Below are 144,179 nucleotides of genomic sequence, written 5' to 3' on the forward strand. Positions count from 1 at the left end.
AGCTTTCAGAAAAGAAGCTAAGTTCAGAATTTACCAAGTTCTTTTGACTTGGAGCAAGCAGTCACTGTGAGATCTGAACTAAAGCATGGTTTAAAAATCCAAGAGATTGGTCCACATTCTGGTATTTGAATAGTTAGGCTCTTTGCCAATCTACTGTAAGCCAAAAATGATAGTTTTAATTATGCTTTGTTTAATAATGGGTTTGGGTTTGGTTTTTCCATTTATGTCTCTGTATTACAGGAACCTTTCACAATATCTGTCAACACTGTTCAAAAAAATGCCTGATTGTTCCTAATGGACTGTACTCCATATCAGAGCCAGTTGATGATGCTTTTGGTCGTCTTTAGTTATTCCTTGATAAAGTCATAAAAATATCACAAACTACATTTTCCACTATTAGTGGGGGTGGCAAGGTAGGATGGAAAGTGGGAATCCCAAGTTTGCCAGTGCTTTATGGCTCTCAAGCTTTAGATAATGTACAGCAGCTATTTATTTTCTTTTAATGATGGAGAAGAGGAAACATGTAATTTTTCAGTCATTTCACACATGCCATTAGCAACATAATTTGTAAAGATAATGATTTACAAACCACCTGCTATCTGGCAGATGCTTAAATATTGGCACGTGCATGGAATATCATATGAAACATATCTGAGGGGTTTAATTGCCCACTAATGTAATAGCTTCTGCTCTCCTAGAGAATGCTTTCAGTACAGGTTAATAATGTAGAGTTGCATTTTCTTTTGAAGTAGGCCTTCTGGGGATCATTTTAATAGTGAACAAACAAGGAGGGTCTTCACAGGTAGAGTCAGTTCAACTGTTTTTATACTTGTTACTTTCAAATAGCAAGAAATAAGGAAGAATACCAGGTTTGTAATAAAGTGAGACCTTTGAAACTATCCTGAGAAAGAAACTCATGACATGTCCAAGTATATCAAGGATAGTGATTTATATTTTATCTAAAATGTACTGAGAACCTCTGATCTTTTCTCAAGAGTCCTTGAAAGTCAGTAGAAAAAGCCATGTCCACTAGAAGTTCACTACTTGTAGAGGGTCAGATGGCTAAACTCAAGGTTACAGCAGTGGTTACATGAGGGGTAACAGCTCCAGAACTTCCAATGAGCACTTGTTATTTTGTTGTAGATGCATGTGTGCCTTTGATATACTTAGTAGCAAGGAGCTAAATCTGGAGTTGTCCTCATTCTACACCAAAACTGCAATATCTTGATCAAAAGAGAATACTTTGCTATCAAAGAAAGAAAACCTTCAATGTGAGTACTTTAAGGGAAAGATGCATCCTGATCCAAATTTGGTTCTGACACTGCATTTCAGTGAAAAGTAAAAAAAAAAAAAAAAGTAAAGAAAATGTCCCCCTCTAAACCCAGAACCCTCCCACCTTATTAGAAAAAAGCCCCTTAACTACTGTGGCAGCATAAGGTTCTGAAATTGCTGAGAAATACTTGGGTAAGTTAGAGGTACTTGGATAAGCATCCTAACATAGGAGCAGCACCTAGAATATTAATTTCACATGTGGCCCAAAGTCAAATGGAGATTGTGAGGTCGATAAGCTCTATTTATTGTGGATATTTGCTATGATTGTAAATTGCTGTGGCAGTCTTGCAAACAATAGGATTACAAAGTCAATGCCAATGTATTCATGAGGTAGGTGTTGGAAATACCAGAGACGGGGAATTTGGTTTAGCTACCATATGAGAGGTGATTTTGGCTGTTAATCTGAACAGATGGAAAAAGATGGATATTTTTGTTAATTCAGAAAATTATGACCTATTATGATGTAGCCTATATACTCAACGAGAATGAGGAACACATTAGTAAGTGGCACTTAAACTAACTCGGATATCTTTATACTGACAAATCTAGCACAGGCTAGATGCACAAGATGACTGGAGAGAAAAAAACTTCAGCATAGAACTATTTTTTCCTGTCTCTCAAGGCCCTGCACTAGGTAAACTAGATAACTATTTTTTTTAGTTCAAAGATGTGGTAATATACTGGAAAGAATGAGAACTGCTCTAGGGTTTTCAAGGTTGCTGAAAATGTAGTACAATTTGAAAAACTGAATTTTGAACATGAAACAGTCTTGTATTTATCCAGCTTACATAAAAGATTAGAAACCCTGCTAATTTCATCTTGGTATAAATTTAAAACAATGGCTTGAAGAAACATGTAAAAACAAGAGTTAACAATCTCCCAAATGTTCCCCTTGATACATGAGAGTTTTACTTAATTGTATACCAGCTTCAGCTACAGCCTGCTTCTTTCTCATGCAACTCTCAACTCTCTTATCTATAATTTTGAGTGATTAATGATTGAAATGTTATTTAAATTACTAAGCCTTCCTCTGTCAGAATTTTTAACTAACTCACTAATGGGGAGTAAAACTGAACAATCTGGTGGTTTTTTTCTTTCTTTTGAAAAGTGCTAAAATTTTGGATACTTCTGTTCCCTGCTACAAGGGCAACATCCCTCCTCCCAATCAAATCAGAGAGATGTCTCTGAAGGAGTGATAATGTAAACATTTGCCCCTGGCAGACAGACAGTGTCGAATAAACTGCATTTGACAGCATTAACAAATTTACTGTGTTGGATTTAAATGTATTAGCTGTGGTAAACTGTGGAAAGGTTTGATAATGTCATGGCTTTCAAATTATGGTCTTACCAAAGTGCTTAACAGATTTGTCTACTGTTTCACATCTGTAAATGACTACATAATTTACACATTTAATGGATGTTAGATTACCTGTCTGCCCTTAGGCTCTTAGACTACAGTGAATGAAAAACAGAAAATAGTACCTTCCCAGGATATAAACACCTACTTAATGTCAGTGGTACCCATGTATCATCCTATGTGTCACAATGCTGTAGCTTTGGAAAATCTGGATAAAACAAATAGTTATACCCAGCCTTTAACTGTATTTTAAAATTTCTATTTGTTAAAATAGAAAAGATAGATGACTCAAAGATAGATGACTTGGAAAAGCTTGTTTTATCATCATGGTATGTGAGAATGACGTTTAAAAAAACCCAGTGCTGAACACTGATAACCTGGTGAGATAATCTCAGCTATTAATAAAGGTGACCTTTAAAAAAAACATTTCCTTTGCTAAGGCCTCATTGTTTCTTTCTTGTCTAACAAGAAAGGAAGTAACAGAAAATAATGTAGCATTTATTAAGTGATTAGTAGCACTTAGAATCCTAAAATGGATATTGGAGTAGGTTGACTATATACAGATAATCCTGCATTTGAAAATATTTCAAACTATGAATTTTAGTAGACAGGTCTTAGTGACTTAACGAGTTATCTTTTTCATAAGATCACTAGAAAAAGACCTAAAAAATGTAATGGTTATGCACTTAATAAACTATAGATAAGCTATAAACTTTGATTAGGATTCCATAAGAATATGATCTATGTCTAATAAAGTGCAACAGACTTTAATAGAGTTGTTTTATATATAATTTTCAAAGTAACATGTAATGTAAGAAAGAATATTATTCCTATCATGAAAATTTATAGGCAGGTTTTCTTTCCATATTGGCATGCAATTAGGACTCCTCCCTCCATTTCTCATATTGATACCTTGTCTAAATTTTGTCTATTGGTGCATTCCCAATATATCCCCACTCAGGTCCTGACCCTCTTGTGGCAGCCTCGCACATGCCATTTCAGGCATTTGGGGAATTTTCACCTTGTTTAAAAAAAACAAGAACTCTATTTTGATCTCAAATTCTGAAGCTATGGTTCTTCTTGGGAGCACTGGAGCTGTGTTTGGCCTCAATCCTGCCTCAATAGCATTAGGTTTGCCACCAACAAGAGAAAAGAAGTTTGAGCAGTTTTCACAGAAAGATTTGGTAACAAGAGTTGGCCTCAATTTTTTGATGAAAAATATTTACTTTGTACTGGTTATACTAATATTTCTTTCACAGCATTTGCTGTTTCATTTGCTTAAACAAGACTGATAAAGATAGTATCTTTCTTTAATTACAACTTGCCAGTTGAAGGTTTTGTCGTCCGACCATGTTGTTAATATAGTATATGATAATTTCGCTGATTATAAGACATCGCTTGATCCTCTATTATCTGAATGGTTTTAAACACAAATGAGATTTTCAGCTTCTGCAAGCTATTATAATGTTGAAGGATGATTTACTCCCACATTAAACAGATACGTAGTTTGTGTAAGTATAATTTATATCAGTGTTTGAGGGTCTGTTATACTACCTATTATATCTATTGCCAGTATAAAATGAAAAAACCCATGGTATAAATAAGAATAATGCTATGTAACTTAGCCTACTGAAAAATCTGATTAATCAAGTTTAAATTCTGTTTGGTATCCTTTTTCCCATTGTATATAATTAAACTTAAAAATAAATGTCCATCAACTAGGAAATGTCTAACAACAGAGACAAGTTACAGTCTTGATTTATAATCCACTATTTATTTGTAATAATAATCTGCTATTTATTTCTAAACAATAAAATAAAAATTAACTGTTCATTGAGATATATTTTGTTATAGTGACTCCAGCTACAGTTTTTAGGATGTCATGACATAAATCTAAACTTTTCTAAGTAGTTACATCTAAGATGTCATATGTTAAATTAATAAAAATGTGGAAAAATAACAAATTGTAATGAATAATAACACATGTTGAAGCTGATAGGCTCAGTGAAAACATCTGCTTATTTTCATTACAGTATTTATTACACATTGCTAGTACTCTTTTTTTTCCCCTTAAATTACTTTTTTTCTGTAGTAATTTTAGATAAATGTTTCGGTCCAAGATTTTACGGAGGTCGTTATTTCATGGAGGGAGGAAAGAAATACAACACTGCTGTGAAAATTTGATGTTACAAAAAACTGCCTATCTGCCATGCTACTAACTATTGCCAGGATGAATATAAATTCAAACTTTAGTGTCATCCTGAGGTTGGAAGATGCACCCATGCCTACCAAACAGTGAGGGAGCACTTAATTTGAACTAAAATCGTTACCTTTAATGTGTGAACCAAACCACCTTGAATATACTGCAGAGCTTCCAGTTGTTATTTGAGAGGCTGATTTCAGACAATTTTTCTAGTATAAATTTCAAATCAGAGACACTTTGCCCAACAAATACACACCAACTAAAATAGTGAAGCATTTGATTAAAGTTATGAATTAATTAAAAAAATTTTTTGAACCAAGGCCTGATTTGTGCTCTTTTTCATAACATTTTTTCTTTAAAACCAGTACTAGATTTTGATTGAAGTAAAGCACATTTCCTTTTAGTTATTATCTCTTTCTTAGCCACTTCAAGGACCATGTAGTTGACATGGTCAGTGATCATCTACCCTACTTTACCCCTAGTTGAATGAACCCTGATGCACAAGGACTATATTGATGTCCTTTAGGCTACATATTGATCTAACTGTAGCAAACTGTTTTGATCATCAGTGACTTTGTTTTTCAAAAGAAGGAATCCGTAAGTGCTGTGGTGTGTTAATGATAAGAAGTGGTGTTACTCAAGGAAAATAATACTCACTTTTCTGTTATAAACATTGTTCTGAAAAACAGGTTGGATTGCTGCTGTTTGTACAGATTTCCAGCTGAAAAGTAAGAAAATCTTGCTTAAGTCATTTGACAAATATCCAGTGTATTACCTCTATGTTGGTGTTAACCTCTTACTCGTTCTCTGGTGTGCTCAAGGTACATATGACGAGTTTAATATAATCATACCTCTGAGAAATTTTGTGTTATAATCAATTGATTTAGTTTTTAAAAATAATTTATCATGTAAACATCTATTTTTAATGTCATATTGTTTGACTCCTTGGTATGCATTATTAAAACTGTCAAAATCAGTTGCGGATGCTCAGTTTTATCTCCAGATTTGGAAGGTTTTTGGATCTTATCAACCAGTTTGTGCTCTGTTGCACTCATAGAATGACAAGAATTGCAAGGAAATAAAATAAAACAATGATTTAAAGTTTCTTGATGGCACACATAGGAAGTGTAAGACTGCTGAATTTCAACAACTGTAGACTGCTAGAAAGGAGATTTCACCAGACCTGCTCTTTTGCCAAATAGTCATGCATTTTGCTCTCAGCAGCTCTCTGTAATTGCATATGTGCCTATCATTCCTGTTATCAAGCTTCTATCTTTTATAAAATTGCCTCAATATTCACATCAGCATGCATATTGCTCATCTCTCCTACTATTTGTTCTTCATCAGCTGCACCTCCTGTGTGTACTTGGCTGCTCAACCCTTTCTGCTCCTCTGTTCCCTCATTTGGTACTTCTTTCTGCAATTCTGTAATTTGTCAAAAGTCTCTCAGCTTTACAAAATTAGTTATCATTACCAGACACGTCCTAGTTATATATCATGTGCAATGTAAATAAAATATCTACAGCCTGCCTATGGGGTCTTTTTTTTAGTGAGATCCTGTCTCTCTTTATATCAGGTTCTTACAATGCATCCCTGCCCCTCTGAGTCCTTTCAAAATTCTTGACAAGATCTCCTTTTGCTTTAAATCTCAGACTTATCTGTAGTCAGGAAATATTTGAATTAAAATCATCACCTTTAGTGTGTGAACAAAAACACGTTGAACGTACTGCAGAGCTTCCAGTTGTTATTTGAGAGGGGCTGATTTCAGACAATTTTTCCAGCACAAATTTCAAATCAGAGACACTTTTCCCAACAAATACAAATCAACTGAAATAGTGAAGCATTTGATTAAAGTTATGAATTAATTAAAAAATTTGTTAAACCAAGGCTCACATGAGTGAGTCTGGATGAAGAAAATGGCCATAAAATTGGGACATTTGAGAGTTTTAATTTATCAAGCTCTTAATAATTCTATTGGATCTTGTCCTTTCCATGTAGAGCTGAAGATCATACTCTCTGACTGCTAGAGCACTGTGGAGCCCAGATGAAGAGGGACTTGTCCTGCATTAGGCATCTGAAGTCAGGCAGACCAGATGGCCACAGTCCCTGCTGAAAACACAGGTAACACTTGCAGGGAATATGAATTTGAACTGCCTCTGAAGGAAACATGAAGGTGAAGTGTCTCGGTTCAGAGTATACAAGGCCTCATTCCATGGTCGTGGCTGAGCTTTCCAAGAGTACGGTAAGCACCAAATGCTGAAAATATGTCCTTTCTCACACATCAGATCAAATATACTTTACATCCATAAGTACAACTGCAAATAGGGATAAAAGTATTGAATAGAAAGGAGCTGTTACCAGCATGCTTCATGTTGTTCCTTTATAAAGAAATAAGTTTGGAATAGAACGCAGCACCTACTGTTGGAGGTGCAAATGAAATGAGTGAGCCATAGATGTTATGTTTTGGTTTTTTTCTTTTTTTCTGTCTCTGACTATACTGTAGTAGAGCTGGATTCTTGTATTTTACTTCTTTTTCTACTAAACCTGAATGTAAGTCCTGATTTCTTGATCTTCCCAACAATAAGTCATAATAGCTGGCTAGACAACTTTTGTCCAAAGCAGTGGTCAATTGAGCCAATGATCTTAATGGAAGTCATCTGTAGTTTACAAGATTTTGGTCACTTTCTGAAAAAGACAGACAGACCCAAACTCACAGTCTGGCTTTGTTTTAGCTCCACATTGAAATTATGTATAAAAAAATCTAGAATACTTTCACAGCATGGAATTGTATCAACTTAAATTTCTGTATTTCCAAAGTTGTCCTGGTGGACTGTTGCTCCCCACTCTATTTTTGTGTAACGTAAATTTGTGTGAGCAAACTGTCAAAACCGAAAAGAAAACAATAAACCAAGCAATACAAGTTGAACAATATAGTAATTCTAGTATTTTTCACTTTTTAGGGCCAGTAATAAATGTATCTGGAAAATCTATAGACTTGTTTATAATAATGGCTGTTCAGCAACTCTCTCCATAATTCTGTCATGACATTGCTTTTAAGTCCTTGATGGGTTTTCACTTAGGGCTCTTAAATTAGGAAACTAAATAATCTACAAATAGCAAATAAAAAAATCTACAAATAATTTTTAAAAAGAGACAAAAAAAAAAGTATGACCTTCCAATACTTGCATACAAGCAAACTAGTTTAAGGTATGAACATCACACAGCTCCTATTTAATGAGATGATAATTTCTCAATTGTAGAAACATTTCTTATTTCCTAGGAAAAAAACCTGACAAAACTACTATCAATGACCTGGACCTGCTTGTCCCAAATGCCACTGTGTGGGTGGCTATATCTTCCTCGTGAGTCACGGTGAAAGGTGGAAGTTGCTCACTACTTGGTAAATTCCATGGAAACGCCAGTACTTCCCCAGCAACCAGGGTGATTGAAAAAAGGCAGACAAGGATGGAGTAGGAAAAACATTCGTAAACAGTGTAGAAACCTAAATGCAACCAAGAAATGTCCAGTCAACAGAAATATTAATATTCTCTTTTCCTGCTTTGGTTTTCCTACTAGCATTTGTGATTAGAAATGTGCAACATGTTCAATGGCCAGGTCAAAATAAAACCACTAGGAACATATTTGCTCCATGAGTCTTGGATCAGATACTTATCTGACAGGAGAGTACTTAAATTGTTTGAGAATGTGAAAGAGTTGGTAACTGCAAGTGACAGTTTTCTATATGAAATGGTAGATGTAAGCCTCTTGTCTGCAAAAATCAAATGTTTGACATGCACTTGGTAACTCCAAAATGCAAATTAAACATTTATGTAAGTATTAAAAAAAATTTTAGCGTTGCATTCTGAATTAAGCTGCTGATGACAGCAGTCAAACCCAGATGTTCAAGGGCAATATCAGGGATAAGTGTTTTGTTCAATTTACAGTTTTGAATTTAAGCAAAACTTTTCTTCTGACTGAGAATATTTTACATTCATATTTTCTTTTTATTGGTTTATGTACATAGCTACTAAGTTATATGCATGTTACAGAGTTTTATTTTATATTTAGCAAATGAATGTTATACATTTCAGATTTAATTTGATCAATATTTAATGAATTATAATTACCAATCCAATTCAGAGTTTTGCACTGCCATATATTGCTGCATAATATTTAATCAAGGAGAGAGAGAGGGCAATGAAAATGTAACTGGAAAACAACTATCAAGTTTATGTTAAAGAAATGTAGTAGGATTATTAACTAAATTACAGAGGTTTAATTTAATCGTTTTTCTAGTTACCATTTTGAAATTGAATTCCAAGAGCATTTCTCTAATTTGTATTTATAAATATCTGCAGTATTTATTTTCTAAAAATAAACAAAGAGCAAAATTACTTTGTGATATCAATGCCTGAAATCTCTATATCGCTAGCGAAAATTCTCAGGTGCTCTACCTGTGAAAATGATAATAAGGTTTCTGCAGTTCAAAAAAAGTCTGTGCCTATATGGATAGAATAGCACAGTCAATAGACTTTACTTCTACACTAATAAGAGGCAGTTACATAAATACTGTGTGAAGTAGACAAACCATTTAAGATTAATGTATCTGAAGACAGTGAAATGGGTCATAAAAATCCATGAAAAAAATATGTTTCATATTAAACCTCTTGTTCCACAAACTAAAGATATCTTTTCTTCAGAAATGCAGATGATTGTATTTAGTAATACTAAGATGACTTCACAATATATTTTATTAAGTTGAACATATGAATTGTGATACATCATCTCTGGTACTATACACTAGATGGAAAGATGTATAGATGTCTAGAAATGAGTTTTGAGTAGGAAAGATGGAAAAAGTCTAAAAATTTGTGTTTTGTTTTAAAACAAGGCATGTGTAACTATTTTGAATTAATAGTACCTTTTCTTTCCAGGTGTTTCTGAGGAAGATAACTCAAGATTCTCTTCATTTGACAGAAAGTCTAAAGAAATGGATTAGTTACAAGAGCTTAGGTGCTATGCCCCTCTGGCTCTGCAACATGCTGTCGCCTTCATAGATCTTGGATACAAGCACTGGGTTTCTGCCTCAGCTCTCTCTCTTACTCAAAAACAGGATGAAGATGCCCTTCATCCACACACTTGTGGCTCTTGCATCTTCTGACAGAGACTGATAATGGAATATACTTTGAAAATCTGAATTTATTATCTTTCTCAAGGTAATTATTTCTCTACTCCAAGGTTAAAGCTAGAAAATTTAAGGCTACATGTTCCAAGATTTTACTCATTAAGGCAGTTTACTTTGGGGGTGACTTATTGAGGGATGTGATAAAATTTCTGCTACTTGAAATTTTTAGATGAGAATTGAGTATGTGACTAATATATAAATACACATATGAGTTGGAACAGACATTATAGCTACAGAGGGGAAATTGCTGAAAGAAATTGTGTAGTCTTCTAGGTATATAAAATGCCTTTTGAGTTGTAAATATGAGTTCACTCTGGTCTTAAAACTAATAAACCACAATCATGCAGCCAGTAGAGACATGAACTAGCTATTGAATAATTCTTTTTATCATTAATATTATTAATTATTTGATATTGACATGCAGAATATGTATTAGGTAGAACCAGAGAGTGACTTGGAAGAGTTTGTTCTGGAGAAGGCATAGAGTGCAAAACCATTTCAGTAAATTACTCTATTTATTTTTCTGATTTTTTTATTTAAGAAAGGTTTACTGTGTTTCATATCTAGCTAGAAATTTGTTTGGGGACAGATAATGAATATATAGTGTAAAAAAATTTGTGTTAAATGCTGTCACTTACAGTTAATTGAAAAGAAAGGTTTTCCTTAGTTGAAGACTTCCATTCTTTTAGCTAGCAATGTGTAATGCAGTATGTGGATCTGGTTATGCATGATGATTTACCACATTCTAGCATCTAGCTTTATTTGGAATTATGACTGTAGATGTCTTTTAGCCTTTTTAAAGTATTTTGTTAATAAAAAAATGAAGAGTATAAAAATTTAAAAGCAAAAGACAGTTAATGCAAGCACAAAATGTTTACCTAGGTAAAAGTTTTAGTACTGATGTGTTGTACAGCCCAGTCACAGAATCACAGAATTATAGGGGTTAGAAGGGACATCTAAAGGTCATCTAGTCCAAATCCCCTACTCAAACAGGTCCACCTAGATCAGGTCACTCAGGAACGTGTCCAGACAGGTTTTAAAAATCTCTAGAGAAGGAAACTCCACACACTTCCTGGGCAGCCTGGGCCCAGGCTCCCTCATCCTCACAGTAAAGAAGTTTTTCCTTATGTTTAAATGGAACTTTTTGTGTTCCAGCTTTTGTCCATTACCCCTTGTCCTGTCAGTGGACACTACAGGAAGAAGTGTTTCCACAGCCTCTTGACATACACATTCTAACTATTTTTAACTACTAATGAACTCCTCTCTCAGTCTCCTCCAGGCTGAACAGGCCCATATACCACAATTTTTCCTCATAAGAAAGGTGCTGATCATCCTGATGGCCCTGCGCTGGACTCTCTCCAGCAGTTCCTTGACTCTCTTGAGCTGAGGAGCCCAAAAGCGCTTAGTGGTTTCAGTGTTAGACTCCTAATTTGTTAATTTTTTGTTTTAAATCATATTATTAAATAATGCACTTGTCTTTTTATTTTCTAGATGTTACAACACTTTTCTGAAATGGGAAAAGAAGGCTAAATTTTCATGCTATTAATATACGCAAAGTACAAGTTCTGCATCTGACACTATTCACCACATTTCAAATTAATCATCAGGGACAGAACCCAATCTCTCATTTCAAGCAAAGACCAGTATCTCTTGGGGAAATTAAATCATCTTTCAGAAATATTTCATTCTGAAAAGCTAATAATTCAATAGAAATGTTTTTTTTAGAGGAAAAACCTGTGTATGTTATATAATCTTTCTGTATGATTCTCCATCTCAGACATTAACATTTCATACCACATTTTAAATCAGAATTTGTAGAAAAATAGCTTCACTGTTTTGTGAGTGTCATAGTCCTTTAGTACTTCTGAAGTGATAATAACTTAATTTGGAAACTCAAGAGGGCATCACTTACATCTGATTGAGACAAACACAAAGGAAAGGACAAGTACAGAGCAGGAAATTCTCATTTTTGCAATGATTTTTTAATCTCATCTTTTCCCTACCCTATTCTACTTGAGAATAGAATGGACAAACACTTCAACAGAATAATGTACAATCTAATGTTCTGTTACACTTCCCACTTGGTATGAAGATATAATGAAGAATGAAAAATGCACTAAAAGTGTATTTATTTTTAAGTTTTCTACTATAAGTAGTGCATAGCTCATGGCCACACAGAGAGTGAGAAAAGGACTGATATCCTGTACTGAAGATGGGAACAAGGGAGAAGTTGCACTTCAAAGTGGAAAGGCTGGATTTGCCTTTTTGTTTGTTTGTTTGTTTCAGTAAGTGTTTATAATGCCACATTAAAGATATGCTGGTCATTTTAAAACAAAACCCATACAGATTTTTTTTGTTGTTTTTGTTATGAACAGGAACAGGAGTTGAGCTCAGCCACACCACCACCTGTTGAACATTGTTTCACAGTACTTACCGTCTCTGCTGTTACTGATTCTTGCAGCTAAGCCTTTTGCTTGCCAAAGTAGTATTAGAATCGTAATATGCTTTAATAACCAAAAGAGAGGTTGCTTTGTAAGTTTTTAGACTGTTTTGTTTTCCTTCATATTGACTATCTTGTTTCTACATGTATTTATGCTCCTGAAGGTGCAAAAAGTGTGACCATCAGCAGGGATCACACTTAATGGGTTCTCATGTTTACCTGTGCCCTCATACCCTCCCATGTGCTACACAGCCCTATTGCATCTGTCCTTTGAGACCCCTGATCACCCCCATCTACCTCTGAAAGAGCTGCAAAGGTTACCTGAGAAATAGAAGTCTACTGTCGTTAGGGCTGGATTTGATCTGGAGGTATGTTGCCTTCCACTAGGATGTTCTCAGCATTGCCCATTGAATAAAGGATGAAAAGTCCTGCTCTGTTAATGCCAAGTTGTCTACTTTGAGATTAAATTTGCACAACAAACAATGGGCTGAATACTTATAAATCTTTTCAGAATAGTCTTAGCCAAGACATAATTTAATCCGTATGTTTCACTGAAGTGACATATTAATTATTGATTATGCTTAATGAATATGCTAATATGCAGATTTCAGGAGATTTCTGCTGCCCTACTGTGTTCTCTAGGTCCTCATACATTTTTTAAGAGGTGTCTGTAGGAGACAACGTCTGGGCTTGTGCCAAGGCACATAATGAAGACCACATAGAGAGTTCAAGGGCTGCTGCTTGTCCTTCAGGGATAACATCAGAAACTTCTTTTGTCTGACAGTTGTTCTTGAAATTTTAAATTAGATTATTCTCTTTTTCCCTGTGTAAATGGGGTAAGTTATTAGTGTTTTTTCATTCAGCTGAGGATATAAAACGAGGTTTGACCTCATTTTTCATTTCAAATGGAGAGAAGAAAAATAAGTGGAAAGAAGTTCAGGCCAATGGTCTAGTCAATAATATATTAAAACTTAAGCACTCGTCCTATATGCACTTACAATGAGATCACAAAAGCCTTTCTTCTTTCTGCTTTTTGTACTCAGGTGAAAAAAACCAATGTGCACAGTGGAAATAAAAAGTTTCTGCTGATGAGGCCTTGACTGTAGTTTTGAGTACAGCCTCGAGCAAAGGCTGATGTTTGAATTACTTCACTCTAAAAAGACCTGGGGTGCTCTGTAGTGTCTACAGAGACCTTAGCAGGTGCATTTATAAGGCGTTATGGTTGAAGCCCTTTATACAATAACACATATTAAAGTAGTGACAATTAATGTAATAACATAGATGGAAATGGGAATAGTCTAGTGCACCAGACCTGAAAAAAAATGTGCTATTGTAAGTCTTTACAAATGTTAGACAGAAGTGTATCTTGAGATCATGTTACCATGGGCACTCCATGAACCTTGAAATGATTGAGAAGGAAAAAAGCCCTTCTTTTCTTTTGAATACTGAATTATTTAATTTCAACATTTGTTATTTTTCTGTTGTTTTTCAAGTATTAGCAGGCTGTTGCCAGTAAATTGCAAATTAAATGATGCTACAGCTGCAAGTCAAGGCCTCATGAGAAATCAAATAGTACATAAAGAGGAATGCCACTAAAGATTTGACTCCTAATTGTGTATAAGGATGGTCTGTGTGTTAATGAGTAAAAAAATACTGTAAAAAAGAAACATGTCATTTCCACAATATTTTTTCATTATTTATAATTCTACTTAAAAATTTCTTTAAAGAGTTTGAGAAAGTGATGGGAATTAATTCAGGGAAGTGTAAAGACCATTTGTGAGGAATTAGGGTGAATTAAGAGTGTGAATTCAGGGCTAGTAGAATCTTAATGTGTCAATATGTGAAAATTCCAACAGTAATAGGAGTTTCAAGCTGTAGTCCTGATTCAGAGAATGCTGGATCCTTCTTCCTGGTGAATTTGGTGAGAACTGACTGGCTGCAAGACATCTTTCTGATATTCACCCAATTAACCTATCATGGAGGTCCAGAATTCAAGTATATACTCTTCCTATGTCTGTCTCGCTTTATTATTCTCTAATGAAAAGGAATAATTTACAGACAGGTTCTCACTGATCCTCTCTGTACTATGTCTGATCTATATGAGAAGGTTGCACACAACTTATTGATCCTTATAGGAAGATCTTGTGCAGAGCCTAAAGAATAGAATTTTAATACATCTTTATGTAACAGATTTGCATGTTATAAGGTTTAATTTTAGTACAAGCCAAAGCACTAATATGTAGCATAAAATCGAAGAGAGATTTTCCCCCAAAGCCTGGAAATGCAGCTGCTAACTGTTAGAGCTCTCTATAGTCCATAAAGAGTTTATAAATTATACATTATTGTAAAAGAATAGGCTTCACATAATCCAAATATAATCTTTTTGGTTTTTTTTCCATAGCAAAGAAGCATATACGTTTCCTCTTTCAGCCAGGAGAAAATATTTGTTGTTGATCCATCAGTTGTGCAAAAAGAGTGATGAGAAGAATTAGTTTCCACTGACTTTATTTTGTTGTTCCTAAAACAAGTTCTCCTCCTGTCTTTATATATAGTAAAAACAATCTTAATCTTTTATGATCTCTAAGCACAGTCTCAGGGCATATGTATACACTGCTTATAATTATCACTTTTACTGAAATCAGGATACTTTCCTGCAGTACCATGCTATACTGCAGTAGAGTATTCCACAGTGGTGAATCATATCTGATACACCTTACATGGTATCCCACAGTACAGTATGGATATTTTTTAAGGGAAAGTACTTTTTCTTATGGTTTTGTGCAAAGAAAATATACATGAATAGTTTTGAAGAAGATGCAGAAAATTTTCCTCTTTGCTGACTGGATATATTCTTAAAGAACATGCAGATTTGTTCTTAATGATTTTCATTGAAAAAAAAAGGAAATATTGTTCCTATTTCTGATTTTGGATACCTTAAAAAAGGCTGTCCTCAAAGACTGGGGTAAAATGCTGATTGTTATTTATGCTATCTACAAAGGTACTAAGTCAGTCTATGCTAGCTGAGGAAGCATCACTCTCTACCCTCAGGATATTTTATTTTCTTTTGCTTTTTTTTTCTCTGCAAAAATTAAAGTAGGGTACATAAAATGTATTATTAGAAACTGGTAGTCTGAGCAGAGGCAATACAAAAGGTGTTACTTTGAACTTGGCTGAAGTGAAAGGCTTCTGCCTTAAAGGTAAACAAGAGTAAACTCTACATTTCTGTGGTTGCCCTTGGGGGTCAAATCAATAAGTACTCTGTTTTCCTTGCTTGAAGTTTTTACTTTCTGTAGGAATGTGATTTTGCTTTCAGAAGCCTTAATTCTTCCTCCTTGTGAAAACAAATTTCATCACCAACCCATAAATAATCACAGGAAAAAATAATAGCAGCCTAATTTACATCTAACCTTCTTTTTTTTTAATGATTAATGGATACTATTTATGTAAACTGTTTCTACATTCCAGCATGAAATGAAATTTAAATTGCAAATTTTACAGTGGTGTATTTTAACTGGTGACCCTTTCCCCAATCACAAATTAAAAAAACCCAATTACATTTGTAATAAACATGCTAATGCATTTCTTGTTTTTAGGGCATGTAAAGTTCTTGCTGCCAGCACCTTTATTTTTCCCTGTCAATGAGCCAATAGAAATGTATTTTCCAAAGTGTTCCAAGATATGTCTATGTGCACATTTAGGAAGGTAGCCAGAATAATTGTCAGCATATCCACTTTGCAACAGCATTCCTAGTCAAATAAACCTACTGCACAGCAAAGGCTACATTGTCTACAATCCTCCACAGTCAAGACTAGCCCTTTGGAGGAAAGTAGGCTTTCAAAACATTTGAGGCATTGAACCTTCAAACTAGCCAAAGGGCTCTTCATAGATGTGATTTCTCAGTACTTCAAGGCTGGTGCTGAAGATGTTTCTCTCTGTAGAAGTCTAAGTGCTGTGCTTTGCCTTTTATCCAGGACTTTCAGGAGTGCTGAAGAGCAGAGCTCCCTGCTAGAACATGATGCAGCTCTCTGGACACTGGGATTCTCTAACAAACAGCTCTCTTGAAGTTATTTGCATTCCACAGAACTTTTGAATTAGGATCTTAGAGGAAATTCAGTTCCAGCAGAAGCCTACCTATTAAACAATGAACTCTTGCTTCTATTTGCACTCAGGACTCTCTTTGCAGTTTAAAATGAGAAGACATTTTTGTAACTGATTGTCACCTCATTTAAACACTCAAGAAGGATACAGAAGTGGCAGAAAGGAGGGAGATGAATGTGTTCTTTGAGCATCATCATATTTAGGATCTTACTTAGCTGTGACTTTCAAAGAGCAATGCAAATCTACCAGTTCCCTCTTGAAAAGGCTGGTGGCCACCATGAGCTGTACAGATTTACTGAGATGCAATTGCAGCTGAGGCACTGAAAGGTCCAACAGACTTGTCACATCAGTGACTTACTGAGTGTATATGTGGGGAAAAACTACAAAGATGCACTTTGCTTTAGGGCCCCTGGTCTTGTGACGGGAACATGGGCAGAGTTATCAGCTGTATATATTTTCATCCCCAAGACAGCAGACTAGACATAACCACGTAAAAGCTAATGGAGAAGTCTTTTTTTTTTTTTTTTTTGAGAAGACTTTGATTTGTGGAAGGCAAAGGGGGAGGGGGAATTTTTTCTCTTTTTGTAGTAATGCACTGTCAGAAATCTTCAGGATCAAATACTGTCTTTGTTTATGTCTGTACATCTATGGGAGAAAGTATAAAGGTGATAAGGAAAGAAAAAATAGAACAGTATGCATAAAGACACATTTTTAGTGCTGCATAACGCTGCTTGCTGACAGTCACAGGAGGCAGAGTGAAGCACTGTACTGTTTACTGGTCTGTGTGACCAATGGTAAGAAAATATCTTTTTACTCACAGATTGAGCAAACTAATTCTGTGAAATGTTAGATGTAGAACCCCTTGATGTCATTTTAAGAATTCATTTTTGGAACAAAAGAACACTTTAGTAGTATGCATATAAACCCTCTTAGCAATACTTTTGAAAACTGTGACAGAGATGAACCCAAGAACAACCATCAAGCTATAACTATTGCCTTGGCTTCTAGGAGTATTCAGTTATTCCTGACTGTAACAGATTTCTTGGGAGACGGAACACCACTGCATTATGGTGTAGTACATTAGCATTTGCAGTTTCTTAACTCCAAGGAAGCTCAGTGTCGGTGCTTTTGCTGGATCATGGATGGTTATACTACCTGTGTTTACTGCTTTTATAACTTTGCTTAGTTTTTAAAATTAAATTTGAGGTGTCTGAAATCTCAGTGCTTACTGTAATCACTTCTATTTGTGACATAACTGGTTACCCTGCCAGCTTATTAGCCCATAACGTTATCTTTGTTTTGTCATCATCCTTGAGCTCTGCCCTTGTGTAGTTCTTAAAGTTCCCCGTATTAGTCTGGCCAGTGAAAGCCCACCTAATTCCTTTGCTTACTGTCTCTATGAAGACTAACTTAGTCTGATTTCTCTTTTCTCACAATACTATCTTATTACTTATTTTCTCATTTGATTTTTATCTGAAAGTATTGTGTAGTTACAGTTAAGAAGTTGTGTCCCTTCAGTAATTCATTTTTACTGCTTATTGCACAGGCGACCAAAGCACTCAGCTCAAGTGATAAGAATCCATACAAAGAGTGATGCTCTTGCTGCCCTTCAAAGCAGGCTTATGTGTGACATAAGGTTCAGATCTTGACAAAAGAGGCATCAAATTGATTCAACAGACTGTTATAACCACAGACAAGGCTTCAAATTAGAATAAATCCACTATTTTCCACCCACACTTACTTCACTGTGGAGGTTAGTGACTTTAACTGAACGTGAACTTATTTCTGATGATATTAGAAGTAACAAGAATGAGTTTGTAAATGAGCATGGTTAAAGGGAATCTATTCAGGCAAGGTGTTAGTTACATTGCTTAAACAGTTTTAGTATCATATAGCACTGAAGACCCTGAAGTTGTTAGCTTGTTGATTACATGGTTGTCAGTGCTAATCATGACTGACAATTTAAGCAATGTTTCTAACTCTATTAAAGGATATATTCCAACAACCACAAAATCCTCATTTGAAAGGCAAATCTGTGCTGAGAATCTTTCCAAACTGTACACCAAAATATTTGTTGTGTTGCTAAATATGAATATTGACTTTTAATTTATCCTTTAAAATTAAAATCAGGAGAAAATCTCTTCTAAATAGTTTTAGCTTCTTTTTATTTAACTAATTATCAATATATACTTAAGCAAACACCATGCAACATCCTTTTTCCAAGACTTGTAATTTACCTGAATGGGGAAGGGAAAGCCTTGGTGGCAGGTTTATTTTTGGTTTTTAATAAAAGTATTGATCCTGTACAATCTGTTCTGTTGTGAGAGCAGAATTGAAACCATTGCCTATTTCCACTCCGTCCAAGTAAATGCTTGCAAGGCATCATACTCTCCTTTGCTATAACGCAATAAATCTTGCACAGCTTTTAATGCAATAGGGGACCAGCAACTTCCCCATGCTAAGATGCAGCACAGCAGTCAGTCTGATTTAGGGAGGGAGAGGAGTGCATGCACTGACACACCTTGAGACAGACACTGTCTATGGAGACAGACACTCTCTGTGTAAATGATCCATATTACTATTTCATTGCACCTAACAGTTAAAAGTCAGGGAGAGGGGGAAAGAGGAGTTCCAATATTTAGAAAACATTCAGTCCTATCTGAGATCTGTGCTCTAGACAAGTCAAATAGGATGAGTTACCTGAGCTGGGTCATCTACCCAGTTTCTGGGTTAAGATGGGAGGATAGTGCCTACTTCCTTGGATGCAGATTTGATGGCTGCATGGAGGTAGAACTGTGGGTGTCTGGGAAAAATGTCTACCATCAAGGGTGTGTTCAGGAACAGCATTATTCCAGGATATTCCCTTGGGGAAAGTTTAAGTGTTATATTTGGATCCAAGACTGCTTCAACTTTGGACATATCTGACTGCTTTTTTTTTCTGCTTCCATCTACAGCCCAAACATGTCCTGCTCCTCAGCACACTGGTCACTCAGTGTTGCAAAGCATCATGTCTTGTCCAGATAAGACATTTTCTAGCAAGGAAAAAATTATCTTTTGCCATCCTTGAGGTATAGACTTTAAAACCATTTGCAACCTACTGAATTGCTTATTTTTCTCTATCCTTGTAGAGAGCTTTTGCAAAAATACCCCAAACCAGTCTTTTCTTTTTATATTTCTATATGTGATTTTTCATGAAAATATTTGTCTTTTAAAGCCCATTTTAAAGATCTCATGTTATGAAATTGTATGACACACCTTCCATTTAAGTACATATCATGACCAGAGGGAAAATTTTAGGAGATAATGGAGATTTGCCTAAATTTTGCTAAATGTCTTGAAGTAAGTAGCAGATCCAAGACTGCAGTTGGAGAGGTTCTTTAGAGAGTTTGTATTTACATGTGGGCTCATTAGCATGCTGATTACTGATGAGACTATACAGCTGGGTGGAAACGGAATCCTTCACATGATAAAGAATTCCCATAGGAATTACACTAATGATAATAAGGAAGTGTAATTTTAAAAGGTCTTCAATGATTCAGATCCATGGGCTTCATGTCAGTTTAGAACTTCTCTCGCCACTAAAGGAATTGTCACAATAATTTTTTTAAGATAGCAGGGTTGCTAAACACAGATGTTGGGTCCCATTCCTAGTTTGCAATTCATGGAAAACCCTAGCTCACACATCCCTTGGATGTATTAACTCAGAAGCTGAACCCATACGATTTGTTTTTGTTTGTTGACAAGACTTTTTTTCAGACAGAAGTAAAATAATGCTAAAGCAGAAACTGTTCTTATCGATACTGTATTTCAAAAATTTTCAAAGTATCCAAACCAAAAATTAAATCATTAACATGAAAAGCATTAGAACCACAATAATGCAACATATTATATTTAAAAAGCCTAACAATGGTATCTGCATCATTTCAGGCCTCTTAAGAACATCTGCATTTGTGAAACAGCTGGACAGGAATGTTTTGAAATGATAGTACAGAACTTATTTTGATCTTATTAATTAAATCATCAGCAATCTGAGGAGGGCTGCAGGTAGTTGAAAAACTCAATGAGTAGTGGAGTTTGCTGTTTAGTTGTCATTTCTAGGCCTCTCTAGCCTGCCTTATCAGCATGTCAGAGGGAAATCAGATCTCTTGCAGAAGCTGTGTTATTACTGTTTTGTTTTTAAGTAGACATAAAACCTGACAGTGTTCTGACATTTTTGGCAACTAAGAGTGTGGAATTTTTAGACTGCAGTGTTTCTCTTCACAAAGCCTTAATAGACTTTATGTGGTTTTCCATCTCTCCTTTTTTAAAACGGTATATATGAACCACAAAGAAAATTAGAATGTTCTACTTTTTTTTTTTTTTTTTAGTATTTGAAGGTCAGGTCAATTTCTATAAACTGTCTTCAGTTTTGTTGATATAGGGTTGAACCATATTTTGTTCCATTGCTTCCATGCATACCGTTTAGCACAATAAAGTAAGTAGAGTAAAACTGGACTTAAATATTACTTTGGGAAAACAAACTTTGATATATTGAGACTTTGAATAGCCTATTTCCCCCCTTTTTCTGCCCTTAATTTTCCTTTTGTTCTCTTCTTAGTATTTGATAAAGAAAGAGACTCAGCTTACCATGGGTAAAAGATGATATAAGTGTTTGAGTCATGGTAACTTTACTAATAATCTCAGAAAATGAGGAATATTGACTTTGAAAGAGGGAGTGGTTAGCGCCAGTGAGCCTTCTAGGGATCATTTCTCTACTGCCCTCAGTATATTGCAGTTTTCCCTTTTTCTTCTTTTTGTGCATTGGTACACAATAATTCAAAGTGTCTATCTGGTGGTAGAAACCACACTTATTTTGTCTTTTTTTTTTTAAACAGTCTTTTCTTACTAACAGGTCTAATCACATAGGATTTTTCTTTTGCATGTGTCTGTTTTGAATAGACAAATACTGTAAAGCCGTATGTGTATGATTAGGAAGAAAAACCTGGAAACCTTCCAATAAGCATTTAGTTCATTGCACATAGAAGTTTCAAAAGAAATTTTCTTTTTGTGATCAACTAGTCCTAATAAATCTAATACAAGAAGCACTTGTGGGTTGAGATAAAGACAGTTTGATAGGTAAACCAAACGTCTCTCACACAGACAAAGCAAACCAAAGGGTTTATTCCCCAGTCCCCATCCCAGGCAGTGTTCAGCCATCCCCAGGACAGCTGGGCTCCATCACACAAAATGGTATCTTGGGAAGAGAAACACCATCACTCACAATATTTCCTCTTCCCTTTTCTTCCCCAGGTTTACATGTTGAGTGTGATACCATGTGGAATGGAATAACATGGAATCAGTTTGGATCAGCTGTTCCATCTGTATTATTTCCTAACTCGCTGTGTTACCCCAGTCCACTTGTTGTGGAATGGGGTGAGAAGCAGAAGAATCCTTGACTTTGTGCAAACTCTGTTCAGAATAACCAGGTAATCCCTATATCATCAACCCTGTTTTCAGCACAAATCCAAAACATGGCCTCATACTAGCTACTGTGAAGAAAAATTGACACAATCCTAGACAAAACCAACACCAGTAATGAGAAGAGATCTTAGGGATGCTGAGCACTGAAAGGATGTGGTGGCAGGGTAGGGGGAAGTTGGGGCTGGAAAGAAACAAAATAATTAAATGAGAATTTAGGTGAAAGAAAGAATGTTGCTGAGAATGGTGGGACTGCAAAGTAGAAGGAAATGAGGTAATTTCTCTGATTACTGTCCACACAATCATCTAGTTCTACATCTACTTGAGTTCCAGGGCTTGCTGCCTTTTGCCTTCCAGGATGCTGAGAGGGGACCTAGAAGAGATATTTTAGGAAACAAAACAAGGAGCATGTAGAGAGTGAGGAACACAGGGTAAGATTAGTGGGAAAGCCTGAAAAGACATTTTCCACTTATCTCAGGTGGTGGGGCATGACATGGTAGCATCTCCTGGGGAGTTAGTTGTGGTTATATGGGTTGTTCTCTTCACCAGTGGCTGGGCTGGTTAGACAGCTACAAGGCAAAAGGTCTAGGGCTGCAATTCCATGTTTCATCAGCTGAAGGAACTGAACTTGCGAGTTACATGTGTACTCAAAATAGGTTGCTTGGTACAAGAAACAAATTCAATCCATGAAGCAATTATACTTACCTCCCCACCAATGAATTTAGCCAGTTTGGTTTTAGCACATAAAATGTCTGCAAATTCTGTTTTTTTTTTTTAAATAAATTTATATGCTATTTAGTACTTTTTAAATGTTTCCTTTTTAAATGTAGCAAAAAATGCATAGGAATATTCAGTCTAATCCTGTGAGATCATCTGCCTATGTGCTAGTTACTGTTCATATGTAAATGATAAATAACACTCATTGGAAATTCAAAACCTGTACAAATTGTTGTTAGACTCATCACTTGTGTTTTGCTACTGATTTATGAATCCAGGAGAAATGTTCTTATAGCTACTACCCTGAAAACTCCCATAATGAACTCCCATGATACAGTGAAGATTGTTTCCAATAACATACATAAATGTGTTGTACCATTCTGTGAACATGAAATGGAATACAAAATATAACAACTGAAAGGTTGGGAATGATTGTTCTTTGGTAGTTGGTTTATATTTTATAAGTATGGGAACTAAATCAATATCATGATTTTTTATGCACAAACATTTTCAATCTTGTTATGGAATTCTTATAAAATATTAAATAAACCAGAGAAAAGATAGTAACTTGAAGGGTTCGGGTTATTTTCTTAGCTCTAGGTGGAACATTACTTTAGAGGACTGAAAAATATCCCACAGCATTTTTTCTATGAACAGTGTTTCATGCAACTGCGCGTCTCAGAAAGAAGAATAAAATCCAATAGCTTTATGTAAGCATGTTAATCATCTCGGTGAGCAAATATTTGGACACACAGTGACGTTCAGTTAATTGAGGCAATGGGGTTTGGAGGGATGCTATGTGAAAAGTAAGAGGTTTTAAGCTCAATCTAGCAAATGCTATTTGTCCAGTGAGTTGTCTTCCTTACATCTCTTCAGGGTTTTCAGTTTGTACAATGATAGAACTTAGAAGCTCTCATGGGTACAAGTAGTCATGTCCTTCAGGCTGAGACATTAGCCAGCTGTGTTTCACTGCTGCAGAGGTCTTAAAAGACTTTCAGACTATGCCTGGATTATTGCCTCCTTAAGAGCCCTTCCATCTCAGGACTTGTATTTTGATTTCAAAAAAATTCCAAACCCAAACTTCATATTAGGACATATTCTTTTCAAACTTATAGATAAAGTAGATTTAAATATGTGGTTAAAAAAAAAGCACTTTAAAATGAATGTCTATTGCTATATAGAAGAAGGAAAGCAAGTTTTAATGAGTGACAATCTACTTTGCCATCAACCATCTTAGGCACTTAAGAATGTGATTTGTGGCCTACATGAAAAATTGAGTTGTTTTATGAAGTAAAATTCAATTTTTTACTTCAAAGAGCACATAGTTTTGTCATTGTTCTTCTAAATAACAAAATTTAACTTTACTCATTTATTTACATTTTATATTTAAGCTTACCATTTAGTTACCAAATTGTTTTATTTATTACTCTGTTAAACAGAGCTCATTCTATTTCTATTTGTAACACTAGCTCTAGTTCTATTTTTATTTTTATATTTCTATTTCCATGTTATTCATTCCAACTCTTTAGGTTGGAAGGTATTCCTGAGGTCATCAGCTCCTTCTCTCAGTAAGAGCACAGCTAATTTTGAAGTCACTCATGCTCCTCAGACCCTTGCCCAATTACTTTATAAATATTTCCAAGAATGGAGATTTCACAATCTGTCTATAAAAATGTGAGAAACCCACACATGTTCTATATTCATAACTCTTTGTCCAGCTCTTCTCCTGAACTCAGGCAGCTAAATACAATTTGTATTGCAAAATGAATCCTTTCATTGATGAATCAAGTGACCTGTCACATGGAAACTATTTGGTTTTTTGCAAGAGTCTATAAGTGACTTCATGGAGGAATTTATTAAATCCTGCATTCATGAAGGCCAGTAAATTAGTCTGTATCTCCCTCAGCTTTTTCTGAAAGGAAATACTTCCTTCGGAAATGATTCATTGATCTTTTATGATTTCTAAAAAAACCATTGACATTTTAATCCAGAGTGAGATTCTTATTTTGTCTTTTATATGAAAGCACTTAGGATTGTGAACATGAAGCATTAATAAACTATGAGGCAGGCCTGTCTCACATGTCATAAGAAGTTCTGATTATTTTTTAAAGGCTTTTCTATTACTTTTCTTTTTTTTTTGCAGCCTGATCAATGTTTTCATATCTTTCATATCATGTCAATGTTACATATTCAACTGCTAATGTTGGAACCATTTCTCTATAAGAAAAGCAGACAGACTGACACAATCTCAAAGGATTCCAAGAGTGGAGGAATGATAAGTTATACATATATATGTGAAATATAAGCAACAAAATTTAAAGACCATGACTGTAACTTTCTGTGTACAATTTTGACAGTTTACCTTAAAAAAATCACAAAATATATCTTTGCATAGTTGGGTGAATTGTGAATGTTCTGATTTAAAACCAGCCCCACCTGTTGCTGGATGTGTTTCATCAGAATATCTTTTGCTTTCTAAAAACCCTAGATTTTATTAGTTTATGCTGATATTGACACAGGAATGAAGCCATGTACCCTACAATAGCTATTACAACAAAGTGCTTAAAAGGTACTGGTCACTTCTTCCCTCTATCCTGCTTTTCTCCTGAAGGGCTGCTATTTTGTTATTCAATGGTATTTACAGGATTAGATCTGGTTGCTGGAACAATTTCAACTCAGTATGGCTCTGTCAATTGAATTCTTTGGAATTAGATTACAGAATTTTCTGCTGTGGAAGACGCGAAGGCCATAGACTGTACTGTTTTTGAGCTAAGTATAAAACTACAGTAAGTACAGGTTTTCTTCAATGCAGACAAATCAAACAAGACAAACTCCTCCATGCATTCATCCATCCAGGTTTCATTATAAGACTACTTTTTGTACCTTCTGTTTTTAAATACCTGAGAAGTAGGAAGCTACTGTCTTAACAGCAGAGTGGATTTCACATTTCAGCTGAGAAAGTTTCTCAGCTCCCTTGCTGATTCCTTCAACACTTTGCAGGAGTCATATTTTCCAAGATATAAGAAACCTTGCCTAGTGCCTTCTTTCAAGTAATGAAATCTAATTAGAATCTCTATTAAAATTCTGTTAGCCAGATGGTAGAAGTCTCCTAGTGATTTTTTTTTCATTAAGAATTAACACCATTAGCTTTTATAGAGTGTTTCGTTTAGACATTGTTAGACATATTGCAGCAAATAAAAAAAAAGACAAAACAAAACCAAATAACTTGCCATTGCTGTAGTTTGATTGCTTCTCATTTCTCTTTAATTCACAATTGGCTACAACAAGGTCTTTACCCTTCAGCCCCCCCAAAAGGTAGAACAATATTATTAATGTACTTTATTATTTTCCCTTTAAAAAAAATTCCACCTCAATCCAAAGCTCTTCTTCTGAAGTGAAGCAAGACAGTCTGAAATCCTTTCTGTGTGTTCCCATCGTGAAAGCACATTTTGAAGGAATATTTTGGTTCTCATTTTCAGGTATTTTATTGATATTTTTGATGTATTCCTCTTTTTAGCTTTTCTTCAAATGTTTTAGTGTTCCTCAAATACTCCTTAGGTTATGTGATAAAAGAAAACTCTGAGATGCAGTTAGGAGAGTTTTTTAATGTAGACCTAGCTTATCAAATTTTCCCCCTCCCTTTAAATTATGACTTGCCTCATAAACTTTTATTGTGAAACATTTTATTTTAAAACCCAATATGATTCCCTTAAAGAAACTGTTTATCGTGGCTAGTTTTTATCAGGTTATAATTATGCAGATCATCTGGTTTGCCAAGCTGTCTATTTTTTGTTTGTTTTGTAAATGCTCCAGAGATTGTGGCACCTCCTACCATGACTTGAAGATGGGAATGCATAGTGCAAAGAGCCCATTGAACAAGAAGACACCACATGGCTTTACAACCATAGCTATGTTGTGAGAGCAACAGATCAACTGGGCTACCTGTCTGAAAGCCCTGAACAATTTTGATGAGAAATACTTCAATGTCCACTGTAAGATATCTGCAAAGAGAATGCGCAATGGGGGACAGTAAGTTTTCATACTGCTCCATTACTCAGTGAAGGGTTATGTGTTTATATCTGTTGTCACTTCTGAAAATATTTGCCTTATTACATGTATATACATCTTTGTGTATGAGTAGTTTTAAAGATACTTTAAACACCCTAGCAAAGAAAGTGTTTTCACCATGTAAATATTGACAACATTTAGATACTTATTCAGAGCAGCTAGCATATTATTTACTGCAGTGCTAAACTGGCCAAAACTTCATTTTGCCCTAAAAATTTAACTATGTACCGAAAAACCAAGACTCAATAGCATAATGATCAAACTCTAAACGTTTCAAGTTTATTGAGGAAAAAAAAATTAAAAATGGAAAATAGATGTTTTCCATTGTAGCTGAATGCTACTGACCTGAGAAAAACTCTTCATTGGAAAAGGAATAACTGAAAATTTGTCTTTTCTGTGAATGAGATTGTTCGAAGAATAGTATTAAATAGTATGAGAAAGATATCAAATATCTATTCTATATCACTTTATCTTTTGCATATAAAACTCATGTTGGTGATTTCTACTGTAACTGAACATTAAGAGAATACCTTGTTACTTTTTCCAGATGCTAAATAAATGTTGTCCACTCAATAACTTCTGGACACCAGAGATACTGGTAGCTGCTATTTGCTACCCTTCTCTTCTGGAGTAAAGAAGTTGCATTTAATTATTATAATTGAAGTTAATATTAATATTTATTTATCCTATTGTTGTAGTTCAGGCCCATGCACCACACAGGCTTGTGCTTACCCCTCCCATACACCCTCCTCTTCCTTAGGATGATGGAGGCCCCAGTGAGATGGGAGGCAAAAAGATAACCAAGGACTTTGTGAATTGAGATAAAGGCAGGGAGGGCTCCCTGCCAATTTTGGTTCCAGGCAAAACAGATTTGACTACTAGACTTAGTGAGGAAAGTAAGAACAGTTTATTCTTCTACTTACTAGAAACAGGATAGGAAGCAAAAACAGAGCAGGATGATGAGAAAAATACAAACAACACTTTAAGATCTCCTTTCCCCACCTTTCCCTTCTTCTTGGGCTCAAGCTCACTGCTGCTGATATCTCTACCTCCTTCCCCCTCAAGGGTGCAAGGGGTCAGGGAATGGAAGATGTGATTGGTCCCTCATAAATAGTCTCTACTTCTTCTTTCTTCTTAGAGGATGTGGACTCCTTGCCTTCTTTCCCTGCTCTAACATGAGGTTCCTCTCACAGGATACCGTCCCTAATGAACCTCTCTCACGTGAGTCCTTCTGAACAGCTGCAGCTTCCTCTCACAAACTCCTCCATTGTGGGACTCTTCTGTGGCCATCAGCATTCCGTGCACCTTCTGCTGTAACATCGCCCTCCCACTGATTCACAGCCTCCTCCAGACATAGTTACTACCCCGGCATGAAGTCTTCCATTTGCCAACAAATCTCAGCTTCACCACTTCACAGGGTGCAGTGGGACAGCTGCCATCTCACCACAGGATGCAGGGGATTCTCTTCTCCCGCACATTTCCTCCTCTTCCCTCTCTAACTTTGAATTCTTCATGGTCGCTTCTCTCTTCTCTCCTTCCAGTACCACTGAGAAAAGAATCCTCCTCTTTTAGCTTCATCTTCTTAAAAAGTGATCATGGAGGAGCCCAATTGACTGAGCCCCAGAGGGGAGTCTGTCTCAGACACTGGGAAAGTTTTGAGAAGCTTCTTACAGTAGACACTGTTACAGCCCCTTCCCTGTTACCAGAAACAGCTTCACACAAACTTATGACACTAATTTATAATAGTAAACATTGATATTGGTACTAATATTAGTATTTAATTTACATAATTGCCCATTTTCTTGAGCTCTTCGGCGATTCTGTTCTTGAGCCTTGAATTTGATCATAACTCTTGGATGGGTTCGTAAGGTCTGGAACTTGATGAATGGGATTAGATTCCCTCTGTTTTCAAAGTTAAAATGCTTAGCTGTAGTGCTACTGAAACTCATGCTTCTTTCCAATTTATTTCTTTATGTTTATTCCTCAAAATTTGTACTGTGCTGAACCAAACTGTGAGTACTTGACCAATAAAACTAGGGCACTGTGATGATGCATCCAAGCAGGAGACAGATGCTTTTCTTTATCAATGTATGTAACTTGTAAGAAGTATAAAACTACAAAAATATGTTTACTTTGATGTATTGAATTGTTTAAGAGAAATATTATGCCAGAAGTTTCCCTTCACTTGGCCTTGAAAGAAAGTAATGTCTTTTGTGACTCAGGATAGAAAGGAAAGGCTCTGTCAACACTACCTATAGATCCAAAAGGCCGTGTCTAGGTCTGGTGAATGGAAGTGAAACGAATATAGATGCTCCTTATGTAGTGACCTTTTCTGAATGAGGATAATAGATCTTTGCAAACAATTCTTTTTCCTGTCATGTATCAATGTGAACAATTAATTTCTTGAGATTTGTTCAGATTTGAGAATCTGTGGATCATATGCACTTCCGTATCTACAAGGCGGAGTAACTCCACTTTCTGTGAGTTGTCCAGATGGTCCTGATCATTAACTGATGACCTTTTCTCTTTTCTTCATTTTGATTCAGTATGGCTATAGGTGATAAAAGTTTCCCCAGCTTCTACCTGTCACCCCTTCCCATATTTTTTCTCTTGCCCACCTTACTTTTAAGCAATGATTCTGCCACCGTATTGAAGAGGGGAAAATATTGCTGTCTGATGGAAATAAAGGGAATCAAGAACAGTATGAATAATGTAATCAAAGTAAGTAAAACTTTGAAAATTGGTCCTGTGTTCATCTTTGCTGGGCTTTGCCTCTGACAATATGAACGGAAATTATAAATGCTTGTTGAGACAAGTGTTATTCGTGTTCACCATTTGTGCCAATTTGTTGGCTGTACTCCTAATTAATCATTCCTTTAGGCTCCCATTTAGTTTTTGACAATTGCTAGCACATGCTTTCAAAAACTGCACCCTATAGACTGACACTGTTTGTGGGGGTTTTCTGAAGTAGAGGATGTGGCCATGGTAATGCATTCCACAGTGCTTTGAAATGAATTCCCAAGTGCTTCAATCACCATTCGCTCTAGGCCAAAAGCAAACATTGTTCTTGCTGAATGAGATGAGAGTTTCATTTGCCAGCGATTTGATATTAAAATACCAAGATTCCATTACATGGGATGTATTTAAATGAAATATTATGAAAATTGAGATTGTATAATCCTCTGCAAGAAATAAATGTAGTTTGAAATGAAAGCTGTCCATGCTAAATACTGTTATCTTTCTGTGGTGTTGCTGCTAGCCTTTGTGTAAGACACAAGGGTGGTGAACCCATTTTAGTGCAGGCTCAGTAAACATGAATTTGATTATACAAACATGAGAATTCTGCAAGGCTCTACCCTGCCTGCATGCAAGAAAAGCATGGGAAAGAGCTGACATTTCTTTTCTCTAATAGTCTTTCAAATTATAAAACAATTAGCTGGAATACCTCAATAGTCTTTGGAACAAGGACTGGAACCAGGCAGGACTTAGAAGGTGGTGTCAGCCAATACTTTACAAAGTCAAGTTCCAGCTTGCTTGCTTGCTCTCTCTTTGTACCTATTAATCTTCAAGTTTTCTTCTGTTTTGTATTGTACAAGGTGAAGATCATCTTTCCTGGTCCCTTCATAGAATAGACTTGATTTCACTTGGACAGAGTAGGAAACGGAACGTTCCTATCTCTGTGTAAATGACTGCAGTACATAGTTACTTTCTGTGGGGTTTGTTTTTCCTTTCTTTTTTCTTTTCTATTTTCTTTCTTCTTTTTTCTTCACTGACAAAAGTACTTCTCCAGTCATCAGTAAAGGCATGGGAGGAAGATGGGGTTTTACTTCAATTTCAGTTTCTTAGCTACTTCTAAATAATGGACCACTGATGCTCATTGGATTTTGTCTGGACCCTCTGAAGGTCTCATAGTGCTCTTGGTCTCACCCTGGGTCTTGCATCCCACATCAGTGCACAATTCTTAATTCAATATACAATCTCTTTTTCTTTCTTTCTTTCTTTTTTTTTTTTTAAATCTTAATGCACCCTGGGGAGACTTTTGTTGTGGTTTTCTGTGCTGTATCTAGTGGGTCAATCTCATGCTATACGCTGTCACGCTTAGTCAAAACAGTAGGATTGCAAATGTGTTATTAGTAATATCAAGTGAATTGTTTCCCTGATTGATTTACATTGTCACTTAAATGAATGCATTTGCTCATGTAGCAGTACAGAAATAGATGTTACTTTGATATGACAGTTTCTGAAGTGATGTACTTCTCTACCAATCCCTCAGGTGTTAACTCTCGTTTGCAAATACATAGTTAAAGCGTTGCAGAGAAAACCTTCTAATTGTGACTGCAGCATAGTTATGTAATGTGACAAAAGTAACATAAAAGCTATGTCAGCCCAGGTCTGCAGAGACCCTGAGACAGCAAATATCTGTGAGATTTCCTGCTTACTTCAGTGGAGCCTCACCCATACCACAGTAGCAATTTCTTTAACACTGAGCAAACAGCAGTGTGTTCCATGATAAATTTTGTTCTCAGGAGACTTTCCTCCTTATGCTTAGAATTTTCTTCAGAATATTATTGTTAGATAGTATTCTCATAGAAACCAAACTCATCCCAGATTTACATTACATTCAATTACTACTTATAAAGATTTCTAATGAGAATATGATCATTTTGTGTATAAGATCCTGATTTAGGATGTGAGAGGCCTAGATTCTACTGCTGATTTCATCATGGACCTGATATTTACTCACAGACTTTTTACTTAATTGTGTCTATTTCTGTCTATTTCTATTTCTTTCATCTGCCTTGTTCTCAAAGGCTGTAAATATTTTAGGGAATGGCATGCATTGCAACTCTGATCTCATCAAAGGACTTCAGTCGTTATGTAGTATTTGTAATACTCATGATTAATAATATATTCCTGACGAGCATCCTAAAGCCAGTTTCAAAAGTTAAAGCAGTTAATAATTCCTTAGATAATTCAGAGTATCTGAGTGTATTGTTGAGCAGGAGCAGAGTGCTCCTGTTTGCAATGTTAAGTGTGTGTGTGGTTTATTGAATTAGAATAAAATATAAGAAATTATATTCTTTTCATTGTTTTGAAACATTGTTTTGTGATCTTGCATAAAAATCTTCTTTGTCATATATAGAAGATTTCTGATTTCTGACCCTTTAACGAATGAGTCATTACATGTACTAAATTCTTACAACTAATTTATATTAGCCCTCAAAATTGGCCACTCTTGGTGAAAATACTGCCACATTCTTTGAGCTTACTGCCTCACTGTAGGAATACGGTAATCCACACCATTTCAGGCTTTTTAATTGTTTTTTAATTAAGTGCAAACAAAAAATAATGAGCCAGTTCTCTGCATGTGAAAGAAGTCAGCAATTTTGGTCTATTTCTGTACATACACTTCACAGATTCTGACTGAGGCTAGGAAGCTACTGTATCACAAATTAATCTCATTCTGGAGGAGATGTCTAAGAAAATTAGGTGTTTATTCTCTGAGAATGACTCAGAAAGAGTTCTTTATCAGCAGGGCAGGCAACTAGGTCTCTCTCTGAGAGACTGGCCACAGGAGCCATGAGGGAAGTTTGAGGTGCACATGAAAGAATCTGCCTTTATGGCTCTTAGGACAGTTTCTTTCCCTGGGAGCACTCAAAGTCAGAAGTTGTTTTCTTGTATTATAAGGAAATGAGCTACTATTTCAAAAGAAAGAAATTTAAAATATTTCAGAGACTCTGACTTTGTCTCAATGAATGTGGTAGGTTAGGTGAGGTGGGTAAATATATTTAGATGGTTTTTATGTTTACAGTTACCCCTTTTTCTGGTCTAGATGTGGGTAATTTTCTGAAACACTGGAAGAACCCTGGTAAACCCTAAATTGTTGTTTTGACAGTAAATATTACAGAAGGGATAACCCCAATTATAACTCATCTAGAGGGCCGGGGCTTTGGAAAAGTATACAGTTTCTCCTCAAGAACTAGTACTGAATGTAAGACCAGTTCTTTGAGATAAAGATGTAGCAATAGCCAATTGAAAACCTGAGAAACCACAATCACACAAGTCTGAAAAGTCAGCACTAAAAGGTGACTTAGTCTGGGTTCCACTTAGTGTTGTAGTTCATATAATATAGAAAGACCCTTTGGGAAAAATGCAAAACCATATTTCTTATCCCAAGGAAAATTCTTCTTTCATCTTCTATTGGTACAAAAAGTTTAAAGTATTTGTAGAAAGAATAGGCCTTTAAAAGGCCTGCTAGGAATCATTGAAATGTTTTGGTTTTACTTGGTCTAATAGTAACCCATATCTGCCTACAATTGTTTAATGTCTTATGTGATCTGTGATTTGAGTTGCACGAGGATCTGAGGAGCCACTCACCATGTTGCTGTGGGATTAGCATCACTGAGTTACAAGTGCACCATGTCAAGATTTGTTTTCAACTGTATCTTTACCTGCCATTGCCTTTTACACTCTGAATTTTGGGCAGGTGAAGGTGTGAAGGCTCACATCCTTGATGGCCTTCAGGAGGTAAGATCACCTGCAGCTGCTGATTACCAACAGATATTCAATGTAGAGCAAGATACCTCTGAAATGCTTCAGGAGACTCCTGCTGCAAGACAGAGCTGAACTGCTTAATCAACAGGTTATGGAGGAACTATATTATTTTACAGTCATCTGGTAAATGACTAACTACACACACTGAGGTATTTTTAATTTTTAAAATTAAAGGCAGGAATCACATGTGGACATCCCTCCCATGATACTGTAGTCATTGCTCCATATGTGTAACTGATATGAATGTTAGGTCTTCTATCAAACTTGACAGTCAAACTGTAGTTAACATAACCTGAAGTTGAAAGTAACATCCCGAGTATGATGAATAGTGTTTGGCAGGTAACTTGAGCAGACAGGGAGTCAGAAGAGGTTGTACCAGGTGCAAGAGGATCTAGATGAAGTTGGAATGAGAAAATCGAAAATCTCAGAGAGGGTTCCCATAAAACAAAGATAAGGATGAAATGCCTTAATTGAACCAGCTTGTCATGATACAAAAGAAGATAAAGACCTGACAATGAACATGGTGACCTTAACTGAAGCCTTTTGGAGTTTTATGTCATTACATTTTCCCAGACACAAGTGTCTTACCTTTAGAGTTAAAAGTCTAAACCAAAAATGCAACCTTTCTTGAATTCACTAAATCTGTCCAAGTTGTTGTGTCTGAATTGTGTAGTGCTGATTCTTTGGATATGTCAGTGGGCTGTGATCTCCTAACTAAGAGTCTGTTAGCATTACAGTGCTTGGGACCTTGACACTGACGTAACGACAGGACCACAAGAAGAGCAGCAACCTTCATGACTGTCACTGGTGATCACCAATAACCATGGTAAGAGAGGTTAAATGGTTGTGGCACACCCCAGGTGCAATTAATCAAAGAATGAAGGGAATGTTTCAGCTTGGGATAATCTGACTTCAGATGGATTTGCTTTGATTATCTTACTGGATTTTATATGTTTTCAGCAAGAACTATGCTTTGTCACAGGGAAAATACTTAGAGGAATCAATGCAACTTGTGAGAAAGTTTCTTCATTTAATCAAATACTTGTCAAGCATAGTTCACATATCTATCATAGCAATTACAGGAACCATTTTCCTGAAGGAAGCTGGCTGGTTAGACATTATTTTAAATATATAATAGGACGTGTTTTGTCAGGAGTATCTTTAAAATGACAGTCTTGCTTTATGCTCTGATTGGCAAGAACTGAAATCACTTTTAGGGCAATAATTTAGCATGTTTTTAATTAGTTTGCTATTTGCCTTTGATACTTTGCTCAATAAAAATTCTAAAAAATATTTTTTTCCTGCAAAAGGGCTACATATCAAAATTCAGACACCACTACAGAAAGGTGCAGTACATTTATGACCTTGTGTGATTAGTGATCTCTGAATCTAATCTTAAGGTACTTTAATGGACTATAATTATCTACAGTGTATAGTTACTGCCTTTCCTGAGATTGATTTAAAATTGCCTCAGGAGGCAAGTGCTGTGTAATTATCTGATAAGAACTAAACTTGATACTCTGACTGGAAACTTTTGGAAACACAAAAATAAATATAGTTGAGTAGAAAACTTACTGCTGGCCAGGTTCAGAAATGAAATCTATTCTCGCAGGCTGTCTCTGCGGTGACAGATAAAGAAGAAAAGGGGAAAAGTTTACAACCATTTTCAAGATATCAGACTTATTTAACAAACTTAGTGGAAGGTGGGCTTGCCCTCTGCCAGAGATGTTCTTACAGAATCATAAGCAGAAGTGAAGAAGGTGGAGGAGAGAGATGTATGAACTCTTACCAAGATGCTAGACAACAGGTTTTATAGCAAAATAAACAAGGTACTGGAGAGACTGTATTTATGGAAATTAACAACTACAGGAAGGGTGGTAGGTTTTGCAACATTCAGCAACACGTCCCCTGATACTGGTAGTATGTGCTCTGTGACAACACCAGAGTTTCTGGAAGAAACTATCTGCATCTTAATGTGATGTTCTTGCTGATATCAATGATGCTGCTAGGATCAATGACATTTTGGAGCTTCACCAAATTCATCACTTTTTAGTATTTAACATATGGTGCTGGAAGCACACTGAATGTAGTGTGTTCTAGGAAAATAAGAACATTCAATTGATTTCAGAGACTTTTTTTTTTTTTTAAATTCAACTTTCCTTGCATTTTTCCTATTATTTCAAAAGTCTTGATGTTCTTTGGACCTACTCACAAGAGTCTGAGATTCTTTGAGAAGTTTGCCACCAGAAGCAGAATTGTACAGAAGATTCTCTTTATGTTGACTGTAATCAATTTGGGATTTTGTATAAAATTAATGACATGCCATCTTGAGGAAGAATTGATTTGTTTTTCTCTAAGAATATGAAAATACATAGATCTAATCTGCCCTGGAACAGTGGACTTCAAGGTGAACTCCAGGATGCTGAGTTCTTGACTTATGCTTTTCTTTTTGCTTGCTGTTAGGGCTGAAATGCTGTATTTATGAAAATGGGATATGCTGGTGAGCTGCAGAATCCACATCCAACCCCATTTGTGTCTCAGTGTCCAAAATACATCGGCAAGACTTTGTACCAATGGTACAGTGTTGGGAATAGGTGTACTGTGGGTCAAAAAGCTCCAGGAACTGACAGCAGACAAGCTTAGGGCATGAACCCTCAGTATGTCCAAGACAAAGGTTAAAGATGGGAAACACAATGAGAGACCACATGGAGTGTGGAATTACAGAAATTTCTTTTAACCAAATGCCTGTTTCTGTAAGAGCAACTTTAATCCTTTTAGATACTAGTGATTTATCTGCTGGGCTATCTAAAGAGTTGATAATCATGTAATGAATAAAAAACTAATGTATCTGCAAATCATTGACCAGAAGAAATCACAGAATCATAGACTGTTTTGGTTAGAAAAGACCTTTAAGATCAAGGCACTAACCTCACATTGCCAAATCCACCATTAAACCATGTGCCTTAGCACCTCGGCTATACTTCTTTTAAATATCTCCAGGGATATCTCCATCACCTCATAACCCAGCATAACTCAATTTTGGGCCTTTCTATGAGGATTGAAGGTAAATCAATCTGTGAAATGGAAGCTGTTGGTTGCTTAAGGATCACTGACTCTAGCTAGACTGTAGTCAATGTAGGCATGAGACAGTCTATATGTACTAAATACTTCAAAAAGGTGAATTTCTTAAAGTGAAAGAAGATAAAAATAAGTTGAAAGGAAAATTTGAAAGAGGAAAATGTGAATGGAGTTTGGAGCTTGGAGTGCTTTCCCACCAAAAGGCCCCAGATTAGCAATGGAGGCGAGAGAAAGAAAAAGAAAATTACTGCAGTGGAAAAGTGAAGGAAAAAAGTTAGAAATAAAAACAACAACAAAAAACCCCAAAGATAGGGACAAGAAAAGGGGAATTAGCTAACAATATTGTACAGAATCTAAAAACACTGAGGAAGAAACACTCTTTGCAAAAGGATTTTCTTGTGTGGCTTTTGAAGAAGAAACCTTTGCAGTTTTACAGGTCCCCTGGCAGATGAAGATGATAAAATCTCTAATATGGATTCAGAAATGGCAACATGATTAAATATTTAAAAAGAACAACCCTTCTCATCAAAGTCCACATGTCATCTGAATATTTCCAGCTTGGTTAGCACAACATCAGTTGTGGACTTTATATAGTATTCAATTAATACAGAATGAGAGGACAGGAATAGAATGAACACCAGAGAGGACAGTTTATGGAAATAGATTCTTGCCAAGCAAGACTTGTTTAATCATGAGGAGGTAGAAAATTTAGGTCTTAAAGGAAATGGTGAGCCTGATATACTTGGTCCAGTAGACTTTTCTAAAGCATTATATTCTGTAAAAGAATTAGTGATACTGTATCAGGAAAATTCATGTAGTTGCTGTAGTACAGACATCAGATTTTTATTTTCTTTTCTGTCTGTAACTGGGGTCTGCATATAGTATGCATGTAACAGGCAGAAGCTATTCAATATTTTTATCTAGAAACAGTGTAAACTCATTGCAGATAAAGTGGAGAGATGACAGAGGGCTGATGAAATGGTAAATAATGAGGAGCCTTGGGAACAATCTAGATAGCTTGACAAGTCAGCCCACTCAAAATGAGTTTGTTTTAATACCATCAAAGTAAGGTCAACCAAGGTTTATATCTTCTTTTTATAACAATTGCTGCAGCTGGAAAAAACCAGATGGTGTTCAGGTGTGTAAGCTCTTCCTAAGCTCTTACATACAGGACCAAGGAATGAAACGCAAATCTATAAACTATGTTCCATTCAAATCAGTGAATACCATTTAAACCCCCCCATCAAAACCCCTTCAAGCCCTATAAACAGGGCAGTAATTCAAGGTTTCTCATCAGGCCAGGTAAAATTTAAACGTTGCCATAGTGATGAAATAGATCCTTGGCAGAGTATGTGGAGTAGGGATGGGAGAGGTCAAAGGGATTTTGAAGGGACTAGAAGGGTCCACAAGATCCTCGTTGAAGGAACTTGTAGTAGCACGTAAGGTGGGATGCTCAGACATGTTTTGCTGAGGCTTTTGGTGATAAGACAAAGATTTCAAGTTGTGGGGGTTAGTGTCTATCTCCGAGCTGGCTTCTGGGATCACTTCCTTCATCTTCACAGTCTCCCAGAAAACAAGATACCTGAGCATGGCGTGCTGCTCTTCGGGATGCTGGGCATGGTGTCAACGCAGGAGTCACGCTACTGTTTCACAGGCTTTGGCTGCTGGGAAAGTTCAGTAAAGAACAGTCTGACCTCACCTCAAGGTCCAGACCATTTGTTAGTAGAGAAACAAGCATATTTTCTACTAGTGTGCAATGTAGTTCTAGACACCATTTGAAGTTTTCATTCCATTACAAACCCAAGCAGAGTTGCTTGATTTTTGTTCTCAATATATAATTTACTAGCAGTTTTGTAGGGTATGTCTTATTCTTTCTCTATTTACGAACAGCTGGGGATCATGAGGCAGCTGTTTAAGGAACTGCATTTACTTTTTGATGTAAACAAAATATCAAAGTGCCCTCCGGAAATCTCTGTGCTCACACAAACATCTCATATTCAAACTATTTATATGTGAGTCTTTGCAGCTTACTTCTGTCTGATGCATTAGCTCTCCCCATGTGACAGACTCTCTCCAGATGAAGCAATCTGCACAGTGGACACATAGTTGCTGGAAGGCCACTCCAAAAACATTATGGAAAAAGATTTCCTTTTGAAAAAAATCCCCTTAAACATGAACTTTCCTTGTTGACAAAAATGTTGTCAATTTTCTTCAGGAATGAATTATGGAAAATTAAAATAGTAATTTTGTAGAACTCAGAAGGATATGACTGAAAGATGGAATACTGTTAAAATAGATCCTAATTCTGCTTGCTCATACTAAGCACTGGCAAGTGTAAGAAGACATGTTTTCTTTCAATCTTGCTTGCAGTCTTAAAATTCCCTCTGAGTCATGCAGACTTTCCTGACTATCGGGAGGATTGCCATTGACCTGTGTGCTGTTCCCATTTATTTTAAAAATACAGAGAAGGGAAGACTCTCTCCTGTAAGCTTAATTCGAGTATTCAAGGTTTTTAGATTGAGACTCTCATTTTCACTATATTATTTCATGTACAATTGCCTCACAACAGTTTTCTAAGGGCTTCTTTGGAGTTTTCTTTGAGCTTGTCAATGAACTAGATGGGAGACCCACAGACCACAACTTTTGAATATAGAATGACAATTTGTCAATTCAAGTGAAAATTCTCACATACATTTTAAAGTCAGGCAGAGAAGGTAACTGCAATTGATGACTTGACACCTGGTTCCCGAACATTTGTTCATGAAGGGATGGGGAATCACCCATGAGCTACATCTAGGTGTCCCTGAGGCTTTCCTGACTGACACTGCAAGAATTTTGTCCTTTCACCTCTGCAGGAATGAGCACAACAGATCAGTAGGGGTCAATTTTTCCAAAATGTGGTGGGTTTTTCTGATCCTTTCAGCTTCAGCTGAGATCAGAGCATGGTTGTAGGTATACATTTCTATGTAGTGTTCCAGAACTTCTTGTTCTGGTCATACATAGAGACAATGAAGAGGGAAGAGAATAGAGGGGACTTAATTTAATGAGGGGGCTAAATCACTCCTCCTACATTGGCATTGACTTTTTGGCAGGTGGGCTGGAGATAGGGCCCACTCACAGGTGCACATTGCAGATATGGGAAGGCAGGTGGGAGTTACAACACCTCATAGACCACAAACACAGCCAGTGATGGGACTTGTGACAGGCAGAGGCCTTGAGTCTCTCCTGTTCAAGGGCCTTCATTGCACAACTAGCAGAAACCTCACCTTCCTCCCTCCCATGTCAGCCTTTACATTATGGCTGTGTCCATCTTGGATGGCTTACATCTCCGTCTGTGATCAATATGCATTTGGCAGTGATATGTACTCTTCAGCTATGCTAACTGTATAACCTTGGTGTTCTGAGACAGCCTAAGTTTATATTGACTCAAACACATTGTAAATTTGGGCTATATCCATATTATCAGAGGAAAATTTTTATGGTTACATGACAAGATGCCAGAAGAAACCCCGAACAATCTGAGACCTATGAAAATCAGCAGTATGTGCTGAGAAAAATCAATAAGTAATTTGCCCAGAAAATCCCAAAGAGAATGCATGTTTTTTGAGACTTAGAATAACTTTTGCTTATTGATTCCTAAAATCTCCTGAACAGGGAGAAATGTAAATACAAAGTTCCTGCTCTTCTGGAGTTCGGTGGGAGGAGTATCAGGCCCTGAGCTGGCAGCTTTGGGATTTAAAAAGGTATGCTCTGCTGCTTAATGAAACTGTTTAATTAGAAAACTTTGTCACAGACTATATGTGGCTGAAGGCAGTTTTATCAAACAGCCTGAATAATTCTTTCCAACCATTAAAGCTGATTGGTATTCTTAGCTTTGAAGGGAGAGAAATATGGAGAGCAATGATAATGAGAGCCAGGCAGCATTCGAAGAGTTGCCTTTGTGGGGTCTGTTTGAGTCTTTGTCCTTTGAACAGGTACTTGTGGCTTCTTGTGACAAGCTAAAATTAAACCGAAATATTCAGGACTACATGTTTTGACTGATTTTGAGTCAAGCCTGTGCAAAGCCCGTGCAAAGCCTGTGTTATGTCAGAACTAATTTAACTCGGTATGACCGTGCGTGTAACTATACCCACTTTTAACCAGTTCAACTCTATGTTCACATTGTTTTGGTTTTTAATTTTAATTTTAAAAGCTTCTGGTTCTGTCAGAGAATGGAATATCTAGTGCTAACACATTCTATGTTTTAGACTGTCTTTCTTGAGAAAAACAGAGGAAGCATAAATTAAGAACCCAATTTAAAAACTCAGTTTTAGCACAACTTGAAGTTTAATAAAACATTCCTTTTCAATATAATTTGCTTGTAGGTATAAAATGCAAATTTTGCATATTCTTGCTTATTAAGGGCTGTCTACAGGAGTTACAATCCTCTTATTCCTAAAATGCTAAAGGAACAATCTTGTGTTATTTCATGGTTGTTTTGTCTTGGGTTTTTTTTTCTTAATGTGCAAATGTATCAAAATATTGAAAATTCTTGTGAGAAGAATGTGAAAAATTATGACAAACACACACTTGCCTGTTCTTAAAAATGCAATTTTTAAAATTCCAATTATTTTCAATGCTTTCCTGACCATGGGAACATAGTGGAAGATTAGTGAGGAGGTTTACAACTTGGGTTGTAAACACACTCAGGTGACCTGCAGCTGAGGTGTTGAAAAACACATATATCAATGATGTTAATTGTTGTTTAGCCTTGTGTACTGGCAAGTAGAACAGCCCTATTTAGATAACATAGGCCTGTGGTGGACTCAGACACCTACCAGACATTCTTGAGATTCCTACCTTGCTGTAGGAAAGATCAAAGCACAGTGGAAAAAACCCCTGATACACAGGCAAAAGGGGCAGGTTGAAAGTCTTTGCCTTTTCGCTCCACTGCTGGCAGGATTGAGCTCTGCAGTGCCATGCCCCTGGTTGTGTGCCTCTGCCCAGGTGCTGTTTCTGAGATCTCCTATATAGTGGGGGAACAAGAATAAGTTTGCTCTTGGCAGCTTATCTGTCGTTCTGTGGTTGTTCCTGCATCCTGCATGTGTTGGCTCACACACTGATGTACCATGATGTCTGATCTAATTTTACTACTGAGTACCTCATATCATCATTCTCCAACCTATTAGATGTGATATGTCAGATGCTCTAGTCCCTTAATAATACTCATGTCCCTTCACTGGACTCTCTTCAGTATATCCATGTCTCTCCTGTGTCATGGAGCCTAGACTCTTCGTCACCAGTGCTGAGTAGGGGGGAAGGATCACTTCTTTTGACCTGTTGGCAATGCTACTTCAAGTGCAGCCAAAGGCACTGTTGCCCACCTTTGCTGCAAGGACAAGTTGCTGGTTCACATGCAAGTCGGCATCTACCAGGAACCCTGGATTCTCCTCTGCCAAGTGTCTTTCCAACTAGTCGGCCCTCAGCCTATACTGAGATAATTCCATCCCTGGGGCAAGAGTATACACTTTCTTTTATTGACTTTATTGAATTTCAGGAGGCTCATATTGGCCTATTTTTCCACCCTGTTGTGGTCCCTCTGAAAGGTGGCCAGACTTGCCAGCATATCAGTGTCTCACTGCAGTTATGAATCATCAGTGAATTTGATGTGAGTGCACTCTACCCCATCAACCAGGTCATTTAATAAACTTGTTGAGCAATATTGGAACTAGTATTGATCCCTGAGGGACAGAGATTGAATTTACAAGTTGCCTTTCTTAAAGAAAATCCACAGAGTGTTTCAGTGACTGCTGCTCCTGACCCTGGTGGCTCTTTGTGGACAGTCACAGGAGTTTCAAGACATCAGGAGCCTCTCAGGTGTAAATGTGAGTGAATTGTGCTGCATCTTCTTAGCAATAGCAGACAATTTCAGTCTCACAGTGTGTTAAAGCTAGCTAACATCACTAGCACCTTTGATATATTTAAGCATTTTTGGTATTTTTTTTCAGGATATCTGCATTAAGTTTTGAGAATAAACTTGCCAAAGCAATGCTAAGAAATTCAAATGAGAAAAGAACTCAACATCTCCAGAGTCTCAACTCATACTATGAGGTTAGAGGGATGGATTCTGTGCCCCAAACTTTTTCTGCCCCTCCCCCTCCATCACATCTGTGGTCCAATCCCAAGGTCACTCATGGGATTATTAGGAGGGAGTATATTTTCCTTCCACATCTCACAGTCATGTATAGTTCAAGAAAGAATGTAAAATTTTGTGAAATAAACTCAGGTAACTTTCCTCTACTCACTTGTGACTTGAAGATAAGGTTTTGCACTTCAGTAGGATTCCTCTCTTTACAGGGTAGCTGATTTGGGTAGAGTTTGGAATGAACTCATATTAATTTAAAGAAATAATCTTTTCAATTTTTTTTCAGATATTTTCTCTTACAATGGAAACCTCATATTCCTGGGTTTTAGGAAATAGGCCACAAAAGAATGCTTCAGCATTTGTTTGTCACTAAAGTACTTTAAACAAGCAAGAATGTTTATTCTGAACTGGAAAACAGACTTATTTACTACAACTATTATTACTACCACTAAAAATTCTTTTAGCTAAAAATTTGCAGATGAGATACAGTGGGCACTAAACCCCATTTTCTGATGGAAGAAGTTTGTACAGTATAAGCAAAACCTGTCTGGGAAAATAGCTTTATATAAGGCAGGAAGCTTCTCTTGAATGCAATGTAAATGTGTTTCAACAAAGACAGTATTTTTGAGGACTTTGCTTTAGAAGCACAGTGTTGGCTGGGGTGCTCCTCCTGCTTTTGTCAGTACTATTTCTTCAGTAGAAAAAGTGTGATTTTGAGTACAGATAACACTTCAGTCTGCAGACATTTCCTTCTGCTCTTGACTGGGATGGTGCTATCTTTCTGATCCCCTTTCCAAGGTGATGGTAGTGGAAGAAAAACCTTTGCTCGCTGCCTTGGGGCTTGCCCAGGCACAGTAGTTTTCTGATGTTGCTGCACCATCGCCTGAAGCTGTTCCCAGAGCCCAAGTCAAGTTGTGGGCTGAGAGATCTGGTATGGCTGGACATGTGCAAACACTTTGAAACAGAGAGTGGAGCTATTGCTGATAGAGAGCCCTAAGTTGGGCTTTGCTGCTCTACCTTATGCATGCTCTGTTTATTTCTCCTCGATTTCCTCCATTACCCTTGATGCATTATGACATAAGAGCACAGTGAGGGTGTTTATGAGTTTTTTTACAGGCAGCACCATGTGCTCTATGTACTGGAAATCTCTGAATAAGAGTCCATATATCTGCTTTTACATTCATAGACCACAATCACCCTCTGTGTCACCCTCTGAAGCCCCAATTCAGCAAGGCATTAAAGAACATACTGACTTCAGAGCACATGAATAACACTGTTGAAATCATATAGTTACAGTGAGAATATGCTTCATGGATGCAGGCTGTGCAGTGGAGTCTCAGTGCACTGTGATGCCCCACAATTGGTGCAGAGTACAAACATCTCAGGCCAGTGCAACGGGACTTGTCAAAGCACAGGCATTTCTCAGCATTGTTTTTAGCTACTCTCGGGGACTCCCATGGGACTTTACTTTTAATAAATCATTATTTATCAATGATAAAAATGCCCAGTCTTGAAAGTGAAAGCAGCCTGCAAAAGTAAGAGCAACATGGCAGAGAAACTGGATGACAATTTTTCAGACTGCAAACCTCTACCAAAAAAATCTCTGCAGTTTGTCTCCTCCTCTCAGTGAAAAGATTTTGTCATTTTTCTGGGGCTTAGAATATGTCTACAATTGTCATAATTTTCCTGACCGGTTACAGATATTGGACTAAAATATCTTATAAAGATGAAGTAAATGGAAATTTCTCTTGCATGTTGAGGGTGTTGTAAATGAAAATGTCTAGATTATTTATATCTATTATGTTAAAATTGCTGCCATATGGCTCCAAGTACCTTAATAACTGCAAATAACAGAAAAATGGATTTTCTTTTTCCCTGCAGTGCTGGACAATTTCATTCTGTTTTTTTTTTTTTCTTTTTCTGGTTTGTTTTTTTTATGTTTTTATTTGTGCTATTAGATCAGACTCTGGTATTTTACGAAGTAGGAAACTAATTGGTGCTGCTGATTGGTGCAACACCTGTCATTATTTTAAACTAGGTGAAGAGCTTTTTGCAGGGAAAGGAAGAGATGTATTTAATGGGATCGTGTGGGAAAGCAGACGTCTTCATTCCCCTTTGCATTCTGCCTGCTTAGCTGGTGCTGTATCAATAATTGTTGCTCTCATTACCTCCAAAACGTCTCTCAGTGACTATGGATTTAAACAAGTAACTCCCAAAACAGTGCAGCCTCTTCCCCAGTCTTTGCACACTTGTTAGCTTTCTTCTTCCCTTTTTTCTTTTTTTTTTATTGAGTGCTGTATGCAATTCATTGCAATAAATGCTTTGCCACATTACATTTTCTACAATATATTTTGGCAGCTGCATAATAGACAGATAGCTTCTCTCACTAGAAAGAGTATCTTAAATTATTAATACATTTAGCTTCAGATTGGGAGATTTTTGTGGGTTTTTTTTTAGGTGAAGGGACCTTTTTGTACGGGGAAGTGATGCTTGCAGGTCTGAGTTCTTTAGAGAGAAGGGTGGGAACTGCATGAAGTTAATTGTAATTAGGGAGAACATGGAGATCTGCAACAGAAATACATTATGTGCCACAGAAATAAGCAGTTGGAGGAAGGAGACTGTGTCTTATGCTAACCTCTCCATGTATGGAGGCAACAAATGTGTGCAGAAGGTCTACCCTCCTGCAGGTCACCCCTGAACAAATCCTCCCATAACAAAGTGTCAAGGCCACCATTTGCAGCTCTCATCTGAGACTGATAATGAGGAAATTACTTGAAGCCCAAGGCCATAGCAATGCAGGAGAAGGAAAACACTGATTTAAATAAAATTGTGTTGGTAGGAGTTGAAGGTGAAGGAATGTAAGTTAGGGTCTCCTCAGATCCTTCATACAGACAAGCCCTCCTTGCTCATTTTAAATAGTTAAAGAGTGTTGAATGGACTGAAGGATAAAACATTAAATCAAGTTTCCCAGTGTTTCCTTATGACATGCAATAATCACCATGAAGAAAAGTGACTGGTTCACATGCTTTGAGGAAAACAGAGTGCATATTACATTCTTTCTGTCAACAAGAAAAAAAAATCTTAGTTTTCTATAATATGTGGGTGACATTTCACGTGTGTGTACTGACAGACGGACCTAGGAACTAGGGGGCGGTTTTGATTAAATGAAGTTCGGTGCAGAGAAGTGCTGAGTGTTCCTGGTTGCATGGCAAGGTCGAATATTTTAAGGCATTCAGACATTGCACTTTGTTATATTGTAACTCTCTAGTTTATGCTAAACTGTATTGCAAAATCTGCTTTTAAAAAATGACCTTAAGAACTTTAAAAAATATACAATAACAACAATAATGACAACAACAACATTTGGACACATAATTCCCTGTGCTTTCTAGAAAACACTCACGAGCAGATGCAAAGCCAGGCCTGACAAGAGAAAAGGAACAAAAGACATTTTCTAGGTGTTCAGAATGATGTTGCAGGGTTGGTGCAACCTGGCTTTACAGGAACCTGAGCCACAGCGCTCAGGTGATAGTGAGCCTGAAGGGAAGATCTCGCTCTGCAGCATCAGAGAGGACGAAGAGAAGAAGGGACAGACTTTTACCAACCTTTTTAGTTGCTTTCTGTCACATTTGAGTTGTTTTTATTTTAAGAGATGTTGAGTATGATAATTTTTAGCCTAATTTGACTTTTGAGGTTAATATATCTTTCTGGTTCTAAGAGTAGATGTACACAAGGAATGCAGCAGTTCAGAGGTTACACAAGACTAAAGATTTTGTCTCCCTGTGAATGTGAGTGGCAACATGAAGAGATTTTCATTATGACCATTTTTTGTTTACTCTTTTTGCAGATTAGAAAGTGTGGTAATGTCTAAAAACTAAACAGAGGGCAAGGGATACATCTATATTTTCTGTCATATTTCATGTATGGGGTTACTAAGCCATGACTGCAATCTAGGTAGTTGAATAGTATGAATAAATGACTGTTAGTAAGACTGATACAAGTTCATTTTCTGTGTGTCAGTTTATTTATTTTCAGAGACTGCATTGAATTTTGAGCAGGTGTTCAGGCCTCTGCTAAGTGTACTCACGTATACTTTTGTTCATGCTCCCTTGTCTTTCCATTTCAATGGGCCAAAGTCCACTGATGCTGTGGGATTTTGCTGTTGATTGAGGCCATAGTTTTCAGAGGGGCACTAAACCTCTATTACTGTTAGTTTCTTGTATTCTATTGATCCCTAAGACAATGGAGGAAACCAAAGGATCTGTGACTTCCTCCTGCATATCCACAATTCAGAGAAGATGGTAATGGGGCAAAATATCACCTTTTGTTTTTCACTCTTGCAAAGTGCTTTGTAAGCACACAATCACACAAAACAGCAGAAGCATTTTGTACATCACACATTTAAACATCATAAGACCACTGCTGCTTTGGAGATATTATTATTATTACCATGAATGGAATATTTTTTTTCAGTACTCCCTGGGGGTATTTTGTACCACTTTTCAGGTAACCAAGAAAATATTGATTTTATGGGTTTCTATGCTAGTCTATGGAGAGAGGTCTGATATATCTCAGTGTATAGTGTGGCCCATCTACATTTCTTTTAACAGTGCAGTGTGTATCTTGATCCCAGGCTGCAATACACACTGACAGCCTAGACAGTATTCCAGATCTCTGGTAGCCTTTCTCTAGCTATCAACTGCATCTAAAGATACTACTGCATTTTTTATTAGTGCAGTTATGGTGTTGCAGTCTCACCACTCTTTTGTTTCTGGGGTTTTTTGGAGCATCTCCATCTTGGTATTTTCACCTTGGGGTAATGATTCTTGCTCATAGATGTGAATAGATATAGTCTGTAAAAAGAACAACAAAAAAATCAAGTTACATATTTTTGTCTTCTGACATTAAAAAAAAAAAAGATAATCAGGATTAATTTTTACTATATAGTGCTTGTCCTTGTCTTCCACCTAGGCACATACAGGAACAAAGCTGTGGTTTTTGCAGTGCTTGATAAGTGCTGCCAATTTCCCAGTAATGACTCTGGTAACTATACTATGATGGTTATTTTGGAGTGTTTTATGAGCTATTGAAATTGAAAATCTTTGCCTTGGGTTTCCAAACCTTGGTTTCCACACGGAAGAAATCTTGCAGTAACATGATTGTTAATAGGTTTGCAGAAGGAAATAAGCAGTGCACGGGAATGCTAATGAAGCACATTCTGCTCCAGCATTCTGTTATTAGAGGTAGATGGAGCTGTTGATCAAGAAATTGTGCCGCAGAGACTGCTGAGTTCCTGCTTCCTCAGACAGACGCCTACAGACAATTGCAATAATTATGGCTCTCAGAACTCCTTTGAGATCAGTAAGTATTATTCTGGGTGGAGACACTCCCAGAATTTAAAGTAGTGTTTTTATGATTTTTCAACTAGTAATGTGTGAATTGTGTTTTTGGAGGAGCATAATCAACTTCATGTACACCTCTAGGTATCTATGAACAGCTCAAACCTTCAGTGGTACAATCCAGACCAGAAAATCTTCTGGGAACAGTCTATCCCAACACATTGATGTGGAAATTTCAGGTTCCCATACATATCTTGGAGAGCCAGAGATAAAGCAAAATCACAAATTGTTACACAGAGGTAATGTTGTTTCAGAGCAGTGGAGTGGCTCTTTACTTGACATATGTTTTACAAAAACAGAGGTGCATACTCTAAGCTTATTTTCATATGTTAAGGGTGCAAGAAAAAACAGTCCTTGGCTAGTAGGATTACTGTTGAATATAAGTTTATGGATAGCAGGGAGAAGGAGATATAATTTGAAATGTGAAGTCTGATATTCTTAGTGGCAAGTTCCACTTATCAGAAGAAAAATTATGTCTTTACAAAGTGCTTAGAGGAAACCAAAGGTTATATTTCATAAGCTACTTGGGCAATGAAATGTTCCTGATATATGATTCACAAACTTGTGCAAGAGTCTTGAGACTGTCGTAACCATCATGAAAGTCTTTCACGCTAACAGGGATGTGCAGTGGGGCAGAGTGGTTTATGATTTCAGACAACACCCTGCTCTCACTCTGTTCGACTCACATTGACAGAATAGGATCAGGTATCTGGCCAAGAGCACATGTAAGGGGGACAGCCAAGGATGTGCAGGCAACTGAAGTGGAAGCCGAACCTGGAAGGGTCCTTACCTTTTCCTAAAATAATCTACCCTTTTGGTTTTTTTTTTTACATAAGCTTCGTAAGTGCTGTTTTTATGGTTATGATATTGCTGAGCCTGAATGTTGGAGAATGATGAAATCTAATAAACACACTGGGCTCTTTTATTTGTCATTAGATTCTGAACACTTTAGGATTCACATGGGTCACATTTTGAAGCTTTCTCTGCAGCTATCAGGGTTATCAATGCCATTTATAAAAAACCAAGACTGGTCTATTCACACGTTTACAAGATTCCTGAAACTAAAGCTTTAAGAGCCAGCTGTCACAAAAGCGCTTGGCACGGCCAATGCTGCTGAGGAACAGAGTTCACTGAAGATTCATGTGAACTGAATAAGTATCAAGGGCGTGTAGCTAAGGACTGTGATTTTATTCCTCTGTTTTTTTCAGTTGAATAAGTTCTCTGCAAGATAAATCTGAAACCTCTGAGATTTTTTTTTCCTTTATTTAGCTCTCCTTTAGTACATTTCAAATTTTTCAGAACCAGGTTAAACGTGTAACAGAGAAAAACCAAAGATCTTCTTTTGTGTGAAATGTCTCTAAACCAAAAATATTTTTACAATCCTTCCCTCACTTTTCTTCATGTTCCTCATGTCCTTATACTAATTTTTAAGGTGCAGGGGAGAGGAAATCAGGGAAATTCAACTTGGAATTTGTTTCAGGGCTCTGAATTTTCAGTCACCCATCTATGGGCACAATTTTAGTGTTGAAAACTCAACGAGGAAATCTGTAGATTCTAGCTAAATGATTTTCTGGAGTGCACTGCTATTTTTTCCCAAGACAATAGAATTTTACCTGTTAGGGGTTTTTATTTTGTCTTTTTTGTAATGTCTGTGTATGATATCTGACTAAATATGATCTCAGAGGAGTATCTACTGAAAAACAGTTTTATCAGCCAAGAGATTTATGGTCCCTGTAAACCATTTATGATGGGTAAGTAAAATGAAAAGCAAAGACTAGAAAATCTCACTTATATTGACAATGAATGAGCTCATTGTCAATGAGCTGTAAGCCAGATTCATGTACTATGAAACAAATATTTATTCCCTGTTAATGCCATTTTGATTGACTGTAGTAGATCAGTATTTCTGGTTTGGTTTTTACAGTTTGTTTTTCACTTTTCCTTTTTCCATGTGTCTTCAGTTAAGTGGTCTTATTTTTAATCAGTCTATCTTGTGATGACTACTTCACAACTCCTAACTGTTTCATTAGTCTGAACAGTCCTTCAGTTTTGCCACTGTCTAAACCAGAGGGACATCAGCTGTCGTGAGCTGCTGTGGTGCAATTTTCTATCCAGCATTGCCAGAACCAGAAGGTACAACAGTAAAAGTGACCTTGCAGTAGATCAGAGCCCTTAACTAAACTTAAATGTTCAGTTTATATTAAGCTTTGGGATTCCATTTTCCTGATTTGAGGTCTAAGTCAGGAATAGTCCATACTTAGCAGGAAATTTCCTTTCCATGAAATCATTGTTCCCGTTATTCAACTCAGATGTATGTACTCCAGGCCTAAATGACATCTACTTTTTTTTTATAACCATTTTTTTTCCTATAACCATTTTTTTTCTTGTTTTTCCATGCATTTTCAAACTCTGATTAGATATGAAATGTTAGCATTTAAGATTATTTTGAGGGTGATAATAACAACAATCCTTAAATAACCCTTCATTTGTTTTTTTCTTTTCAATATAAAATTAGTAAACCCAGTGATAGTTTATTGGCAAATAGTCTATTCTGTTGAAATCTTGAGGATATTTAAGAATTGTTAGTGTTAAATTTCCTCTCACAAAGGACCAGAACAAAGCTTTTACTATGGCTAGAGATTTTAAGAGTTATACGATCTTTTGGCCTCACTACCCTTTGGGAAGAAGTTGATTTTGCTCTCAAGTTGTTTCAAATCTTTCAAGGCACGACCATGGTCCAGGATTGCACTGTACAAACCCAGGACATAAATCTTCATAGAATTGTCATAGAATCACAGAATTGTTGGGTTGGAAGGTACTTCAAAGACCATTAGGTTCCAACCCCTCCATCATGAGCAGGGACATCTTCCACTAGACCAGGTTGCTCAAAGTCCCATCCAATCTGCTCTTGAATACTTCCAGGGTTGGAGCAGCTGCATCTAAATTTATTCAAAGGGATAAGAGGCCTGTGCTGGGGCCACCTGCCATCACTATAGCCTTAGACCAGCCCTTTGTGATGAGGTTGGTAAGAAAAAGCTGGGGGAATTGATATGGTTTTTCCACCTCTGCAATAGGCTTGATGTTCAGATGGTCCATTCCTGAGCTGTGCTACTGCTATGTCTGAGCACCGCTGTGCACTACCTTGATCCCAAAAGAATCTTAGTTTGCTATCTGGACCTTGGACCTGCTTCATCCCTATGGACTTGCTCAGCAATCTGGGTACTCAGCTGACCCTGTCTACTGTGCTCCCTGATTTGTGTGACCACTAGAGAGTATTTCACTGCTTATTATTTGTATTGCTGAAAAAGTTGTGTTAATCCTTTAAACGGTATCATAAATAATACTTCAATGTTAGTTTGGGCTAGGGATGAAAATCCGCCCCTTTGTGTTCACAGGGAAGCATGTGATCAGCTCAGACACGGGCTAAAGGCAATTGAAGATGCTAATACATGACCTGCTGTTAACAGTGTCAGTCAATTTAGAGCAGATTTTGTATAATATTTCCAGGTAAGGGTATTTATTGTTTAAAAATGCCATGAGTCTCAACAAAGGGGAAGAAAAAATAGTAGTGATTCTGTGTGTACTTTTAAGAATTAACTCTTCAATAGAGAAACATTTTGGGTCTGATGGTGCCACCTCAATCCTGGCATTAAAAAAGAAAATAAAACAAGTTCTTATTTTGAAGGTTAGTGCAAAGAAGCAAGAAAACACAATCCAGTAATCACTTAACAAGCATTTCAGGGAAGATTCAGAAGGACATTACTGATTTATAAGAGCATGTGGTTCTATTTTTCTCAAAATCTGAATGTGGAAAGTGGATTTTTGAAAGGCTTTTCAGAAAAAAAAATCCAACAAACCAGTGTTCTAGTTTCATGTAGGCAGGATAGAGTTAATTTTCTTCCCATTAGCTGCTACATTGCTGTTGTTTGTATTTAGTATAAGAATAATGTTGATAACACACAGAATAAAACATCTGTTTTTGTTAAGTAGTGCTTATCCTAAGCCAAGGGTTCTTCAGTTTCCTGTGTTCTACCAGCAAGCAGGTACATCAGAAGCTGGGAGGGAGCATGGCCAGAAGAGGTGACCTGAACTACACACAGGGCTATTCTATATGTAGGATGTCATAACTGGGAAGAGTTAGTGACGAGGGGCAGATCACTGCTCAGGCATCAGTCAGTGAGTAGTGAGCAACCGCCATTGGGCATCACTTGTCTTTTCTTGGGTTTTGTTTCTCTTTTTGTTATATACTTTTTCTTCATTGTTATTATTTTATACTTCAATTATTAAACAGTTCTTATCTAAACCCATGAGCTTTATTTTTGTTTCTTTTATAACTGCATGTCCCCTCCACCCTGCCCCAAGAACAGGGGCAGGAGTGAGCAAGGAGCTGTGTGGTGCTTAGTTGATGGCTGGAATTAAACCATGGAACCACCTACTTCAGTAGGAAGGCTACAGAGGGGTGGTCCAAAATTGTATTTCTACCTGAGCCTAACAAAGGCTTACAAGTACCCTAGGTTACAAAGTTTCCATTTCACAAGACAATATACAGTTAATACAAACTTAAGGATATATGCTATAAATTCTGATGAATCTTTAGTACAGTGTGAGTGTTACAGAATGGCTAGCTCTGGGAACATAGAACAAAGTGAGCTGAAGGCATGACATGCTATAGAGAAAAGAACTACTTAGAAATTCAAAAAGGTAAACATTCTATCCTCTTCTTCCTTGTTTCTCTCTTATCCCCATGCCTGCATACAACCTTTCCAGACTTAATTGATTTATATGTGGGCAAACATCACCTGGACGACTTACATTTAAAAGGATTTTAGTGCTTGAAATGTTCTTAAACAGAAAACAACCAGATTCATAGCTGGCATAACTCCATATAGCTCTGCTGAAGTCAGTGGATTTATGACTTGAATACTTAGGAACCAGGTTTAAAATATGCAGCTTCAGAACTGTAATCCTTCCTACTCAGTAAAAGTTTTGCTTTGGGTAAATCTCACACTAGAAAATAAAACAGCTCTTTCCTTTCCCCAAGAAAAAAATGGTGAACGGTTAATTCTGGAGCTGTCAGAGATGCTACATGTCTCCTGTACATGGACAGTGTAGCTTAGGAAGACCTTTCTGAGCACCAGACTGTGGGACAACTCTGTGAAGTGAACTGCAGTTTCTATGGAAATCTTTCTACCTTACTTTCTCTGTTGTGGCAGAGATTTATTTTATGTTTACAGTGTAGCTCCATAGCTGCTTCCTTGTCTAAAGACACAATTTGTTCCCATCTGCTGCTGAAAGAGAGGATCTTGTCTTGAGGAGATGTAAATGAGTAGCTGAATTTTAACAGAAGCCCACGCACCACAGTGTTTGTTCTGGATACTCTGAAAACAAAATCCTCCAAACTATTTTTCTGGAATATTTTGAGTAGATGTGTTGGGTTTTTGTGGAGATGTTTCTGGTAATGGGGAAATTGCTGAAATAATGGCCTCTCTAAGAAGTTGCTCAAAATTTTCCTGGCTTTAAGTTGGACCTACCTCTGGGGCTGAGCCTGTCAGGTGCATCTTTTTAAGAAGCAGAAGGAAGAGGAGGGGTTGGAGGAAGTGGTGGAGTGGGATGAGAAAGAAGTGATCATGCAGATCATAAAGTCAGTGAGAGAGATGAGGAAGTGTGCTGGAGCAGAGACCTCCCTGCACCCCATGGTGAGGAAGGGGCTGTCCCTCTGCAAGCCATGGAGGGTAACAGTGGAGCTGAGATCTGTTAGCAGCTCAGGGAGGAGCCCACAGGGGAGAGGTGTCTGTGCCTGGAGGGTCTGTGACTGTGAGGAGGCAGCCCTGGAGCAGAATGTGGCTGGAGTTCTGCTGCTGCAGGGGAGACCCCCAGGGAAGAGTTTGTGAGCTGCAGGCCCAGGAAAGGACTCAGGCTGGAGAGGTATATTAAAGACCACATCCCACGGGAGGGACCTGAGTTGGAGCAGGGGGAGAATGTGAGGAATCCTCTTCTGAGGAGGAGGAAAGAGTTGTCAGAGACCATCTGTGAGGGACTGATCACACCCCCATTCCCTGCTCTCTTGAGACCAGGAAGAAGACGAGTGAGGAAAGGAGGTCTGAAAGTGCTAGTTGTATTTCTCTCATCATCCTGCTCGGTTTTTGCATTCTGTTCTGTTTCTGCCTGGTGGTGGATTAAGCTTGTTGTCTTCTCTAAGTGTAGTAGTAGAGTTTGTTTTGCCCAGCCTCACAATTGGCAGTGAACCCTCGCTGTCCTTGCCTTGATCCACAAGGCCCTTGGTTATCTCTTCTCTTCCCATCTCACAGGAGCCTCCACCATCTTATGGGAGGTGGGAGTATGTTGAGTGAGCAAGTGGCTGTGTGGTGCTTCACTGACAGCTAGGCTTAAACCATGACACTTTCAAATAGGTTAATGCTTACTTGGGGAATCATACCTCTCAAGCAGGATGGTCAATTGCTTTCCAAGTGGTAAAAGAATTGGTCATGAAGGTCCTTACAACGATGTCTCCAACAGGGTCCAGTTAGACTCCCCAAAGCTGCCTTGTGGTCCTATGTGACCACTACACTGAACCCAGGATCCATTGGTATTTATTACCTTAAACTAGGTACAGAACACCCCCTACTGGGTACTACCATTCACTCCTGACTTTGAAGGAGCAATTTTAACTGACTAATTACAAGTATCTTATCTAGGTACAGTTCAGTCGATTCTGCAGCAGCAGCAACTGCCAGGGGTTGATGTTGGGATGGTAGAATCACCACCTATGATGCTAATCAAGACATTTAACATTGATTGTTCTAAACTCAACAAGATCTGCCTGTGGAATCTCCAGGACAGTTAAAAATCCCTCCCTGGAGAGCTCTTCTACACTTAGTCAAATGCTTCCCTGTGAAGCTGGCTAAAAGTTTAGTCAATCACCTCACCTTGGTGCAGTCCATTGACTCAAATGTCTTGTATGTTTTGCCTCATACTATCTCATCTATGCAGAAATGGGCTGTGTAAGTGCTCACCTGTGTAGGCATAGATTAAGATCAAGTGTTCTGGGAGTGCACGAAGGCATAGCCCTGATGTGCATGACTGTGACTTGCATTTTTTTTTCTGTGACAAATCCCATAGATTAAACTGGTATGGATTTGGGATTATGAGCCTCAATTATCATGTGGTACGTTACATGCTCCCTCTTAGGGAGCCCAAGAAGAGAGCTGATAGCCACAGCCAGAAAAAAAAGACACTTCCATCTGTATCTTGAGATCTCAGTGACAAGGTGAGATGACTGAACTGAGTACCTTGCCCAAACCCCAGGCAGTTAGAGGAAATACAACATCTACACTATTAAGTTTTCCCTAAGAGCAAGTTTTGAGGAAGTGTGCTTGTTTCCTTGCAATGGACTCCAACTTCACCACTGAATCAGCAGTGGAGCAGACTCACAGGAGCTAGATCTGGAGCAACTAAGATGTTCAGGGTCATTTCAGGGCCAAGTCGATGCACTTTCTTGATACTGTTTCACATTAACAGGTACCACAGAGGTCTTTGTCCTAAAGAACACTTTTAAGGAAAGATATAACTTGTGTGCAAAATGCAGTGTATATTAGAAGCAAAACTCAATTACACACCACCAGTAGCCCCTATGCTTGTGCTGCTTATCAGTCCTTCCAAGATAGCTGGCTAATAGCATCATTTGGGAATTTCAAGTAATACTCAGGATTCCTTTGAACATAGCATTCCATTAGCTGCAAATTAATTGGATCTGTAGGTCAGTGTGAAGTGGATTACCACAGTTGAGGAAAGCGGTGAGCATACTGCTCATTTCTAGTACATTGCTAAACCTCTCCTGGAAACAATATCATCAGAATATTTCAACATACTTTGAATCCTGTAAGTCTTAGTATTTCAACAGTAGCCTATGACTCCAGTGTCGATGAATGGATGTTTGGAACAATTACTAAATGCTTTTCATTTGTTGTAGATATTTTCAAGCTACTTTAGAGTGAGTAGACTGGCTTCTGGCACTTGATGCCGCTTCGGAAGCTATGTCTGTGTATTTTAATAGAAGAGCTGAGCTCAGCAACACAAAGACAAATTTAAAGAAAGAAGGAGGAGAATGAAGATTTGCTCTGAAAGGACAAGTAGGGCACAGCTAAAGCTCCAGACTTTTTAGCTTAATGCTCAAAAATCTACTGAACTGAGCTTTCTCAAGGATTTCTGTAGATCTCAATCTATACTTTTACAACTTTTCCTTTACTTTCTGTTTATGGCTTCTTTTGGTCTTTTTTTTTAAAAAAAAAAAAAACCAATTTTCATGAATTTATATAAACAAGTCCCTAATTCTTGTCTTTTACACTTAGTCTAATCCCTTTCTATTGTCTTCAGTTAGATCCTTGCCATCAGCTTCCTTCCTTATTTGGCTTAACACAATGGGAACTGAAGAACTCCAAATAAATAAATAAATAAAATTGCAGCATGTCTTTATATAGCATAACAGTAGTATTTTAGACTGTCAAGTTGCATCCACATACTCTCTGTGTGACTGTTTTAAACATGAATTTGTCCATGACACTAATTACTTTTCCTAGCTGTGAGTTCGGGAATGTAGCCTTAAGCAGTTAATTAGAGATATTTAGAACTGAAAACATGTACTTTACTTACATTTTCTTTCTTATTTGTCAGTCCTGGTTGATGTACTCTTTTTAGGAGCAGGTGTGTGTGTAGCCTGAAAGCAACATCAGTAACAATATTTGCACTGAAAGTCTCAAGGCCAGGATGAAGATAAGTGCACTTTTCAGAGTGAGAACCAGTTAGAGGACAAAAGATCACCAAAGATGTATCTTTGTAAAAAAGTAATGTGGACTTAACAAGGCATATTACTTCCTCATATTTTTCTGAAATATCAGCTGTCCCATTGCTACTGAGCCAGTGGTAAGGATTAATTCAGTTTACTATTTCAGCTCAGAGGTTTACAAGTTTGCAGAATTTCATAGACTTCACAATGCCCAGCAAGAGATGGGGATTCTTGCCGTTTCTATGAATTTGCTGCTTCCCCTTGATTGAGTGTATGTAATCATCATTTTCTGGAATGCGAAAATTAAGAACAAATGCAGTCTAGTGCCTACACTCTGTGATAATTGATGTTGGTTTTATGGATTATATTTTCTTTACTGAAGACCTTCTTGCTGAGTAAATTTGACAAATGAAAACACTTACTGAGATTTTATTTCTATGGCAATTTTCTATGTTTTCTTCCACTAGTAATATCATATTTTTGTTTGTGAAGGGAAAAGTTATTGTTCATCTTAGTTATTTTCCTCTCAAAGTTGAGGTAAAAAGAACTGATACTGAGGAAACATTAAAATGTAAGCAGGTGGAGAAGAGCAGCTCCTGAAAAAGAATTAGAGAAAATTTTACAGTCTTGCTTGTGGAAAACTACTACAAGTTATTCCAGAAGACAAATCATGATTTAATTTGTTGGAACATTTGGCTTGGATCTGAGACATCATTGTTTTGGCTTCACTGGTTGCTGGTGTCACCTTGGGAGGGGACACAACCAGAAATATCTCATTTGTTCCTTCAGAAAAAAAATAGATTAATCAAATGTAACTGTACATAGAATTGCCCTGAATAAAGTGAGTAAAATGCATTCACTGCATTTGCAATATGACCACCATTACTTGCAGCTAGGTTTGGCTCAGAATGTTAGCCATAAGATAAGTTTGAGACATCAAATGAAATTGAGGATGTGTTTACAACATGATCTGGTGGTATGTATTATCATAAAGATCTAAACCAATTTATAATTAGCTACCCCAGACCTTTACCACAGGCTGCAAAAACCTTTGAAACCTTGGGCAACACAGATTTAGCTGCCTACAACAGTATGTTTGGATTTTCCAGCCCTGGATTGGAGACTTCTTGCACCCTTCTGCTTGAACAGTGGCACTCCCATGCCATCTCCTATGCTTAGGTGATGCAAAACAGCCCTCATATGTGTTCTGGCTTTCCTGGAATGTCCAGGAAATAGTTTGCACAACTTGTGCCTTTTTGGGAATGTACAAAGACACATATTGATTTTAGGTTTTAGAATGAGAAAGACAAATAGAAACAAAGCTGTTCAACTAGACAGGGAGCTCTATGTGACATATTGAAGTGAACTGGAAATAACCTGGAAATACAGTGGACATACTGCTCTGCAGAGAGGGACCTGGGAGTTCTGGTTGACAACAAACTAATCGTGAGCCAGCAACGTGTCCTCATAGCCAAGAAGGCCAATGGCATCCTGGGGTGCATGAAGAAGAATGTGGCCAGCAGGTCAAGGGAGGTTCTGCTCCCCCTCTACTCTGCCCTGGTGAGACCTCATCTGGAGTATTGTGTCCAGTTTTAGGGCTCCTCAGCTCAGTAGGAACTGCTGGAGAGAGTACAGTGCAGGGACCACCAAGAGGATCAGGGGACTGAAATATCTTCCTTGTGAAGAAAAGCTGTGGGAACTGGGGCTGTTTAGTCTGGAGAAAAAGAGACTGTCAGGGGATCTCATCAGTATTTACAGATATCTAAATGGTGGATGTTAGGTCGCGGGAGTATAATTTTTTTTCTGTTGTGTCCAGTGACAGGACAAGGAATAATGGACAAAAGCTGAAACACAAAAAGTGCCATTTAAACATAAGGAAAAAATATTTTATTGTGAAGGTGAGGGAGTCCTGGCACAGGCTGCCCAGAAAGAGTGTGAAGTCTCCTTCTCTGGAGGTTTTCAAAACCCACATGGACACGTTCCTGTGTGACCTGATCTAGGTGGACTTGTTTTTAGCAAGGAGGTTGGACTAGATGATGTCTAAAGGCCCATTCCAACCCCTATGATTCTGTGATTCTGTAACCTCTTTTCTCTGCTATTCTTCTGAAGGTAAGAGATCTTCAGATGCTTTTTACAGGATAGGAGAATAATATTTATAGGTAGATAAATGGGATAGATGTGTTTATGCTAAAACCAAATAACTTGAGAACTGTTATAACACTACTCTGAAAGTAACTACTTGGCCATAGCCCTTTTTTCTGTCAGAAGCTGAAGGGGTCGTCACTTTTAGATTTCAGTGAGAAGGAGATACACCCACACACCCTCTTCCCACCCCCCACCCCCTTAAAACATCAACGATGCTCTAATTACGAAATGTGTTTGAAAAACATAGTCCAAGCATGCTGTTATAATGAGTGCTCAAAAGGGAGAATGCATTCCCTTAGGTTATTAAAGTGACTGTCTTAAGCCCAGGAGACAAATCATGTAACTGATCCTCTGTGCAAGGCTTTCCCTTGGCAACCCAGCTAACTGCGGGGCAGAGAGGATATCAGGTAGGAGCAAGAAGTTTATAATCCCTAAGGCCCAAAAGTCTCTTTGTAATGCAACTGGTATTGCTATATATATAGCAAGGTGAGAAGCAAAACCACATTGTGCAGACAGTGACTAAGTTTTTGTAGCTGCTTTTAATGTTGATTTTTTTTTTTAAAACCTGGAAATTACCATCACTCTTAATTTTCATAAGTTTTAAAAATATAGATAGAATACAGTTTTCTATTAGAAAATATTAGTTTATTCTAGTACCATTTACAGAAAACATAAAGGTAAGTTTTACAATTGAAAAAAATCGATCATTTTAGTAGTATCAAAGAAAATTTATTTGAAATCTTGTATTTTAATGCAATAAAGAAATAACAACCTCAGATACTTACTCAGACTCTGAAACATGATTTAAGCTGTGCTGTGATTCAATGGGACATCTATAACTGTCACTTTATAACACTCCATTAAGAAAAGTGTGGTTGTTGTCCTTTTAAAGTTTCTCATTTTTTTCTTAAAAGTAAGATGGATTTATTCACTGGAGCTCAGCTCTTCCATTAGGTATGTCTGGAGGTATTCAAAGATTTTAGATATAGCCATAGCTGTTTTACATTCTCATGCATTTAACCTTATTAAGCAACCTTAAAGCCATGAGACCTGACCTAGTATTACTGAATTAAGATTATCTCTTTAATGCATTTGTAAACCATGTATTAACCAAGTAGCATTTGTTAAAGGTGGATGAAAGACAAAGAGTTTCCATATTTCTGCATTTCATGCTTTACTGTTTGAAATTTCATTAATATATTATTTTCAATGTTTGTACTTTTGTGTGTTTTAAAACACTTTAAGGAGAAAGTCTAATTAAGGAAAAAAGCTTTTGGTGATAGGTAATTGGAAAGAAAGGAAGAGGACAGTTATTTTGCACTACTAGTAAAAGCATAATACATAGGTCATAGTACAGGCTTTTTCTCCCTCTGAATGGTTTTCTGAAATACTTATATTCTCAGATTTTCATTCATAGCTTTGAACCTGTAGTCACATAATCAGATTAATTTTTTTTTCCAACAACCAGGTATTCTAAAATGGTTCTTGAATACATAAGAGAACAAATTGTCAGATTGGAGTCTCTACTTTAATTCTGATTGACATTTCTAAAGAAGCCAGAAGGTAGATAGCATGTCTTTCCACAGAGCTGCTGGGAATATAGTTTTGCACCTAAAATTCCCTAAAAGAATATGCTTTGCTGCTATTACTCTAGATAGAGTCAAGACAGTTTTGGCTGGCTCTCTGTAAATACGACAGAAAACATCTAGATTGTTTTAACTTTATTCAGCTACAAAAAATGAGGCTTTTAGTATTTTATATTTTGGTTTATGTACCTCTGAAATAACCTTCACTGACCACCTCACAGTTGTTCCTTCCTTCTCCAAAGGGATTTCAAGCATTGATATAGCTATTTCCCTGAAGATCCTGTTTTGAGGAATACTGACCATGGCATGACAGTAGTACAGGCAATGACTTCACTGCTGGAGTGGAGAGTAGTCTAAGGCTGGATTCATTATTATTCTTTTGTTCCTGTAATTTGTAATGAAATAGATTACTATTTAAGTGAAATTATCTTTCAAAGTTTTTTATTCAGTATTTTCTTTTAATTTAAAAATACTTTAAAAAGCAAAACAAAGACAATCCCTTTAGGATTTGTGAAATTGGCACATATGGAAAGATTTAACACCTTTTCAAGTATTGCTTGTGATAGTGATGTGTATTAACCAATTGTCTCTTACTGTGGTGTGAACAACGAGATGAGTCTTGAGTCATAGCAGGGAAGGATGTTAAAAGCTGTGGTGATATTTGTTGATAAATTTGCAATCGTTGCAGTTGGCTGTAATGCTACCCTCACCCATATGCTTCACTGAAAATTAATGTGCTGAGTGACTATCCCACCTACCCCCTGGTGAAAAAAAAAAAAAAACCCCGAGTGCTTTGTTTGAAAAACATTATTCTATTTGAATTTTCTGTTGTACTTTCCCAGGTTGCCATGATGTATAAACTTATATAGTTTTAAAATGTCTAGAAGTTATAAAGGTAGAGCTCATGTTAGAAAATCATCTTCCATGGATTATCAAGGTCATTTCCAAACTCTGAAAGAAAAAAAATCTCCAGCTCAGCGACTAATGCTTCTATTAGCCAAATACACAAAGTAAAGTATGCCTTAAGTTGTGTGCTTTTCTGAAAATTCAAAAAGTGATGTCTCTCCTGAGGCTTATATAATTCATATAGCACTTTAACCTGTGATTAATTACAAAGGGAGTGTAAGCTTTGCTTCTTCCCACTTGTGTTTTCATCAAACCCAAAAATCCTAAAGTAAATGTCTGCTAGGCAGTATGAGACCCAAGTGATTTGCTAGGCTGATTAAGAATCAGCCATCCTGCTGTGTCTTGAAACAATGTCAAGTAAAAATGGGGATCTCTGAAACAGAAATGTCTGTTAGAGATCAATGTTGTAGAAAGTAACTTTTTTTTTTTATTATTTTTGAGAGGAAAAATGCCACTGAAAAAACAGCAGAAGTATTCTGCACAAGAGTGAGATGGATCAATGGGAGACTAGATAGGACTTTTTGATGCAGGAGTAGTAGTTTTTTAGCCACTTTCTTTAGCCACTGCAGTGAATCACAAATCAGTGACTTTTGCCATGCAAAAAGCCTCTTGACTGATGCTATTAGATGTACAAAACCTTCTTCCTGAAGGATAAATGTTCGTGAGCAGGGACTTATTCTCTGCTCATCTGATCCAGATCCTCTCACAAAGTTTTAAGGTTATTAGAAGAGAAGAAAGGACAGGGTATGAAGGGGAAGAGCAAGATTTCATCCTTGATTTTTGTTTGTTTGTTTTGAACCACTTACGTTATCAACCTTTATTAGCCAAATGCTGTGTCAGCCTTACATGGTTGGAATAGTTATCTACAGATCAGGAAAAGGTGTTCTCTGCTTTGCTTTTGCTGTGGCTGTAGTTCAAGAACTGAGGTGAAAGGATGTGGAGACACAAGACCCGTCTTGTGAATGGAGAATGGGCAGATCCCAATGAGATAACTGAAGAGGAAAATATGGAAGTAGTTTCCCAAGCAGATGGTATATACAGCTGATGTTCTCTTGGGAGAGCTTTGAAAAGCAATCAAGAATACTTCTGGGAACTCTTACTCCTTTAAGTATGTCTCACCCAACATAGCATTTCTTTGCAAAGGTTTCAGGTCATCAAGAGCACAAAAAAATAGTTGTTTTCCATATCTTCTTCCTTCCCAGTTTCTTCCTCCCATAGACTCTAACATCTTTGTTACTCTCAGCAAGAGGCAGCAGTGGAGAACTATTAAAGTTGTGGCTTTGGGGGCAGTTACCATTGTTAGATCATGATGATGTTGCTCCAGCTGTCCCTTTTCCATGGTCCTGCACGTGCCTTACGGTGCAGCTGGGCACTTAACCAAAAGTGTAGTGCTTGCTCCTTTCAGCAGTATTCAGGGAGCTGAAAATGGAGATAAGACAACTCACATAAGCAGAATAAATAATAAAAAATAAGTAAATGGTTCTGCATTTTAGTTTTTGGAAATGCATGAGGAGAATAGCAGCTGGGGCTGAGCAGGGGAGGAAGAGAGTCATAATCAACATGCTCATTTTTCAGTAAGCCCCAGATGCAGATCAAGAAATGCAAAGTTTGTGCTGACGAGGAGACAACGGCCTCAGCTCTCATCCAGCAGAGAGTAAATTAAAAAATAATTATGAAGAATAGCAATTTCTCTGAGAGTGTTCCATGCCTTGCATACTTTTCCTGTAGTTATTTTCTTTCTGTAGATGAAATAAGATGGCCTGGGACTTGTTCTGGGAATATTTCATGCACTTTTCTTCCTCCAACAGCCCTACCCTGCCCACGGGACATGACCCCTCCAGATGACAAGCATGAACTTCTCTGGAAGTAGAGTTTTCCAGAGAAAGAGAAGATAAGAAAACACCTAAAGGTGGAATAAAAAGGCAAGAAAACTGAGAAACTGCAGACTGTTATTGCTTATTTGGTGTTTCTGTGGACTGAGGGAATTCAATTATGGGTGAATACATATAAGCAGTTTTGCACATGTAAGCTTATACTAAAGAAATCTGAAGTTTTCTCAGACATATCCTAATATTATCCTTGTCTCAAGCAGAACCAGTGCTGAATCATAAGTTCATTCTAGTGTTAAGGCCAAACATGAAGTCATTAAAGAAATCTTCATCTTTGGTCTCTAGTACTTTGACTAACCTAATTTTAAAACTAGATGTCTTCTCTGTGATATATTCTCTCTTTTACCTAACTAATAACTGAATTAGGAAATGCTGGTAGACCTATAAAGAGCATGGATTTAAGCAGAGATTGAAGGTTCTTGACTAGTTAACTGGTTCCTATTTTATACTTCCGTTGCAACATAGGCTACTCTTTAGTATATCATGTGAATGAAGGAAAAATACAAATAACTTAGCTCATCTATTAAAAGCACATAGAAAGCACTGGCTTGTTCTGTGTTCTTGGTTCCTCTTTTAAATTATTCTCAGCATAAAACATGTTTTTACATTCAGATCAGAACTATTCACAAGAGGCTTGCAGCTGTGGAATGTGTTGCATATTGTAATTATAAAGACATATTTGTTCCCTTTTGCCTGTGAATAGATTCTTGTATTGATTTGTTCTTACTTCTGCACACCTATACTGAGTCAATGGGGAGAAGGTTGATTTTATGTGAAACGACTTTAATTGCCTTATCTCTGGGGAAGAAATACAGTCATTGAAAACCTCAGTTACAATTTTGTAACAATTTTTCCAAACAGACTTAGACTAATGATCCGAACCACTTTTTCTTTTTAATTAAGACTATGGTTATAGATGGTTACTAGGATGCTTGGAAGGTTTTGGAAAAAAAAGACTAGAAAGTTCAAGAAAATAAATTCAATGTCAAGCACACATTTTTAAAATCAAATTAAAGCTGTAGCTTTTGTGTAAATTGTTTTGAGATGAAGAGTTATCCAGCAGATTCAAAGCCATCTAATAAGTGAAAACCTGGACAAAAGATGGAGTTTTCTTTTAATCCTATGAAAAAAAAATAGCCAACAAAGAACCAAGAGATCAAAAAAGAACTGACTCAAATCCCAGGCCCAACAAAGAGATCTTTGTGGAACATTTTGACCTTCAGGCTTAGCTCTTGCTCTCCCGAACGTAAATGGAGAAAAAATCTAATAAAGTCAGAAGATGAGACCAGTAAGGCAACCATGAGATGTGTCATCTAAGGATTAGCCATATGAGCAAGGATTATTTGCAGGCTTCAAACCTCTATTTCACCCCTACTACTTCCCTTTGACATAATGTCCCAAAAAATGCTCACAGGCTACCGTGCTTTGGAGATGTTGTTTTGAAAAGCAAGTAATGAATGTTTAGAACTATTATGCACTCTGAAGGCTATTTTTATTGAGTTGCATTTTTTTTTTTGTTCTGAAATATGAGAGTCTCAAAAATTACTGCAGCAATATGGATACTGTTACTGCAAAGTTCTTAATTGTTAATATAACCATTATATTTAATTTTGTTTTAAGATAGTTAGAATATTCCAATTTAAAAAAAAAAAAGAGAAGGAAGGAGAAACAAACTATGTTGGACCTGACATACTGACCTCTGAAGATTTGTATCTTCTACAGACATCCTGCAGTGATATTGAGTGCGGAGAACTGTACAGAAATGCTGACAGAGAATGTTGCATCAGATAAATAGATCAATTTTCCTGGCAGAATAACAACATTTTTCCTTCTTTGATATGGGGCAAATGGAACTGCTGAGCTGTGCTCTCAGTTAAGATTAGATACATATTTTGAGACTAAAGCTCCTCTCAGAAGTTAATATTAACAAAAAACACAAAAATCTCTCTGCTCTAAGTACTGCTACTACTACTATTAATGTGTGTGTGTCTATCTGAAAGTATAGCACAAATGGCTCTTGTTTTTTATCCACATATAAATGTATTCAGCACTTTTACAGGAATGGAGTGGAATGCTTCAGTTCACAATGTTTTTTCTTTTGTGGTTTAGAAGAATAAGCACATTAATTACTTAAATGAATGTGAAAAGGTTCTCTCTCATATACTCACAAGAGGAAAGTATTATGGTTCTCTCTTGTCTCAGGATCTACCCTGTCTGGGTGTTTCTCCTTCCCCCATCATGGGTTTCCTGGGATTCTTTTTTTCTTCTATTTTTTTTGCAATTATCATAGACACCTTTTGGCTCAGATGGTCTTGTCTTGCATGAAAATTAGATTTTAATTAATCTCTTGCAAAAATTTTTGCCTTCTGTGAATGATGTCACGTTTCCATTATCTAACCCTTAATAACTGATTATAGCCTAATTGAATGTACTAAAGGAAAAACGACAGGATGTCAGGATATAAAGTTCATTAAGGAAAATCAATTTGCAAGGCTTTAAATTGCATTAAGGGCTACCCTTTAAATCATCTAATGTATTTCTTCCTGGTTTGGGAAGGTAAACAGGCACATTGTGGAGAAATATATGCAAGAAGAAGTGATAGATATTGTGGGTAAATTAAATTGCAAATGACTGAAGATCAGACAACAATTCCATTATCAATGACAAGCTGCCAAAGCACTCAAACCAATACTTTGCCAAGTGCTTCATATTTTCCATTTCTTTTCAATTTAAAAATAAATAAATCTTGCTTGTAGGTAGGACCAAGATGTGTCTCATTTTATTAGAAAAGCTGATAGAGAAGGGTCAATGAATACCAACTCTGTTACTTACTCTCCAGGATGTATTTGGCAGCCCCTTTACATGCCAGATCAGATCTTCTCATCTTTTTCAAGTCTATAAGAAGTAGAGGCTGCTTATAGTCATATTCTTGGCATCATTATCAGCTGGATGCATTTCAATTAGTGTCTTTTATGGTATTAAGTCAATACAGTGCCTTTGTGAATTGTTTAATAAAGTCAGCGGAAGAGAATCTTATCTTGGTAGTTAACTCTTGATAGTTATTTGAGGACTTGGTGATGCGCTGGTGACTGTTGATGTCTCATGAAACTAGCATACTTCTGTTGGGATCTCAGGGATAACTCCCTCTATTCGTGGCTTCCTGGGTTCCCAAGAGACACAGTTTTGGACCAATTCTGGAAAGGGAAGGTAAGAATGATAGCTGGACTTTGATGCCTTTACCTGTCTATGCTACCTTGCACAAATCTCTGTGGTCTGATTGGTATTGGGATACCTCTTTCTCTCTGTGTGACCTCTGAGCTGTAGTACAGGAAATAATGATTTTGTGCAAAAACTACAATAGAGTGGTAGAAAAAAATCATTATATTGCAACTAAATTAAACAAGATTCAATTCTGAAGTCAGAAACTTTTCTTTCTCGCATTCTGGTTTCTTTTTGGTACTATTGTAGGCTGGATTTTGGAAATGTAACATGGGTTAGTCCATTTATATCTCCTTTGACATTAACGCATTCCTAGCACTGCAGTAGAAGAACAAGGCCCCACCTCTGACTGTGATTCACCTCTGAGGTCAGGACAGTAAAACTGGGCAGCAAGCCCTGTTGCATGATTTCAGCTACTTACATGGTACATGACATGAAAGAATATGTCACAATCATAAATCAGTACCACAGACATATTCGATACCTGCATTTCTTTGTTCAACATTCTGTTACTCACCAGACCTTGCATGATCTTCCTGTTCATCAGTGGGGATGCTGAACCAAGATACCTCACTATGCAAAAGTAGACCTGCAATCTCCTGTTTACAGTTATTTTCAGGTGAGATAATTAATTAGAACTTCAAAGGAAGAAGATGGCATGTTTAGAATAAGTTTTCAGTCACATTTTGTCACCTTCCCAAAAGTTGCTTAAAGAGTGGAGAATTGGTACAGTATGTCTTTCTCTTTGAAATGGTTTATACAGAGTTTTTAATTACATTGGAGATCTCTTAAATGTAATTTTGTATGATGGCATCTGGTACAAACTGGATGCCTTACTTTGATCTCCCGTGGAATAGAGGTTGACAATAATCTTCAAATGAAGAGTAACATCAGCAGAAAAACAGAGATGAAATTAACATATTGGAGCATAGCTTTTCTTGTAATCATCACCATATTAAATATGGAGGGGAGTATTTTGAAAATCAAGTTTGCATTTTGAACAGCGTGAGCGGGGCTGAATTGCCCTCATTAGCTATTTTGTATTAAATTTGATAAGAAAACTGATGCTGACAAGCACTGGAAACACTTTTTTTTTAACCTGTTTTAAATCATTTTAGATCACCTATGATAAATCTTGTAATATCTTAATGTGTGTCGTCTTATAGTAAAAAAAAGTGAACAAATTCAAAATAAAAATGCAATCTTCTCAGTCTTTTGCTCCTTGTAATGGTACCAGGATGAAAATCATGGCACATATGTGTTTACTTTCAGTTCCCAACCATATTTTTGCATATTTGATATGATTGAAAAAGTATGTTGTATATTTTTAAAATGATTTGTATTTCAGGTACAATTTTTTTCCTAGTTTTCTTGTAAATTCCACATGACTGTGAAGTCTTTTTATTTTTTTTCACAGGATTTTAGAATATTTCCAGTGTCTTCCCTGGGTGTAAATAGGATGCATCAAAATATATAGATGCTCACTTTTATGTGTTTTCACCCCACAGATGAACTCATGGTGAACATTTTCATTCTGAATATGTTAAATTTTTGTGGAGTTTTTTTTTTTTTTGATGTTTTTTTTTGAACAGATACACATTTGGAAATGTTAAAGAGGGAGAAGGTGCTTTTTATAATTCCTTTTATTTATTGTGTTAACATCTAAATATTCATACAAACATTCATTGAAATCTTTCTTCATTGGAGACTTTTATTTCTAAGAAATATATATTTCACATGCCAAAAGCATCAGGTTAATTTTGTCCTTATGACAATTCCAGGGGAGTCACTAAAGCCTTTCTTTCAGGAGACGGATGCTGCTGGAGGGTTTTCCTGACACTGATTTCACCCTATTGTTGCCTCAGTGAGAAGAGCTCCAGGTAAAAGAGAAAGGTCAATGTCCTTGCATTGATAGCTCTTCTATGAGATGAATGAGGTGGGCTTTAAATGTGTTTATTGTATTAATTATAGTAATGCTCTTTGTTCAACAGTCACTGCTACATAGAAAAAATAACATTGTCGCAGATTGGAGTTCAGATACAGGAGCATGTGGAAAAATAATGATGACCAACATGATGGTCAGGCCTCACGTGCAATTTGCACCTAGCCTGAAGCCCGATGAAGACGACAGTGTGGTTTGAAGAATACCTTTAGTAAACTTGTAATTACATATTCTCCATCCTTTATGTATCCCTTGTCATTCCAGTGGGATAGTCCTCAGTCCATGCCACATGCTGGGGACTTGGCTGTTGCTCCTTTCCTTTGTGTTTTATCGGCTCTGTATGCCTGAACTGACTGTGTTTACAGTAGGATGATGGAGCAGAGTAAGAGGGACTCAGTGTTGTGTGGTTTCAAAAAAGCATTGATGTGTCAGTCTTTGCTGTGGTGATAATCTCTTTTAGGTTAACAGAGGTGGTTTTGGAGTTGAAGGGGAAGGCAAATACTTGCGTCCTGTACCTTGAATGGTCTTGTGAACCACAAGGGTACCTGATAATTCAAATGCACATTGGCACTGACAATATCTTTCTTTATGTATTGCACTGTAGAACCCCTGAAGTCAGAGTCACTGAAGAGAGTTATAAAAATACAACCAGGCAGCCCAAGCTTCTAGTTTTAGTAAGAGTTGGTGGTATCTCTGGAAAATGATTTTAACAGAAAAATATAGTTAAACTGATATTTGCAGTTGAGAAATTTTGTCACAAAGTTTCTTTCTTAGCATGACAAAAAGCTAGACAAATATAAACAGCACATCAGAAAAACAGAGAAATCAGTAAGAAATGAGTGGGAAACCAGAACTTTGTGGGACTTGAGACGGTGAGTGGCATGGTAAGAAAATCCATTGTGTATTTTCCATCAGTTTGAAAATCTACTACAATTTAGACAATGAGAAGCTCATGTGTCATTGCACTGAGGTGCATTCTGGTGCTTGTGGATGTCAGAGAGAGGGAAGCTATAATTAAATGTAACCATCTGATGCATAATTCAGTATTGCAAGGGTAGTGTAGGAAAACAGTATTATATCTAGACAAATTAATCTATCTGAGGTTTATGACTATCTCAAGACCTTCTCTTTCATTATCTGCTCAATCACAGATGTATTTATATGTTTATTATTTAAAATGGAAAGTCCTTTTCGAACAGCTATTTTTGAAAGATGTTGTCTCACAGCAAAATCATTTCAGTGAAGTATGCTTTCATTTTGAAGTACAACAGCAACTGCCAGTTAGAATCATCATTTGTTTTGCTTTGTTTTGCTTTTGTTATTTGTGTATTATCATTTCAGGAAATAAATTTGTATGTAAGAAGTCAGTGCTAGAAGTTTGAACTTTCATTTGTCATTTTAGACAACCAGTTGGTTGTGACTGGGACTGGCTGGTTAATAACAACTGCATAAAGTTGACCATCCTCACAGATTGTGCCAACTTAATAAATCCAGAGGGAAAAGGATTATTATGGCACTTTGCAGGAGAATAAAGCATAGAAAGTTTTGGCCTCTTGCTTGCAAAGGCATCTGGATGTGTTGATTGTAGAGGTTAGGATCTGTCATAGACCCTTGGCCAGCTCTATGGCTGTCTATCTACACTCCATGATTTGTCACACAGACATTGGTGGTGACACTTGTTGTGATGGCAGTGTCTGAGGTCAAGAGGCTGTCCTGAAAAGCCTGTATTTGTGATATCACGTCTTGGCTGGTGATGACATTGACTGGAGGCTCCACTAGAATGGATTCATGATAAAAAAATGAGTTAAGAGACTATAAATGATAATATGATAATTACATGTATATTGTTATTACATATGTTATAACACAGTGATTTTCAATTATCACATAATCAATTGCAATATAATGATCAGAACCAAGTAGCTGTTAGGCCTGAAGAGCAAATTCCATTCTCTGTCTCTTCCACAAATAAAACTGAATTTGGGCTTTTTTTTCTTCCAGCTTTCATATGTTTATTTTGCTAGGCATGAAAGACTTTCTATGAATAAGCCACTGAAATCTGCCCAGCTTGCAGATTTTCCTGCAGACCACACCTGGGTAGGGGAGGCTGTCTGCAAGAGGATAAACAGTTCAAATGTGCATGAACTGCATCCCAAGGGAGACCATGGGGGAAAAAAAAGAGTGATTTCAGGATAGGTGTTAGAGATTTAGTATATGAAAATTGAAAATTCAATAGCTTCTGCTATCTTTAGGACAAGACTTGCAGAGAGTATGACTGTGATTTTATCCCTCAGGCTATCTGAAAAGATTACGGATATACTCTGTGTTGTGGTGACACACTGAACATCCATACATCTCATTCATGTGTCATAGTTCACAAACAGGGTCATGACTTTAACATCCAGGGACAGAAAAATGTCCTTTTGAATTGGTCCAGTTCTTATTCTGTGCTTATTATTGAGTTATTTCACCATTACAAAGGTTTGGGGTTTTTTTCCGCAAACAATAAAAAATAGCAGAGAAGGAAGCAGGCTAAGGCAGATAGAACCACTTAGTTTCCCTCAGCTAGACAAGCTTGCTTTCTTCCTCCCTAATATAATGGAGGAAAAAAAGTGAACAAAAGCATGTTTTCATTCACTAAGTTCTTTCAGTTCTGGAGCTGATAAAATCTTAAACATATCTTCAGCAGAAACATAAGAAGTAAAGGGACGTTTTCTCAGTGAATACCAAACCAACAGAAAAGGAAGAAATCTTGGAATTACCCTGCACCATAGCAAGGCTGAGGAATAAATGAGTTAGAATTTGAGGAAGAAATGTTTTTGGAGTGTGGTTAAATGTGCTGCCGTGGTTTAAATTTCTGCTCAGGAAGTCCCTGAACTACAGGCTGGCAAAAACTGGGAGGGCATGATGGAGAAAGCACCCCTCTCCTCTCTTTTCTTAACATAGATACCAATAAACATATAATATTGGATTTAATGAACTTCTGTTATGTCTCTGGGTCTCTGTTTCTCATATTGGCCAGCAGGTTCCCAAATATAAGGCTGGGACAAGCACATCAACAGTTCAACAGCAGCATGACATGGAGAGAGATGGGTAGGAATTTTCTTAAATTTTCTGTTATTTTATTTTAAATGTTCAGTATACACTTCTCTCATCTTTTTTTATATCTGATATACTTCTGATATCAGATATCTAAATATTTGATATAGGAAATAAGCACCTTTAAACAACCAGCCTATTCAGTAAGGGTAAGCTTAATATCATCTAAGTAGGATTTATATTTCAAATCTACAAGCATTAATGTTTATTTACACTTAATTTTACGGAGCTGTCAGTAAAGTATGCTATGAGCTAACTAACAGAGTGTGTTCACAATTTTCATTTTTACTGGTTATACCCAGAGACTATTGACAGGACCCAGTTAAGATCTCCAGAAGGTTTGGGAAGGGAAAGCAAGACCATTTTTGTGTATTGGCGCAGGTGAGGACTTCTCTACTACTTCTTCCAGAGAAAAGGGTAGTAAAAAATTTTGGTATGGACTAGCAACCAAATAACACAAAAAACCCCAAACTCCCAAACATTTTTGCAACCTTGCTTCACTACCACTTTATAAAGCATGTACCTAAAGCATGAGGAGGTCATACCTTCTTTCTAACGGTGTTTTAAAATGATGAAACATTTCTAAAGCCAATAGTTTATTCTTCACAGTATACTTCATATGAAGAACAAATGAATTTGTGGAATTTTGATTTTCTTCTGCTTCAATGCCATCTTTTACAAGCTCATAAAAAGAGAGACTTTTAGAATAACAATCAGATATAGTTGGGGTTTTTTAAAGTAAAGAAATTAGTCAGTTTCTCACTCACAGTATATTTATTTCAAGGAGTTAAAACTTCCTCATAATCATATCAAACCTAGATTGCTCTTTGTATGGCCATCATGGCTGAATCCATATTTCTAAAGGTTTCATTTAGGAGAGCTCTGGAAATTAGATTTTGTTCTTTGTGCACTGAAATATTAATAATATTTGTAATCAATTTTCAACTTTTCCTTGTTTCACTTGGTATGGCTCATAAAAATGTCTCTTTCTTCACTTACTAATATTGAAACTAGGCAAAGTAGCATTAAAACAGAGCACATAAATACAGCAGAAATAAATGAAACAATTCTGGTAACAAGACATGCCTGAAGAAATCCAGACAGACAGTAATATATATATTTCCTCCAAAATATTGTAAAGATCTTTTGTTCTACCTCCTGCACTTTATAAAACACTCAGGGAATTATGGATTAAGTCCAGGAATACATTTAGATCATTATTTCCAATGACAACAATGCAATTCTTTGAACAGCATGCATTTATATATACACAGTAGTAGAATAAATAAGGCATATATTGCACTAAAAAAACCCTACATTTCAGGATTCACTTAAGGTTTAGCACAAAAATAGGAACAGGTAGATATCCTCACAAAATGATTATGCAGTGCCTGGTGATGATTCTGTCAGTGAATAATTGCAAGCAATAACTTTGGCTTCTGTAATGTCATATATCGTTATACCTCTGTATCAGCAGTGGAGATAAACAAATCTTGACAAGCCAAAGGTCTCAGTTAACTACCAGATTGTTTGTTTGCTGCAGGGCTTACAGAAACAGTGAGTAATACCTTTTCACTCTGAAGAACTGATGAGCATCCTCATGGAGTTATGTATTATTCAATAGTTTGTGTTATTCAATACTTTAATTGGTGAACACAGCTAATTTGGACAGGTCTCAGGTAGCTTCCTGAGGTCCAACCTTTTGTTGGCTCCTTCCTGGTGAGGGCTGGCATCTCAAAGCTCCTGAAGGCTTTTGCTCTGTTTACTCTCAGTTGGCTTTCCTTAGCTGTTCCCTGGTTAGGAGTGTCCAGGCATATAACTGCCCATTGATCATGGAGCTGCCAATGCCATAATCTCACTGCATTGACCATTCCTGTTGTCTAAAGTTATTCATCAACTGTAGAAGAAACTGGAATGGAAGACCTGAAATTTCAGAGTGGAAATGGTTTTAGCTATGCCATATTAGAACTTGATGTCCATTCTATAATGGAGAAGGGCTAGGAAAAAGGGAGGAAAAGTCATTAAAATGGATACAATATAGCTGATATGCTTCATGCCTGGATGCTTGGATGTCATTAGGTATATGCTAATCATCAGGACTAAGGTTCATTAGATAGCACTAATGATACTGTCTATATATGGGATCAGTAAGCCATGAGGAAAAATGTCCTTAGATTGTACTTATGACTTGAGTAAGTACTGAACCCCCAAATCTGTATCTGCAACATTTAGATGATTTGCACTGTTTGACAGAGGAGCACTTTTGGTAAGCCTGCTGAAACTGTAAATTACTGATGGCTGCTTGGGATCAGTTGAGTCTACCTGCACAAAACAAAGAAAGCAAACAAAAAACCCCAGTGATAAAAAAAACCAACCAACCAAACAAACATTTCATAGAATCATAGAATCACAGAATGGTAGGGGTTGGAAGGGACCTTTAGAGATCATCTAGTCCAACCCCCTTGCAGAAGCAGGTTCACCTAGATCAGGTCACATAGGAACATGTCCAGGCGGGTCTTGAAGACCCCCAAGGAAGGAGACTCCACAACCCCTCTGGGCAGCCTGTGCCAGGGCTCCATCACTCTCACGGTGAAATAGTTTTTTCTTATGTTTAAGTGGAACTTTTTGTGTTCCAGCTTCATCCCATTACCCCTTGTCCTGTTACTATCTACTGTAGAAGAGGCATGTCCCAACCTCCTGACACCCACCCTTTAGATATTTATAAATGTTAATAACATCACCCCTCAATCTCCTCTTCTCCACACTAAACAGTCCCAGTTCCTGCAGCCTTTCCTTGTATGAAAGATGTTCTATACCCTTGATAATGTTTGTGACCCTGTGCTGGACTCTCTCCAGCAGCTCCCTGTCCCTCTTGAGCTGAGGAGTCCAGAACTGGACACAGGACTCCAGATGAGACCTCATCGGGGCAGAGTAGAGGGGGAGAAGAACCTCCCTTGACCTGCTGGCCACACTCTTCTTGATGCATCCCAGGATGCCATTGGCCTTCTTGGCCATGAGGCCACATTGCTGGCTCATGTTTAGTTTATTATCAATCAGGACTCCCAGGTCTCTCTCTGCAGAGCTGCTCTTCAGCAGTTCGACCCCCAGCCTGTACTGGTGCATGGGGTACACTCTGTCCCCTCATCCAGGTTGTTGATGAAGATGTTGAACAAGACTGGCCCCAGAATCAATCCCTGTGGAACTCCACTGGCCACAGGCCTCCAACTTGACTCCGTGCCATTGATCACCACCCTCTGGGCTCTGTCATTCAACCAGCTCTCCATCCACCTCACTGTCCACTCATCCAAGCCACACTGCCTGAGCTTTCTGATGAGGATGTTATGGGAGACAGTGTCAAATGCCTTGCTGAAGTCAAGGTAGATGACATCCGCTGCTCTCCCCTCATCTAGCCAGCCGGTTATGCACTCATAGAAGGATATCAGGTTAGTCAAACAGGATTTCCCCTTGGTGAAGCCATGTTGACTCCCCCTGATAACCATCTTATCCTTCATATGTTCAGTGATAACATTCAGGATGAATTGTTCCATCACTTTTCCAGGGATGAGGTGAGGCTGACCGGCCTGTAGTTTCCTGGGTCATCCTTCCTGCCCTTTTTGAAGACTGGGGTGACATTGGCCTTTCTCCAGTCCTCAGGCACCTCACCTGTCCTCCATGATTGTTCAAAAATGATAGAGAGAGGATTAGCAATCACATCAGACGGCTCTCTCAGCACTCTAGGATGCATCCCATCAGGACCCATTGACTTATGAGCCTTATGCTTGGCCAACAAGTCTTTAACCTCTTCCTCTTCCACCCAGGGCAAGTCCTCTGCTGTCCTGGCCATCATGTTATCCTTGCCGGACTGAGCTTCCTGAGGGTCAGCCTTAGCCATAAAGACTGAAGCAAAGAAGGCATCCAGTACTTCGGCCTTCTCTGCATCCTCAGACATCAGGGCACCCTCAGCGTTTAGCAGCGGGCCCACATTACCCCTCGTCTTCCTTCTGCTGCTGATGTACTTGAAAAATGCCTTATTGCTGTCCTTAACATCCTTGGCTAAATTTAATTCTAGAAGGGCTCTAGCCTTCCTAATTGCACCTCTCCATGCCCTGGCAATGTTCCTATACTCTTCCCAAGAAGCCAGCCCCTGTTTCCACCTCTCATAGATGGCTGCTTTCTGCCTGAGTTGTCCCAGCAGATCCTTGCTCATCCACAGAGGCCTCCTACCTCCTTTTCCTCCTTTCTTGCGCATTTACACACACTGATCCTGGGCTTGGAGGAAGTGGTGCTTGAAGATTGACCAACTCTCATTGGCACTTCTACCATCTAGAATCATATCCGATGAGATCCATCCAAGTAGATCTCTGAAGAGGCCAAAGTCGTCTCGCCTGAAATCCAGGGTCACGGTCCTGCTTTGTGTTCTTCCCCTTCCACACAGGATCTTGAACTCTACCATCTCATGGTCACTACAGCAGAGGTTGCCTCCAACCTTCACATCCCCAACCAGACCCTCTCTATTTGTCAGCACTAGGTCCAGCAGCACACCCCTCCTTGTTGGTTCCTCGATCATCTGTGACAGGAAATTGTCATCAACAATCTGTAGGAACCTCCTGGACTGCGTGTGCTTGGCTGTGTGGCTATCGCAGCAGATATCAGGGTGCTTGAAGTCTCCCATGAGGACCAGGGACTGTGATTGTGAGGCAGCTCCCAGATGTTTGTAGAAGGCCTCATTTACTGGGAAAGCTTTATGAGCAGAAATTCGTTCAGTTACACATCTGACATGCTGAAAACAGATTAAATTAAAGTTTGGTGTATTAGTTGGGAGTCAGTGACATGAAATAAAAAGTTATATCAATAAGTGTTAGATCAATTTTTCTAGATTGGGCAGCTTAATTATCTTCACTCTGATTTGAAAAACTCAGCTTTAATGACTTTTCGGCTCTGTATCTTTGATAATCATGTTTTTGCAAATCTTGATATTAAAAATAACATTCACAATAAAGTGCCTCAGAAATCCTGGATGCTTTACCAGTTTGTGTCTGGCCTACTTTAAAGATTAGTTTAATTTAGATTATATCTGATTCTCCATTGTTGATGTTGTGGGGTTTGTTTTTTTTTTTGTTTTTCTTTTGCTTCACGTTAAGATTAGCTTTGTATAAACACATTATCCATAACACAAATCAAAGTAGCTGGAAATAGTAATATAGTACAGTCATGTATATTCATGGTTGTTTGATGAAAGGAAGACATTAACATATTTCTAGATTCTTTGTCATTCCCTTCCAGGATTTTTTTTGTAAAAGAGAAAAGATAAAAAAGGAAAATGTTCTATTAAATTCATGTATTTATGATGTTAAAATTGTCAAAACAGATAGGTCAATAACTCACTTTTTCTCTCTAATTTGGTAATTTGTAAATTAATGAGGAAAAATTGGGTTTTTAGTTCCGTCAGTGGTATAGCAGACTCTACTATTACAATTAAATGCAGTTCTTCCTTCTCCCCTTCAACATGGAGAATTTAATAAATGCTTTTGAAATAAATACCGTAACAACTTTAACAAGTAGGAGCTATGCTGGTGTTGGTGAGCTTGCATAAGTTCTGCACACATTGTCAGATGAATTGTATTTTTTCCAGTCACCACCTGCCAGTATTGTTCCTATAGAGTTTATTATCTGTTGCTTAGGATTATAACTGAGACACATCCCTTGGTGCGAGCTCTGTGTTATGAGGGGTATCATTATCCAGGTGAAGGGAGGGATGACATCTCATCTGGAGAATTTTGCCCTGCAGGTATTCATGTATGTCCAGCCTATTGCTGAGTGCTCATCCAACCTTGGGTTTTTTCACAGAATTTTACACATAACAGCTACACCAGGAGTAAGTATCTCATGGTGTTCTGCTCTCTGTGCTCCTATAAGATGACAGAATTACTGGTCAGTAGACTTTAAAATTAGAGTAATTATTCCTTTGTTTGTTTAAAAAATGTCAGACATTCTGGCCAACCTGACAAAAGTGCCTAGAAAGCCCAAGGTCTTCCTCATATCTGAGAATCTCTTGTGAGCTGTCCCAGGGTTTTCCTAGGTCATGGGGAACACAATTTTTATATCCAAAAGGTCCCACACACCCTAGTCTGTACATTGAGCCTTGCACATATCATGTAATGGAGCTCTAGCCTGTGCAAGTCAAGGTCAGCACTTCCTGACAAACTGGATTTACTTTTCCTACACAGAAAATCATGCTTGTGAGGGCTTAAAAGTAGTCCTGCTAGAGACAAGGGAAAAGAGATTTCACTGGATTTGACAAAAAAGAGGGAGAGGTCATTCATTTATGAATGAAATATTGGAGTTTTGAAAGTTTCCCAAAGGAAGGAAAACCTGAATTAAAAAACCAAAAACCACGAAAATTAACAGTAATCATGAAATTTCAAAGTCTGTAAGGAATCGGAGGCTGGTGTCTGGGTTCTGGGGATCCCCTGCTATGTGGTGGCTTTCAACTTTCTGGTTCCATGTCCTCCCCAGCACAGCACAGAAACTGGAACACTCAGAACATGAGATTTCAGGTTCTGCTTTGCATCAGAGTATCTTTGGACTCTGAGAATCTGACAGGAGCTCTCTAGATTTCGGCAAGCTTGAGATACACAAGGGAAGCGCTGATTAGGCTTCAGATTCCTTCATAAGGCTTTCTTACTGTGTTGTTGTTGAAAAAGATAAATGAAATGAGGCTTACCACTGCAAGCTTAGATAAGCATGAAGAAAGGAAAAACTGACAATTACCAGTTTGATCTAATAGTGTAATAATGTAAGAATCAGAATTTAATACATAGTAAAACAATATGAGGCAATGGAGATACTATAATTAAGGAAATAACTTAATACATACATGTTTAATTAAAAACACCATTTATCTAAGATAAATGTTTTGAATAATAATGTGAAATTACTAAAGCTCTACTTGAACAATATAATTTTCATTTAATACTAATCTTGGTCCTACACATTGAAGGCATTCAGCATAGTGGAAATTAGATTTCAGTGAATTATATAATGGTTTGTTTCTTGGATCCCAACCTGTGAAAAGTAACATGGATAACGGAATGTAAGCAAATAAATACCCATATTGCATAACATTTGCACTTAAAAGTGTCCAGCTTCTGAAAGAATATTGTCAGGGCTGTTGCTTGTAATCTTGATATCTTTGGGGAAAAAACCTAAATTTAACTGCAAGACAGAATTTTGAATTGTCAAATTTCTTTTTTCTTACCATTTGATTTGAAAATTACTTTCACTTTGGAAAAACATCATAGTGAATAAGTCTAGTTTCTTTGTGTTTCCTTTGATGTTTTGTATTGCATATTTATAGAAAGTGGAAAAAATAATATAGTAATGAAAAATTAAAGCAGTTTTTAATGGTCTTCTCTGTTTTTTGTTGTTGGTTGGTTGTTGTTTTTTCTTATTTGTTTGATTGACTGTTGTGTGTTTTTTTCCCTTAATAAAATATTCTGAAAAAAATCCCATGCATTTTACGAAATATTTCCAAAAGTAACAGACAAATAAAACTCGTCCATGCAAACTCAGGTAACACAATAAAATGAAAATTATTATTTCAGAATGTGATAGGGTGTGAAAGAAAACTGTATTGATGGAAATATGTTTACCAAGACATTTCTGTTCAGTTCCAGAAACATCTTGTTGCTTAATCACTTAATTATCTCATTGCATTCATTCTTTTTGTACTTGTATGGATATTTTTATTTTTGTATCTCATATTTTTGCAAGAATGAGAAAAAGGCTTATAAAATGAAAACTTTTGTTTCAATGTTTATAAAAGCTACTAGAATGTGATAGGTTTTCTTTCAAAATCATTAAGCTTGACCTTGGATTTCAGACTAAAAAAATTTATCTGCTTATTGAAAAGAATAAGTTGTTTCACTGACTTTTCTTTTATTAGAGTTCACACATGTCCCTTCTAATTGTCTCATCTGGGTATTTAAACTGCTTCCCATATAGTTGTAAACGTTATTTCAAAACACTGCTTTCTGATATTCAGGTTTTAGACAACCTCAGTCATTGCAAAGTTATGTGCCTTCAGTAGTGCAGTGATGGAGTTGTTGTAATCTATCTGAAGCTTGTTTCTTCCCTTGTTCCTTCCATGTGTTTAGTATGAGAATTTTGAATTAAATATATTATAGTAACCTTCCAAATGTACGTATCACAAAAATATAAATGAAAGATGGCAGTGCTCATAATGGTGTCAATCCTTAGCAATCAGGAGTCCACAATGACAGATTGAGCGGTGAGAAATATTTTCTGCACATGGGAAAGTCTTGTTGAGATGTGAAAACAGGAATTTCTACTGTGGTGTGTTGTTGGTTACAAAGCCAAGATATAAAAGAAAAAAGATATAAAGAAAAGTCAATAACTTCTCTCTATGCCTATAAGCATATTAGTAGTTTTGGAGCCTGACCTTACCTCAGCACTTTTTGGGAAGTCAGAGTGCAAGCAGACTTTGATTTATAGTAGTTGTATCTACTTCTGATAATTTTCTCTAGCTTGAACTAGGTTATCCTTCCAAGAACTGTCTCCCAGATTTCTAGGAGATATCATTGGTATTCTTAAATTGGGAGATTAAGATATTTTGGAGGAATGTGTCACTCATTAATTTAAAAGAACAAAACAGAGACTTAACCATCAGTGATTATAAAATGATATATAATTCACTGTGTAAAAAATCGCTGTAATTTAGGCTCCTCATTTACTTGAAAATTATCTCTTTCTAAGAAAGATTCTGTATGAAACAGACGTTTTAGCTTTAATGACAGAATCTTAATGGTTGGAAGGGACCTTGAAAATTAATCTCATCCAACCCCCCTGCCAGAGCAGAACCTCCTAGACTAGGTTACACAGGAATTCTTCCAGGAGGATTTGATGCCTCCAGAGAAGGAAACTCCACAATCCATCTGAGTGGCCTGTTCCAGTGCTCCCTCACTCTCACAGGGAAGAAGGTTTTCATAATGTTTTGTTGGAACCTCTTATGTTCCAGCTTATACCTGTTGCCCCTTGTCCTATCATTGGACATCATTGAGAAGAGACTGGCTCCATCCTCCTGACATCCGCCCTTTATGTATTTGTAAACATTAATGAGAGCACCCTGCAGTCTTCTCCAATTTGTGTTTGAATAGATCTGAGGCATCCACAGGTCCTCTTGAACTGTATAGATTGTTTTTTGTCCTCTGTTGTGCTAGAAAAATAAAGTGTATAGAAACCGCAGACTTTTGTGTTGGATGCTACACAGAGAGAAAGGCATTAGGATCTTTTCATAATATAAATCAGGCCCTCTGGGCTTGCCATATGGCCTATAGACAAATTACTTACATTTAAAGTGGATCACTGGTTTTCTATGAGAAAATGTCAACTTGTTTAAAATTGAAATCATAAGAAGGAATTTCTTTTGATAATTTTCCTCTTCTACTGTTAAGATTTGTTTGACAAACAAACAAATGAGCACATCCCTTAATTCTTTCAAAACACAAAAGTATTTTTTACTGACAAATGTAAATTAGAATAAACCAGAATACCAACAAAATATTTTAAAATTTGTTTAAATTAAATGTTTCAGGGCATTCAACTTGAAGAAACTTTAAGACTGAAATGTCTCAACTTCTGCTTTTTGTTCCAATTCTGGGTAGATTTTCCTCCCAAGATTCTTGTAGAGCTGGTGATCTGATTTTATCATGCTCTATTTAATAATACTCCAACCTCAGACTTTCCCCAGATTAAATGATTATTTCACTGTAGAGAGAACAGCAGATGTTCTAAATTCTATTTAGTTTTGAAACCAATTTCTTTTCTTGTCACTTTGGCTTCTGATTCTCTTCTAGTTTCTCTCTCTTTTCCCTCCACGTCGCAACCCAGATAAGCCCAAGAGCCCAGAGCTATCAGCATTTCATGATCAGAAAAATATGATGTCATTTGAGGACTTCACTGTGTCATGGGAAAAGACTCCATTCAATTAGACTTTCTGTTGAGTTTTCATTCAATTGCATGGTAAGACTCCAGCTATTTTTCAGCAGAGGTTCAAACATCTTGTATAGCTGAATGCCAGCTAAAGAGTCAGAGAGCTAAAACCTCACTGCTTCTGTACAGCCTGGCTAAACCTTGCTTGGTTCTTACTGAAAATCTGCTGTCTGTTCCCATTAGGCTGAGAATTTTCATATGGCAGTTATTCACTGCCAACTAAAGTTGTAAATCCTGCTTTTCTGTTCTATAACTTCAGGTGAAGCTGAGGAAGTAACAGTAATATTGATGTCTCTGATGAGAAAAGTCTTGCATATGTCTGTATCATGCATTTATTCTAAAAGTTTGGTTTTTTTTTTTAAATACTTTTTCTTATTGACTGGGTATTTTAAAATAAATGTAACTGAGGTGGTAAAATCATTATGTGATCTAAATGACTGGCATATGGGAAAACAGATTTTCTGTAAGATAAAAGAGATTAATCGAATAAACTTGTGCAACCAAAGTCATGCACATCACTGACAACATGACACCCATGATATTCTGCTCACTATAACCAGAACTATGCACTCACTGTGCATATGGAACATTTCAGGGATAGAATTAGGTACAAGAGGAAACCAAAACAGCTTCCAGAAAGTTGGTTGATTTTCTTACTTGAGAAGCAGCCATTATAAAATAATGCATCTTTGAAGGTTTTGTATTCTTCATCAACCTGGTAAGTTTATAAACAACTTTTGTATTCTTTAGTGACTTCTCATAGGTATTAGTTATTAAGTTCAGAAATGTTCAAATGACATTAGTACTCTGCTGCCTGGTCCATCTTAGAGCTGTTTGAGAAATCCCCCAGCCTAGTTCCTCATAGGTGAACTATATCTGTGTCTTAGTATGAGCCTGTAATTCAGTGAAATAAAGATAATTCATTTTGATGAGGTCTCTAATGATTTAAGTGTCCAAGCTTTAGGCTACTGTACAAATTTAGAAAACTGGTCTTTTAAACTAGATTAATAATATCAATGTGTTTATCCATTTGTTTCTAATTTAACTATTGTTTCTAAACAGAACTTAGTAATAGGTTACTTCAAGAGATAATATGCTGCAAGAACCATTTCTCCATTTTGAGTATTACCCGGGTTAACAACTACATTTCTGTTTACTAGGCTTAAGTTACAGATATCATTGAGAATCTCGTTTGGATTATTAAGAAGCCCATCACAGGTGAAATTCAGACTGTTATCTCTTGGGTGATTTTTTTATCTTGTAACCTCTTAAGGACAATATATTTAAATAATCCCTAAATCTGAAAGAATTCACACTTTGGAAAAAAAAAAATCCACGGTAATAAAAACAGCTTGGGAGAACACAATTGCAAAGCATTTCTGATACAAACAAGCTGAGCTCTGTAAATAACTTCAAGAGAGTTTGGGAACCATAATACTTCTGTTGAATCACAAAATGTGGACTTAGCATGGAGATTTAGCTTTGCAGAACTTCCCATAGACAGTCAGCCTCTCAGATAATTACTTACAATTCTCTGTCCATAAGGAAATTTAATTTTATCACTGCATTCCTTGCTAAAATCCCTCTCTTTTCCAAGGTAGCTGATTTTCCTCTCAGATTGTCAAAGTGGTTAATGTAATTAAACTCAGGCTACCACATACAGTTGTGGATGGCAAAGCCATTTTAAGGAGTTTGCAGCTTTGGCCCATTACAGCTTTCCCTCACATTACCTTTCCTGAAAAGTTGTAGTCATCTTTATTTGAAGGAAGGAAAACCAATGTAAGCCTCTAGTGCTGGAGCTGTTAAGCTCTACTGTTTTATGCTTCTTGTCTGTGTTCAGTAAGAGGTACACATAAGACTTGGTACGTATGTGATCCACAGAGGTTTAGTGACCTCTGAGTTTTCCCTGCTAGCTACAATGTCTTGCCTAACCTAACTAATTGGGAAGGAAAGGATTACAGCAGTCCATAAGCTCTTAGCTCTGAGTGCCAGAAACCTTTGACACGGGAGCTGTGATAAGGAATGGGTGCCTGTAGCCCCTCTCAGTAGGAAAAGACACGGAGATGTCATGTCACCTCCACGGGGACAGTGAGGTGACTTGTATGCAGCCAACCCAGTTGTGTTAGGAGTGATCTCTACCATGGTGGCAGTGATAAACACAGGATACTTTATAGCAGAAACTATAGCATAACTGGTTCAATGAGGTGCATAGGAAACTAGTGTTTTGAGGATAGCAATAGTATTAAAGCAATGTGATCTTTATGTCAAGAGTAGATTGGAGGCCCAGCTGACATACAATTTACAACGTTCCCTAGTTCTCTTTCAGTGACATTTAACCTATAAAATTTCCAGCTGCATACTTTGATATAAAACCTTAAAAAATAAGTTTAACAGCCTTCTGCAGTTTTCTGTTGGCTTCCCATCTGTCAAGTCTTTCTTTTATAGTTTAGTTAGCTAGCTTATATTAGCCATTTGGGAGGTACTGCATTGATTTACATTACAGTGTGTCGTAAACCAGTGTGTGATGAATCTAGTGTGCTAATAAAAGCTAATGATACAAGTAGAACAAGATAAGGTGGGACAATGCTAACGTTATACCTTTCTGAGAACATATAATTGTACCTTCCTTAAGCTTTCTACTATTCTATGTGTTTTTTTCCTTATAATTTCAAGGTTGTGTTTACATATTAACAGGGCTTAGCATTTTTGCTGAATTCCTCACCACAAACGAGAATAGTGGAGCATAAATATATTTTTAAATCAGCGATCAATTTATTCTATATGTAACTTTTCAGTCATTTTAGTTACAAAGTCAATTCTCACTTCCATGGGAATTATTGCTGGTTTTCACTAGTTGAAAATCTGGTCCTCTGTCTTACCGATTTTAGTGTTTAAAAACAAAAGGCTATGCTTTCTCAAAAAAAAAATGAAGGAAAGAAGTTCGATCCTGGACAAGGAAAGAATTCTCAGTCCTTGTGTGTTGATACTGTGATACACAGACATCCTTCACATATTGGGTATGGCAGGAGAGAAGTTTAGCAGAATTTCAGGTGTCAAAACCAATTAAGTGTTAATTAAAATTATGTATTTGCTTGTCTCCCAAGGTCTTCTACTCTAGTTTAATGACAATGCAATAAAAATATTGTGGCACTTTTTCTTTCCTGCTGCCCCTATGATAAAGCAAATACTTTTTCAGTTGATCAATGGGTGAAAAGTCACTTCAGGTCCTGTGATACAAAGGAAAATCTTTTGACTGTCCCTCTACTAAGCCAGTTTTCCTTGGGCATCTTGTCCTGTGGGCAGAAACACACTGTTGAGAGATATTCACAATACACATAATCCATGAGTACTCAATATTACACATGGGTTAATACACATAGTTACTATGTAATTAGTCTGAGTGTTAATATGTTCATTACATTCATGATGGGGAAATGTTGGTCTCTTTCTTTTCAGAATGAGACAACACTTCAATATCTGTCTTATTTTTTGCTTTGAATTTTTCCTTTGGGGTTTGCATTCTTTTAAAAAAGGTTTTAAAAACTTTAAATATCAGTATTTTTCTCTTGAGATGCTAAGTACAACCATCTAAAATATTTCTTTTCTATGTTTTTAGCTTTCTTAGCTTGCATGGTATTAATTCAGAAATATTTGCACAGCTTAAAATCCCACTGTGCCCACAACCAAAATAGATTTTGGGTCACAGACAACTGAACCAGTGGGATGCAGGTTACATTTTCATTCTTCCTTGTTTTATGACATAGTAAATCATTGTAACTGCTATTAGAAAGCAGATTAGGTCTCTCTTCTGTGCATCTGCAGGGAAGAAAGGAGGTTACTTTTTTAGATTGTGCAAGGGCTATATATATATATACACATGCAACTTCTGTGTTGGGAACAAGTTGTGAACATGCCAATAATTATCTCTGTAGGGTAAGACTATTATTTAGATGAAGGTAAGGACCAGTTCCTTCCTATAAAAGAAAATTCCCACCTTTAAGGCAAACAATCTCCCCAGCAGTGTCATTCTTTTCAAATCAGAATGATGCCAGCCATCATGATGTTGGAGGAGTGTGCAGGAATATACAAATTAAAATATTCCCTGAGAATCTGAAGGTTTTTAGTAAAATCTGCATCAGTCTCTCTGTCTCCATCTTTAGATGGAAAACAGACAAATATTTTGCTGTGCCTCCTTTCTCCCTCCCTTCCTAAGAAGTTGTGTGGCACAGGCTTCCCCACCAATGCTTTGCTTGCTAGCTTAAGCTAGAAAGGTTAATAATGGAGAGAATGTGTGATGAGCCTTAGCTAACAGATTTTCCCAGAGAGAATAAATCAGAAAAAGCCTGCTCCTCTTCTATCTTTTCCACTGTGACTCAAAGCCCTAGTGGCTGATTCAGTTACAAATTATAAGTTACAGTCAGCCATGAAGGGAACAGACAACAACAACAACAACAACGTGACTTATGTGAGTAATCACACTTTAGTGCTCCAGCTTGAGTTTGGATTGCTGAATATTGATAAACTGTAACAATTTCTTATCTTTGGGTCAAAGAAAAGAAGAAAAGAAAAAAAGAGGAAATAAAAAATGTTGAAGAATATGAAAGAAAGAGAATTAACCTAAACCTGCTTGGTGATATTGCAAGCTGTATACCAGGCTAAAATTGTCACATAAATGAGTGGTTATGAAGGATTTTTTTGTTGGCTAAGAGTAGTGAAAGAATTGGAATGACACTAATTTTTCCAGGACTCTTTTCCTCCTTTATTTTGTCTCCTAAATTTTGTACATCCCATTTTCCTTCATCTTGAAAACTCTCTTCTAATTTCCCATTTGTTATCACTAACTGACAGCTTAATACTCTGAAGTAATTTCTTTTCCAGTCCTGCTTTGTTTCTACCCCCTCTTGACCACTGTCTGTTTATTTACCTATTTCTGTTGTCACACATTACCCGCTATTATCTTCATCCATCAACTTTAATCTTCATTCTTTGAACCTGTTCCTATGCGATCTGAACCTGCTTCTACAGGGAGGTTGGACTGGATGTTCTCTAAAGGTCCCTTCCAATCCCTGCCATTCTATTATTCTATGATGTCTAATTCTGTGTCTCAATTTGTTCATCAGCATTAATCTAATTCCATAATATAATTACAAATTCATCTTTGCTCTCAGCTTGTTCTTCTCCATTCTTCATCCCCAAGTCTACTTTCTCTCTAGTCACTATGAATACTTGACTTGTGAAGTTCCCATGCCCTTCACCTCATCTCTCTCAGTTTGGACTATTATCTCTGCTATCATTTCTGCAGTCCTCATCACCCTGAACTGGATCCTGCCCTTCTAGATGCCTTTTTTCAAGAGCTTTGTGTTAACTAGAGATCTTATTTCCAGCAGAAGCTCAAGTACCTGTTGGCATAACAAATAAAATAGGATATACTGAATTCCATCAGAAGATGGGAGAAAATGTCTCTGCAGTACAAGACAGACTGAAAACTCAGCTTTTGTGGATGACGACTTAGGTATTCAGAACTGTGACAATGTCAAAACACTTGTTCTCTCTTATAACTACAGAATTTTGGACTTGATTAGATTTATTTTTCAAATTAGTGGTGATACAGGCAAAACAAATGTCAGAGTAACAGAGGATGCTGGTAAATTTTGTCTAAGACATTTAAAGGGTTGCAGAGTTGGCAAAGAGAATGTTAGTTTGTGTCTTCAGTGCTCTAGCTTGAAGTCCAGCCTTCCCTCTTGAAATGTAGTTTTGCATCAATGTTACAGGATATGAGAATGAATGGTTTACAAATTAACAAATTTTCCTTGCTAACAACTCTGGTGATGAGGTGGTAAATGCTGGCAGAAGAGAAGAAACAAATAAGTGTTAATTAGGCCTTACTTTAATTGTCCAAAGAAGTCTTCAAGTTTAAAAGAAGATAAAGAGAATCAAGAGCACAAATCCATGATGGAAGCTGTCTGAATGCTTTCTTTGAGATCCTCTCAAAGCCCCAGTTTAAGAAACAGCAAGTTGCACTATATGGCGAAGAACAAAGGAAACATTACATCGACTACTTTAAGTACCTTCTGATTTACACACAAGACTCTAGCCTGGTGACCTCTGTGGGTTTTTTTTTTTTTTTCCCTGTATAATATTTGGTTCTCTTTTATGTTTAACAAAATGGAATATTTTGTCAAAATATTTTAAAAGGTGAAGGGATGGACCAAGTGAACTGTGACTAAAGATAATCACAACCACCTAAAAATATGCAAGCATGAGATATCATGGCAAATTAATCAGCAGTCCAAGTTTGATATACCACAGACAAAAAATATCTTAAAGTCTGTTCATCAAATATTTACTGCTGAGAACAAATTACAAGGTAAAAGATGGTCAAAAGCCACAAAAATAATGTCAAATTCTATCAGTAAGAGAGAACTCAATTTACTTTACTGTCTGATGTTTAGGAGCAAACACTGATGGAAGATGAAATGCTTGAAAATCTTTATGAAAATCAGTTCTGTACAAAATTGCCTTCTTTGGAACATCTCTCATCTGTGTGTTTGCATTAGGATTAAAATTTTGTCTTTTTCTTTTTTTTGTTTCCTTTTTTTTTTTTGGATCAATCATAGATATAAGAACAACCATATCAGCAGTTTTGTCATCAGAGAACTGAAGAAAATATGTAAACATGTACTTAGTCTCAGCCTCGATGATATTTGAGGGTAGTTAAAAAGCCTTTTTCTGTGAGAAATTTGATGCAATTAACCAGCTTCCGATTTACCATATCAGCAAATCACGTATTTGTGCGATGTAGACAAGTGCTGACACACAGCTAAGAAAGTTTACTGAGTTTACTGGTAGACTGAACTGAATTGATTAAAAGGTTTCGATGCAGAATCTGTAAAACAAGCCTGTTGATTAAAATAAAAATCTCACATATTACTCATATAGCATATTTCAATAGATGAACTTGTAAAGATCTAACAGAGGTGGTTCATTAATATGGCAGGGTTCGTTTCTGCTTTTAGGCAAAATTTAAGTGAGCTTTTTGGTAACAGTCTTACTACTTTGATTTGTTCATGATTATATACGTGTTTATTTTAACAGTAAAAAAATCTCTGCTGTCACTCTTGCTCCCAGACATCATCCTGGTCTGGGCAATTAACATTACTATAGACTCAGCTGTATAATACTTTATATGTATTGTTCATAGTGTACATCTCTCTGCTGAATCTTGGACAGCAAAGTTTTCTTTCTTTACACCACTAACACTTGAGAATGTTGTCACAAATTAATTAAAGGTGTGAAATGAATGCATTAATTAAAATCCATGAACACCTGCATGGATCCTCTCAGTCATAACTCACAGCATGTTAAATTGCTTTTGCATAAAAGCAGACCTACTTTGAGGCTGAATAGACCTGTAAAGGGTGCTTATTGAAAGCATCAAGAAAAAAAAAATGAACTTGCAGGGGCTTTGCAATAGCTTTGGAACATGGCCCAAGCTCATCAAAAAGTATAGGAACATTTTAAGCACACCTGGGACAAGATAATTTCAAATGAAGGTGACACTTGTGGTCTGAGACAGCTCGTGAAATACCATGATTTTGAGACGGTTCTGCTTGGGGACTTAAGATTTAGTAGCATGTCAAATTCAAAGTCAACACAGCAGAATTTAATGCTGGGTAAATGGGAGCCAAAGACAATGTCCTCATGAATCCACGTGATAGATGTTCATGTATTTCCCACAGCTGTATTCTCTAGCACCAGAGTTCTGTTGTGAAATAACAATCATTTCTAGGAAAATGAAAAACATTATTGATTTTCAGTTCTCAATGAAGCTTTCTGAAGCATTTTTATGTGAGAGAAAGCCTGTGCAGTTTTTAAATTAAAATCCTCTTTTTATTTATTTTTTTTTTAATCTGTTCAGGTGAAATAAAATTGAGAGCACAGTCAAAATTGGATGGCACTTACTAGCTTTTAAGAGTGATCCTTAAAGGAAGTAATGAGTAACAAATGATTAATATATCACACAGAAAGACATATAGGGCCGAAATCAGAGGGAATATATCTGATAGTCATTGGCAGTTTGTTTCATGGAGTGGTTTGCAATAGTCACACCAAGTTAACTTGCAATTATTTTGGTTTCCATTAGCTATATATTATGTAAGCTAAAAGATTACACCTAACAACTTTCAGCTCTACCTAGCAGATGAAAGGTATGGATAAAACACAGTTAATATTGCAAGAAAACAAAGCTGTCTGTTGTAATATTTGAAAACATCTTATTAAAATTCTGTGATATCTTAACATGGTAACACCTGCTGAAAGTGGAGAGGTGTTTTACTGCATGAGTTTCAATGTAATTGAGGTTACTTCTTCCTTTCTCTTATAAACTAGACAGTCTTAGGAGTAAATAACACCTTGTGCTTGGGAAGTGGAGGCCAACTGCCTCTTTGTACCAGAACATCTATTCCAGTATCAAGAAATGATACTATTTTTTTAACATACATGATGCCTATTCTGTATTTTCTTTCATCCAGATTCCTCTCTAGAAACCACCTTTCATTTTAGAGGCATCTGATTTTTTCCCAGGTTCATATCTATATGATGTCTGCTTTATATAAAGGCTATGTTCACATTAGCTATAAGGACATTGACTTTGTGCCTGTTCTTTTAGACTAGTACTACACAAAGTACTACTGGAAACATATTAATTAGAACTAGATAGAATTAATTTTTAATCAAATGTCATTAGTTCAGATTTTTTTTTTTGATGGGGAAACAGTTTCACCAAAACCTAATTCTTTGGAGGACTGGTTTCAATTAATCTCTTCTTGAAAAAGTTAGTAAAAAGTTTTCAAATTGTTGAAAAAGCACTTTTGTTGTCTTTTCTGGACAAAAATGTTTCAGATAGACTTCTCGGGATATATCTCATGACCAGAGGGCAGTGTTCACAACGAAACTTTATTCAAATAAAGGCAGAGTCTACTGGGGCATTTTCCCCATGAGGTCTCTCAACTTGTTGGAATGTACAGCCTCCTTTTATTCTAACATCCTGGCTACCTGAGACCCTCCTCTTTTTCCTTTGGCCGAAGCACTCAGAGGGTACAGACTTCCTGATCTACTCATTGTGAAATTATACCAGTACTTAAATAATTTGAAAAAAGTGTTGCTTTCTGTTGTTGTGCAAAACTAAAGGCTTACAGATTTTTAGCAGTAGTTCTCAGAGATGAAAACAAAGGATTTGCCTTATTTCCAGGATTCCTCTTTTTTTTTTCTTTTTCTCTCCGAAAAGAAAGAAATAGGAAGAACAGATAATATGACAAGCCAAAGTGCCTATTTGTTGATGTTTCCACTTTCCTGCTGTGATACGAAGTAATTTAAAAAAATAAAGAAATAAAAAAAAAATCTTGCAGATCTTGTGGAGACTTATGGCAAGAAGCCTTTTTAAATTAAGTTAAATTAAATTGTTCGAAATGTGACCTTTGGCAAAATGTTTTGGTCTTTCTCATCCCCTTTCCATTCCCTCTACCTTATTGCTGTTCCCATTTGTAGAGCACAGCTAATTTAGAGCATCTGCCTCTGAACATTATGAGGTTGTTATCATGAACACTGCTGTGCTGTGGAATATTTCTGTGTAAAAGCAAAATCTGTCATTGGTTTGATGGAGACTGCAAGTCGTCTGTACCAGACCAGACGGTGCTCTTGTCAAGCAGCAAGACAGTAGAAACTTAGCAAAGCTGGGTTGTTGCAAACATGTCTGTAGTGAGTCTAATGAATGACAAATCAGGAGCTGGTGGGACAGAGATTGCCACTGCCACTGCAGATAAATTTAGAGAATGAAAGGTGTACCAGTCAAATAGAATAAGTGACAACTGAAAGACATCTAATAGCTTCTAAAAAATTATGAAGAAGAAGGTGCTGGAGTTAGGAACTTATATGTTCTCCCCAAGAAGGCTGTTAGTTACTTAGGGGCCCATTGAGAAGTTCATAGAAAAAAAGCATGGGTTATTTGGTTGGGAGAAAGGACGAGTCTCTTCATGGCAGTGTTTTTCTGTTTGATGGTTATAGAAGTAAGAGAGGACTGAGGAACTCCAATTTTGGCATGTATAGAACTTTAGAAATTGCATTTGTAGACAAAGGCAAAGCTGATGTATGTGGGTACAAATATGATTTGGACCAGCCAGATACTTCCTCAGTTTGAACAAAGAAGGAAGGGACAAGTTCATGCAGCTGGCAAGCTGCTTCCAATTATCAGAAACAGCTGATGCAGGTTAATCAATCAAGCTCTGGTGATCACATGGGTGAAAGCAGCATATAAGGAAGTAGCTAGCAAGTGAAGGGTGGCTTTGAGTCAACCTTGCTGGTTATTATGTTGCTTATGTGTCTTTGTATGTGCATTTCCTATTTTCTCTACATCTTTGGATAAGCATTACTTGAGCCATTACAACACTTGGTGACCCCAACGTGATGGATCAAACCGTTTGGAAGAAATGCTTGGACCACTGTGACAGAAACATCTGAAAAGGCAAGTGAGTGATTGAGATGGGGAAAAATGGAAAAGGCTTTAAGCAGGGAAGAAATGTCTCCCATGGACATTCTGAGAGAGGATTAAATTACAACAAAGAAACACTGCAGAGGCTAGTGAAATGGGGGCAAGATACAGGTTTTATCTCCTCCCCACAGAGTATACTTGAGTTGGAATTTTGGGAAAGATTAGGGAATAATTTGTGGGACTCCACTGAATTATATAAAGTAATACTAACTATCTTAAAGCAACTGCAGGATGAATAGGCTATGACCACCCATGCAGCGCTTGGTATAAACATAGAGTATATCACACCCTCTATGTTCCTAGTAGATGCTAAGAGACTTTTTTTTTTGGAGATGGTGACTTTATAGTAACATCAGCTCCATCTGTAGAGGAAAATACCAGGATATTCTTTGGAGTCGATAATTTTGTAATTCCATCTGCTCCACCTCTAGAGGAGGAAAGTATGGAAGTGAGCCCATTTCCCCACTCAGCCCCAGGATCCCCTAGGCCACCACCAGAAGCACCAGCGATGGTATGGGGACAAATATCAGGGCCACCAATCCGGGAGCCCAACATGCATGTTTCTCTTCCCCTCCCACCCACCCTGCCCTGTCCTGTTCTGCCATTGTGCCTGAAGGAGCACCTGGCAGTGAACGAAAGATATGCTTTGCTAATGACATTACTGATTTACCTTTGATTTTGAAATGCGTTGCTGAAGGCTGGCTGATCCAAAAAGAAAAAGGGAGGAATTATGGGTACAAATATGACTTGGACCAGACAGATAATTCCTCAGTTTGAATAAAGATGGAAAGGACAAGTTAATGCATCCTGCAGCTGGCAAGCTGCTTCCAATTATCAGAAACAGATGATGCCGGTTAATCAATCGAGCCCTGGGTGATCACATGGGTGGAAGCAGCATATAAGGAAGTAGCTAGCAAATGAAGGGTGGCTTTGAGTCAACCTTGCTGGTTACTGCTATGTTGCCTGTGTGCATTTTTTATGTGCATTTCTTAGTTTCTCTGCATCTTTGGATGAGCATTACTTGTGCCGTTACAACAGATGTATACCTAAAGGAGCAATATGTTTTTGGGGCTGCATTTTTGGTCATGTACATTTGCTGTGGTGAGTCATCTTAATGCTGATGAAGCCAGGATGAATCCAGGTTCTTCTTTCTGATACACATAGAAGGCAAAGCCAAAGTACTTTGGTTTGTTTGTGTTCCAGACTCATTTTGTTGAGTACCTCACTGACATTTGAGCAACCTCGATGTGTTGAAGAGATTAGCTTAAAAAAGTTTTGGAAAATGAGAGTGTAATGAATACTTACTCAAATCATGAACAGCAGGTACTGCAGTTTTGCAGAAATGGGAGAATTCACTTGAATGCTTTCTAATTCTTTCTTGATGCTTTATGTGAAGAATGAATGAGCCCATCCCCATTATATAGACCACTTTTTGACTTTCACTTTTTACCTAAAGATAAAAGATTTCTAAGACAACTGTCTAGAGGCTGATACTATATACAAACTCTTAATCTTCTCAGAATCAAAAGGAAACAGAAACCTGAGCTTTTTTATGAAAGTATTCAAAAAACTTGAGTTTAAACTTTCTGCCTTGTAAAGTTCTATAAATAGGCCTGCATTATCAATAATACTTTTATTCATAAAGCAAGCTATCCATTGTTGCTATGTAGTTGTTTGCTCCACAGAGGTTTTTAAAGTTTTAGAGATCTGAATTAATTTTCATTAGGGAATTTTATGGTGCTGTGATAACAGAGGATGAAATTACTATGCTCAAAACATCCTCAAAGCAACACAAAGATGTCCAAACTTCAGGTAGACACTAACCTAGTAACCAAATTATCTAGTGCCTATGGGAATATTTTAAGTTCAATGTGGATCTACAAGGTTATGATCTGAAACATGCAACTACTGGTGTTGTAGTTATAAATGCAGAGGGCAATCGGAGCACTCCCATTGAAGTCAATACATATCAGCTTAGGTAAGTCTAAGCTTGTTAGAGTGATGCCATGTGTTTTTATCTTTGTTTATTTTTGTGTCTCCATTTATTTTTCACAAGTTCCTGTATTTTTTGAGATCAGATTTCTAATAAGTCCAATTATTTGTGTGCATTCTTTTTTCTGCCATAGTTCTGTCCTCTCTGATTTTGATCTCTTGCAGTAATATACACTTTCATTCCTCCCCTATGTGGGAAAAAAAATCAGTCTTAGCACCACAAGACAGTAATTATGTGCATAGTGTACCACTTTCTCTTGCATTTATAGTAGTTACAGTAGTAAATAACATTTTACTACTTCTTAGTATTCAGGGAGCAGAGGATGAGACAGGCATGACCACCCCTGGATGATGGCATATCAGACATCAGGCTTCTTATGTTTCATTCTTGTGCTCTGTTCACCCCAGCAGTCAATAACAAACCCTTGGATCTTTGATTCAGGAGCTAAGTGATTAAGTGAAAAATTCCAATATCTTTGTTCCTGCTGGACAGTGTCTCACTAAGTGAGATTGCTTCTGAGTAAGAAGCCAGTACTTATGCGATATGAATAAAGCTAACAATCCACCCTCAGAGATCTGAATGTATTTGAGTGATTGATTCTACAATTTAATGCTTTAATTTGGATAAAATTAGTGACAACTGGCAAACTCCAGTTATATTTCAGACACAAAGTCTGATTGGGAACACTTGCATTTTTTCTGCTGAAGTTAAAACATTTCACATGTAAAAATTCTGAAGTAGCAGGAAGCAGAAAAATACTGTTTCTTTTTTGTTTTATTTATTGTGTGTGATGGTGCAATTTAGAGTAGACTCTGATGAGCCATGGTGTAACAAAAGCTTTGTCACATGCTGCATTCCTCAATGCATCTTCTTCACACTGCTATTATAGGTTTTATCATGTATCTTGAGATAATTTCAAGCTCCCATTAATCTGAGATGAGTTAGACAAGCTAAGCAATGATGAAGCAGGCAAGCAAAGTTACCCACATTTAAGAGAGAACAGGAAAAATTGTTCATGCAGAGATATTCCAGTCTCCCAATTCATAGCAATAAGGCAGTAAACATGAAAATTCATAGTTTGTTTTTCACATGAAGCACAGAAGTTTATGCCGAAAAAATAAATTAAATTTCCATTTAACCTCCTTGTCTGGTTGAGCTGCATTTGAATCTGTTGAAATAATGGCAGGCTGACAAAAAAAGAGAAATACTGTTGCAAAACTTTGTTGCACCAATTAATATTTTTCAGTAATTATGAAACAATAAATGTCATGATTTTGCCTAGTCAGTAAAGAAGCACGAAGATAAGATTTTGCTTACTGCCCCCCATCCACCCCCACCCTTGTTAAGATGGTAGAGGCCCTAGTGAGATGGGAAGAAAAAGACAGCCAAGGATGTTGTGAATTGAGACAAGTGCAGGACAGGCTCACTGCCAACTATGGCTCTGGGCAAAACAGACTCCGCTATTTAACTTAGAGAGGAAAGTAAGGAAAGTTTATTCTACTACCTACAAGAAACAGAACAGAACAAAAAGCGAGAAGGATGATGAGGAAAAATACAGCCAACACTTTAAGATCTCCCTCCCCCATTCCTCCTTTCTTCCTGGGCCCAGCTCACTGCTACTGATATCTCTACCTCCTCCCCACTTAATGGCTTGGGAGAGTAGGGCATGGGGAATGTAGCCAGTCTCTCACAGATGGGCTCTGCTGCTTCTCTCTTCTCACATTCTTCCTCTGCTCCAATAAGGGATCCCTCCCATGGGACACAGTCCTTAACTTCTTTGGTGCGAGTTCTCCACAGCAGTTACAGCTTCTGGCCTCATCTGGAGTACTATGTCCAGCTCTGTGCTCCTCAGCTCAAGAGGGACAGAGAACTGGAGAGAGTCCAGCGTAGGGCCACCAAGATGATCAGAGGACTGGAACATCTTTCATACGAGGAAAGGCTGTTTAGTCTAGAGAAGAGGACTAAGGGGAGATCTTAATATTTACAAATATCTAAATGGTGGCTATCAGGAGGTTGGGACATCCCTTTTTTTCTGTTGGATCTAGCAATGAGACAAGGGGTAAGGGGATGAAGATGGAACACAAAACATTCCATTTAAATATAAAAAAAAAATTATTTCACTATGAGGATGATGGAGCAGCGGAACAGGCTGCCCGGGGGGTTGTGGAGTCTCCTTCCTTGGAGGCCTTCAAGACCCATCTGGATATGTTCCTCTGTGGCCTGATCTAGGTTGACCTGTTTTTAGCAGGGAGGTTGGACTAGATAATCTCTAAAGGTCCCTTCCAACCCCTGCCATTCTATGATTCTGTGAATACAGGGTCCTTTTCATGGGACATGGCCTCTGCTGGGCATAGTCACTGCCCCGACAGAGTCTTTTATAATGTGCAAAGAAATCTGTGCTTCAACCTTCCTCTCCACAGGATGCAGAGGAGTCTCTGCTCCAGCACACCTCCTCCTCTCATCCCTCACTGACCTTGGTGTCCACATGGTTGCTTCTCTCTCCCAAATCCTTGCACCACCATCAGCTGGAAATAAAAATGGGAAGGATTGAACAAGAATGAAGAACTCTCCTCTTTTGTCTTCTTAAAAAGTGATCATGTAGATGCCTAATTAGCTCAGCCGCAGAAGTGGATCTGACTCAGAGCTGGGGAGAGTTTTGAGCAACTTCTTACAGGAGCCATGTTTACAGACCCTTCCTCATTACCAAAAATGGCTCCATGTCAAACCATGACAATGGATTAATTGTTAAAATTGCATGCAAAATACTGGCAGCAAATATTTGTGTCTTCATTTCCAACACCATTATGCAGTGAGATAAAGCACTTGGGTTTAATTATATGTGCTGAGAGAGTTAACATTCTTCAGCACATATGTCAGAGATGGTGAGATCCACCTGCATGCTAGCTGGTCTATCACATCTGACACCAGAGGCTTTACTTCAGACTAAGTGTTGAATTTGAGTGTTTTTATCAAGATCTGTCTGCCTTATGTTTGTGGTTTCAAAATGCTGATGCAGGTGGTTGAAAATGTTTTATGGCTTTATTCTGACTGGTTGTTGTAGTTGCTTTCACACTTGCCACAAGAAAACTTGGTCCTTGTTTATTTACTTCTATTGTACCTCACCTGTCATGCATTCCAGTTTGTGCTGTAGCATTCTATACTCTCTTATTTTCCTGGTTTTTTGTGCAACTATAAAGTTGCCCTGTAAAAGTGAGACTTCTCACCCTACTTTTCTTCCTCCCTCTATAAACCATTTTTAGCAAAAACTACACACTTCATGAAGGAGGAAAAGAAATTGAGGAGAAAATTTGGTTTTCAGTTTTTAAAGATGGACACTAAAAACTTTCAAAATCAAAACAGAATGAAAAGACAGTCTGCCTTTGAAGAAGGCACATTGGGGAAAAAAATGCCTTATACAATCTTCTGCTGAGTACAATTACATGTTGTCCAATTTGCCTGGTAATGTTTTAATTAGATAGTCCTACAAATACTCAATAACTGATCTGAGTGCTCAAGTAGATTTGGTCCAAATATATTTTGTAGATCTGTTGGCCTGACACTTGGGCAAATGAAAGAAAACTTGTCTCTTGTTTTGCCTGCCATTGACTGTGGCTTTTTTCATACTTTCATATCTGAAGCTTTAATAGAAGAAGGTGGCTTTTGCTGCCCACTGTAGAGATTGTTCCTAGGTTAAGGTTCAGATTACTGGGTTAGGTGGGAAATGTTAAAACCAGGGAAGTTTCCTCAAGATCAATGCTTGGTTAGGAGTTATAATAAGCAGCTCACCACTCTGCTTTGATTTGACCATAATATTAAGTTTCACTTTAAAACCTGAGAACAGAACATGTAAATTACAAATAATTTTGGTTTTCTAGCACATTCACCTGACAACTGTATTCTATCCTAGAGGCAAGACTGACTAAAGCCAGTGTTAAAATTCCAAAAGCAAAAAGTGATGCTGAAGTCTGCCTTTTTTTTTTTGTAAATTCTGCTCCATGTTAATTGTTTTCCAAAAATTATAAGACTGAACCAAATAATTCAATATTACTAATTAAGAGGGGAAAAAAAAGTTGAGTGTATACATGTGTGCCTACTGTGAACATGCACTCAGCCGTGCTACTGGATGGACACAGGGACACAAAGCCACATCTCTTGTAGCCTACTGGATTCAGCAACCTCTACCATAAATGACTGCTTCCCTTTCATGTAGGAGTATGTAAAATTATATTAAAAAGTGTCCTTTTGTATGCCAACCCACACACATCAGTCTTGCTCAAGGTCAAGATTAAATTCCTTTATTAGAAATATTCAGTGCGGTTTACTCGATTTGCATCACAGTATAGTTCATTTCATGTAATAAAATAAGAATAATTACAGCTGTAAATCATTTTATTAGTTCCTCTGCACACCAGCCAGTATATTACATATTAATAACATCTGCCTTACAGAGATAACCCATGTCCAGGTTTGGTGCTTTTTTTTTTGTGCTGCTATATATTTAATTCTAACTATTTTTCTTGTCTGATCTGCTAGTTAACTGGAAGGTAACCTGGGTTGCTGCTAATTCATCTTGTGTTACTAACCCAGTCAAATCTTCTGATTTAGCCTCAATCCATGTACTAGTCAGAATCCTATTAATTACTCTGTTTTTCAAGTGGTATAGAAATCTGTCTTTTTTATGTCTGACCAAAATATGGACTTAATGAGTCTGCAATATAGGAATAAGGAACTGGGAGACCCTGTGGTTCCAAAATCATTGCCTCAAACTCAAGGGATAAGCCCTCAACTCTGTGAAAACTTCTCTTATGCAGGTGGTAGATACCAGGCTTCTCTGTATTGAAACACTACCAATTTTCAGAATTAAAAGCCCAACAGCTTTTATTTACCTTTTAGAAAAGTTCCAGTATTTTTGGCCCTGAGTAGTCTTATTTTGCAGAATGGTGTGATGCCACGGAGATAAGCACTTGCTTCTCTTGGCTAAACTACACCTGGTGAAAAATGTAACTGGTCTTCTACGCTTCTGAAAATCTCTTTCTTAGTACATGAATGCTAGTCAGCCTTCTCAATAACAGCACTGCTGTCAGCTCACCTGTGTGGCATCTTTTGAGGGCACATAGTGTAAGGAGTGTGTTCTGCCTTTCTCTAGACAGCTAAAGAGAGAAAATTACTTTGGGGAGCAAGAACTCTTATTTAGATCAAGATTCCTGAAAGATCAATTTGTGTCAGAGCTATCTGGGACCATGTGTGTTCACAGTCTTCTATGAATATCAAAAAAAGCTTGAACCACACAAGGAAGATATTAGAATCCTGAATTACATTTGTCTTTTTAGTTTTGTGCATGACTCTCCTTTAAAAATCCTTGCATCTACTGCTCCTGTGGCTAGACAGGGGACTAAATATAGTAGATGTTCAGCAAAAGTTTCTGATAATTATCTCCCTGTCAAAAAGTCTTAACATTTTATTTTTTATACTTTTCTTTAAATTGTGAGCAGTTTTTGAAATGATGAAACCTTTCCTTTGTCCTAAAATCCCCCAAAATTTCTGTGATATAATACTGTGAACATTTATTGTTGTGCTATTAAGAATTTATCATATATTATACTAACATGCAAAATATTGAAAAACTTAACGTTTTCAAAATCAGAAACACTTGATGAATGGAATGATTTCTTGGTTTCTGTACTAAAATAGTGATGTTTTATTAATTAGTGGAATTTTGTAATTTTATCTCTATTTTTTAAAGGCCAAACAAGTTCTTAACAGATCTGAGGTCTTTGTGATCCTGTTACTACCATGCATCTACAGATTCCATGTTGAAGATATAACATGTAAGACTGACCTTGACCTCCAAGAATTTCATGTGAAATGCCAATGCCTTTCATGGAACAGGATCATATCCAGCAAGAAAGGCTTGGGAACATCCCTGATCTCAGTTGTTTCTGTATATTTCTTTTTAACATGTCTGAACTGAAAATTTCTAGAGATTTTCAGAGAGGAAAGAAAACTAGAGACAGAAGATATTCTCATATAAAAGGCTGCCATATGTGGAAATATCCAAGCATAGGTCTTTGTGCTCAATACTGGTAACTACTTTTCTTGTATCAATTAAATCAAACAGAAAAAAAAGCTTCCTTGTTAGCACAAGTATTGACACTGTTTAATTTCTGCAAGTGTTCTGTATTTGAAGAACGCAGATGTCCTTCAGACAGAAGGGCACACTAAAAAAGAGGGGATGCTGATTTTTAAAAGGACAGAGAAAGATACTCCATCTTCAGTAGCTGAAATGGTGCATAAGATTTTGAGTCTTCCATGGTAATTATTCAACTGTAACCTTCTCAATGCCTTGTCACTTCTTAATTTATTCTGTATTGTAAACACCTGCAGGTGCAGATGGCTGATCTATTCTCTAAAGCTTTGGCTATTTTGCAGTGCTAAAATGAGGTAGGGCAACAGTGCAATGCAGATTAGATTTATTGTTGAGAACTGATGCTAATATTCAGTTTACAATGCTCATGGACAGCAAGGACTGTCCTTTATGAATCCATCCCAACAAACTGGCTTAAGGTCCTTCCCCATCCCCCTTCAATTAGGTAGTATCTTCTCTTGACCAGGTTAAAGCACATTCCGTGAATGCACATAGATAATAGACTATGCTGATAAGCTGACTGAATAACTTCAGAAAAAAACCCAGGCATTTGTTGCAAAATACACAGGAATCGAAGACTTACTAATTCCTCAGCTAAAGTTCCTCGGTTTTGTGTAACAATTTTACTTTGGACCAAAATTTGCTTTATGTACTTTCACAACTTCAGGAAAGGCAGCAGGATTCAGGAAGCCTGTCAGGTTCTCATTATATTCCTGACCTCCTGTTATATCTCAGTGAATGATGTCTCATTTTCCAATAAGTAAGATAAGGGTGAAAATTGATTTCCATCATTTGTTTCAGTCAGTTATTTGGAGCCTGAGACATCCATACCAGTAGAGCTATGTAGGATGGGACTTGGATTTTGACTACTGATACATATGCCTGTAGCACAGCAAACAATATTGATCGTTTTTTAGTTTCATCACTGTGCTGCTCTCAGAATTCCTTTCCTTACCTTAAGAGGTGAGACAAAGTGAATGAAAAGTCACTTCTGACCTGCAGAGCTGACTTTTGATCACTGCAGCCACTTCTCTAGGGGTAACAGGATTTCTTGAAAATACTTATCCTCTCCTAGTAGGTACCCATCCACTGGGAAGTACACACTACACATGTGGTACTTGTATTTCAGAGTAAGTGTTAGAAGTTTTATAACAAAAGAATTTGCAAGAAAATGGTGTTTTCAATAAAAATGCTGCAGAAAGGGACAAGAACTTGTGTTTTTTGCTTAACATTCACATTCTTTTTATTAAGTTGCTGAAAATTAGCTGACCATGTGCAAAGCTACTGCAAAAAATGTCTTTAATACATGGTAGCCATCTAAGAATAAGGAAAAAGATACTGTTTTTTTCACTGATTAAAAGTAAATTGTGTTTATTATTCTAATCTGAGGATTTGAGATGGAAAATTGAAGCATCGTTTTTCCAGTTCATTAAGATTTGGCTTTTGACTGTTGCTCTGCAATTGATTAGTTAGTTTAATTATACAGATACCAAATGTTCTAAAGGCCATGCACACTCTTTCACATGGCCACATGCTATCTATGATAAAATATGCTTTTGTTAAATGATAATATAAGTTTTTTCCAGTGAGATAACTGCTTTATTTGGCTTGAAGTAAGAAATCCACCATTTCCTGTCAACTAAAGCTTTTGTGGTACCCTTTAATTAATACCATGACGCATATATGTTCTTTGAGTGATGTAAATTACATTTAAAGTGACAATTAGTCTCTACCACATAGCAAGACTTTCACACTTCATTAAGAATAAAATTAGGAATACCATTTTCTCGGCATAATCCATGGTCATTATAAAACCATCCATAGGGATCAAGTATTGTGGTTGTTATTGAAATATATCATTATAACAAGGGTAATGATTGCAATATTCATCCAGCTGTAGTCATCAGTTGCTTTTTTGCTCTGATTTGAGAAGGAAAAATCTGCAATTAGAAAGTCACATATTTGTAGAAAGTCAGTTCACTTATTTTCTGTCACTTCTGCACTTTAGAACTTCATGCCATATTTATCAGTAAATTCAGGAAAGAGACAAAATAAATACAATTCATAAAGTAAATAAATGCAAATGCATCTGCTATTTAAGTTAATTTAAGGGATTCAGCATGTGGACTTAGATGTTAAATGAAGTAACCTAAACATTTGACTAATCTTTAGCTACAGGGAGCTCTTACCCTCACTCTTTCCCCCTTCTTGCAATTCTTGTTCTCAGAATGTGACAATGGAATGAGACAGCTCTGTGTTTTTAATGGCAAAGCCATTCTTGGTCAAAGTTCTCATTGCCTTCAGACTGTGCACACATTGACCTGTGCCTTGCCCTTTGTTGTCTTTGCCAGTGATTTTACTATGTGGTTGAAGACACCATATATGCAAATCTCTGCTGAAAACAGTTGTCTGACCTCTGATGCTGAGCCCTCCCTCTTGGATCTGCTAATCAAGTCCAGCTACAGGACCAGCATAACTTTCTGAAACACTTCTCAATCCTGATTCCAGCCCACTGGTTCTCCAAGTAATATATTTCTCAGGTAATAAATCGGTAATCTACTCCTATCGTGTTAAGAATGACCTTTTCCTGGCACATTGTATTTCTGTCCGTGCCTTGTATGTTTTGCTACACAGGCCTTTCTAGTAGTTGTGCTTCTATCTGTTCCCACTTTCAAACATGTATAGTGTTTCTTGCAATGCCAAGACCTGAGTCTGCAATGAGTGTGTAAGATTCAGTGTCCTTTAAATCTAACAAAGCCCTGTACTGATCACAGTGTCTAGTGTGGATTTAGTGGACGTTAATGTGGATGTGGCAATGCTAACTTTACTGTAATGGAAATGACCCAGTAAAGGAAGGATTAGTATACCTGCAGCTATGTGCTGCAGAAGTGAAGTGGCTCTGCAGCTCTTGTTTTGTCAAATGCAGCTGTGTCTACCTTGGGTGCAGGCATAGCCTTGCAGGAAGAGATTATAATCTCTGGTGACACTTCTTATGCTTTGACTAGGCAGCAACAGAGACACTTTTACTGTCTATACCAGATCATACTACTCAGTATGATCATACAGTTCTCTTCTAAGTGTATTGAAACACATTTCTAGTACTCATTTCACTAGCCTGGTCTTTAAAAGACATACTAGTTATGTTGCAGGGCTGCTAAAGCTCTGGAACTTACTGAAAGACCAATTTGCACAAACACAAACGATTGCACAAATTTTTAATATTAAAAAAGCCATTCCAGTTGTTATTAACAACTGTTAAATAGTTATACACAAAGCAGTATCTAAACTTGCCTCTACAAAGATAATATGCAGCCCTACAAGCACAAACCATTCTGTCTTTTTCAGATGCTAGTTATCCCATTACTAAGGAAAAGGCACCCTTCCATCCATCAGCAATTCAGAGTGGTAAAATATTGAAGCAATATTTTCATGCGCTGCTTAAGATACTCACTTGATATACTCATGCTGCTGCTGATGGCAAACTGTCATTGGCCTAGAGTACTCTCTTACTGATCCAGACTATGTTCTACATGTGTAGTTTTGGTCACAAAGTGAATTTGGTTTCCTTGATTTATCTCTTTATTAGCAGTTGGGTTCACTGATCTTCTCTGCATCTTCAGAAGTTTCCCAAAATTGATATGGCACAGCTCGTGCTTCTACTGGGCATCTCCAATCTGATCCCATGGATCACCTATCAATCAGATATTTCCCTCACTCATCTTGTCTTTATTTTATCTGTCATCGGTCTCTGGAAGACCTTTCTCATCTTTCTTTTCACCAGTCATCTTCAAAATCAATAGTTAGTTTCGATTTTTATAAAACAAATCACCTTACATCACAAAAGGTACTTTCATTTGTACACTCAGATTCTTAAACTTACTATTCATATTTCTGTATCTTCTACAGCTTGGCACTGACGTGTAAGAAAGTCCAGTTCACATAGCCAAAAAACTGCATCTTTAATAAGTTTGTCATTTTAAAAGTGCTTAAACTGAACATGTTATTAATCATTTTCAATCTGGTTGTATGTCCTGGTTCAGAAAATAATGCTTATGAGACAGCTTTGTTTCAAACTCCTACTTAAATTATTTGGGATTTCAATGAAGCATAATTGCACTCTGTGTATCCTCCCCTTGCAGGTTTTTTTGTAAGCTTTTCAGGATGCTGTGCCTTTCTCATGTAATACCATCTTTGCTTTCCAGAAACCTTCTTTCTTATTGCTTTGGTCTTCAAACTAATCTGTCTCTGGGCTGGTGAGCTCTCCTGCCTCAGTGAATGCATAATAGAAAGACATGTTGCAGATTTTAGGTAGTTATACCAACCAACAATGAGTAAAACTGGTGTTGTTGATACAGCATCTGGGGTTTCTGCTTAATGGAGATGTGTTACTGAAATTTCATTTCCTGCAACACAATTAATTGTCTTAAACATATTCTTTATGGGGACATTTTCACCCTTTGATAGATAACAGGGTTATTTAAAAGATGTTCTCTTTATGCCTGTTTTCAGCTAAGGTGTAAGTGCAATGTTTAGAGGTTGAACCTGCTGAGAAATGTTTTGCTTGTTTTTTTTATAACAATGTTTACTATTTCTTCCTGTCAAACGGGAAATTAAGAAATGAACCAAAATTCTGATGGCATATAATTTTTCTCGCTCTTAACCCAAATAATTTCAGATTTTAAACCAGGCATACTTATCTGTATATTTAATAGCAGAAGAGTCATGTATCAAGGATTGTGTCATTTTCTGTGTTGCTGTCAGGGCTTGGATGAGAACTATTATGTTTTTAGGTTTTATTTTGGAGGAGAGTCCTGAAAAATATCCTCTAGAGAAAAGCCAGAAAACTTATATTGTACAGAAAGTCCTGCTATTTGATTGCATATGTTCTTTCTGGCCTGTTTGTTTTTTAAATGGATTTATTTTATATTACTAAGAAACCTTTACTTCTCTTAAGCATGTAAGATACATAGCATTACCTCTGGAACCAAAATTTGCAGTTCTCCTACAACACTAATGTTCAGTAGATAAAATCTAGGAGGTTTTTGTTGCCAGTTAAATGAAGTAAACAATGGTTCATCTTGAATCAGTCCAAAACATTTTAAAATGCTTTTTCCTATTCAGTTATTAATTCCTTTAGTCATCTGTTTTTCAACTTTGATGTATTTTTGGAAGACATGATATTTAAGAGCAAACAACCACAGCTTAATGTTTTATATTTTATAATTAAATAGATTTTAGTTTTTGAAAATGAACACACCAAAACTGACCCTTCCTCTATTCATTCCTTGACAATCTCTGTTGAAGCTCCTATTTATAGCAATTCACTAAAAACAAAAAATAAATTTCTCATGGTTTAAAATGTAGAGCTAGTTAAGACAAAATATTTTCCTATAAGATCATGGACCCAAATGTCTGGGAGGAGTGGTGATAATATGTATCGCTTATAGTATGTTTATGTATTTGATAGAAACTTAATTAACCATCCAGTTGCTTCAGTATGGGTTTTGTTATTGTATTATATGAGGATTTTTTTGAATAATGCCACATAGAATACTTAGTGTGGAATATTTATCTTGTGCTCTTTTCCGTGTTTCTCCTGCTCAAAACCAAGCCGAGTCTTTCCATCTGACAATATTTACAATGCAAAAATCTGTTTCAGTCAGTAAATGATATTGCTACTGATAGCTTGGACTGTAATCTAGTAAAACCTTTAAGTACATGGATAATATCTGCTGAAGTTTATTGAACTGCTAGCATAATTGAAATTACATACACTTAAAGATCTGACACTGGGAGTTTAGTCAGCTCCACTGAGTTGTATTGAATCCTCTTGGGATGTAATCTAGGGGACTGTATCTGATTTCATCAGATCTCATTCAGCTCCTGAGGTGGAAGTTCAAGATTCCTCTTTTGGGATGGGTGAGTATAGCTCAATCTGACAGCTCTGGGAGGGGAGTTGGACTGGATGATCTTTCAAGGTCCTTTCCAAACCTTAAGATTCTGTGTGACAGGAACATGGGTCACATTTTGGAAGTCACCAAGTAACTAAAATTAATCACTCCTTTAACAATCTTGATTGTTTAGTGCAGCTCAAGCCACTCACCATCCAGGTACTTCTGGTAGAGACTAAGAATTGTGTTCCATGTGGATGACATTGTGAGACATCAATTTTACAGTTATAGGGAGCCATAAGGAAGAGAAGACTATTTCTCCTCTTTGTATTGTTGGTGCTATCATCTCTCAAAACCTGCTTATTCATATGATTCAGGTGGAAAAAGCAGAATGGGCAAAAGAAATAAAATAAGGAGAATATGTTGGGAAACACTTTTGTGTTTTGCTCTATCTTAGACAAACCAAACTGTGTGCTCGAGCAGTTCAGGCCAAGCAAATGGGGCTCCATGGCATTGATGAGGCAGGTGATAAGTGAAGCCCAGGATATGCAGGATGAGGATGGCCTGGAGTATGTCTTGGTGCGATATGGGATGCTTATGAACTTTTTTTCCAGAAAACTGACGAGGTTCAGATCTTACAATTGATCCATTCAGGACAGATTTGTTCTGATATTTTAGATAAATTTATTTTATAAAGAAATATTTTTTTAATAATATAATATAGCACCTTCATGCAGGGTAACTGCTTCATACTTTTAAAGCCAAAAATGACTGGATTTTTTCACAGCAGATATGCTAGTTAGACACATTCCATTGGCAGAGAATGGGAATTTGGGTGCTATGTAGAGATTTACCTTTGAAAATCTTCCCAACATTTTACAGACAAATTATTTATGCTTTGCCACATTCATAAGAGTTTGGTGGTTTTAATCTGATAGATGACTTACTAAAGAAAGACTGGAGCTGACTGTTCTTTAAGAGTTGATAGGTCTGGCTTTGGACAACTTGTCTTTAGTGGATGCAGTAATACAAAGAGGAGCAGATTAAATTTTGCCAGTCACTAGTGATGACTTACTGTACTTAACTGGCAAAAAAGGACTTGGGGATATGTTGGAGGATGCCATATACCAAAAAGTGAAGGTGATAAAACAAACATAACTTTCCCTACTTAAAAATGAGTGTGACTGATACTAAATAACACGCAGATAGGTGTGTGGTGGGGTATGCAGTTGATGACATATTCAGGGATAGAGATCATACTTACTCATCAGGTAAGTTCCTGATTTGGGACATTACTCCACAGTGTAAGATTTATTCCAATGGCTTTAACTTTCTTACCCTATCAGAACTCCTCTTTATCTTCACTGTATATCACCTTGGCGTTTTCCTTGACTGAACTCTGCTCTTGCTTCTCTTTTTAGTGTGTCTGCAAATCTCTCTGTCACTACCTTTGCTATGTCTCCCAAGTCATTAATATAGTACTTAATAAAGGTACAGTAAAGTCATCTTAAGGATCTTCTGTTCTCAAAAGAACATATTCAGAAATAAAGTGTTGCCCAAGTGTCAATAACTGTGGCATAAAAAGGGCTAATTCCATGTCAGCTAATGAAATCAGAACTGTGGAAAAAGAGGCTCTGGTTATAATCCATCACCCTGTGTATAGATTATGTATCACAGCAATCTCCTACCTGCATCAACAAATACAGTCCACCATGTAATAAACCCAACCACAGTTGTTCATATTAAAGAAATTTCTCAGTCATTTAATTTAATTTTAAAATGTCACAGTAATTCAGGATCTACTTCACTTACACCTGTACAAATCTGTTTATGGTATCTTGATGTAATTTTGTCCATTATAAACTGGCTTAAATGACCTGAAAAGGGGATTTGTTTCCCCTTTCAATTCCCTGAAAGCTTTGCAGAAGTTAATAAAGCAAGTTCTCCGTGCTATTTTTTAAGCAGACACAGTCTTTACTGCACAGTACATTGTTTAGTTAGTAATTTACTCCAGTAGAAAGGGAATGTAAAGTTGTTGCCGTTAATAAATGACATAAATAAGACTTTTGAATTTGTTTTGGGAGAAAATTTCTTGCTGATTTTCATCTAGGACTTGTTCATGAAAATGTAGCTAGCCTAAAGGACTTACAGTTAAAGGGCTCATTCAAAAGGAGATGACGAAGGTTTGACTTAATATTCAAGACATAAGACTGGGGTGAGGTTTTTAAGGCCTTTTTTTGAAATGCAAAAAGAGGTATTCTTGAAAGATGGACAAAGATAACCGTTCATGTTTGATACTAACCTCATAGGTCAGTATCATAGGTCATGTTTGATACTGACCTCATGGGCTATTTGGAGGCAAACTGGAGAAGATGGGTTGAATTATCTATTGCTTGTTTTATGTAAACCTTCTCTCCATCTTTTCCGACCTTCTGCTGCTATAGTTGACTACAGTAAATACATATGTGCTGTAAATGCCTGTCATGACAGCAACACACACATTTTTGCTTAGTGCCTCTTCTTCCATCTGCTTTGTTTTTTTCCCCCTTTCCAACGTTCCTAAAACCAACTCAACTGTGAAATCAATGTTTCCTTATCTTCACTGAACATTTCTTTGTTATCAAAACAAATGTGAAACGTTCTACACCACCATAACCTCCACCATGTATCTGTGAACTAGATAGGCATATCTGGTACAGGAGATTTAACAACTTCCTGTAATTTTCCTGAGGGTTCATCCAAATTCACTTCAATTGCCTGTGGAAACTTCTTCACAATCTACAATGGCTACAAAAAATTTGTGTTGGTGTGACCCACATAGAGCATCAAGGCCAAATATATTGGGAGGTTATTTAATTTTTACTAAGATAAAGATAAGAAGAAAAGTTTTTGTTTGCCCCTCAAAATTACCTGTCCTCAATCCCAGCAGATTAAACATGATTCAAGACTTAGCAATATTACTTACTTGGACAAGATAGCAGCTCTGTTGCTAAATCCACTTACTATCCCATGTTGTTTAAATATTTGCAGGTTACTCTGTATTGCCTTTTAAACTGAATTTAAGTCTGATAAAGACTTAAAAATCACTCCAACGATACCTTGCTGAGAAGGACCTCTCTAGATGCAGAAGCATGTGTTACATGCAGCTGCATAAGCCATTGGCATATATCAGTTCAGACCTCTGCACAAGCAATGTAATTGTATACTGTATTTTTCTCAGTAATGAGGCAGTTGGCACTGCATCTACCAGATTTCCAGTCACAAGAAGGGGATACTTGTCAAGTGTGAATGAATTGGACATGCTAAAGCAATTGGAATTAATGGGCACCAAGGAAAGGAAAGAACTTACAGGAAAATATCTGTTTGATGCAGTACAAGTGATAGGGAATGAAAGTCTGAGGCTGAAATGAAAAAGAAAGCTTGTGTCAGAATATTGCTACTAAAATTAAATAGGAAACACAAAATATAATAAAAGAAAGGAATGGTCATTATTTTTAAATTTCTCCCAAAAATATAAAATTAAAATTTTTCATAGATGTCACAGACATTTTCTGTTAAGACATGTGTACCGTCCTGCTGGAAAAATCATTTCTGGAGAATTTAAACTTTTTCTAGATCAAACAAGGATATTAAATTATTTTTTTTTAAAGTGTGAGAACTGTTGAAATGTGATAGTTGTGTATATATGAATACTAAAAAAAAGTATCCTGTAAATGAGTTCTTATTGGTAGTGAATGGTCTATTCAATGATTGTTAATGAACTCTGAAGTTTCTATTGCTACCTCATTATACTAAATGTATTTCTCAAGGTTCAGGAATCTACATAAATCAATAAAAAGAACTGACCCTGAAAAATGAAGTGAAAGTAGTTAATACACTGCTTGATTGGACCTTACTGATGACTGTTAGATTCTTTTTTTTTTCTGGCTTAATTTTCTTAGTTGCTTGAGGAGTCTTTCTGCTACAATGCCATTTTGAATAGCTGGTGGTTTTTAGTAACATACCTAAAAGTTATTTTTGAATTGTACATGCAATACCCAAGAACTCTCTCTATATAATTACTGTGAGGCTATGGAATTTTCCCTGCAGTGAGTTTTAATTATGCTGTGCTAATTAAGCAACTGATGTCTACTGTGAAAAACTTTCCCTTTGGAACAATGTGAGCAAAGGTGCATACATAAATTTCATAACATATGCATAAAAGCATCCATTTTTATCTCTTGTACTAATTTCATGTCCCCATGTTCAGTCGATGGAATGAATAAATGTAACTCCTATTGCCATATAAAGCATGCTCATAAGACATAATATTAATCTTTCCCCATTTAAAAAACGTAGCAACATACTATTTTTGGTTTTGTTGGGCTCTTTTTAAAGACTGTAACCTATTACGCAGTTAGATTAAAAAAATGAGATGCTTGATTATATTTGTGTTAGAAGAAGATTTGGTCAGTAGAAAACAGTAATAGAAAAGAGTAGAGAGAGATCGTACAGTCAACATGAAAATTACTATTTTTTGTTTAATTTTTATTCTTAATTCTTACAATTTATGAAGAAAATGTATCCCATGGTGGAACTGGTCTAAGCATGCCACTCTGGGATAAAGAACAGTACATTCCTCAAGGCTATGCCTTCATCTCTGTCTCTTTCTGCTACAAAGCCAGGGAGCTTTTATAAATTTTTTTTTCCTTTCTTTTTTTTTTTATGCAGTTCTAGTGTTACTTTACTCAAAATGTCCCTTCTTTCAATAAAGTTATATAAAGAGAAAGTTATAGAGAATAGTCCTATGGTATTGGATATTTTTTCCTCAGGAGGCTCATGTTGTGCCTTGCTAGCATAAAGAAAAAAAATTGTGGGATGGTCTAGGTTCGAAGAGACCTTTAAAGATCATCTAGTTCAAGCCCTGTGCTGTGGACAGGGACACCTTCCACTAGATCAGGTTGCTCAAAGTTCCCTCCAACTTGGCCTTCAGCATTTTGCAGTCACAATGAAACTGCAAAATGAAAAGGGTAGAGAGAAAGGGCAGTTGGTGCAGAAACTGAAGAGACACATTTTCTTCTGGAAAGTATATCTATGAGTCTGTCAACACAGTCTGTGTCAGTATATTGCAAGAAGTATCAAAATTAAGTGATGTAGAATAACTATCAGACAGTCCTTAAATGGAGGGCATACAGTAGGAATTAGGAAGTGTTAAGAAAAGACTCGTATATAAATATGCCTGAAAATGTAATTTCTGATCAAAATAACTAAAATTAGATTTATTTCTTTTATTCTGACTGAAGCTAAATAGATTTTTTTTTTGATGGATGGTAATGAGATATTATATAGATAATAATGATATCATTTTAGATAAGATATCATTATAAGATATGGAAAAAAGATATAAAAATAGCTATTATATATAAGGATATTAAAGATATATAAAGATATTATAAAAAGATATTATATATATTAAAAAAGATATTTTCAGAGGAAACCTGAATTAAACTAAAATTTTTTATCTGAAAGAAATGTCAATATAAAAATTGAATCAGGATTAGTTGTTTTGAATGTTAGTTTACAAAATAAGCTTTCTGCTTCACAGCTGAAACATTTCGCTGGTGCATGTTATAGAAGCAAAGCTGGGTGGATGAATAATTGGATATTTACAGCACTAATAGAGCCCTGGGAAAACTGGTTCAAGACCTCATTCTACTTTAGATTTCAACTGTGTCTGCTCTGTGAAGATGGGCTTAACTGACTCAGATGGGTCCGCATGGGCTTTTGCTGCACTACTACATCCCTCTCTATTGCTCAAGATGAAACATTCAAAATATAACTTTAGAAGAGGAAAGTTCTCTATAACAATGTGAGCCCCTAAGCATGTTGTTATACCCAGCTGAGTGCACTGAGGCAGAATATGGATCTCTTTTCCCAAGATACGTGAAGTTTGTAGCAGTTAGAGGCTGTGTCTTGAGAAACTTGGGCTTCAAGCCATTCATTCTGTAAAGGGGGAACTTTAGAAGCTACACTCCTTGCTCAGCACTCCTTAGATCACATCTAGATACTATGTCCAGTTTTGGACATGAACATTTACAAACTGGAGCAAGGCCAGCGGAGGGCCTCGGGAGGTGGGAGATGTGGAAAAGAACTGAGACAGGACATGTTCAGACTGGATGTAAAGAGAGAAACTTTTCCCCTATGAGGATTTTCAAGCAGTGGGACAGACTAGCCAGAGAGATTTTAGTGTATCCATCCTCCAAGGTTTTGACTGGATCAAGCCCTGAGCAACTTGTCCTGATGTCAGCTGCCTTGAGCAGGAGTTTGGATCAGAAACCTCCTGAGACCCCTTCCAGCCTGAGTTATCCTGTAATACTTGAGGAAAAATAGTCTGAGTACTGAGATAGAAGATGATTTTAATTCTCTTTAATTGCTCATGGTGGAACAAATTAAGAAAAAAAAAAGCAAATCTATTTTAGATATTAAAAAAAGTGAAATCACTCATTAACAGATATACCTCCGTGTCACCTAGGTATTACTGATAGGTAGATATCCCCATTTCTGATCCAGTGCAAATCCAGTGGTTGTTAACACATGACTGTAACAACCTGATCCAAGTCAACATGTAGAGTGTCCTGAGGTCAGGAGCTATTGCAGTCACATTGACATATGTGCTCCACTCTGCTGACAGATAAATGTGAAAATACTCATCCTAGCAGCGAGCTGCCAGGAAAATGGCCTGCTTTCTACTTAAAATTGTCTATATGACCAAAGTGAAATTATAGGAAAAAATAATCTTTAGCTCAGCTCATTTTTTGCTCTTCAAATTACAGATCTGTCATTTATATAGGTTTTTAATTCAATTATCTTTAGCTCTGGTTAACTGGAAATTCCAAGTCAGTGTAAAGGTACAGGACAAATATTGTCTTTTGGCAGCTCAGCCTCATCTCTCCTTGTCTTGACAAAGTGTTTAAAGAAACTAGAGGTTTCAAACAGGCTCATTAATCTTGTATATTACTTCAAGATACTCTGGTAAAGTTCATCAAAATGGTTTCCAGTTTTGCCACTCTTTTGATCTTTCTTTCTTTTCTGGGTCTTACCATTGCAGGAACACACAGACATAAATTTAGATATTTGTTTCTTTTGTCAATTGTTGCTCATTTTTAAACTGTGCTGAATTTTTTCAATGGCACATGCAGTGTTCAGAAGACAAAAACTTGATGTACATTCAATTATTTGTGTTTCCTCCATTATGAGTAGCTACCCTGTACAACAAAATGCAGGACTAGCATAGATTGCAGGATATCATCACAAATGACTTCTGTTTTTTTCTAACTTGTATCTTTTCTGGCTTGTGTCCCCAGAAATCTCTTTGCTCCCTAAAGTTAGAAATTCCTTTCTGTCCCCCTCTTGAAAAGAATTTTAGTTCTGCAGAGGATGCCAGCACTTCAAATGTGTTTTCATTTTCAAGGGAGACAAAAGGAAATGTTACATTTTTCCCATTAAAATTAAAGTCTTGAAAAATGCAGCTTGCATTTATCAGTTTCCTCCTTGGTAATCTCTGAATTTTTTTTCTAAGTGAAATTAGACGAATGTATTTGTTACTGTTGTCTGAGTTGGTTACCCATCCCTCAGCATCTATGGAGCTGTTTGGATAAGCAATCTTATGATGTAATCCTGTTTATTTATGAGGATAATACAAAATGTTCTGCCTTTGAACATGGGTAGAATAAAACAGCAGGAGACAGTATTTTTTGCTCACCAGACTGTCTCTTGCAGCCAGTGCTGTGTCAGTAAGCCTTGCTTTCTTTTACTTTTTCCTTGGGGTCATGTTTCCTGAGCTGCCTCTGCTGTGTCTGTGGGTGTTTAGCTCCTTCCCTGCAGCCTGTGCTGCCTGCACACAGCTCAATGGTCTGTTACCTTTGTTGTATGGTTCTCAGCAGAGATTCCTGAGGGTACATCAGCTGTATTTCAAGTGTTGCTATCCTTCCCGTAGGGAAGCTTAACAACTTGACAAAGAGCAAAGTGATTCCCAGAAGCATCTGTGGGGCTTTACCAACATGAATCACTTTACCTAGCAATATGATAAAAGGACTATTCAAATGTATAAAGTGTGTAATTATCTGAAATGTTCCTTTTTAATAGCACATATCTTAAATCAAATATGTACCTCCTGAAAACTGCCTAAGCCAAATATAAATGATATATACAATCCATAACCACTTTTATCTAGTATAAGACATGATCTAGTCAAGGAAGATGGCAGCAGATCTGGTTCCTTTCCTCCCAGGCACTGCCTGCGCATAGGACCCAAACATGTATTAAAAAGCATTTAAAACCAAGCCATATACTGGATTTGGGGGAAGCAGGAAGGTGCTGCAGTATCTTCATCCTCCAGAATCTTCTGTGAAATGATAGTGAGAGTTAACAGACCTTTGAGTACAACATATTCCAAATTGTTCTACTCGATCGGCTGAGTTTTGGAGTGCCTCCTCCCTCATCGTAACGGCTGTCATTTCCTGGAAAGGGCACATTTGATCAAATATGTGTTACTCTCCTGCTGAACAGGGCTTGAAAATTACTAATGATCCTGGCAAAAGAACTTTAATTTTGTGCCAGTGGGAGATTTCAGGTTAATTAAATAGTCTTGTTGCTTCTATGTTTCACCAAGTAACAGCTCTTGGCTGAGACCTAGAAACTTACAACTTGAGGCCCTAATACTGTCTTGACCTGAACTTCATCAGGCCAAGTGAATGTCTCCAAGTGTCTGAACAAGTTCTGAAACTCATTTTAAAAAACTTTAAGGTTACACTAGGACAACAGTAAGCTCCGAGTAGTGAAGAAAAGCTCTTGATGCTTACAACCTTTGTTAGGCTTTAAGCAAATGTCCAAAACTGTAAGACAACAAGCAAAAACACAGTGCTGAAGCCCATATAATCTAAATCAGGTAGATGAACAAAAGAAAAGGCCAGGAAATCCCTGAGAAGCAGGCAGAAAGTTCCAGAGCTTTCACCTGTGTGCATGAAGTGCTTTCTGTCTAAAAGAGCAGGTTCCTGCAGAGGAGATAGATGCTGTGGAAGAAAAACCCGATATGCTTCTTGTGGCCAGAGGACCTGCAAATATGAGGGTACAGAATGCAGGTAACACATCAAATATATAGGGTAACTCCCTGCGATAGCCATAGGCCTTGGGCATAGGATTTGTAGGAAGAAGTGTCACTGTCAGTGCTTGAGCTCAACTATCTGCTGAGGAAGGAAGGTTTTCTTTGCTTTTTTTTTTTTTTTGATGATAATGAAGATGAATATGAATGAAATTGTGTAATTGAACGTGGAAAGCTTAAGGGAGTCTTTCTTGATCATCCACTTTTGGAAGAGAGGAATAATATGAACAGTTGTTCACCAACATATGTGTTTCATTGCTCTTAAATAGCACTGGTCAGCCCTCATCATCATGGCATAATCCAGGTAGCACCTCCTTACATTTGCATTAGTTCATCACGAAGAATTGGTTTAAGCTTCTACCTCAACTCCTTGAGCCATGTGTGTATCAGACCAGGCATCTGTGTAAGATTCTCAGGAAAAAAAAAAATATGATGGGGGAAAAAACCCAAACAATGACCATGAGTAATTATTTTTATAGAAATAAGAACTTGCAAATAAGATGCATTTTCCCCCACCTAAACACATGGTGAGGAATGATGAGGGTCAGCCAGATATGCTGATTCACCTACACTGTTGCCATTTTTGTGGTATACAGGTTTGTGTTTCAGATGCATCTGAAAATGGTAAAAGTTTTAGTTGAAAATTGGCATCAGGTTGGCATCTGGTTTGTGTCAGAGACTCTGAATTTCTTTAGCTTTGTGCTTTTTATAGATGCCCATAATTAAAAATTAATTTCATGTAATTTTTTAAAAATTCCCCTTTAATGCCAGCTGGTGGCAAACTTTCTACCAGATAGGTGTCCATAAAAGTCCATGAGAATGCAGTGAGGAAGTTTCTGGCCAAAGTCTTACAATAAAATTTTGATGATTCTCCTTGCCTTGTGCAGTAATGCTCTGAAAAGTTTGGGGGTCTAGGAGAGCAGAGTGAGGCCAAGAAAGATTGGAAAACATATTTACAGGGGAAAATTTGGAGTAAGATGAGAGTTAGGAAGCATTTGGGACACCAAATATTGGGATTTTTCTGGGACAACTTAAAGGTTTGTGCATAGGGTATCTGGTGGGATTGGGTACCTGAATGGAGAGTATTAGATGAATGAGGAGCTCTGGGGCAGGGGAGGAGTGGCTAAAAATTCCAATGTTAATTGGTGATCTAGAGGTGATGCTGAAACAGCTTCCTTCGCTTTCTGTCCTATATTAGGTGCTGGCCATCTCATCCATACTTACTGTTAAAAATAGATGTAGAGGTTTATCCTCCCATAGTCTTATTGTATTTCTAACAGCAAGTTTTTGTAAAGTTTTTATCTCCTAATTCAGATCTTCACATTCCTAAATTAGATCAGTTGCTTAAATGTGAATATCTTCTAGCTTCACCCAGCAGTCATACCTCTGCCATCACTCATCTCATTTCAAGGTCTACTGCAGAATCAGGCTCCAGAACTGTGACTGGTTTTTCCAAAGATCCAGGATCAGACTCTTAAAAGTTTATACCAGAGTTTAGCATACATGGCTATCTAAAGATTTTAGATTACATTTTGTAACCCTGGATGAAACAGAACCGTGAAATGACAACAAGTGCAGAGTATAAAAAAATGTTGCTAAGATATCCAGAGGGACCTTTGTTTGTAATGGTTGCCATCAGTGTTATTTTGTTCTAATTCAGCAAAATAACATTTTAATTGAGAAGAAAAAAAAGTAAGGATTTGGACTAAAGTAATAATGAGAAAAGCATCCAGGTGCTGTTCAGACAAATGTAGATGAAGAGCGGATTTGACTGCAAAAGGGAAACAAAGTAAATAGAATAGACATTGTTGGTGAAGAAAGTCTATTTCACCTTTTACAGTGTAAGGATAATAATAACAACAACAGAGTATGTCAGATTCAGTATTTGTAGTCTTTTTGCTTATACTGAGAAGAGAGATGGGAAGGGCTCAGAAACAAAGAGACTGCATGTTATTTCCTTCTGCAGCTTTTTGTCTCGTGAAGAAAAAAAAAAATGGCTATATTGTGTGTCTTTGCCAGCTATTCACCTCTCTGTATGACTAAGCCTTTCCATTAGTGTCTGTCTCTTTGCTGGCATGGTGGCTGCAACTTATGAAAGCAATGAGCAGAACGAGAAGTACTCTTACTCAACTCCATAGGCTGTGAAGCATTAAGACCTGCCATACCTGATTGCTCATTAATATTGTGCCTTTAGGGCAGCATATCTCCTGGATGGCAGGTGACAAAATCGTTGGAGGTACTGAATTTAGAGCCAAGAAATGGAGGGGGACAGGTGGAAGTCTGTAAATAAGGACACTTGGAGTCTGTCTGCAGGATGCAAAAGCTGTTCTCAGCCAAGAATCGAGCTGAGCCCATGCACGCGTTGTTCCTGTGTAGAGCAGCAGGTAACAGCAGCTTGACCTGATGTTGTGTGCTATAATCAAATCAGTGAATTTGGTTTACTTTCACTGGAGAAGTCCACAGAATATGTAAAGGAACAGAGGCTAGCAAATTTCTGACCCTTACAATTTCACTGCCGTTTCTGATTCCTGTCCACTCATCTTGTCCCAGTGCCTGTGGCCCACATCAACCACTTCTTCACACAGTGCCCTTCTTTTCAGTAAGATTTGCTCTAAACCTGACCATTTTTAAAGATCAGACCTTGGTCTGACCATAAAACAAAAAATCTCATGAGTGCAAGATTTGTGAATGGCACTGGCCTGAATATGCAACTCGTATTTTCCTAGAAAATGGCTTGTGTTTAGCTTGCTCAGGATTGACTATCTCTAGTTCCCCTTTTTCTTGCTGCAGCGTTTCTTTTGCTTCTGTAAGTGGACTAACATTCCTACTAAATATTTTTATGTTTTGGCCTCTACCTTTGCTAGTTATTAAAAGTCTAGATTGACTTTTTGTACTTGAAGTGCAGAACAGTCTAGGCCTGATTTTTTTTCATGTCAGCCTTCTGAAATCTCTATTGGTTCAATACGACTCATGTTCCCTTTCAGTTTGATAGGATTCTGTTGGGTTCTTTTTCCCATTCATGTAGACGACTACATGCCATGCATGGCAATGAAGAATTCAATTTGATCTATATACTAGACTTAGCATATATATTAGATCAATATTATCAAACAATATTAATTTTTATGTGAGACTTAACAAAGTATGTGTATTTGCTCTGTTTATAGAGTTATTCTGGGTGTCATAGATCATTTTCTGCACAACTGAAGTTATTGCAGATGTGGAATCAATGAAATGTTCTTAAAGTTGGCACACTTGATTTTCCTTGTGAAATTTTGTTCTGTCTGAGAATAAATTGCCAGTAAACCAGTCTCTGAGGACATTTAGTAAGGACACTGAAATTGTGTGTTCTTTGCTAGGAGTAAATGAGCTAACTAGAAACAGTTCTTCAGAAAAAAAGCTGGGAATTATAGTGGATTGTGCTTTTTGAAAAGAGGCAAACACTTTATGTAGGTGTTGAAATAGGAAAATTGATGAGAAGAAAAGTGGAATAAGACTTTGTTCCATTTAGTGGCAGTTGTTGATCACTACGCTTCAAGAAAAATGACAGCTAATTAGATGAAATCCAGAGGTAGAGAACAAGAGTAGAGGTTTAGAAATCATGACCTGGAATGAAACACTGAGTTAATTGTGTTGGTTAACTTTCAAGCTGAAAAGACGTAAGAGAGATATGATAATCCAATCTTTCAGTGTGTCTGCTGCTGCTGAGTACTTTCTTCTCCATGCCAGGGCAAAAAGTTAATTGGTTTGGATGATAGCAAGGGAAATTTAGGCGAATCATAAGACTAAATTAGGCTTATCATACAGTTTCCAATAGTTTGAAATAGATGTTGGAATTGATTGGAGAGGTTATCTTTGTCATCGATGCTTTTAAGAGACAGGTGTATATATCCAAGAGAAGTACTGCAGAGATGCTTGTGGTTCTCCCTGGCATCAGGACATGATCTTATAGTTCTCCTTGAGTCTTTCCATACACCTCATTCTGCAACTAATACAAATCTCCTTGTGCATACAAAAATCATTTGTATTTTCACATTTTTCTTCCCAGTTTTGATGTGTGGCTTTTCTTTGTGCATTGCAAACTTTATTCAGAGATTATTTCACTTGAATGCATTCCAACTTGTTTTTCTCTTATCATTACAGCAAACAATATGTTAATGTCTTTTGGTTACTTATAGGTTACTGAGCTATATATCTTTGTCCTTTTTTTCACTGATTAAAGTTTTCTTTCTTTGAGCATAAAAAAAAAAAATCAACCATAAAAACAAGTTCTCCCATGACATGGAAATGTTATTAAGCGACTTTAATAATCTCTAGAAACGTAAATGGAATATAGGAGAAACATTCCTTTACAAAAGTCAATCGGAGATAGGTTTTTGATGTCATTTGTCAAACCTATCTTGTTTCTGAAGTGTGATGTAAGTTCCTATTGATTACCATTTTAAAGCGTAGCTTGTCAGTTTCTTTGTTCTGCTAAGCTGCCAGCATTGACATTCTCAAGGTTTATTTTTTCCCTGCTCTCAGATCACTGAGGTTGCTGGAGCATGTTAGGGCTGGTAATAATACAACTAGCTGATAAACAAAAGCTGTCAGATATCAGCAAGGGAGAATGAAGAGGAACATAAAAATCTCTACCTGTGTCTAGATTGTGAATGTAGCAAGAGGACTAATTAAAATTTATTTAAAGAAAAATACCTATAGTGACAACACTTATCTGTCCCTGGTAGTAATTTTTTCTCTAATATGCCAATGATGAATAATGTTGGTCAAGTATTTGGGTTTGGATTTTGCCATCTATCTAGTAGAATTATAAATTAAAAAAAACCCCAAACAAACAGCTGGAGCCCTTGTGTCTCAGACCCTCAGCTTTACAGGCAATGGGAGATAATTCCCAGTGCAGCATTTGACAAACTCATCTCATAATGGGTGCTCTATTGAAGGCATGAGGGCAATCAGTGCCCACTGTAGCATTTGGTCTAAAATACCAGGACAACCTGGTATTTAGATTTGGTAATACCACTTCCATGACATCCCACAAGTAAATAACTAAGGATGATACTATAAGTGTTGTATTCATGCATGTGGACCTGCAGACATGCAGGAACTGGAGCTCCTTCTCAGATCTGAGTTGAAAGCCTTTTTTGCCTGTCAAATGTCTTGATATATCCAACACACTGTTACAAAATGCTTAAAACACTGTACCTCCTTGAAATGCTGTTTTTCAAGGGAAGGTTATTCAGATGGAAAATTTCTTGGCTGGAAGAACTTCAGGAGGTCTTGCAATACAACACTGTCCAGATAAGTTACAGCCTCAATCTCCTTCCTGTTCAGATCTTTTTGTTTGCTTTGTTGGTTTTTTATCTCATCCGTGAGGACAGTTTGTTTCATACATAGGTAAGATACAGGAACTGACTTACGCAATATGAAGGCTTTATTAGCACATATACTTTTGCCTTGCTTGCTGATTAATGGGGCAAACAATCCTAAACTCCATATGGATGCAAACTTTATATTACTTTGCTGCCCTCAGAGAAACATCATCTTAAATGAAAAATATCCCAACATGATCTATGTATACATAAAGTGATTTATTTAAAAGGCACGGTGTATTAACAATACTTCCACCCATGTGCTCTTTCTTTGATGGAGAGGAATTGCTATCTCAGCAGATGGTCCCGTGAATGCAATTTGTGCTTGTTTTGCCAAGTGATATAAAAGTCAGCTCTGTACCCTTGTCCCTCTGAGTTGTCTTGTTAAAATGTATTTGGGCTACAGGAGCTGATCTGCAGCAGTCATCTGAGGCACTTGGATGATCAAATGTATATGAAAATATTGAGGAATTTTCCTGCTTGAGGGAATTTTTAAACATACCCCCATCATTTGTTCTCTATGTTTAATCCTATTTAAATAACATGTCAAACATGCCTAGTCATCAGCTAGAAGGCGCCTTATTGAGATTTTCAGCCTTAAGTTTTTCTGCAACTCAGTGAAAGGATTTTTCCCAAATATTGACATTTAGTTTTCAAGGTTACTGATGATGTGCTCAGACACATGAGTTAATCAGACTACCTCAGGAAAAGAGACTCATTAAGAAGACAAATGCATTTATCAGGTAAAACATCTAGCTGACCGTATACTTTCAGTTTTACATATAAGACATCAAGTTTGAATAAATTCACATTTTCCTTTAGTTACACATGCAAACACCTGTGAGTCACAGAATCACAGAATGGTAGTGGTTGGAAGTGACCTCTAAAGATCACCTAGTCCAACTCACCTGCTAAAGCAGGTCCACCTAGGTCAGGTCACACAGGAACATGTCCATGTGGGTTTTGAAAACCTCCAGAGAAGGAGACTCAACACCCTCCCTGTGCAGTTTCTCAAATAAGTAGGTCTAATTTATGATATTTACATGGCAGTGCACGTGTATTGGCACCAAACAGTCTTCAATCTTAATGTTTTCTCTCAAAAGAAAAAAATAAATCTTATTTAATATAAGTGAGAAACCTGTAGAATCAATTATAACAATTGTCTGATGGTACCTAATGTTCCACTTCTAGCTACAGGTAAGCTAATTACTGTAATTATGGAAAAGGGTGAACTTCAGCCAGCTTTACTCCATCCTTTAACTGCTAGTGGTACTCAAGGCTGTGGAAGAAAGGGATGTCAAAGCTGGATTGCTAGATAAGATAAAATGACCCGTGCTAGCTGATTTGGCTGTGACAATAATGGATTTTTTACACAATGTCACAATTTCTTTCAGGACACCCGTTTCATGATTTAATCACTCAGGTCATTTGAACATCTATGGCTGAACTAAAAATAGATACTGTGTTCAAAACATTAGCCTAGTTCTGTATTTCCTAGGGAACAACAGTCCAACAGTGTTGTGAAAAATGATGTAGTTTTTTGTTTCTTTGGGAGTTTTTTAAAGAATAACTTAACCAATGCAAAAAACCAAAAAAATCCAAAACCAATCAAACAGGCCAAAATACAAGAAAACTTCTTTATTTTGTGTACAGAGAATTTAAAGATATTTTAAGCAGTAAGAAACTGGGAGAGAAGAAAAGTAGTTAAAGATGTTTCTATGGCAGTGATAGATGGAAAGCTGGGTTTTAAGCAGTTTTTAAATGCTTGTTAATATTTTGTCTCAATATTTCATTCATAAAAAAAAAAGAAAAAGTACTGAACTTTTTGTTGTTGTTAAATTAGATCTAGAATAGCTGTTAGATCATAGAATTATAGAATCATTATGGTTGGAAAAGACCTTTGAGATCATCAAGTCCAATCACTAACATAATACCACCAAGCCCATCACTAAATTAAACTGTATCCCTCAGCACCTCATCTATGCTTGTTTTGAATATGTCTAGGGATTGCCAGGTCCAATGTTTAATAACCCTATTGGTGAAAAAGTTATCTGAACCTCCCTTGATGCAACTTGAGCCCATTTCCTCTTGTCCTGTAGTTGACAACTGGAGAGAAGAGATTGACCCCCACCTCACTACAACTCCCTTCAGGTAGTTGTAGAGAGTCATCATATCTCCTCTTAGCCTCCTCTTCTTTAGGCTAAACATCTCCAGCTCCCCAAGCCCCTCCTCATAAGACTTTTTCTCCAGATACTTCACCATATTCGTTGCCTATTTTGTACTAGTTATTCAAATGCATTTCTTTGCCTAGCTCTCACATATTTTTGAGGTTGCATTATGGGTTGGGTTTTTTTATGTGGGTTTTTTTTTTGGTTGGTTGTGTTTTGGTTTTTTTTTTTTTTACAGATGTGTTTATTCACAGTGTTCACCGCAATGGTCACATCAGTCTTTAGCTTACTGAACTGTTTGCAATCAGGACGTGCAATATTCTCCTTGGTGACTTGACTACTCCCTGATCAGACTGCTAAAATGATTATAGCCAAAGATAATTAAAATAACAAATGGCAAGCAGTGAATAGCAAATAATGAGTATTGAACCATTTTCTGTGCAGGTGTAGTTGTGTTTGCATGCAGATACAGTTATTTGTATAAATGGCTGTGTCTAAGGAGTTTTGCAAACAGACTGTTTGCAGGAATGCTTAAAGCTGGGAAACAAGAAGAGGCATGAAAATTGATGAATTAGGCATTGCGAATTTGAGTAATGCAAACATTGTTTTAGAGACAGCTCAAGTTGGCACTCTTATTCATATTGGTCAATGCATGGTCACTTTATTTTGGAAGTCAGTTGGAGGTTTGCCAATTCAAACAGGAATCCAACTAGTTTTCATAATAACATTTGGTCAGTATCAATCTTAATCTTACAGGATTGCATTTGTCAGCTGTTTCAATTAGATCCTTTTAATGTCTACATTGTTAAACGTGATTTAGTTAGACAAAATTAAATTCAGATGAGAAAATATTCACTGTTACCGTTTGGATATAATACCTGTGCAACACTTTAATATGAATGTATATGTTCATGTGATGCATTAATTCAGCATATGTAACCATTTTTCCAGATAAAAATGTATTTTTTGATAGTTTGAATGTAATGAAAACATTGCATTTGGCCTCACTTCCTTTTACCTTCTTTTCGTAATATACCTTTCTCAACCACATCACTCAGTTCAGTTGTTTCAGGTATCAAACAGCAAAACCAAGGTGGCTCTCAGGCAGGCAGAGAAGTGCCTAATGCTAGAGACATTATTTCCATTGCAGCAACTGGCAGAAAAGTTACAGTTATGAATACACATTTGTAAAAACAGACTCTTGTAGAGAAACAGAAAGATAAATTATTGAACTAGAAATAGCTGGATCATAGACTGCCCTGGCTTTGGGTTTGGTTCATCTGTTTCTTTTTGATTTATCTCTATCTTAAAGTAAAATCACTTGTTAAGGGTCAAATGGCTTAAGTTTCTAACAAATAGAGGAGCTCTGAAATCTGGACTTGCCTCTTTCCTGCTCACTCACTTATTTTGTGTACCCCATGATGTTAAAACCAAGATGTGCTGGTAAAATCTCCATCATGCCAGTCTGCCTATATTAAACATATCCAACATGACTACTGAAGGGAAAATGACCAATGGAACAGCAAGGTTGTAAGCCAACACTAAAGTGCATTACAAAGTATGCATGATGTCTGTTACCTGCCTGACATTGGCACTTTGTGCTTTTTTTCCTCCTCTTGTAAACTGCACAGCTTTTAAAAACTGCAGTAAATACCCAAAGATAATTTAAATCGATAATCTGGTTCTTTATATAACAGCTTTGGTATTGTATACATATTCATACACTTCTTCAAAGCAGATTTCTCTTTATTCTTTGGAGGGCGAGAGAGCCTCATTGCTAATCAGAACACTATTTCTGCTTATAAGTTTTAGCAAATGAATATCAACCAGTTGTTTAAATTGAAATTTTTAGCTGCCAGTCAAGACAGGTCAAATGGGAAATGAAAAAAAATTAAGATCACTGACTAGAAAGAGCAAATATAATCTATATGCATACACCCGTGGCTCAATGTATTCTCTGGGAAGTTAGCTGCATCCAGATGGCAACTAGTCACATGGCTTTCCCACCTTAAAAAGTTACTTCAATTCAAAGGAAAGAAATGTTTTCAAAATGCCATCCACTCACTGTAATTGACTGTGCCAGAAGGTTAAAATACCTCTAAAATGGATATTTCACTCTAAATTGGGTTTTTTTTCATGACCAGAGTAAACCTGCTGTATCTGCAGCAGCTTTCACCATAGTTTCTCTGGAATAAAACCCCAACAATCAACAGCCTTAGTATGGAGAGAAACTTCTCCTTGAAATTTATTGTGCCTTTATTTATATAGAGACAGGAACTACAGGCCTTAGACACTAAGGCCACTGTGTGAAAGATTCTTTACAAACAAAAGATGAGTAGTCCTTGCCTTAATGAATTTTAAGTTGATGACTACCAAATGCTTGAAAAGAAATAGAAACACAAAGGTCAAGTGACTGGTATAAGGACCTAGAGCAGGTTATTGGCAAAATAAAGATTAGAAAGCTCTCTAGTTCCACAAAACACTACTTTAAATCAATAAATGCTGTATTGCACTCTCCAGGTGTTGTTAATACAAAGCATTAAAAACAATTCCAGCAGTTTAACACAGAGTTGTATGATAACCTCTGATGTTTTGAACCATGCTATTTTACCTCATGGAGACACCTTTTTCTGCTGTAAGAATTATTTAGCCCTTGCCCTTAAAGTCTTGATAATTGCTGCAGGTAACATCTTGGATAACAAGCACTAGATTTGTGGTACTCATGTTTCTCTTAGAATAATACAGGGAAGTGAGGTCGTATCACCAATACGGGAACATTTGTTTAAAACAGAGGTAGCACATCCCTGTACTTGATATTGTACCTATCTTTCTGTCTTTACACTAGAAGACAAGGACAAAGAACATCGTAAAATTACAACATTATTAGAGTTAATAAGTGCAGGAGTCTCTTGTATAAAATGTTTCATTTAAATCTGATGGCCTCACTGTTGCACATCTAGACATGTTTTTACCTCTAAACATTTGAATTACATTACTTAAATCAATGAAGGCATATACAAATGCCTACCATCAAAAAAGAAAGAAAGGATAGAAATGATTCTATTAGATTTTTAAATTTGATTTTATTTTCATTTCTGGGCCATCAATAGCCTAGTCTCTTTTCGTGTTTATAACGCCACAAAAGTTTCTGGAAACAGATGTGCTAAGCCTGACTCTGGCTTTCTCATTTGATGCTGGAACTGTGAAAAAATGGAAAAGATTTTGGCAATTGAAGTCACAGGCAGCGTTGCTCTCAGTGCCATTGTAATTTACTTGTTCAGAAAAATGTCTTTTACACTTGGGTAATTTCTTTGCATTGTGCACATTATTCGTAGTTGAGTAAATCTGAAAATCCTAACAGATACTTTAACTTATCTCTTTCTGCTTGGAATCACTCAAAAAATATTTATGTGATTATTATTCTCCTCTCTTTTTACTCATTCAGTCTCAGTTGGAGAAACAGAAGCTGTAAAAAAAAAAAAGAAAGCAAAATACCCACAAGCTACCCTCAAGAAAAACAAAACAGATTTATTGGACCAGAAATGGACATATTTGAGTAGGGCATGAAGTGGATTGTGTTGTACTCTCTGTTGGTGTTTCAAGGGAATTTAGGGGTAAGATGGCTCCAAGAACAGAACCAGACCACTGAGGGAGATTGCATTTATAGTGTATTAAGTGGGATAGGTATAGCAGGGGGATTGTAATTTCTATGATAAGATTTCTTTTGTATGATTTTTATTCTCTGACAGTCTCATATTTTACACGCCCAAGTCCTACCCCCTTGCCTCATTTGTGACCAGTGCCACAGATCCAGGGGACCAATACATGCACATCCCCCTGCTTGACACATGCACATCCCCCTGCTTGACATGTCTGGTCCTGGATGCAGCTGAGATCCTGCGTGTAATAGTCCCACCGTGGGCTTGGACTCCTGCATGTTATTGGATGGCTATATATTGATATGGCTAAATATATATAATCTCACAAAGGGTCTGTTCTGCTCCCTGTTCAGTGCTTTGTAACTTGACTGGTTGGCACAAGCAAGCAATGGCCCTGTTTAACCACATAGGCCTGGTCCAAGCTCTTTGATTTCCTCCCTATAGAAAGTCAATTAACTGATGTTATTTGAGTCACTATTACTCTCTAGCTTGCTGTCCAATGTGTGTTAGAGGGGTGTAAAATTGAGGTTATCCACTTGGATCATCAGAGTAAGGCAGACACAGTCCAGAGTTTTTGAGCAGGCTTTTCAAAAAAAAGGCAATCTGCTTTTGTTTCCCTGCATGTGCCAAAACCAGCTAATGAGTTTGAGCTGAGCAAATGTAGCCAAGGTCTCAGGTATTTGAGTGGTATTTTCAGGGAAGGCTCACTCCATTACAGCACTTTATTACCTTTATCAATTACTTGCAAGAGATGACTGTGTTGGTAGAGGGAAAAAAAAAAAACCCACATATTGTGTGAGTAGGGAGGAAAAGGGCAATATGTACTTAAGTTGACTGATAGCTGATAAGAATTTAACCTTAATTTTTTAGCTGGCTGAGCAACGGCAAACAATATGCATTTTAACACATCCAAAAGAAAGGTCTTGCATGTAGTAATAAAAAAGGTAGGTGACGACTGTTCTGGGAAGCAGTGACTTTGCAAAGGATCTGAGCACTGAGGGGGAACACTTAGAGAAAGGTAAGTGGCAGTACATCAGCGTCTAGTCCTGATGCCTGGCCCTAGCATCTTCGTTTTAAGATGCTACAGAAAAATGGAAGTGAGATAAAAGAAGAGCCATGACACTACAGAATCATAGAATCACATTGATGAAAGCTTTAGAAAAGAGGAACTGTAGTAACATGTATCATGTAAAAATTCATATTGTCATAAACCTGAAATGAAACCAAGAGCCACTTCTCTCTTGAGGAGGTGTAGTCTGTAACCTGCATCCTGCAACAAAGGAAAGAGTAGTTTTAAAGACAAATTTTGTCTCACTATTTGTTATAGTGGACTATAACAAGGCCAAATATCACAAAGTTGAAGCTAAAAAATGTATGATGTAGCTATATGTGATTTCTGCTTTTGAGAGACTCTTTTTCTCCCTGTATTGTATCTTTTTTAAACAGGAAAGGCAATTAGCTACTATTTTTGCTTACTGGCAAGTGTGGATTTTTCTTTTTTCTGGACTCTTGAGTGTATAGCTATGGTAATTGATGAAAGGAATTAATCCAAGGAAGTTTTATCACTTGCGCTCCTTATGACCTTAACATCAATAAATCTTGTAAAGAGACTGGGAGAGTCAGGTGAGGGAAAGTAGAGTGGAAAATGAGACTGTTTTCTCAAAAGAAATGACCTAACTAAAACAAACTAATCCTAAAAAACAGAGAGGCAGATTAATAGCATAAAATAACCTGAATAATATATATATGCTGATTTACTGTCAGTCTGGATGAGATCATGGGAGAGTACTAGGGTTATTAGGTATTGAAAACTAAGCAGAATTATTAAACCGGCCTATTTTTATTATTCGGTATCTGGAAATTATATGCAAAACCACCCTATAGCTATAGAGAGGAATACAGGCCTTATCCTGCCAAGTCCTGAGCATATTGTTTACCAATCAGAAAAACCTGAAGCAAATAATAATTTTACATCTCTTCTGTATTGTCTTCAGTGCTATGCTAAAAGAGTATCTCATCTGGGGGAAGCCAAGTCAAAAATAGAAGACAAATGCAAACAAACTATCCCCTGGTGCTGGTCTTTCAGTCATCTGTAGTAGCAAAACTTTGGAGAAAGGAGAAGAAAAGATGCCTTCCTTTGTCTGCATCAGCCTTTGAGCTTTGGGGCCATTTGGAAAGATTACAGTGCACTGCTGTCACTATATTTAATGCATGTCAAAATGGGGCAAACCTCTGTTTCAATGACAGATGATCAGCCATTCATACTCAAAGAGCCTGCCAGATATAGGGCCATTGATGTTGGAGGAAAGGCTCCCTTTGGTTTTGGGGAGCTTTGAGTCCATTCCTGTCTGTCCTCAGGTGGTAGATACCTGCTGCTACTTCTGACTTCAGTGAGAGTTGCAGACTCTAAACATCTTAGAAAATTGGCTCCAAAACTGTCATTTCCCCCTTTTTTTTTTACTAAACTATCTGTACTCCTTTGAAAGCAATCTTAATGGCACAGTACATTGAAAGTACAGTTCTGGCAAAATGACACCTTCAGTGTGCACCATTTTGTGTAACATGCAAAAAATGTTTGAGCTTGTAGAACTTAAATGAGAATATCTTCATTAAAAAAAAAAAAAGAAAACTGCTTTTGTCTACCATAAAAGCTCAGTTCTTTTGTTCTTGTGCACTACATCTTTTGCTCTGCAATAAAATGAACTTTTTCTACACCTTCTAATTGGGCTTTTTACACCTGATTGCGGTACCAAATGATGTTACTTTAACTACTTTTACCTGAAAAGCATTATTTTCACAGTAAAAGTTTCCAGTTCAGATATTTCCCATCTCTTGCTATGTATATAACTTTGCTACTCAAGCTGTATTGTTCAAGCATCAGCACAAAGAAATTGAAAAGGAGGAAAGAAGGAGTTGGAAAAATGAGGCTAGGGGCATGGACACAGAGAAGGTCAAGGTAAACGCATCAAACCCCTCCTGTATCGGATTTTGATATATAGTTCAGTGGTGGTAGCCTGCTTCTTACATTCTAGTTAAACACTGAACTTTCCTTAGCTGTACATACAAAATCTACGTCTTTTTTAAAAATGGAATTAAAATACTTTCAGTGTTAACTCCATAATTTTGCTCAATGTATTGGTAGTATTTGAATTGGATTGTTACTGCATTTTTTGGTCATTTTAGATATATATTTACAAACTGATTACAACATGAGAATCTTTTGGTAAAGCAGTGATATTCCAGGGATATAATGTCCTTAGCTGATAAATACAGCTTGGTTGAGACTTTCATTTGGGCTAGCTGATGCTGTGGCCCATACATACAAGTGTACTCAGGTACAAGTATATACATATGTCTGTAAAAAACATACTGTTCCTAATTCAATAAGACTGAGTACTGTACATGGTAGTGGCCATTAACCTTCTGAGTATCCTTCCATCTTCTCCATCTTTAATAGTGTCATAGGTTTGAATGGAGCCATTTCTGGTAATAGGTAAGGGACTGTAATGGTGACTCCTGTAAGAATTTGCTCAAGACTTTCCCTGGCTCTGAGTCAGAACCACTTGGGGAGCTAAGCCAATTGGGTCCTTCCATGATCACTTTTAAGAAGAAGCAGTCAGAAAGGAGGGTTCTTGCTGTTCTTCTTTTCCAGCTGGTGGTGATGGAAGGAGTTGGAGGAAAGAGAAGTGACCATGTGGATCCCAAGGTCAGCAGGGGAAGAGAGGACGAAGTGTGCTGTCTCTCCTGCATCCTGTGCAGAAATGGCAGGCTGTCCCCTGTGGATAGGAGGAGTGAAACTGAGTATTGGCAGTGCATGGAGGACACTGTACCAGTGGTGATGACTGTGTCCAGAGGAGGCTGTGAATTTGTGAGAAGGCGGTGTTGCAGTAGAAGGTGCCCAGAATGCTGCTGGCCATGGAGAAGTCCCATGCTGGAGGAGTCTGTGAGTGGAAGCTGTAGCTGTTGGGAAGAAGTCATGCCGGAGAGGTTCATTAAGGACTGTATACTGTGTGAGGGATCCTGTGTTGGAGCAGGATTGCTTCATAGCTGAACTGTCTCCAGTAGCTCCCTGTCCTTCTTGAACTGAGGGGCCCAGAACTGGACACAGTATTCCAGATGTGATCTCAGGAGGGCAGAGTAGAGGGAGAGGAGAACCTCTCTTGACCTACTGCCCACAGCCCTTCTCATACACCCCAGGATGCCACTGGCCTTCTTGACCACAAGGGCACATTGCCTGCCATACTCTACTATCTAACAGTTCAATCCCCAACCTGTGCTGGTACCTGGGGTTATTCTTTCCCTACACTTGCCCTTGTTGAATTTCATTAGATTTCTCCCTGTCCAACCCTCCAGCCTGTCCAGGTGTTATTGAGTGGAAGCACAGCCTTCTGGTGTGTCAGCCAATTCCCCCTGTTTAGTATCATCAGCAAACTTACTGACAGTGCCCTCTGTTCCCTCATCAAGGTCATTGATGAATATATTGAACAGCACTCTGAGTTCCTGTGTGACCTATTCTAGGTGGTCTTGCTCTGGCAGGGGGGTTGGACTAGATGATCTTTTGAGGTCCCTTCCAGCCTTTGAGATTCTGTGATTCGAGACCAAAACTGCTGATCTCTATTTTTGTTTTAGTCAAAAAAGTTCTTTTGTCATGGCAGCACTGCTAAATGTCATGAACCGCTTTTGATCTGAGAATATATTTCAGTCAAAAAGCAATTGGGGAAATATCTATAGTTATGGATGATAAAAATCTGGAGAACTTGTCTAATAAATAGTGTCACTAAAAATCTCTTCCATAGTTCATATTTCTAATGTGAAAATGTACAGCTTAGTGTGACTGAAGTATCCATTAAAGCTGTTTGCCTTGAGATGTTTTTTGCTGCAGGGAGAATGAAGGGATCCTCAGCCAAAGTGATGTAAGCAGAGATGACTGTTTCTATCCTGAGATACTGATGTCTTTCATACCAGTTACACAGAGCTCTCCCATGTCCTCCTAGTCAGGACTGTTTAGAAGAATTAAATTAAAAGACAACAAGTGAGGGAGGAAACAAAACATCCTGAATATTTTCTGTCCATGGACAGAGCCAGCTTAGCACAGCTTTCCTGCTCCTGACAGACTTTGCTCTCCTGTGATTTCTTGCATAGGTGTATAAGGGTAGCTTCTGTTTTTATGCTCCTCCCCTGTTCAGACTTCAAAGAGAAATGTAAAGAAGTTGAGTAAAGAAAACTTTATAATGAAATTAATTCACAAAAAGTGAGAAAATCAGAACATTGCACTTTCCCACTTTCCAGTAATAAGCTGTACTGTTTTTTCCCCCATACCATTAATATCCCTTTTGATAAAGTTAAGATGAAAAATGGTTATCAATACTTTATTTTGTATAATCAGAAACACATTTTTTTTTTCTTAGACATGCAATATCTTCTGCTATCAGTCACCTTAATCTCATATTGTTTGTGCTTCATCAAGTTTGGCACTGCTGTAATCATCTTCTCTTGTTTAATAACGCAGCTTTATTTTGATGCAGTACCAAAGCCTAAGAGATGACCAGAAGCAAAAAAAGATGGTGTGGAAATTGGTGTGTATTTACATCAAATGTGAGCAAGGAGTCATCTGTGCTGTCATTTTACGCAGGGTGACTGAAGTTTTTAGGCTTGGACTTGCACATTGCAATTAGACTTGCAGAGAGAGCTGGAGAACTGTATATTCAGTGCATTTGAGCTGTGTGGGAGAACATAATTCTGTAAGGTGATAGTTTGCCAGGCACAATGGTTACTTCTCACCTTGCAACCAAGTCTGCAACGTGATGGGAGTTTCCATTACAGAGTATTTCTGAAAGTGTAGTCACCTGTTTCCTTTGTGAATAAGCAGGAATTGTCCTCTTTGTATCAACTCTGATGAGACTTGTTGAGACACACAGGTGTTTTTGCTATGAAAATCTTTCTAAGCCATTCAACTAGTGAATTTTGTTATCCATAAAACCATTCCCTGCCCTCATATTCTGTGGAGAGTGATGAACAGTTGTGATCCAGACAGACATTGGGAATTAATTTTTTTAGGTAAGTATGAATCCAGAGGATAAGCTACAGGATGATTCACATGCTGAAGATGGTCTTGTTAGTAATGCCACAGATGTTGATGTTGCTTTGGATACTGACAATGATGAGTGGTGTGTAATATCTGATAAAGATTAGAGGCCTCAAAACAAAGCTCCTGAATCAAAACAAAGCTCCTGAACAGGAATCTCATGATACCAAAACACCATTTACAAGATGTGACAGAGAGATAATTGGTCTGGGTGTGGCTTCTGTTTACTGGAATAAATAATGATAAACAGTGAATCCGTGTGGACGTTGAAGGAAAATGGAATACTCCTAGATATATTTTTATATTGTTACTGCTGTCAGAAGTCTGGAGAGCAAACATCTATGCTTTTTTTTTTGGTCTGTGAGTAAAACAGAGCTGGCTATGTGCAAGCAAACATACTATTGTATTGCTTCATTGTGACTCCACCATGTTCTTTCCCTTTCTCATATCCCATGTGTCTCATCCTTAAAATCCATACTAGATCCATTCCTTCTTTTACCATTTCCCATATTCATTATTCTTATCACCTGTGACTTTTCCATAACTTGAGAATTTTCTTTTGACCTGAAAACTGGATTGTCATCTCCAGATTGATTGTGAAAGGAGAAAACAATGCTCAATGAATTCACTTTTAACACTCTTCTTGATTGGCAATATCTCCATGAAATAGTGGGAAATAATGTCAGGAAATGTGATGCCCATCCATCACTGTCAGAGTGTCTCAGAGGGCTGACAGACGTCAGTTTCTGCTGTCCTTTTCTGCAGCTACATCTATAGGACCAAGCTACTCTAGATCATGTAAAACACACCACTGGCAAGTGGAGACTTGCTAGAAGTACAGTAAGGTAGGCAAAGACAGATTTCTTTTTTTTTTTTTTCTTTACCATCCTGATGGGCTTTTTTTAGACCTCTGGGTTTTTTTGAGTGCTCTGAAGGGCACCAAAACTGGAGGAACCCTTTTAATAAATTCTATGTATAAGGAGGTATCACTTTGTCCTCAGAGTGGCAAATGCAATTTGGGATCAAGGCTGTTTAAGAAGCTGGTCCTTATTATCTGACTTCAGGACTTTTACATTAACCTTTCTATTTCAATTGACTTAGGCTATTGAGCAGCGTGTGAAGTACAGAATTTCTAGGGAGAGTATTGACATGACTTTTGAATTGGGGTTTTAGACTTAAACTGAAGTTGTCTTTATCTCTAGGATAGCACTACACTTATAAAATTAAAATAATAGATGAAAAAAAGTCAACCTACAAGCCTGTTCCCTCTAGAATTACACCTGCATTCACCACAAAAGGGAAAGAGGTACATTTGTCAATGTAGTGTTAAACACAACAAGCTGAGTTGCCAGGAGGAATATATTTGCTATGACAGTTACAATAAAGTATCCACTGTCTTTTAACCAAGTAAATATTGAAGGACTGCTCATTAAAAATTCAACTATCTGTCTTCATTGTACATACAACACTTCTACAGACCAAATTTCTAGGTAATGAGTGACTAGAAAGCAGTTCAGATAGCAGAACCTTGTTTTAGGCATTGTAGATTTTCACTTTAGAGGCTTTATCAGGGGATGACCCTTCACAATTAAAGACAAAATGATTGTCCTGTGCAAAATAAAATGAAAAGGAATGTTTCTAATTAAAGGAGTATGGATAGAAAAGTGATTGCAGAAATGAGAGTGAAAAAAGAAGAAGAAACTACCATTTGTGCACTTATTTGGAGTGTAACTTAGACGTGATGAACTAGAAAGGGAATAATTGTCTTTAAGGAATAAGGACTGTAATATGAGTAAATAGGAAAAGGGAATCTGTTTAAACTGCCCAGGTTCCAATTTTTCACAAAATACTCCTGGTGACTCTCCTCAAGCCTCACCTGATTCTATTATTGAAGCAGAAGTTAGAAAACCTTCTTTCTTGAATACACTCTTTCAGCTAACTTTTCAGGTTACTACATCTTCTCTTTTTCCCAATTAAACATTCAATTCAAAGACAAGGCAGATACTTATTAGAAGTGACTTCTTAGAGTCATAGTGGGGGTTTTTTAGAATCCAACTGAGTAACAAAGTGAAGAATACCATAACCTGGGGCTTTGAATCATACATTTTGCGCAATCCTTTAGCTGTTGCAGGGATCAGAACATGCCAACCAGGTTCAAGCACCACAACATCTCATGGTAGTACATTTGTTAAATTGAAAGGTACCTCTTGTAGAATGAATCTCAAAAAGTATGTTTCCATAGCTACAATAATTTTTTGTTTATGTCTCTAACTGAATATTCTTCTGAATTTTCTTATCGAGGTGAATACTTCTGTGCCAGAGGACAGTGAGGAATTTTGTAGAGAATTCATATTGGTTCAGTCTGACTATGCTTTTGTAATGCATTAATAGAATTAAATAGAGGCCTCTCTGAAAAGTATCCTTGCCAGAACTTCTGTTAATTTTATAATAGCATTTGTAAGCACTAAGAAAGGAAAGAAAACTTCCCTAGTGACAGTAATGGTAGACTATTTTGCTGGTGAGATGAAACATCTTTCTGAAGACATTTGTGAAAGTCTTCTCTATAAAGGATGTCTAGATGTTGGACTTTCAGAGGGGTGTGGGGATGGTCATGTTGAAGAAGTAGTGATCCTTGCAAAGTACAGGTAGACACTTATAAAAGGTAAAGGTATGATAATATCTGAAAATATCTTCACGTCTTGTTTGATTAAAGTCAAGATGAAACAGTTTTTTTCAGATGAAACAGTCTTTTCATAGAGAATCTAGAGAATCTAGTTTCATCCAGCTCAGAGGTTTCTGGGGAATCCTACTACTGTCTACAAATTGACAAAGAAACAAATAAATAAAGCAATGATTTTTGCAAAAGACTGCTATGCCAATTTATTTCATATGGCATCCTGAGCTTATTCCTGAGAGCAGAGAGTTATGGTTGTTCTTTTGAAGAGCTAGGCAGGTCTCACAGAGACAGTGGTGGTGGTATTATCTCTTTGCTGTGCTTTAAGTGCATCTGACATGAGGACCTGAGAGGGTCCAAACAATCAAGTTACACTTGCTGGAGACTAGTAGGCCATTTTTGTAACCACCAGGTCTCTTTACATACCAAGACGAAAAATTTCTGCATAACCACATCCTAGCTTTTAAAATACTCTTTTAGTGTGGGGATATAGTTAGGATATGTGACCCCTGCTTCATGGACTACTTGTTTTTAGCTTCTTCTAAGCACATACACAGACATAAAAGGCTTAAGGTTCTGCCCTTCTCTTCAACCTCTGTTAAAAGATAGACGCCTGAAAGATTTTACATTTTAGGCTCAGGATATTCATGGAGCATGTGTGGATATTTCTCAGAGCTACCTAGCTTGGGTTATTCGTAGCTTGGAAAGACAGCCTCCTCATCAGGGTAGAATTAGAGTGTGGTGCTAACCACAACTCATGTAGTTACAACAACAAAGATGCCAATATCCCTGAAGATAAGTTTATCTATTGCTTGCCTTCTTTTTTTAGAGTTTACATAGCAACAGCTGTGAAAGGCACACCAGGATCCCTCTGTTGTCAGCTCCTCTTCTTGACAGACAGCCTGTGCCAAATAACAGGGATGTCAAAACAGTGTGTTAATTTGTGAGGCACACCAGGTGCCTACAGAGGAAGAAACTGCTAGTTTACCTGCTCTTTAAGGCATTTTAATAATAGAATAACGTTGATTTCTTTAGCTCTAACTAAAAGCTATATCAAAGAAGCGCTGTTTTCAGTGCCTTTGCAAGTGAATCACAGTCCCCTCCTCCCTATTTTTGGCTTTTGAATAATTCTCCTTTGTGATTGTTTGACAAGAATCAGACGTCCTCCTACCCCATGCCAATGTCTACTGCATGCTAAATTTTTGTTTTCTGGTTGTTGTATTAGTCATTGAGTGTTTGACATATGTACATCTGTGGCTCTTTTTATGTATTTTTATTTGTCTATTCGAGTGTTCAGTGCGGGTACTAATACCTGTCATTGTCGTGGCCTGAAATGAAAGCTAAACTCTTTTCTCTTCTGGATTAGCACAACCTGAGATATTGATGATAATTTATTTAAATCAAATTTTTCTCTTCACCAGCATGAATACTATCTTCCAGGACTCAGACTCATCCAGGTAATCTTCAGTTGGTAGCAAATCTCCAGAACCTTACTGTATCACAGCATAGGAGTGTGGAATGGGAAATTACCTCCATACAAGTGATACTGCATCTCTTAAAACCTCTCTTGAGGATGATCTGAGTGCATAAATCATCTTTTGGGTATTTTGAACCTTAGCGACAAAGCTGCAAGAGCATTGTCTTGGTACTCAGTGGTGTGCATTCAGTGCCTTATTTTTATAAAAAATTTTCATTTCCGTATCAAGGTTTCACAACAGTTTGCCTCTGGATTTCAATTGCATATGAAGTTGAGTACCTTCATATGGACTTAGCGTTTAACAATTGCAAGATTGATTCAGGAGGACTGAATACGTCCAAAAGCTTTTCATGGATCCTATTCCTGCTGTCTGCTGTTCATCTTCTGTTCCTGCTGTCTGCTGAATATCTGGCCTAATGAGCAGCAGAAGACAGGTTTTTCTCTGATGGGTTAATGTCTTGTTAGCAGCAGCATTTTAAGACTGCTTGGCAGTGAAGGTGAAATTCAATTTTGCAGCATAGCAGAAAGGGAAGGAAGGTTTTGTGGCTAAGGGTATCACTTTGGCCCTGTCACATCAGAGTAGAGGAAAGGGGCTGATACAGGCCATTAGTGCTTGGTGAAATGCTGTTAGAGAAGTAGTGGAAGTGGTGAGGGTGGGGGTGTCCAAAGTCTGTCTGAGCTGAAAGGAAACTTGATGTTTATTCTCTGACCTCACCCATCTTCATCTATCCAGACTCATTCTTTCAGGTCCCCCCTCCCTACTCTGCCTCTGCATCAGAGTTTCTCCCTGCATTAGAGTTTCTCCTTACTTTCCCCAAAACCTTGGACTGTTGTCATATAAGATGAAAAACACTCCTGTGGCAGAGTGCCTGGAAGAGACATGAATCAGTTTTCCTCCTTTTGCTCTTGCTAACAGTGTCGACCACAGGGGCAGCAGCCTGCTATTAGTCAGGAGAGAAGCTGCCCAGGCCAGGAGTACCCCCAGCTCCACAGGCAAGGACGTAGGATGCAAAAGTCAAATGACATTTTGGACTCGGTGAGTTCTAACCTTTATCAGTAAACACAATGGAGAGCGAGATGGTGATGGCTGAGAGTCTTTGACTGTTCTTTTAAGTCTGATATCTGAGTGCTTGGTATGTATCTGTGCCCTGTGTGAGGTTGGTTGGCTTTTGATCACATCACCACTCTTAGCCTCAGAATTCCTATTTAGTTCTGAATGAAACACTACTGGAAAATTCACCTTGAGACTCCTCCATCAAAACCAGAGCAAGTTAGCCCCTGAGTTCAAGCACTAATCGGGATACAAGAACAGCTAACTCCAATCAAACCAGCAATCCAATTAACCCAGTGTCCTGCCTCCAACTGGTGCCAACATTAGGTGTCTGGGGAAGTAGGTAAGAATAGAAAGAGCATTTAGTAGCACTTTCCCAGGATACTTGTGCAGCCTCTGGCAATTTGCAATTGGCCTTGTTTTCCCCTGGAACTCAATGAAAATCTGTCAGCCACAGACTTCATTACTGTGAGGAGTGTAGTCAGCCTTCCCGGCATGAACAGTTAAATACATGAAATGCTCTTGAATCAGCAGTTATCAGAAACATGGCTCCCTTCCAACCAACATTCCTGTCCCTTTGCTTGCAGACATAGACTGAAGTAGTTTAAAGCTTTTCCTGGCTGTTTTCTGCACATCTAGAGTTTCACTGACATTCTCCATCTTAATTTATGTGTTCTCAAAAACTTTGCTTTACTCTTGCTCTGGTTGTTCATTGGCAAGAAGAGCTTTTTTAAGCCATTGGGGAATAGAAGTCTGCAAACAGCAAAGCTCAAACAGCCACAGAGGCTGGGGAAGGATCTCTAGTAGTGAAATGGTATGGACATATTTTTCCTCTTAGGTTGAAGATGGTGACAGCAGTCTTCAACTTCATGGGGTGGAATTACTCCTAGAAACTACCTTCATTGTAAAGAGAAAGACACTGACAGCAGAGACCACATCAGCAGATCTCTGATGGTGCAAATATAGAGTTAGAAAATAACTAATACGATTTCAGAGAGATTTTTCTTAGAAGGTATAAGCATCTTCCATGCAATAGACAAATAACAAGGGATAAGAAATATTACTATTTTATTGGCTTCACACTCTATATGTTAAATAGATATTGTCCAGACATATGGATAATAGACTAAATGTTCTGCTGCAGAGAATCAGCATGGCTCCACTGAAAATGCTAAAATAGGCATGAGAAACAAACACAAACACCTTTGGGGCTTTAAGTTTTAGGTAACCAACCTTGCATTTATATAAAGTGACAAAATGCGCCAAAGCACAGTTAAATAAAATCAAATATACATATGCTGATACAGGTAAGACATTATCTAATTTTAGTGCCTTTTTGTTCTGTACGGCGAATTCCAAATATCTTTAAAATCTCTATTGATCTCTCCACTGTGCATAGGGAATGCATCTTTTAAAGCACTGCTTTTAAGCAAGATGAAAATACATGTTTTAAGAAATACTTTTGGAAGTACTGTTGTTTCTGGCTGCAACTCTGGTTTTCTAATGTGAAAACCTATATTTGATTTACTGAATCTTCAATGTTATATGCAGTTTTACATGCTTAGTCATATCTATTGAGTAGGTTCTGAATTGTTTTAAATGTCAATAAGTAAGTTTTTGGCAGTCCTTGATGTTAAGATTCATTTAGTGAGAAAGTTACTCAGTAAGGAATCTTCTATTTTTTCTGCTCTGGTGAAGTTATTTTGATTGACATTGAGTCAGGCTTTTGATTGATCTGGCTTACAGTTTGCACAGTTGTCTCCACATACAGGAAATGACCAAATGGCTTAGGAAAGCAAATACAAATAACTGTTAAAATAAAGGATCTGTTCTTCACTTTTTGTATATTATTGAGAACAATGCTAAAAAGCTCACTAGTTATAGTGATATAAAAGTTTCAAAATTATGATGTGAAATTACTTTAGGGATTTTTAAAATTTTATGTCTATATGGTATTTGGCAAATTAAAGATGATAGCAGATGCCTAATTTCAAGACAAATTCAATCAGTTATGTAAGATAAATCAGTATTGATTTATCTTACCTTACCAGGCTTATGCTGAATTCTCTCTACTACTTCAAGGACAAATTTCTATGAATTTTAAAAGTCTTGTTAAGACAGATGAATGGGAAAATTTTAAGGTGTTTCTAGGGATATGACACTGTCCTAGAACCTGAAAAATTGGAGAGGCATTGCTAATCAGATGTATTAGTTGAAATTACAGCAATAGCTTTTCCCTCCTTCTTTCTTTTGGAGGATGAAAGGGAAGATGCACAGTCTAAAACAAGCAAACAGTATCTCTAAGAATAAAAACTTCCATTTTTCACTGGAAAAAATAGTCTCTCTTAGTAAAATAATGTTTTTTAAACAATATTTTTATTTGAGGTTTCATTTCTCTATTCCAAATTTTACATAGACAAATAGTCTAAGCATTTCCCTTAACCTCCTTCTGTTTTTTTGCCCTGTTTTTTTGTCTTTTCTTTCTTTTTTTTTTTTTTTAGTTATAATATGCAGACCTAAAGCTACTGGAAACTGTTTTATATCATCTGTGTTGATAGAAAAATATAGAGCTCTCTGATTTACATCCTCCTAGAAATAATGATTTTTTTTTTTTCTAATATTGAATATTGTTTCCTGTCCTTTAGCAGGGGTTGCCACTCTTCATCCACATCTTATCAGCCAGCATATAGTGTTGCCCAAACTTGCTCATACATTGTGGTACATATTGAGCAATTCTATTGACATAAATTGATTTACATAGAAAAACTGAGATCCTGCAGCTTTGTTTGTCTAAGCAGCAAACCCCTCCAGAGTAGTTTGCATCTGTTGGAAATTCATCCTTGTATTTTTCTCTTTTCTTTTTCTTTTTCTTCTTTGTTTTGATACAGAGGACAACTGGTTTTATTCATCTTTCTTACAGTGAAATGATTGTAGGCAGCATGTCTTTTAAGAACATTTGTTCTCTTTTACAAATCACAGATCAGAGTATAAATGAAATTCAGATGAATGCTATCGAGCATGGAATCATTAGAATTTTGTATCCACTCTTATAATTTAATTTTATTGTGAGTTGATATTTCCTCTTTCTTTTTTTTTTTTTTTTTTACTTCTTTTAGGTTGTTTTTCTCTTCATTCTTTTCTATTCTTATTTTCTCACTACCCATCATGGTGAAAGCAAGACAAATACAGTGAGGGAATTAGATATTAACACACCAAGTTATTCTCACATAGGGGAAACAAATGCCACCCTGTGAAAAATTCTAAGGATGACTTTATAATCAGGAAAACAATGATTTTTTCTGTCTCTTTCTTACTAGGATGCTGAAATTGGCATTAATGTCTGCAGCACAGAAAGCACCTAGAGAGACTGAAGGCTTAGCAGAAAGCTTAGAGAGTTTGAAGAACTGCTGACTAAAGAGACTGAAGATTTATTTGTGCATGATTTGTTGCATACTAAAGTGTGTACACACACTTGAGTATATCTATTTTGTTTATACTTCCCTCATTCTTAATGATTGTTTTACAGTGTTATTGATCGTTGGAAAATGGGCTGCTCTGACCATCTATTCCTTCCTTTGACATGAGTTTACTACTGTAAAAGAGAGGTCCATGATATTGAACCCTTTGTTTCCATGGAACAGACATGTAAACAGGCCCTCTTCTTCAGTGGCTTAGTCAAATGCTTCCAGACAGCTAGATAATTGTGAAATCTATGTCTAATTTAACTGATTTAAGTGTCTAAAATTTCTGTTCCTCAAAATCAGTTGATCTCTTGTGTAGAAATCCTCACATGTAACATGATTGCTTTGAAGTCCAGACAACTATTTGTCTTCTCACAATTAGTTCATTACAATGTAGCTCCACTAGCCCTGCGAAGTTCCACTTGACTTATGCAAATAATTATGCAAAAATTTACATGAGTGAAATCAAAATGGGATCTTCGACAAGGAATAGCATAACAACTCTGGAGTCCCAAGCTTACAATCTGTGGCTAGTGACAGTGACAATGTGTCATTCCATTGACTTCCATGAACTTTGGTAGTAAAAAAAGAATGACTTCTGCTTTTACAAGGACTTTATTTACTCTAACACATCTTGAATGCTAATGTTTCCCTTTTTTTTTTCTCCAACATGACACTATGCTTCTCCCCTTCTGTGTTATGCAATTTAATTATATGCAGACCTTGAATGTCATTTTCTAATCCCCTGTGGTTCATTTGAAAGTCCTGTAAAATAAAGCTAATTGGTGTGTTCATTAAAATGTCAGAAATATTTTTGAGTTCAATTAGATAATACAGCAATTTTATCCAAAGTGTGCTTATAGTACAATAACTATGTCCGAGAGATGTAATTAACAGCCATTTAAATGAACAATTGTCTTACATTTTTCTAGTTCTTCATGCATGATAACTTAATCAAACAGCAAAGTTCTTACAGGCTTATCCATTTGAGAGAAAGGTGAAAAGCTATAAACTCGTACTAAAAAAGTCAAATTGAAAGCCGTAAAACTACTGAACTAAAGAATTCAACTATATAACAATGAAATGCAGAAGTATACTTTAATGTCAGCTAAAATTGAGCCAGAAAAGGAAGAATTGAAGACATGATAACTTTGGAAGGACTAATATTTACATTGAGTGAAGGTCAAAGGTCAGAATCACAGAACGGTTTGTTTTGGAAGAGATCCTTAAAGCTCATCCAGTTCACTCCCATGTCATGGGCACAGACATCTTCCCCTAGATTATGTTGGTCAAAACCTCAACCAGCTGAGCCTCAACACTTCCAGGAGTGTGACATGCATAACTTTTTTGGAAGACCTGTTTCAGTGTCTCCTCACTCTCATTGGAATCAATTTCTTTCGTATTTCCAATGAAACCTATCCTCTTACCATTTAAAACCATTTCCCCTTGTCCTATTGTTACAGGGCTTGGTAAAAAGTCTTTTTTCTAAGCCCTTAAGACTACAATAAGATGTTAGTGAAGTCTTCTCATCTTCAGACTGAACAACTCCAACTCTTTCAGACCATGTTCACAGGAGAGGGGTCCCAGAACTCTGATCATCTTCATGGCCCTACTCTGGACCCACTCCAACAGGTCCATATCTGTCTTGTACTGGGGAGCTAAGAACTGAATGCAGTACTGCAGCTGGGGGTCTCACTGATATGTTCCATAGATTTCCTTATATTAGAATATTTAAGACACTGGGACCTTCTGCTCTATTTACCTGTTTTTTTGACATAAATTACTATTCACTGTTCAGGGAAGACTGCAGCTATGTTTCTGGTTTCAATGGCCTTAAATTCCATTGTGCAAAAAACAGTGTTAGAAAACCTATTAGACAGGATTTGTCTTAATGGTCCTAGACGTTAAGGATACCATGTCTTCCAATAGTGTTTAAAGCTTCAAAGCTTTCTTTTGTCAATGCAGAATCAGAGAATCATGGAATCATTACAATTGGAAAAGACTTGTAAGATCATCAAGTCCAACCACTAGTGACCAACTGCCAGCTGGATTTAACTCCGTTAACTGTGACTCTCTGGGCTTGGCCATCAGCTAATTTTCCACCCATCTCACCCATCCTCCAAGTCATGGGCAGCCAGTTTCTCCAGGAGGATGCTGTCAGAGACTATGTTGAAGGCCATATTAAAGTACAGGAAGACCACATCCACGGCCTCTCCCTCATCTGCTGAGTTGATCATCTTGTCCTAGATGGAAGTAGAGTGGCCAAGTCAGACCTACCCTTCATATGAAACCATGCTAATTGGGCCTGAACCCTCAGTTGTCCTGTATATGCTTCAGGATAGTACTCAGGATGATCTCTTCTGTAACCTTCCCCAGCACCAAGGTCAGACTGACAGGCCTGTAGTTCCCAGGATTCTCCTTCTGGCCCTTCTTCTAGATGGGCCAGAACTTCACCTGTGAACCAGGACTTCTGGTAGATGAAGGAGAATATCACTGATATACAGTTTTATAAAAAAATATTGAACTTGTTTAGAATTATTTTTATTATCCATTTTCATACATGTACACTAGTTTCTCAAAATAGATATTTGTGTTAAAATCTATTTTTGTCTACCATCTTGATTGATTTTTTTTTTCATTTCAGGGTTGTTTGAAAACACTTGAAAAGATGAATATAAATTTTCTTGATTCATTTTTGTTGTTGTTCTGAATGTCAAGCTAATTGTAACATGGAAAAATATGGAAAAAAAGATTCACACTCAAACAAAACCTTTTCCTTGGCCTAAAGTTAATCAGGAAGTGAATTTATAAATGATAAAAATATTTCTGTCTGATTAGGTAAAAAGACAAAATATAAAACCATCAATAGACTCCTGAATGGGAAAAAGCATTCCTTGCCCAACTTTGGAGATCACAGCTTCAGCTGAAA

The sequence above is a fragment of the Colius striatus genome, chromosome 10 (genome assembly GCF_028858725.1).
Source record: "Colius striatus isolate bColStr4 chromosome 10, bColStr4.1.hap1, whole genome shotgun sequence".
Classification (NCBI taxonomy): domain Eukaryota; kingdom Metazoa; phylum Chordata; class Aves; order Coliiformes; family Coliidae; genus Colius; species Colius striatus.